General features: G+C 50.1%; 3 protein-coding genes across 6 annotated transcripts; 1 reads left to right on the top strand and 2 right to left on the bottom strand.

Annotated features, from left to right (window-relative positions):
• Nucleotides 1-11392: 11392 nt before the first annotated feature.
• PRPSAP1 (phosphoribosyl pyrophosphate synthetase associated protein 1) lies at nt 11393-36986 on the bottom strand. 4 transcript variants are annotated; one of them, XM_059485644.1, is made up of 11 exons: nt 36857-36986; nt 36063-36174; nt 28308-28360; nt 26590-26656; nt 21796-21968; nt 21271-21386; nt 20522-20577; nt 19892-20037; nt 13945-14015; nt 13133-13279; nt 11393-12483 (listed from the first exon to the last, which is right to left on the bottom strand). In XM_059485644.1, exons 2-11 carry the CDS (start codon nt 36143-36145, stop codon nt 12325-12327), a joined length of 1071 nt encoding a protein of 356 aa, XP_059341627.1. In that variant the 5' UTR covers nt 36146-36174; nt 36857-36986; the 3' UTR covers nt 11393-12324. The 4 variants fall into 4 exon arrangements, with proteins under 4 accessions (XP_059341627.1, XP_059341625.1, XP_059341626.1 ...); XM_059485642.1 differs by lacking the exon at nt 36857-36986 and adding an exon at nt 36326-36485; XM_059485643.1 differs by lacking the exon at nt 36857-36986 and having other exon boundaries at nt 36063-36264.
• Nucleotides 36987-44014: 7028 nt separating this feature from the next.
• SPHK1 (sphingosine kinase 1) lies at nt 44015-51124 on the top strand. Its single transcript, XM_059485641.1, has 5 exons — nt 44015-44473; nt 48534-48683; nt 48972-49066; nt 49280-49395; nt 49861-51124. The coding sequence occupies exons 1-5, from the start codon at nt 44056-44058 to the stop codon at nt 50636-50638; spliced, it is 1557 nt and encodes a 518-aa protein (XP_059341624.1). The 5' UTR covers nt 44015-44055; the 3' UTR covers nt 50639-51124.
• Nucleotides 51125-52808: 1684 nt separating this feature from the next.
• UBE2O (ubiquitin conjugating enzyme E2 O) lies at nt 52809-115038 on the bottom strand. The gene is made up of 18 exons (XM_059485661.1): nt 114664-115038; nt 81477-81536; nt 76337-76447; nt 75594-75691; nt 74085-74148; nt 72278-72421; nt 71534-71643; nt 70578-70728; nt 69344-69849; nt 66488-66642; nt 65497-65609; nt 64317-64442; nt 63235-63324; nt 60299-60956; nt 59285-59421; nt 58582-58785; nt 57860-57917; nt 52809-56479 (listed from the first exon to the last, which is right to left on the bottom strand). The coding sequence occupies exons 1-18, from the start codon at nt 115036-115038 to the stop codon at nt 55773-55775; spliced, it is 3867 nt and encodes a 1288-aa protein (XP_059341644.1). The 3' UTR covers nt 52809-55772.
• Nucleotides 115039-125728: the final 10690 nt, after the last annotated feature.

Below are 125728 nucleotides of genomic sequence, written 5' to 3'. Positions count from 1 at the left end.
TCGTCCTTCTCTTTGCCCTCTGCCTTGGGGCTGTCAGGCCGGCTCTCCCCACGCTTCGCTGTCTTGGGCCTTTCCACGAGGGGAACTGCAAGGAGAAAGCAGAGGGAGCTGCCCAGGCTCAGGGGAGGCAGGGGGAGCCTGCCTGGGGGACAGGCCAGCGCTCTGCAGCCCCCCCCAGCTGTGCCCAGAGGTACTTTCATTGCCGATGACAATCAGCCCTCCGAGGTCTTCCTCCGCCTCCAGGGGCTGGCCAGCCTTCTTGTCTTTGGCGCTGGGTCCGGCCAGCATTTCCTTCATGGCAGACTGGGAAGGAGAGGATGGGCTGGCTGCCACACTGGGCTGCATTCAGGATCCCCAAGCCAGCCTCCCAACCCAGCTCTTCCTGGGGAAACTGAGGCACAGATCCCCCTGGACGCTCAGCACCAGCCTCCCAGCCTTGGTTCCCTTTCAGTGTCTCCTCTTGAGGCTGAACAGCCCCAGCAGCCTCAGCCTTTCCCCAGGACAGAGCTGCCCCAGCCCCCAGAGCATCTTTGTGCCCCTCCACAGGACCTGCTCCAGGAGCTCCGTGTGTCCCATCCCGAGGAGCCCAGAGCTGGACACTGCTCCAGGGGAGGCCTGGCCAGGGCTGGGCAGAGGGGCAGCATCACCCCTGACCTGCTGGAAATGCTCTCCTAACCCACCCCGGGACACCAGTGCCCTCCTCGTGCCCAGTGCTGCTCATGGACAGCTCCTTGGCCACCAGGAGCCCCAGCTCCTTCCCCACAGAGCTGCTGCTCCAGGCACTCAGTCCCGGCCTGGGCTGATGCTGGGGCTGTTCCTCTGCAGGTGAAGGACCTTGCACTTGCCTGTGCTGAACTCCAAAATGTTTCTCCCCAGCCAGTTTAGCCCTTTGGGCACCTCCATGACCGTGGATTTCACAGCCAACCCGGGGGATCAGCAAACACCCGAGTGATGCCATCTAACACAACAGAAAGGCATTCTGGCCTCCAGCAAGGGGACTCAGCATCCCAGCCCTGCCCTGTGACATCCCTCTGCTGTCCCCCTCTCACAGCCACCACTGCAGAGAGATCTGTAGGTTGGGAGCCATGGTCCTGCCTGATGCTGGGCAAGGAGTGGCTGTGGTGGATGCCAACTCAGCCTGGCCATAGCCAGGGAGGTACCAGCTCCTGCTGTTTCTCCCACCACCCTGAACATGGCCCTTTTCTGAGCAGAAAACAAGCTGGGAGCACATGTGGGGCCGGCTGAGGAGCTGCCCTGGCTCAGCCTATGCCCGGTCCTTCTCCTGGTGGGATGCACAGGGCAGAGGAGTCCTGAGCACCCTCAGCAGAGGTGCTGGGGGGCAGAGTGGCTGGAGGTGCAGAGGGCTGTGATCCCACTCCACCTGCCAGACCTTGACCTCCTCTTCCTCCTCCTTCTGCTTTCCTGCCCACCAGGATGTCCTCCAGCATGTCCCAGCACACGTTTCTCACCTCCTCTGGGGCTGGGGAGAGCCTCAGCCTCTTCTCCAGATTGTATTTTGGGAAGAAAGGCATCACAGCCATCTGTGTAACTGGGGGCAGGATGGATCCAGAGGAGTGTTGGCCCCCCCTGTCCCCCAGAACACCTGGGGACCATGTCCTGAAGTGAGGGGACCCTGGCCTGGGTGTGCCCAAGGACATACCATGAGAGACTCCCACAGCTGGTTCCGGAACTCATCCATCATGTTCTGGAATTGTTCCTGGAGGAGGGCGAGGACAGGGACAGGAGTCAGAACACAGGAGCAGGATCCAAAAGGGACATTTGCAAATTAACTTGGACACCAATAGAGGGATCCTGGACAGAGCCATGCCAAGTGGCTGTGGCTGTATTTCCTGGGTGGACCTTTATCTCCTCACCCTCCCTAGACCCAGGTTGCTTTTTCTGATGGCTGTTTAGTTCACAAATGCCTCAGCAGCCCTGTCTGAGGGAGGCAGTGACCTCAACCACCAGCCTGACCTGTGAACAGTGGTGCCCTTCTGCCCTCCCTGGAGCTGTGCTGGCAGATGGAAAGTGGGGGGCTCCAGGTGGGTTGGGGTGAGCTCCAGGTGGGTCGGGGTGAGCTCCAGGTGGGTTGGGATGAGCTCCAGGTGGGTTGGGATGAGCTCCAGGGGGGCTGGGATGAGCTCCAGGTGGGTTGGGGTGAGCTCCAGGTGGGTTGGGGTGAGCTCCAGGTGGGTTGGGATGGGCTCCAGGTGGGTTGGGGTGGGCTCCAGGTGGGTTGGGGTGGGCTCCAGGTGGGTTGGGATGGGCTCCAGGTGGGTTGGGGTGAGCTCCAGAGGGGTTGGGATGGGCTCCAGGTGGGTTGGGGTGAGCTCCAGGTGGGTTGGGATGGGCTCCAGGTGGGTTGGGATGGGCTCCAGGTGGGTTGGGATGGGCTCCAGGTGGGTTGGGGTGGGCTCCAGGTGGGTTGGGATGAGCACCTATGTTCCACTCTCAGGACACCCTTCCCTCTCATCCCTCCTGGTGCCTTTCATCCTGGGAGCCTGCAGGGGCTGTGAGGGGCAGCTCAAGGGGCACCAGCAGCAGCTCACCATGTTAAAGTTCTGCATCAGGTACTGCATGTTCTCTGCCATCTGGGACTGCTCCAGCTTCACCGCACTGACCTCCTCACGGAGCTCCAGGCACATTGTCTTGAGCTGGGACAGGGGGATGGTGGGGTGAGCCCAGGGCAGGGTCCCTGGGGCCTTTGCACCCACCATGGTCTGCACAGAGCCAGGGGCAGCACAGGGCCTGCCCTGGGCACTGAGGGGTTCAGACCCCGGAGGAGGGGGTGGCTTGGGGAGAGCACTTGGGGCTGGGAAGAGCCTCTACCTCAGCAATATCTTTTTCATTGGCTTCCACTCTCTCCTTTAATTCCTTAAGGAAAGCAAAAGGGCTTTCCTCAGCCCCCTCCAGGGGTTCCCCGTTCTCCTGGACCAGCAGATCGTGCAGGCCCAGGTGCAGAAGCAATGCATTCAGGAGGTTGTGCAGCTGCTCAAAGTCAACGGCTCCAGCTCTCGCTGACCCGAGGGCAATCTGCAGCATCTGGCCCAGAGTGATGGTTTCCATTGCTGCTGTCTGTCCAAAAGCACTGAACTGCCAGGAACAGGAGGAGCCTCTTGTGCTGTTGCTCCAGAGAGGAACAGGCAGGGTGGGAGGTGGTAGCAGGTGTTAGAAGGAGGAGAAGGAAGAGGAAGAGGTGCACAGCCAGCAGGTTCTTTCCTCTTCGGTCTCCTCCTTGTTCCAGGGCCTGTGCCACTTGAGTCCCCCTTTGCAGTGTCCCCCTGCCCTGGCAAAGAGTGCCCATTGTTACACAGCAATGGCTCAGCCCTGTGTGGAATGTCCCCATTGTCCCCTGCTGCTGTTGATGTCCTGGTTCCAGCAACCAACAGGACCTGCAGGGACCATGTCCCACAACACCTCCAGCCTTTACCCCTTCAGCCCCAAAATGACTCCAAGGACAGCTCACATCTGGCAGGTGGTGTCACAGACATATTTTATGAAAAATCCTTTTGACAGGGTTTTTCCTCCTGAGAAGCTGAGAGGCCTCAGAAACAAAATGTAAACAACGGTTATCTGCTGCTGTGGAATGCAACAGGTGCATCTGGGATTGGTCTCATGGGGTTGTTTTTAATTTATGGCCAATCACAGTCCAGCTCTCTCAGACTCTCTGGTCAGTCACAAGATTTTATTATCATTCCTTTCTATTCCTTGCAAGCCTTCTGATGAAATAATTTCTTCTATTATTTTAGTATAGCTTTAATATATCATTTTCTTTTAATATAATATATATATATAAAATAAAATAATAAATCAGCCTTCTGAAACATGGAGTCAAGATTCTCATCTCTTCCCCCATCTTGGGAGCCCTGCCAACACCACCACAGAAGTGATGCCCCAGGAGCCACTGGCAGGGTGAGTTGAGCCTGCCCAGGAGAGGTGATCCATGTTCTCACACAGCCTGGAACATTCCAGAACACTCCAGGAGGAGAGCAGCCCCAGAGAGGAAGCACCTTCATTTTTGAGGTCTCAAAAGGATGAGAGTTTCCTTTCTCCCCTAGATGTGGGAACAGTGGAAAGCTGCTGCTGACTCCATCAATACACAGATTTTCAGCAATTTGCTCCAAAGCAGCGAGCCATACAAGCAGGAAAAAGCAGATAAACACAAGCCTGCAGACAAGCCTTGGAAGTGAAGGACTCAAACACTGGGAAAAATCTTTGAACCAGAGTGATCCATCAGACAAATCCTTACAAAAACCATCAACTAGAAACTCCCTTTGGAAAATGCAGGTTTGGCCAGCAGGCAGTGGGATCACTGACATCTCCCTGCTCTGGGAAACCTCAGGAGCTTTGAGCACAGGAGGGCTGGGTGAGCTCCTGGGGGATCCTGGCTCTGCAGGGAGCTGTGGCATTTTCAGGGGAATTTTGGGGTGCTGAGCCTGGTTTCTCCACCACCCCTCCAGCACAGCCCAGCCCACTGGCTGGCTACAAAATAAAGGAGGTGCCATGGGGGAAATGGGCTATTGGCAGTTCCCCAGCTTGTATTAGACAATGGTGAATACAGAGAGGGAAGCTCCCAAAACCTACTGATGTGGGAATTCCTTCAGGGGCATCCCCAGCAGCCCATCCCATGGAACTGGGGCTGGGGGCAAGGCCAAAATGGGGCTGGGTGACAGTGTTCTCAGGGGTGTCAGGCTGAGGGAAGAGACAAGGGTCTGACTCCATGTTTCAGAAGGCTGATTTATCATTTTATGATAAATATTATATTAAAACTATACTAAAAGAAGAAAGGATTTCATTAGAATGCTAGCTAAGGATAGAATAATAAAAAATGACAACAAAAGCTTGTGTCTCGGACTCTCTGTCCAAGCCAGCTGAGCTGTGATTAGCTATTAATTAAAAACAACCAACATGAGCTAATCAAAGATCTACCTGTTGCATTCCACAGCAGCAGTAATCAATGTTTACATTTTGTTCTGGAAGCTTCTCAACTTCTCAGAAGGAAAAATCCTAAAAAATAGATTTTCCACAAAAGAAGTCTGTGACAGGGCTGGGTGTGCTGTGGGAGCTGGGGGGGTCTCCATGGGGTGAGCAGCTTTTGTCTTTGGGTTCTCAGGGGGTGATTGAGCTTCACTCCATGAGCCAGGGGCTGGAAGAGGGGGGACAGGCTGAGGGCCCAGGTCTGCCCTTGCTGCTGCATTTTTTGCCCGTCAGCTTCTCACCCTGCTCTTCCCAGGAGGGCAGCAGGGGCCAGGCTGGCCCTGCCAAGCCCCAAGCTTGGAACATGGCTATCCCACAGGGGGATGGAGGCTTTGGGAACACAGGCTGTGCCCAGGAGCAGCAAGGGGACTCCAGGGACACAGCCTGGCTCCCTGGGGACGTGGGAAGGGACACAGAGGGGACCCTTGACAAGTGGGGAGGAGCTCTCTGGGGTGAGATGCAGACCTTGCATGGCAGCTCCAGCACCTGATGCTGCATTTAAAGGATGAACTGAACAACTTCCCTTCTGGAAACAGAACCAGTGGGAAGCTAATGGAATGCCAGTATGGCAAAGGGATAAACGTGAGAGACTGAAAACCTGAAAGTGTTGGTGCAAACCTGGAAGAGCTAATGCTCAAAGACTAGGCAGAAGGGAAAAGGAATGTTACCACAGTAATGAGAGAAGGTTCAGGTGGAAAAGGGGTTTTTGGAGGCAGGATAGGGGCTTTTCTGGGACCAAGTTCCTATCTTGGGAAACTATCTGAACGAACAAGTTTGAGACAGCATTTCACTTCCATCTGATGAGGGAGAGAAAAACCACACAAACCCCCAATCCTGTTCTGAAAAGTTCAAGAATAACAAAATGAGGCTGTGCAAGGGCCAGGCTATAAATTCCACAATGAACAAGGGCTGGGGGACACTCACCATCCTGAGGGATCAGACCAGGGACAGTGCTGGAACCCAGGCTGGTGACACAAGTTATTCCTCTGACTCTGTTTTCCTTCCTTTCCTTCTTCCTTGCTCCTTCTCCTTAGAAGTTTAAATTGTGTCTGCCATGGGCTGTTAAGAAATTGCTGTTTGTAGTTCAGGGAAGTGTAACTCATGAGCTGTTCACTGGGGTAGTTGTGTAATCCATGGGCTTTTCATCAGGGAAGTTTAATTTGTGGGCTGCTCAAAAAAGTTACCGCATGTTGTTCAGAGAATTTTAATCCACACAGTGTTGAAATAATCCGTGGGCTGTTCCTCGGTTTAATCCACAGGTTGTCCAGGGAAATTTAATCCACAGGCTGCTCAGGAGTGTTTAAATTGTTGCTACCACAGTCTGTACAACCTGCCAAAAAGCTCCAACTTTCTAATGGACTGTTTGGTGCTGTTTTGCCTTAATACAGCCCCATGGCATCCTGAAGGTCCAGGATCTCATGGCACACGCTCCTGGCAGGGCACAGGGGGGTCCTGGGTGCTGCCATGCCAGGACTGAGGTGTGAGGGCAGGTTGGGATGGCAGCTGTGGGAGCCTGAGCCCCACCTCCCATCCCTGTGTGTCCTGAGCAGGACAAGCAGCTGCTCCTTCAGAGGGGCTCCATCCTGGAGCTGTCACTGTCACTCCTGGTGCCTCCCTGAATGACACAAACCATTGGGAGGACATCACCAGCACCCCCACAGCTCCATCACTGGCTAAATGGGTCTGATGCCAGAGCATCACAGAGCTCCTGGCTGTGACAGGCAGAGGGAACAGGGCCAGAGCTGTCCCCAAAGCCAGCACTGTCCCCATGGCACTCAGCTGAGTCCCAGCCACACTGTTGGACACAGGGTCTGTGCTGCTGGGTGGCCTCGTGCTGGGGCACCCGTGGGATGGAGCTGTGGGTGCTGGGGGATCCTGGATTAACACCCCAGGGCACAGGACCCTGCACTTGCCTTTGCTGAATTTCAAAAGGTTCCTCCCAAACCAAGGGTGCACCAAGAAGGGGCTGGGGTGGGATCCAGGGCACCAAGGAGGGGCTGGGGTGGGATCCAGTGCACCAAGGAGAGGCTGGGGTGGGATGGAGGGGCTGTGGTGGGTGGGATCCAGGGCAGCCTGGCCCAGGCAGTCTCCAGCTCCTGCTGTTTCTCCCACCCCCCTGAGCTCAGCCCTTTTCTGAGCAGCAAACAGAGCACATTGGACCTGCCCTGGCTCTGCCTGTGCCAGGCTGTGCCTCCTGGTGGGATGTGCAGGCAACAGGAGCAGAGACCTTGGGGCACACAGGAGGTGCTGGGGGCTGCAATCCCACTCCACGGGCAGATCTCGGCCTCCTCTTCCTCCTTCTGCTTTGCTGCCCACCAGGAAATCCTGCAGCATGTCCCAGCACACCATGTGCCACCTCCTCTGGGCTGGAGAGAGGCTGGCAGGAGGGCAGGGAGCTCCAGGTGGGTTGGGATGAGCTCCCACATTCCACTCCTGGAATTCCACACCCTTCCTGCCTGGTGCCCTTCACACTGGGAGCCTCCAAGGGCTGCAGGGCAGCAGAGCAGAGCAGTGAGGGGCAGCTCCAGAGTGGCAGCTCACCAAGGGAAGGGACTCCTGCATGCTCCAGATGTTCTCTGCCATGTGCTCTGCCTTCCAGCCCTTGATCTGCTTGTGCATCTCCTGGCACAGAGCCCTGACCTAGGACAGGGGGATGGCAGGGTGAGCCCAGGGCAGGGAGAACCCCAGGGTGAGCCCCAGGGCAGGGTGAGCCCCAGGGCAGGGTGAGCCCAGGGCAGGATAAACCCCAGGGTGAGCCCCAGGGCAGGGAGAACCCCAGGGCAGGGTGAGCCCCAGGGTGAGCCCAGGGCAGGGAGAACCCCAGGGTAGGATGAACCCCAGGGCAGGGTGAGCCCCAGGGCAGGATAAACCCCAGGGTGAGCCCCAGGGCAGGGTGAGGCCGGGGCAGGGTCCCTGGGCCTGGGTCCTTTGTCCCCACCATGGTCTGCACAGAGCCAGGGGCAGTGCAGGGCCCAGCCAGGCTGGCACAGGGCACTGGGGCAGGGCTTGGATTTCAGCACATCCTCAGCAGCCAAGAAGGGGCAGAAGCTCCCCAAAAGCACGAGGGATGCAGAGCCCAAAGGAGGGGGTGGCTCAGGGGGAGCACCCAGAGGGGCTGCCCTGGTGATGTCTCCTTCACTGGCTTCCACTTTCTTCCTTATCTTCTCCATATCTGAGGGGCTGGGAACCACAGGGGCCTCTCACACTTCCCTCAGTGGTTCCCTGCTCTCCTGGGCAGGCAGATTCCACAGGCCCAGGTGTCCAAGCAAAGCATCCCACCAGGGAGGTGGTGACAAGAGATAGAGCAAGGTGGGCACAGCCAGCAGGCTCCTTCCTCTTCACTCTCCTCCTCATCCTGCAGCCTGCCTTCTCCCTGCCTACAGCTGCTGGAGACAATTCACTGCAGCAGCAACTGTAAGGGAAAGCTAAGGAGGTACCCTGACCACTGAAATGTAAAAGGTATTGATCACTGAATTGATCAAGGATAATGCAAACAAATTTTAATGAGAATTTCAACCTTGGTGGCATCTAGTTAACTTCACTTCTGACTGTATGTCATGGACATATTTTATGAAAAATCCTTTTGTTAGGATCTTTTCTCCAGAGAAGCTGAGAGGCCTCAGAAATGAAATGCAAACAATGATTTTCTGCAGCTGTGGAATGCAACAGGTGCATCTGTGATTGGTCTCATGTGGTTGTTTCTAATTAATGGCCAATCACAGTCAGCTGGCTTGGACTCTCTGGTCAGTCACAGGATTTTATTATAATTTTTCCTTTCTATTCCCCACTAGCCTTCTGATGAAATCCTTTCTTCTATTCTTTCGTATGGTTTTAACATATAATTTTCTTTTAATATAATATATATCATAAAATAATAAATCAGCCTTCTGAAACATGGAGTCAAGAATTTCATCTCTTCCCTCCCCTGCTAACACCACCACAACCCTACCAACAGTAAAGCCACAGCTTTTGCTTTAACAGAACACAGTGCCTTGGTAAACCCCATACACCCAACCACTGCACTGGGGTTCAGTCATCATGGAATTATTTCCAACACAACACAGAGCACAGGCCAACAAAATGGGAACAAATGGCAAGCTGTCATGATGATGTGTGTGTTGTACAGGAACAACAGGGATTTATTTGTGAGAGTACACCAATGCTAATGGCCAAGACATTTGTCTTGGCACTGAACAAAATGTTTGTCATTTTGAAATACATCCTGCTGAAATGCTTGTAACTGTATTTATATACATTGGGAAGAGTAAAAACTATTTGTGATTCCATAGAGAACACACCACTATAGAAATAAACCATGATTCAAATATTTGGGTTTGTAGTTTTCTCCAAAATTAGAGGGTGTGACTTCAACTATTCAGTTCTGTCCCAACCCATGGATTGTTACAATCTACCTCCACATCCCAGCAAGATTTCCTGCTCACCCCCACTGGAATGAACCTTGCACTGGTGCAAAAATTACTGCAGCACAAAGAGCTGTGTTCACTGCTGGAAGGTGTGTGAAGCAATGGACACAGAGCTCACCATATTCATTAAACACAGAACAGATATATCATGGGATGAGAAATGGAGAACTCACTGGTGGGATTGTGTTTGGGTGGTCACCTGCTGCAACAGGAATTCCAGATCTAACGCTGCATCCTGTTATAATTTTGCTGATTTCTGTCATTTTATGTTTAATGTGCTGTAGTGTTCTGTATGCTGAAGTGTTTATATTAGCTAGACAGGTAGCACTGTCCCACAGATGTCCTAGCATACATAATATTGTTCCCTCATATTCAACAGTCTTAAAAATCACAGTATTTAGCTAACCTGATTGAAAATTTCTCACAATTTAAGTTGGACATAACAAATCCCTGTTTATAGGCACAGAGGCAAGAGGTGACCACATGGCCACTCTGTGGAGCAGGACAAGTTGTTTTTAGTCACAGGGTGGATTCTGGTGGTGCCTTCCCCCAGCTCTTGAGCTGCCCTGTGATCTCAGAAATGCTTGTTAGGCCTTGAGAACAGCACCTGGGCTGAGCAACTCTCAATCTTATCAGAAACACTGTCTGCTCCCAGGAATTTGTGCTGTCTAACAAACTCCTGGTTCTTAACAGCCTTGGAAACTGTTTTTCTTGCCTGATTAACAACCCGAGCAGAACAACATTTTTGTTATCAAACTTTCAAAGAAAGCTGCTGACCTGAATTGTGGCCAGGATGCAGAGGAACTATGACCATTCCTTGAGGCTCAACTCTTTGCCTGTTGAGAAGATGCAAAGATATCTGATGTACTTCCAGGAGCTTGAGGGGAATTCTTCAGAGGTTCTTTCTTCATAGACTCCTTCAGGGCTGTGTGTCAGTGGGAATGCACTGCAGCAAATATATTGTGGAGATTGCTCTCCTAGATTTTTAGGTATTTTAAATTTTTAAGTAAATGCTATATGAAATTGTTAAATTGTTAAATTTCAGCCTAAGCAATAGCTTAACAGCTTCTGCTGTTCAGTGCTGTTGAACTTTTGGGCCTAAACTGTTGGTCAAGTCTGGGGCTCAGTTTTGCAAGGGGGTCTGCTCTGAACCTTGTGACTCATCCTGTGTTTCCTTTTTATCCTTGCCCTTTCCTACCCTTCCCCTTCCCCCCCTCCCCAGCCTCAATGTAGATTTTTTGATTAATTTTGGGTTTAGATTTATTGGATTTCGATTTTAGTTTGCTTTTACCATGTTGTAAGTAGTAGAGTGAACCTTGCCAACAACTTTGTGGAACTTTCACTTCCATACTAAACCTGGTCTTGCTGATACCTTAGCTGGTGATTCTTTAAGCATCCATAAAACATTCACTCATGACAAAGGCCCAGGGCACACAGGCTCAATCCTCTGCTCTGAAACCTCATCCAGTTCTGCACATCCCTCATGGAATTTGACATGGAGGTTTAATCTGTGCTGGATACTGAAGGTGGCCCAAGCACTCCATGCCAAGGTTTGCCTGTTATTCAAGGTTTGTCCTGCTCAGTCACTGCTGGCCCCTTGGCACATTTTATATGTTGGAATGTATAAGATAACCAAAACTGAACAATAAACATCTCCTGTGCTGCTTCCAGCAGCTTTTATTTGTCCCTCACATCAGCAGACCAGTGGTGTAGGTTTTTTCTGGAGTGTGTTTGTCTCATCAAGGGGAAAGATCAGTTTGGGAGTTTATCCTTATATCATCCTGGAGACAAAGCCTTCCACATGCATCTTGTGCTGTTTCCTCAGGTGTCCCCTCCACACAAAAATTAGCATCACTCAAGAAAGGAGTGATCAGCCAGTCCTACTTCCCCATGGAAGAAGGCTGCAAGCTGAGCATTGTTACAGCAACAGCCCCACTGAACAGACACAGCAGCTCCTCAGTGGGCACAGCATTCATAGGAAGCACCAAAGCTGAAAAATCTTACACTTTTTATTGCAGGTTCAGTGTTAGTGTTTTGGAGAGCACAGCTGCATTAGAAGCAGATATTGTTCCAACTTCCCTTCCCCACAAGACTCTGCCACAAACTCAGCCCCAGGCAGCTCCAAAAATTGTGCCTGGTTTTGCAGTGCAGACAAGTGTCCCAGAGAGGAGCAAGACCCTCACGTGATTCATCACTGAAGAGCAATAATGATCCAAAGCTTGCAAAATGAAAAGGCCAACACATTATCTAGCACTCCTGCTCTGCTGGGACACACACAGGAGCCTTTCCCAGCTCCCTGCCCCAGGGATGGCAGCAGCCCTGCCAAGGGGTTGCCCTAAGCTGTCCTTTGGGATGTTCTGCTAACTGAGCTTTGATGAAAGTCCCTGCTCTGCTCTGCAGGAGAGGAGAGGCCACTGAGCTGGCACAGAGCTGCTGTTGGCTCAGCTCTGCCAGCAGCACAGCCTGAACATTCCCTTCCATGCTCTGGGGTGAGACACAGGCAGAAACAACCCCAAAGGCTGCTCTCACTGCCCACACAGCAATGAGCAGTCCCTGTTCCCTTCTCACAAGCTGACAGCTACTTCTGTTTAGCTTTTCTTTCTGCCCCTACAGGGCAAGAGAAAACACACTAAAAAAAAAAAAATCATTAAAGGAACTTAAAAATTCAACACCACCTCATTTCTCCATCTCTTTCAATTAAGGTGTAATTCCCCCCACTGCCAGTGGCCCCTTCTATTGACTTGTAAAGTGCTGGTCAGGTTGATTTTTTTTTTTTTTTCTATTAGATCTCACGCCTCAAGACCCTGAAAACCTCAACACTCCTACAAAAATAAACAGCTGTGTTATGCCTATGTTTTATGGTATTGCCTTTCCATGCAGATTTCCTTCTCTTGTGGAATCCAGGACAGGGGCAGGCTCAGGTCTAATCATCGACGGTGATGTTGCGGAAGAGATAAGCCATGGACTCGCCGTTGTGGATCCTCCTGATGGCCTCAGACAGGATCAAACTGATATCCACAGTCTTTATCTTGGGGCACTGCAGCTTCTGCACCTCGTGGGGAACAGTGTTGGTCACCACCACCTAGGGAGGGCCAGAAAGGAAAGGAAGTTGTGCTGCTGGAATGTTCACCCTCCCTGAGCAGCCACCCTGAGGGGTGTGTGCTGCTGCTCCACAGTTCAGGGGGAGAACTCCCTGCATATCAGGAAAAAAGATTAAAATAAATGGTCTCCCCTCTGTGACAGTCTGTTGAGGGGACCAGCATAACCAGCACTCTCCAACAGGCTGATGGGTCCACTCAGATCACAGGATCTATTACTGAGTGCATAACCAGCACTCTCCAACAGGCTGATGGGTCCACTCAGATCACAATATCTATTATTAAGTTTGAAATCCTGTCCTCTTCATGTACCAGCAGCCCCTGATCAGCTGGGGGAGAGGGGCTCACAGTGAGATGGCAGCCACACAGCCCCAGCTGCAGGGAGGGAAGTGTCCAGGCAGGGATGACTAATATTTTTGTTAGGGAGAAAATACACTAGAGGGAAGCAGATCTGATCTGAGCAAGGATTAATCACACACACTTTTTTTCTGTGTGTGTTCCAGTGAAGAACCAGCTAACTGAAAGCACCTGATTAAATGAGTAATTCCAGACATGAGCTACGTGCCTTGGGAAGGACATCAATTTGTGAGTTTTGGTGCCACCCCAGCTCTGCAGTCTGGAGAGCAGCCTCACCTCATCAATGGAAGATTCCTCTATGAGACGAGGGGCATCTGCTGACAGGAGCCCATGAGTTGCCATCACAAAAATCTTGTAGGCTCCACGCTCTTTCAGGATCTCTGCAGCAGCTACAAAGCTTTCCACGTCATCAATGATGTCATCCTGAGCAGAAACAGAAATAACATCAAACCCAGAGGTTTTCAGAGCCTGCAGGGCAGGAGTGGATCTGCAGGCTACTGCAGCTTTGGCCATGCACACAGATGAAAAATAGAATCCCTGTCTACTTCAGCTGCTGATGAGGACAGCCACGTGCATGACTAATCTGTGAATGCTATTTCCCTGGTTTAATGACCCTTTTGCTAGTGTGGAGAACAAATGTTGTGTCTTGGAAACAAATCAGTCCCTGCACATGCACTCACAGTTTATCATCAGCAAGGAGTATTTTTCCATGGGGCAGGAGCTGCATGTTGATTACTTACACTGCAGCATGGCATAGCAAGTAAGAGAGGCTTGGCAAGGGTTTTGTTTGGGGTTTTTTAACACTTCAGGAGTTTTCTGTGTGCCCTGGATTTATTCATTACTTGCAGACATCTGACACACAGAATCAAGGCAGCAAGGACATTTAAGGGCTTAAAGAGCTGAAGTGCAAATGGTTTTCAACAGAAAGTTGAAATAACCAAAGCTACCAACATTACTGGAGAAAAGAGTGTCTAAAAACCAGGTTCCCACTCCTACACCAGGCATCCCTGTGACCCTCAGGGATGGAAGAGCTGAAGCAAAGATGCTGTGAGGAAGCCACCCCCCACCTGTCCCCCTCACACTCATACCACGATGATGGCAATCCTTCCTCCAACGTCTCCAACCACAGTTATTGGCGGTTTCTCCTTGGCCATCATCACTAAAGAAAATGGAAAAAAAATAGTCCAGGTGACTCAGGCTTGAGTCAAACCCCCACAGTTCCACCAGACAAGAGGCTGAACCATTAAACATCTTACACTGATGCAGACACAGATGTGCTTGACATGATCCTGACACCCACCTAAGTGAGGAACTCATTTAACCATCATTTTTCTCCTCAAATGAACAACACTGCTGCATAAAGAGGAGATTCTGTTTCTGTGGGGATTTTGTACTGACCTCAGAAACAGAAAGCAACTCCAACTCTCTAACAGACCCCTGTGCAAGGAGAGTTACAAAGCAGCACCTGGTTTATGGGCAATATCAGTGACCTTCTCTGTGCTCCAGCACAGGACTTGAAAAAGGGTCCATTCCATGACTGGGAACAACAAATGGGCATTTTCAAGCAGCACCTCTCAAAGGGCAGGTGCTTTACAAGGTGCAATTTTTCACCTCTTGGACTCAATAAATCATCTGTAGGACCAGAGACTTGCAGTGCAGCTCATTTGCTTTCTCACATCACCAAACACAGAGGGGTCTTTGAGAGGGTGTAAGAACCTTAACACCACCTGCTCAGGCAAAGAATGCTTAAGGAAGTTTGCAGAAGCAAATTTGCTGATTATTTTTTAAGTGGATTAATGGAAAGAGTAGGACAAAATCCAGCTGAAACTCAGTTCAACAAGCTCAGTGCAACCAGCAATTGGATCAAAGCACACACTGACAGGCTGTGCTACCTGGCACACAGTGAAGAGATGTCCTGGGAAATAAGGTTCCATTCCCTCCTGACACTACTTTTGCACTGACAGGGTCCATGCAAAACCACACCCTGCTAAAATTCCAGCAGCATCATGAAAACACCAGAGATCTGAGATGCACTGAGAGTGTTCAGATGTAACACAGCCCTCAGACTTACACCAAACAGCAACCAAGCTCCAGCACAGGCCAGGGCCTTGCTGTCCATCTGCCAAACCTCTCACCTGCCATGGGGGGCTGGTACAAAACCCTCCAGCATGGAAAGGACACTGTGGTGGGCACACATGTGTCAGTAGGTGACAATCTGGGCTGATCTAACCACTGAAGCCAAGAGGCACCTCCAGCATTTTGTAACACTTACCTGGCCCACCTCCACACCCCACAGCCCTACTCTGTACTCTCCACAGTGAGTGCAAAGTGTCCTACCAAGGCACTTGGTGGCCCCCTCCTTTTGTAAGCTCAGGTCTTGCCAGGATTCTGGCCACAGAGGCTTCTCAAGTGCCTCAAGGAGTTCAGACAAAGCAAGATTTTGCTCTTTTAGGATAATCCACTTCAATGTAATACCTGAGCAGCAGGAGAACACACAAGGCATTGCCCAGCAAAAAGCCTGACTAAATATTGATCTCTGCTCTCCTCACCAAAAAAGTCTCAAATCAAACTCCCCATCCTGCACAGCAGGATGATCCAGCAGCATTCCCATATCTCATCAGTGCCTGGGAATGCTGAGAGTGCAAGCACAGCTGGGTGAGTGACTCACACTGAGGGATATGATGAAAGCAATTATAAACACCACAACTTCCAAGATTCTTGTGTAGAGCTGTTCTTCACATCCATGACCTACTCCACAGGCTGGTTTGCCATAAACCTACCAAAACTGTATAAAAGGTGTCCAGTAATTCTGTTTTGCCCCAAGTCCCATCACTTATTGCCAGGTTTTGCAATTAAAGTCACAGCTACCTTGGACTGAAGAGTTAATCAACAGCTCTTCATGGCACAGACTCCTCAGCCTCCCTTGCATGGTTATTTCTGAGTCTCCTACCAAATGCAAAGTCACATCTAAATCCTGAAGGAAAAATATTCTTATGAGAAGGAAGATTAATTATAATAAATGAAGATTAAGCACCGCCAGAGATAAGCAGATCATAAATTCCAGTTCCAGGCACTACTGACCTGCTCAGATTAGCTATGAGTTTACTGTCTAGTCTGGACAGTAATAGAGCTCCTGGTGGGAGCTGGGAAGTATCAAAAGGATTCACCTGGCTGCCATCCCAGCCTCTGTGTGTATCCAGTGATGAGTGCCATCTCTGTTTACAACAGCCAGCTCAGGGGAAACTTTTACACAAATGGTGAACAGGCCTGGGGAGCTGAAATTCAGCACTGTTTTACTCACAGAGATATGGAGTTTCAGCAAATCAGTTTCCTTCTACTCCATGAAGGAAGCAGCCACATTCCTTGCTATGCTTAAAGGCTAACATGGCAACCAGCAACATTAGCAGTGCTTTGCATCTGTCTGGTTTTTAAAAGCTGTATTTCAATTTTGGTTTATTTTTAAAGAATGGTAGGCAACGTGTCGACCTACCCGGATCTTAAAGAGATGTTCTCCCTTTTCCTTGTTCAATTTTCTCTGCAAAAAAAAGAAAAAAAAATTGCAAGCCAAGGATCTACCCACAACCACATCAAATCTCAACTGCTCCAAGGTGATGAGAGTCTACACAAGGGTTAGTGCAGCCAGCTTCTTCTTCAGAATCTTTGAACATATCAAGATGTGCAAGTCAGAACTGCTACGAGGAGGTGCCTTGAGAAATGATTCAAATAGTACAAGAATATTTTCTTCCCAGACACAACCCTCTATGTTTGTAGACAGAAGAGAACAGAAATAAGCCATGCTGGTATTTCTGTATGGTGTAACCCCTTGGATCATGTACAAGTTTGGTTTAAAGAGTTGCTGACATTTTCTGGAGAGTAAGAGAAGATGCTTGTGGTATCTGTAGCTTCTGAGGGGGAAAAAAAAAAAAGAGGAAAAAACTAGACCAACCACCATTTCTTTTTAAAACAAGAATTTCAAAGAACATTTTCATTCAGATGTGCATAACATACACCAAAGTACCACATGTTAAAGGCAGGATCACTGGCACTAAGAAAGAACATTCTCAGGTGTGTAAACATGTTGCTTTAATTAAGTGGTCAAAATCAGGTTAAGAAAGACTAAAATAAATTCTGTTTGGAGCTGACAGTGCAAATTAAAGTGACAATCACCAAGAAATATAATGCTGCATTTACATCAGAGTCTGGGAGCAAAAGGCTGCTCAAGAATGAAGTGTTTTGTGCAGAGATAACCTTGGAAGGACAGCAAACACCCCTGTGCCCAGCCTAAACACAGGCAAGATGGGGGTAGGGAATAGGAACAGAGCCACGGTCACTCCAGTTTCTCCCCCAAACTCCCTTTGTGGCAGTTTGCTGGGCTCTGGGATTCAAGCAGACCATTAGCTCTCTGTACAAAGTTCTGGAATGATTTAACAGATGGTTCCCCACTCTTTTCTCCAGGAAACAGCCAAAGAGCCCCCATGCATTTGTTAAGGCACAGCCCCGAGCCAGCTGCAAGCTCAGAGACACAAAGGCACAAATCAAAGGGAATAACCTTGGAGTGACATCCTGCCCCCAAGGCTCTGATTCCAGGGGCTGCACTGCTGAGGGCTCTTGCTGCTGCTCCAGTGAAGCAGTTGAAGTGCAATTAGAAGCACCTCTGGCATTTTTCTGTTGTGGCTCCCTACATCACAATATCACATCAGGCCACACTCAGACAATAACTAAGCCATTACACTGCCTAGCACTCATTAATTAGAGGCACATGATCCCTGCTAGAACAGGGGGAGGAGGTGCATGCCAGGACACAGGGGCCCGGCCAGTTCAGCAGGAAGCCCATGGAGAATGGCACAGAGCATGAGCCATGGCTGTGGGGCTCTGGGGCTGCTCCCCAGCACAGGTCTCACCCCTCTCCTGCCTCTAACAAACTGTCTGGAGCTTCAGCTGCCAAGTCTGGGATGCTCCACACTGATCTGGTTGTAGCCCAGGGTGGGATGCCCCACAAGAAGTCTCAGGCACTCCCCAGGAACATCCCCAAGCTCCCACCTGCCAGGCCCAGGTTTGGTTGCTGAGCCAGGCAGACTCACAGACCACTTTTGTTTTGACAATCAGAGGGTGTGAGGGCAGTTTTGGTGTAAGGAAAATCCAGTTGTGAGCAGCAGCACGTGTCTGACCTTTCACAACCAACCACAGAACTGAACCCTGCTACACTCTGCCCTCAGAGCTTTCACCAGCAGGAAGGCAGAGCTGAATGAGGGTTTGGAATCATGTGACATTGAGGTGGGAAGATGCTTTGAAAATGCCTGAATTGGAGAAGAAATGAGGCACAGCAGAGGGGGTCAGCACAGACACCCACAGCACTGCCATCCCAGCTGCACTTTCAGAGACTGTGACACAACCAGAATGCACAGACTGCTTTTAGATAGGGATAATCTCAATTCTGCACCTCCAGAACCCAGCTCACTCAAAATCAGGCATCTCTCAGGTTAGAAAACTGCAGAGAAAAGCAACTTCTGCTGAGAGTTTTGGGCAAGTGTGCCTCACAATCCACCCCATGACAGAGCTGCCAAGCCACAGCTCAACTGTTTTACACTGTGCCTTAGGCATGCTGGGATGTAAGGTCATTGGTCAAGTGCTGAGTCTGTGCAGCAGGAGATAAAATAAGAAAGTGGTGATACACAGCAAATTAGTCTGTGTTTGGATAGCTGAGGACTGAAAACAATTTCCCATTGGATTCATAATTAAACTGGACAAGGGCACATTTCTGTGTGAACAACCATTTACAGGGTTCTCCAGCAGCACAACCTTCCACAGCTGAGCTTCTCTGAAGTGACATGGCTGGAAATAAAATTACAATCACATCAATTCCTCCATAGCAGACAAATGTCAGCTACTGATATTCTGGAGGACAGCATCCTCCAGAATAGGAGGGGAAGGAGAAAGTGAAGAATAACCATGCAAATTCCTGCTTTCCTGGACAGGCATGAAAAAATCCCCTTGTCAGAAGCAGAACAATAAAGCCCTAAACTACATTGCCAAACCCCACCTGCCCCTCAAGGCCCAAGAGGAGTTTCACCAGCAACAAAAGTACTGTTTAACTGATTGTACTGCAGTGAGACACAGCTGGGGTGATGTAAAAGGCCTACAGTCTTACCTGCCTCCCCTCCACAAGCTGCCCACTGACTGGCTGGATGTTCTCCCTAAATTTCCAAAGATTAGATGATTATCAGCAACCCAAACCACTGCTGGTGTTGCCACACACAGCAGCACACAGCCTTTCCCACGGGCACTTCTCAGCCACCTTCCTGCTCCCAATTTCTGTCCTGCCACCACCTGCCTAGAAAGCTGAAATCCTCCTAAAAGGGAGCTGGATTTTGATTGTACTGTTGGTATTTGGCTGCTGCAGGAATACAAGCAATCCTGAGGATGGCATTTCTCAGGACACAAAAGTTTCCTCTTTTTCTTTTGCTCTCAGCTCCCAAATCAATGGCAAGAGCTCCAGAAGCAAGTCAACAATGCTCTTGGAGAACCTACTCACCCCAGCCACATAAACCTCAAATCCTTGTCAAAACAGACATTGGAATATGATCATCTGGGTGCCAAGGTGAAGATTTCCAGCAGTAACAATGGCTGCAGAGAAGGGAAGACAAAGACCAGCCCTCCCCTCCCCAGTGGAGCCAGCAGCCTGCCTCAGTGGTTGTTATCTCATTACTTACACTTTTACATTCCCCTTGTTTCATCAGCTCAATGAATTCTGCTGCTAAACACTGTAAAAGCACCACCTTTATCAGAGGTTTGTCAGTCTAACACTATGGAGCAGGCAGAGCCATGGAGAAAATACTGCATGGCCATAAGGAGTTAAATAAAAACCCTGTGACCTCTCCCACAACTCACTGATATCAACCTTTCTATGAAAAAAAATCCCACTGGTCTAACTGCCTTTGGGTTGGTTACACCCACACAGATAAACCAACAGAAATTTCCCACCAAACTTTCCTTTTTTTTCCCTCCCAAAAGGTAAGCAGAGAAGCTTGATCTTACATGGCAGCTCCAGGCCAGGATGCACAGTTGCATTTTTGAGCATGGGAGGGGAGTGCCGCCCGTCGTCCATGTCCTGCTCGGTGCACTGAGCCTCGCCATGGATCACTGCCAGCCCCAGGCGCAGCCTCTCGGCGTAGGACTGAGCCCTGCAAGACAAACCAGCCCCTCAGGGACCTGCTGGGCTCAGGCAATTCACAGCCCATCACAGCAAGGCTCCCCCACACCTGCAGCAAGCACGGGCTGCACCTCTGCGGCTGTTTCGCTGCAAGAAACCTCACTGGATGTGATTCTTCATTCCTTATTAATATCCCACTCTACCCCTTGGCTCCACCACAGGCTCTCCTGTGTTCCTTCCACATTTCTAATTTCTTTCTGAGATGGTCAGGCACTGCTGAAACTCCAGCAGCAAGGTGAACACCAGCTGAACCATTTCAGTGAGACTGCCAGAGTTACACCCATAGGGGTGGGAATACAAAGTTCTATCTGCACCATGTCCATCCCATTTCCAGCCACAAAAGAACTATGATTCTCAACCCATCTGCCACCCTCCCATACTTTCCCTGGTATATCTTCCACCAGCTCAGGTATTTTCCAAGTAACTTTTAACCAGCTAGCAAAGGATCCATTTACCTTTTAGCAGCACCAGGAGATTTGGCTACAATAACTGCGTTTCTGTAATCTGGAATCTGGATGTGATAAAAAGTTAATTAATTTTAAAAATATATTCTTCCTAGGGTGTAACTGGTTTGAAACATGGCAGAATAATTTCACCCATCCTCCTCCCCAGAACCAAATAATCATTCTGTGACAAGAAACCAGAGAGGAACTGCACTTGCTTCCAATTTGTGCATTCTGCAAAGGTGGGAATGTTCACTATGTTGAACCCTTCCCATATGGGGAGACCTTGCTCTCTCCATGTGGGAATAAATCATCATCTTTTGCACATGGAGAACAAAATCTCCATGCCCTGCTCCCAGCCCTGCTGTGCTCAGCACTCCTACACTCAGCCCAAGACAAAGTCTATCAATAATTCAGAGCAGATAGAAATCCAGGACAGCACAATGGGAGAAGGGGAGCAGTTTAACAGGATTTCAGAGGTGATTAGAGGCAGAGGCACAAGTAGCATCTCTCAAATGGCACTAACTCCACAGAGAGCAAGCTTCTCTCCTGCTTGTGCTGCAGTTCAGTTTCTACCCAGTCAGAGAAGTGCAACATCTCCCCATGAAACATGCAATAGGTATCCCCTGAGAAAGAATTCATTAACAGAAGGATTGACCTAAACTGACACCATCACCTCTACTTAAGGACAGCCCCAATGCTGGCATGACATGAAAATGAGCTCAGACAAGTTGATATACACAGAACTAGAGTAACCTCACTTCTTCCTGTATATACTGAAGCAGGAAAGGGGATGCTCTCAGGTTGTCTACTGGAAAGCTGAAGAAGCCTTGGATTTCCTTTTGATGAAGGTCCATAGTGATAATGTGTGTTAAACCTAAGGGGGAAAAAAGACAACAATTTATTGAAAATATTCCCACGTGGCTGGAGTTCCTTCAACATCTCCATTTTCCAGACTGTTTTAGCTATTACTCAGACTATTATGCCTTGGCATAAAATAATCATGAACAGATTAACACAGAAAGTTCCACAGCCATAATGAGAAGCAGGCATGTGATGCCACAGCCCTGGGCTGACACTGCATTTCACTGTAACATTTCTAGGCCACCTCCCCAGGTGCAAGTTACAAAGAAACACAAGAAAACTGAAGAAAATTAACTCCCTTATTGTGGCTCAAGATCTCAGCAACACATCCCCACATCAACCAGGAGAATGGAAGGGCAGATGAGCTCTGGGATGCCCAGCAGCACCAAACCTGCTGTGCTGCTGCTCCCTGGGACACTCACCTGCCTTGGCAAGCATTGAAGCCAGCAGCTTGCAGACTATGGAGCCCCTCTTCCTCATTTTGCTCTGTTTGCTGTAGGGGAAGTAGGGGATGACCCCAATGATGTTCCTGGCACAGGAAGTCTTCAGTGCATAGGCCATGATCAGCAGCTCCATGACAGCAGTATTCACATCTCTAGGAGATTTGAACACAATTCCAAATATTAGCAGGTGTTTTTCCAGTGCAACTCCTTTTCCATTTATACCCAGATTAGCCCTCACCAAAATCCCAAGGAAATAATGCTGCATCTCAGGCTAATGTATGCCAGACCCAGATTGCAGCCACACAGCTCCTTCCACCATGCCACAACAAATTACAATCAACACTTACACATACAGGACATGACACCAGCACTCAAGAGCTGTGGGCTGGAATTTGATTTTATATTCTAAAATAAGGTGAATGATGATTTCCCTCCATAATCTGACAAAAAAGGCTTTTGATAGAATTTACTTTGGAACAAATGTCACTTGATACAGTGTAATTTGAAATAAAATAGTCTTTTAAAGAAACAGCACACATGCAGCCAACACAACTTCATCCACACTGGATTTCTTAGGGTATTTTCCTCTTTAACAGTGTAAAGCAGGTTATTTTTCCTGCCTTAAGAAATGCTGCAATTGGAGCAGTATAAACTCCAGATATAGCACTTTGGTGGGCAACAGCATCTCCACACTCTTTAGCTGATCTAGAGATGGAAGGAACAGCAGCACAGGAAATGCTAGAGGATTGTTTCTTGAAAGAAAAAACAAACAAACAAAAAAGTAACCTAGGCAGAGGAATCACAGAAGATGCTGAGTTTGAGTATGCATGAGCACAATTGCTAATCCTGCAAAGGACACTCCAACAATCCCACCCTGCCCCTGAGTGCTGCTCAAATGCTCCTTGAGCTCAGACAGGTTTAGTGCTGTGGCCACTTCCCTGTTCCAGTGCTCAACATCTCTCTGGGTGAAAAACCTTTTCCTGATATCAACCTAAACCTCCCCTGACTCAGCTTCATGCTGTTTCCTCGAGTCCTGTCACTGGTCGTGAGACTGAAATATCCCATTTACAGTTTGCTCTCCCACAATGACTGGAGTGGCCCAGTAGAAGTGCATTAATCTGCATTTTAATTCATTTTGGGATGGGGAAAAAAAGCTAAGTTCCCTTTAGTTCCCCTTTATTTCTTAAGGCCAGCACCAAGAGACACTGTGTGCATCACCACAGGCCCTGTTTTCCTCCTGACACAGCTTCTCCAAATGCCCAGAGGCATGACCCATGACAAACCTCTGACCATTTCCATTTCCCCACTGCTCTGCCCTCCTTTGGAAATTAACCTCCACTTGTGCCCCTTCTTTTGTCTCTGTTGTCCTGCTGGCCCCAGCAGCCTGTGCACACAATGCCATTTACACACAAGAAAGCTTTGTTGGCTCTGGAGCACCCAGCCAAGAATTACATAAAACACAGCCCCTTGCCACACAGGACAACAAAGAACTGTTTCTTCCCTTTGGTGATTTAGCTGTGCCAGTGGGGCTGGGAGAGAAGAAAAAGATGCTACTATCAGTGTCATACAAAAACAAAGTGGTCAAGCTGAAGCCTATTGAAAGTTCATCTGAGAAACTTAGTATTTTTCATCATTATTTTTCAACTTATTCTTTGAAAATCCATACATATTCACATGGAAAGCAGGTAGAGAACAAGACTGGGGCTTCAAAAGGCACCAGCAGTCCTGGTGCTGCTGCAGGACATTGTGACAGTGCTCACAGGGGTCTTAGGATGAGGGAAGAGATGAGAATCTGACACCATGTTTCAGAAGGCTTGATTTATTATTTTATGATATATATTACATCAAAACTATACTAAAAGAATAGAAGAAATTATTTCTTCAGAAGGCTGGCTAAGAATAGAATAAGAAGGAATGATAACAAAGGTCTGTGGCTCGGACTCTGTCTGAGCCAGCTGACTGTGATTGGCCATTAATTAGAAACAATTAACATGGGCCAATCCCAGATGCACCTGTTGCATTCCACAGCAGCAGATAATCAATGATTACATTTTGTTCCTGAGGCCTCTCAGCTTCTCAGGAGGAAAAATCCTAAGGAAAGGATTTTCCATAAAAGACATCTGTGACAGGACACCAGTAGCCACATTGATGAGAAGTTATCCAAGGAGGAGACTTCTCCCAGCATTCAAGCAGGATCCCAAGCTGGACTCTGGGAGGCTCCTGCAGAGCAGCAGCCACAGGCACTGGGCAGAGGTGGATGTGTCTGTCTGTCCCTCCAGCAAGGCCCAGGGTGGGTGGGCTGAGATGGTTTCATGCTGAGCCACCACTGACCTGCTCCTCTGCAAGGGGCAGTGACCCCAGCCAGGGGCACCAGCTGGGAAAAATGACAGTGGTGGAGGAAGCCCAGCCCCAGCATCTCCCTGAGAGGTACCCAAGGGAGCATCCCAGGCTCCCTGCTGCACCCCAAAGGAGCACTCCAGGCTCCTTGCTGCACCCCAAGGGAGCACCCCAGGCTCCTTGCTGCACCCCAGGCTCCTTGCTGCACCCCAAAGGAGCACCCCAGGCTCCCTGCTGCACCCCAGGCTCCTTGCTGCACCCCAAGGGAGCACCCCAGGCTCCTTGGTGCCCTCCCCATCTCCAGCCCTGAAGTCACGCTCAGTTAGTTACTGCTGGAAGGGCTGAGCCAAGACCTCACACAGGGGTTGGCAGCTCATCAGCAGGACACTCAGAGACAGCTCAGCTGTCCCCCACACCCTGCCTGCCACACCAGAGCTGCTCCTGATCTCTGCCTGGGCCCCCCCTGACACCCCTGCTCTGGAGGCTGAGCAAACACCCTATGTGAAACTCTCCATGGGCTTTGCAACAATCAGCACCAACACTCAGCACTAAAAGGCTCCTTTTGCCTTTATGGTACCACAAAATCACCAAGCCCTTCATTTTTCTATTCCCTAAACATGAGCTATTTGATTTTTCCCTCACACAAATGCCAGTCCACGCACCAGTCTTGGATGGTAACTGTCCTTGTCACCCTTTTTTTGGTTGTGCTACAGCTTCTGTGACAGAGAGCCTGTATCAAATATTCAGGTCTTTCTGTGATCTCTGTGCATTTAAGATGCAGACTGTGAATTCACACTGCAGCATAACAAGGTTGTTTTTCTCTCTACTAACAAGTCCTAATATTTTCTTTTCAAACCACTACTGAGTGTAGAAGTCCTATTCTTAGATTATTCCCCACAGTTGTTGTTTTGACTCTCCTGAAAAGCTCCCTGAAAGCCACTGCAGAACAGAGATGTCCTTGAACCTGTCCTCTCCAGCAATGCAGCAAGGCACAGCTGCAGTTCAGGAATGAAAGATGACTTGGCTGCACAACACTGGCTCCTCACCTGGAGGGCCTTGAACATTCTGGCTAAAAAAGATCCATTTCTTGGCCCAAATCACTGAACTCAGTTAATGGAAAAACAAGGGGATCAACAAGTTAAAACCAAAGGGGAGGTTTTCCCCTCCCAAAACTGCTCCTGTCCCCAATGCCCTGAGTTAGCTCTCTGAACACTTGATCTGTTTCATGTTTACACAGCTCTCAGTTACAGGTTATTCCAGAAAACTCCTTCACAAGGGACAACAGAATGGCACCATTCACCCAAAACATAATCCTGCACCAGGGGATTTTCATCTTGCAGAGATTTAGCTGCTCCCTGAGGGAAGAAACACTTGGGGCATCTCTCTGGAGAGAGATGAGCCCTAGGAACATGTTTCTGCCTGCAAGAGGAATTCCAGAAGTGAGTAAGCTGCTCTAGGAGTCCTACTGATTTCTCTGCAACAGGCCAAGCATTTCACAGAGGAAATGAGCTTCAATTCTCAGTGGGCTCTACTTCTTTGGCAAGCAAGGAAAAATCCTGTATCCAGGCAATTCTGCTCCCTGCTACTTTTGAGCTAAAATTAAGCTCTGCTAACTTATTACTTCTTGTGATCTCCAAAATCTGAGCAGAATTTGGTAACTTGGAAAAAGCTATCAGAGCAGGAATGTCCTTGGTTTGTTCATATCAATACCTCATCCCTGAAAACAGCACCTCCTCTATTCACAGTAGGTTAATTTGAAGTTATCATTTATTTGTAGGCTCCCTTCCCTAGCATTTATTTGTGGGCTCACTCTAGTGCTGTTCCTGAGGCAGCAGGCAGCAAGGTTCCTGGGATTACCCATGCTTTTCCAGCCCCCTGCTTATTTGCAGCACTTCTCTTACTGCAAGCCTAGAACAGCCCAAAATAAAACCCAAAAAGGCCCACCATCATCACAAACTGTAAAAGCACAGGAAGGAGGCTGTGGAATTCCACCAGTTCAGTTTCACACCACTCCAGCAGAAGGAGAAGAGTAATCCAGCCTGCAAGGAAAGCAGCAGCTGCTGTTTGATGGTGGCTCTGCTGCTTGGTGGTTGGGAGGCAGAGGAACTCCCCCATCCTGGGATGGAAATCCAGTCAGACATCACCCAACAGCTGAGCCTGCAAGGCCACAGAGCAGGGATGCTTCAGTGGAAAGAATCAGTCACTCTGCTCCTGCCTCAAGTGACACACTCCAGCTATTTGATGGGAAGCTGCAACCAATCCCCTGGGAATGTTAACAGCTTAGCACTATGTGAGCCTTAATCTCAGTCACAGCAATGACAACAGTGCAATTCCACTGCTCATTGTGCTGCTTTACAGTGAGCAAACCACTGAACCATCCTGATCCAGGCATCCAAAGCACATCCCAGGTGCAAACCTGAGCCACAAGTGCCTCACCTGGGGATTGTCTGTATGATGAAGATATCCTGTCCACGGACAGACTCTTTTATTTCAACTCTTGTTTCTGCAAAGGATGGAATACAGAGTCAGATTTGTTTCCAAACATCAGGTTGACAGTGACAACACACCATGCTACAGCAGGAACCTTGCCCCCTGGTCAGGGCAGGTGAGGACTCACTCTTCTGCCCTTTGTGCATGCACATACACACATGAGCCAAGTGGATTTTCCAAAGGCTGGACCTGGGTACAGTTGGCATAACACACCAGTGAGTTAGCTGTATTTACAAAGCAAAAGCAGGCTGAATCGCTGTTTATTTTTTTATAGAATTTAGAATTTTAGAATTTAGAAATTAGAATTTTAAAATTTAGAAGACAATTTACCTAACTCTCAATGAGAAATCATTTTCACACTTCCATGGAGGGCTGAGAGCTGTAAACAGCACATTCATTAGTGAGCAGTTAACCACCCAAGGCAGAACAACCTTCAGTACTTCCAAGAAGGTAACTCAGCACTTTTTGCACTTTGCTCTTTCAGCTTACCATGAGATCAGCTCCAGGCTGGCTGGAGAGCTCAAGGCAACACCAGCAGCACCAAGCTCAGAGCAAGAACTTCCCAATCTCAAGACATTCCAACACTGACACAGGCTGGAGGTCTGGGTCTCTGTTGAGCACCACCCCTACAGTCCCTGACTCAAATGCAGAAGCTGAGCCTGGAGCAGCTCTCAAAGCCAAACAATAACTGCAGGTTTCCCAAGGTGCCTGCCTCAGCCATTCCCTTCCCACACAGTCCTGGCTGGAGGGCAGGGGTGAGGAAAAGGCGAGACAGCTCCTCAGCTGTGCAATTCCAATTGCCTTGGCCTGGCAGTGACCCTACAGGACTCTGCTGAGAGCACTCATTTGCTGTGCAATGATGAAAAACGACTTCAGACCTCAGAGCAAGCAACCTGATTTAAAACTAAGCCCAAAGGGCAACGAGCTCTCCTGGGCAGGAATGCACCAGCCAGCCCAAGCATAACCACAGCAGCTCTCCCACTGTGAGGCCCATCCTGGCTGAAACAGCAGCAGCACTCCCACAAATCCTCCATCCCTTCCTCCAGTCTGTAGCAGCTCTCTGGTTCTACTCTCTCTTGCAAACAAGGTATCAGAGGTCTTGAAACAGTAAATGACTCTTGGCCACAGAGCTCTGCTGGCCAATACCTTTGTGTTTTAGTCCAGCATCTGAAAGTGGTCACTTGCAGAGTATTAACCTCCTTAAAAACAAAAGCAACCTCCAAGAGGCATTTTCCCCAGCACAGCCATGAATTTGCACTTTTAAAAGCAAGGGCAGCTGTAAATTCTGTGTGACAGGGAAGGGCTGAAAGAAAGGGATAATTTAAAAGCTCACGAGGCAGACACTGAAAAAGCAGGGCATTACTTTTAAATCTGGAGATATTTTGCTCAGCATAGGAGCATAAAAGATTTGGCAGCAGCTAAAACCCGAGGCAGAGCTCTAGAGGAGAGTTTGCAGATGGGCAGACAAACAAGATAACCAGGGAAAACAAGAAACATGTTTAATTGCCTTGTCCAAGGTCAGCCTTGGAGGTTTAGCAGTGCCAGGAGCAGCAGTAACATCACAGCTGAATCACTGCACTTCTTAGACAGGTCTGGCCAATGGAGGTGCCCAGCATTTCTAAGATTACCTCAAAACAGTTGCAAATAGCAGAGATTTCTCTTACCTCCATTGGTTTCCTGGTACACCACAGATTTCCCCAGCTCAGCACCGAGACGCCTGCAAAGAAGAAAAGGACATTAGACATGGAGAAATGGAGGAACCAGCAGTTTGTGCTGCCAAGCAGGACTGGACCAGATCACACACCACCAAAACACAGCTCTGCCCATGAGGGAGCTGAGTGAGGCAGCCAGGCTGCAGAACTACATCATCCTCCCTTCCCTGGGGGTCTCCTTCCCTCTGATGTCCCTGGGACACAGAGCTCTGCAGCAGGTCACTGCTGTACCCAGAGCTGTAGGAGTGACCACAGGCTGTGATCCTGATGGCAAAGGACACCTTGCCAGCCTCTGCAATGCCCCCTCGGGCAGGTCTGATGTGCAACTAGAGTTCAATGATTTACTCAGACTCAATTAACGGCACCTGAGTCACTTCTTTTGACTCCCACCTCTTTTCCTTTTTCTCCTTGAACCTTCCTTCTGAAATAACTCAAATGATTAATGAGATTTTAACTTCAGTTTTTTTATTTTATCAAATTACTCCTTCCTTTTCTCAAATATCAAATCTACAACACTCATCGCAACAAAGATTAGTCACCCTCCTTCTCTTTTTCATTTCTTTCTTACAAAACAAAGACTGACTTTGAAGAGCATTTTAAAAGGCTCCAAAATGCAGACTTTTCCCTCAGGTGACACTTCAGTATTTAACTCTACTGACAAGTAATCCACTAGTAAGTACTTAAAGACTTTTGTGCTTTAACCTGAGCCTCAGAGACCCTGCAGCAGTGGAGATGCTTTGGCCAAGTGAGATGGAGTGGGGCAATTCCCTCCTCTCCCAGGATCTGCTCTGTGGCCATGGCCACACAATGAATTAGGAAACAGTTTATGCCTGAAAAAGACCTTTGTTCACCATGCTGACTGTGGCAGCAATTTCCTGCCTGCACTTGTACTGTATTTACCTGGATATTTGCCAAAATTCTGCAGATCAGGCCTAACTCCAAATAGAAGAGTCCATATCTTCTGCTGGGTTTTTATCTCGTCTACAGCCTTCAGCAGTTGGTCTCACTCCATCTCCTCAGCCACTAACTCAGCCCTGCACTTCAATTGTCACAAAGATCTGTGCTGTCAGAAGTGAAAGCAACACAGCCTGACCCTGGCTTGCTTCTGTGCCATCAGCAACTGCTGGGCTCAGCTGTGAGCCAAAGCTGGAGGTCCCAGCTGAAGCTGGCCTGGAGAGTGTGCCTGGGACAGCTGAGATAACAGACACTCAGATGCCATGGGATATGTTTGCTTAGCTGGCTCCAGAGCACGTCCTGGCACACACCCCCTGCCCACTGAGTGTCTGGCAGCACGTTTTGCAATGGCTGGGCTGGTGACTAAACTGCCACCACGAGAGCTGGACGTGCCAGACTGTCACCAGCCCTGCTCAGGTACCAACTGCAGCATCCCCTGCAGCCAGACAAGTCTCACAGATTTCTGCCTGGGCTCCTCTCAGCTCAGCTGGGTTAAAACTTGCAGCTGCAATGCAAAGGCATCCTCAGTATCTTCAGTGTCAAGTATAAGCAAGCCTGGGCACCTCAGGGCCAGACTGACACAAGAGGTGAGTTTTGCAGGTGGGATCTTGCTGTCCTGATGAGGACAGTCTGGCATCTGCAAGCACCAAGCTTAGTCCTAATCACTGCTAAGGCATCTGAGTCCAAACAAGCTCAGAAACACACACCCCCACCCCAGAGCAGTGTGTGATGGGAAATGTTTAATGACTCACACTTGTTCCTCCACAACTGCACAGCAAGTCCTGCAAGCTCCCCTTGGAGGCATGTGTGCCCTGACCTCACTGCAGACAGCACAATCCCACCTCAGTACTGGGGAAAAGAAATCCATTGGAGAGGCTGTGCAAGTGCTCTTAGTCAGCCCTGCATCTCAAGGCAGGAAGGAAAGCTTCAAAACCAGTCCAGGCAGACTCATCTCAACAAAACAGCCCTTGGAAGGTGGCACTTGCAGTGCTAAGTGCTGGCAAACAAAACCAGATTCGTGGTGCTCAAGGGAAAATGCTCTCATGTTGTACTAGAGGAGGTTTAGATTGGATATTAGGAAACACTTCTTCCCTGAAAGGGCTGACAAGCCTTGGAACACACTGCCCAGGGAAGCGGGAGTCACAATCCTTGGAGGGGTTTAAAAGACATGGAGATATGGCACCTTTGGCAGAGCTGGGTTAACAGCTGTGCTCAGTCTTAAAGCTCTTTTCCAACTTCATGATTCCATGATGCAGCCAGCAGAAAGCAGAGCCCAGTGCTCTCCTACTCAGCACAGAGCAGCAATGCAGTTTGTGTGCTGCTGAAACAAGAAATCACAAGTGCAAGTTTGCTCCCATGGCAAGAGGAACTAAACCAGCCTGGCTTGGGGCACTAAAACAGCTCAGTTGTCAAACCTGGGTGCAGGGAGCAGCAGACACAAGGCAGATGCCAGCTTAGGAAAATGAGCAGCTCTAGTCAGACAATAAATCCCAGCTCTGCTCCAACTGTTGACTACAAGTAAACAAGAGCAGTGGATATGAGATAAAACTGCCCACGAAAGTCCCAGAGCAGCCCTGCCTGCAGCACTCCAGAGGAGCCACAGGCACAGCAGGATCCAGAGGCAGCTCCCCCAGAGCAGCTGAGGTATGTGCACCCCAAGGGCACACCTGGCACCAAATCCCCTCCTCCAGGCTTCAGTTAGACAAGGTATCAGCCAGGGAAGGAGTCTGATAAACCCTGACTGAGTCAAGAACAATAAAGAGGGGAGTGTTGGTACAATTCCTGCTGTGAAGCACCAAATTCCAGAGGACTTTATGAAAAGAGATATTTGCATGGAAGTCAAGGGCAGGGCACACACACACAGCCTGGCAGCAGCCAGAGTTCAAAGATAAATTTCCTCTTCCTATTACCTCTCCCTTGTTTTCTCTTCCATCCCAAATCTTTTCTCTCAAAATCCTCTCCATCCTGAAGCTCCCAACTGGCTGTTGCTTTAGAGGATAGAAGAATTGAATTGAAAGCAAGAGCTGTTTTCATCCAGCTCCAGGACTAACAGCATAATCACAAGAACCTGGGCTACCACAGTTACTGATCACTCCTCTGCAGACACAGGCAGAGGTGCCCTAGGACAGAGAAAGTGGCACTGCAGGTAACCCAGACCACACACCCAGAGAGATAAAGCTGCTTCTAGGAAAAATAACATTTTAAGTCCTGCAGATAAATCACATCTCCAAGCAAAATAAGCTGCTATCCTCACACTAGCTCCATCACTACATCAACTCCTCTGGGACATGACAGCATCTAAGAGAAAAAAAAAACAAAACAAAACAAAACTCTTTATGGCTTTAAAAATCTTACTCAGAGCGTTTGGCCAGTAAAAATTCCTATTGATCTGGAATCTGTAAACACTGCCCAGGAAGGATGATCTAACTTTCCGCAGTCTCAAAACATGCCAAGAGGATATGAAGCTGGGAATACAAAAGTGTTTATAAAACATGGCTCAAATTCACATCTAAATGCAAACAGCTCAGGAGTCACCTATGGTTTAATGAGGAAGTGACACACTGCAGCATTTTAGGAAACATTGTATCAGACTGGACTTTAAAATGCTCCGCTGAAGACTCAAAAATCACTGTGCCAGGCTCTTGAGACAAAGGGCAGCCAGGGAGACTCCACGTTCAGCTGTATCAATTTCAAGGGGCAGATGTACTCACAGCGTTCTGTGCCATCAGAGCCTGTTTCAGTGCCCTCAGAAAGGCTGTGCTTCCTTGTCCCCTTCTGTGACCAGAATCCAAGACATTTGTCAGGTTATCTCCAAAGGAGCTTCTGGCCAGCTCACAGCACAAACATTCCATGTGAAGAGAAATCTGCACTCAAAGCTCTTAATTACAATATTTTATTTTGGCAATATCCTCTTCATTATAAGCACTTTCCCTGGTCTCAGCTCTGCAAACTCCCAACTCTCCCCACATGTACAGACTCCAGGACTGGTGCAGACTCAGGAGGAGCTGGAGCAGAGGACAGAGGGTCTGTGCTGTGCCTGACTGTGGCCAAATCAAGCCACAGCCTGACTCTGAATTGCTTTTCAAACTTGAACAAATCTTTAAATAAAGATCAGTCATGGTCCAGCCAGCACAATGGCAGCTCTGCTGTGCACTTCCTAATCCCCCAGTATGAGAACAGCCAGGAAAGGAAAGGGAATGGCAGCTTCCTGGATACAATCTGTTGAGATATCCTTAAAACTATCTGAGCTCTCCTTTGCCCCTCTCCATCCACCCAGCACAACTGGATATTTGAAGAAAAGTCCCTACAGCTCATCTGTCACTAGAATCACTTGTTGCAGCCACACCAAAGCCATGCAGCCCAGCTAGTGGCAAACACCAGGCAGATCTTGCTCTGCTCCCACCAGCCCACTCCTGGCGAAGGAACCTCCCCTAAAGCTGTGCTGGCCAGCACAGAAAGCTCCACATGAGCCCAGCCTGCTCATCCACATTCTGTGCTCCACCTGAACAGCACAGAGATGCTCTGACTCCCCTCTGCCACCCTTTTTATTGACCTAAAGAATACATTTCCTACCAGAAATCCCCCTTCAGCTGAGGGAGGCTGCTGCAAGTCCTCTGAATGCACACTCTCCCCCCAAAGCAGGGCTCCCCTCCCACCCAGTCACAGAAAACACCACCCTGGGTTTAGTGCTGTGACCCAGCTCCCTGCAGCCACAGGTCAAAACACAAATCCCCATGTTCTCCTAATTCCATGTTGTTTAGGCTCATGGCAATGCTTTATCTTCAGATCACCAGCATTTTCCATGCTGCAAACTGAGTGAATCTCTGGAATACTCACATCCAGGGTTGGCAGTGAGACAGTATCACATCCCACATCACAGAGCTGCAGGAGCTCTGGGAGGCATTAGCAAGATTCAATCACCACCCCCCTCCAAGCCAAACACATAAGCAGTGAGTAGAATCTAATATTTGCACCTGCTGAGCCAAGCACTGCAGTCAGAGGGAGATCTAAATGCATCTGTTGGATTAAAGATCAGAAAGATTTCCTAGATCTCCCTCCCCCCCCAGCACAAAGGCCCATTAGGGACCAGAATTAGGACGCATTAGGTCACAGAAATTATCTTTCTCCCCTGAAAATGCAGTTTGTAATCAGGTCCCAAGTCTCCTAATTACAGCAAGAGTTTTCTTTCCATCATGGAAAGAATTTTAAATAAAATAATCATCACTCTCAATTTATAAGGGAAAAGTAAATATATGGGTTTATTTATGTTTCAGTGGTGCTGAATCTAAGGAACATCTCCACTATTTCAAGTTTCACAAGGTCTTCATAATCCAGAACCATCTCCTCTCCCTGGCAGTCACTACCACCAAGTAAAGCTCTGAAAACCTAAAGTGAAAGTAAAACTGACCATTTATCTCTGTCCCATAACTATAGAATGCTCAAGGGGAATGATGAAGATCAGAACTGTGCCAGAACATGATGCTCAGAGCCTGAAATGAAAGCAGCTCTGGAAGTTCTGCAGAAAACAAAGCAAGGAGATAAATCAGGTGTCTGAAAGTTGGGCAGTGTCACACTGCTCCTCTCTGGGCTTGAGATTTTAAAAAGGATAAGTCAGAACCACTCAAGTAGAGATCTTAAGTTCACACCTACAGGTAAAGGACAGAGCTCAGATGGACAGGTGTCTCAAGGGGCCCTCCTAATATTGTGTGTTGTTTTAAAGTTCTTTTAGTACTTTTACTCAAGGTCATAAAAAAACTTTAAAAGGAACACACAATATTAGAGGACAGACTCACCCTTGTAAGATTGCTCCAACTCTATTTAAAGGTGCAACTGACCTCCCCAGCAAAGAACAGGCTGAGATGTGAGATGGGGGAAAGGCAGCAGCCACGCATCTTTTGCAACCTGAAAGAACAAGGGATGTGTTACAGATCAGCTGAAACAGCCCTTGAGCTCCCAAGGGAAGGCAGTGCAAAACCACAGCACTAGATGCTGAAAATACCTTTAATTTTGGGAGACTTTTTACTGTGGGCTAATCTGTACTGCACAGAGTTCCAGATTTTGCACCCACAACAAAGATAAATGTCCTTAAGCCTCAATTAAACAGCAGCTGTGTGTCACAGGGCTGTGCTTGTGCCACCACCAGAGCATCCAACATCCATCCCACTGATGGCAGAGGCAAGGCAGAAACCCCACATTGCTCCTACTAGAAATTTACTTGGTGAGAGATCAAGGAGGGAGGGGAGAGGTCATTCTGGATCCAGATCCTGCTTCTTTCCCCCTCAGAGCATCCCTGGGATAACATCAGCACACCACCCCAGTCAGCACCACAGCCTGGGGAAGCCTCTGCATGTCTCTTCTCATTTCATCTCTAAAAAGAAGGGAGATATTTTTAAGACAAAGAGCAAGGAAGAAGGATGGCCTGTTTGCTCCTCCAGTCCTGAGAACTGGGAGCTCATCCCCAGGGGAATTCTGTTGTGCTATATTGATGTAACAGAACAAGCCCTCCAGAACTCTGTTCCATCTGCTGCAGCAAAACTTACTTTTATAGAGAGATATATTAAGTTCAGAGTTCAGTGAAAGAACTGACCAAAGATAGCAAGAATACATGAGCCAAAAAAAAAAAAAAAAAAGCTTTCCACTCCCAAACACAAGGATTTTCCTCTTAGCCTCACACTTGAAGAAGTTCATCACTATTATCCAACACACCTCCCAGCCAAACAGCCAAGTCAGCTCTGTGGAGATAATCTGTGCTAAGGACTGAACGCTATTTATTAAGTGAGCAGGACAAACAGCAAAGAGTTTTCATAGTTTAGGGTGGCAGCACACCTGTACTTAAGTCCTACTTCCAATTTAAACACACCCTTGGAGATGGGAATGGGACACAGACACCTACAAAGGATAACTGGGATGCTGTAACCTGCAGCAGGGAAATAAGCACTGAGACCCCTCGATTTTGGGATCAACTGCCTATGAAAAGTAGCTGAGAAACAGCATAAAGAAAATCCAGACCCTGTTCTAAGCTGACAGCCCAATACACAGATACCCTTCTCAGAACAGTCCCTTCGGCTGGGACTGCTCCAATTTGAACCAAACTCATTCAACCCCAAAGTTCAAGTGCTGGGGGAAACTCAGAGCTCTGTGCACCAAAAGCCCCATTTTGGAGGCAGCTGTGACACCCTTCACTCAGCAGGACCCAGCGCACCTGTCCCGGACAAGACAAGGTCAAACTCTGCCTAAACTGATGGGGTGAAGAAAACGGGGCAGACTTTTACCCCGCACCAAGCAGCACAGGCTGCCCAGCTCTCCCAAATCCGCTCTGGTCAGCGCAAGGCGCGGTGCCGATGTGCACATGGACACTCCCCTTGCCCCAAGCACCGAAGCTGTTGGGAAAACAAGGTCAGGAGTCGGAGAAAGTTTTGAGCATCTCCCAAAACTGCTCAAACCGCTTTTCTGAGGTTTGTCCGGCCAAGTTTCGCCTCCTCCCTCCCCAAAAGTAACAGCTTTTGCTGCAGCCCAGCCTCTCCAGCAGTGAAATGGACGTCAAAGAAGGGAGCAAGCAGCGGGTCCATTTCCATCGCTGGCTCAGGCAGAGCTGGTGAAGATTCTCAGTGCAAAATCTCCACAAAGGTGTTCGCAGGAGACGCCTTGGCAAGGCGGGGGGATGCCAGAAGCTTCTCCAGCCGCTCGGGAGGGCTCCTGCCCGCGCAGGGGAGCGATGGGGGAGAAAGAAACTTGAAAGGGAAGGTAACTTACTCCGTGATCTTCTTCGCCAGCTCGGTGGAGGCTGCGGTGGAGTTGGCCGAGAAGACCCGGTAGCCACTTCTGGCCGCGTTCATCGCCAAAGAGTCATGCAACCCCCGGGGAGCTCGAAAGTGAGAAAAAACAGATTTATAAGGCAACAACAGCTTCCGTGGCATCCTTTTCTTTCCTCTCCGCCGCGATCACCGCCCCTTAAGGGGTGGGGAGGAGGAGGGGGAGGAGGAGGGGGAAGAGGAGGGTGGGGACCCTTCCGCTACCTATGGACTTGCTGCTCCATTCCTGCGGCAAAGTATGAACGGGAGGGTGGAGATTATGATTATTAAAATAAAATGGAGCAGCGGCTGCCTCGGGGAGCAGAGGGGTATACAGGCAACGGGTAACCCAACCCCACCCCACACCCACCCAGTGGCCCCTCATGCAGGAGGGGAGGGATGAGCCCAAAATGAGGGCGGGAGCAAGGCGGAGAGGGGCTGCCTTGGCTGGAGAAGGTGCGGGTGAGCTGAGGGAGAAAGGCTGGGGGGGTTCTTTGTGATGCAGCAGGGCTGGACCGAGGTGTCCGTGGCAGGGTAGGAAGTCCCTGTGAAGGGGGAGGTCTCTGGGGGGGACGGTCCCATCCCGCTCCCCTCACCCAGCCAAGCACGTCCCGCCACCCGGCCAGAGCGGCGCTCCCTCCGCCGCCATCTTCTCGGCGGGAAAAGCCCGCCCCCGCCGCCATCTTAGGTGAGGGCGCCGCCGCCGCACTCCCCGTCACGGCGTCCCCTCACCGCCTGCCCCAACTGCGCCGGTACCTCGGGAGGACAGCGGCAGAAACGTCCCTCCTCGGGGGATAAGTACACTTCCCGCTGCCTGAGGGCGGTTCACAGCGCGACTGCCTCCCGCTTGTGCTCGGCGGTGAGAGGCACGGGGTGTAGGCGGTGGCTGAAGTGCCCGTGCCGAAGATGGCGGCGGGGGAAACGGAAGCGCGGCAGCGGCGGCGCTCGGGCCCCGCTCTGTGGCGGGGGCGGCGGGAGGATCCGCCCGGGCCGCGGCTCCCGCACCTCCTTCCTGAGGGAACGCTCCGTGCCCGGCGCTCCGCTGTCCGCTCTGGAATCCTCACGGGTACAGGCACTCAATGGCTTAGTTAAATAGGAAAGGTCAGCTCCAGCCCATCTGGCAGAGCGCTGGGCTGACCTTTCCATGCACTGAGAGTGTGCTTATATATCTATAATAACATCTATAAATGAAATATATTAACGCGTATATTATAAATAATATACACTTTTATAGGTAAAATACATAGCGTGTATAAAATATTAAATATATAATATATAGTGTGCATATCACATATAATATGCATAATATACATTATATTATATATTAAATATTATACACATGTGTATAAATAGTAATTATATATAAAATATATGTTATATGCATATAATACATGCATATATGTATATAAGGAGGAGGTGAAACTTGGCTGAACAAATTTATTTTATATATATATATATAGGTATTTACACTTTGTTAAAAAATTTTTAATGTATGTACAATATGCATCTCAGCCTTGGCAGCTGGGAAATGACAGGAGGTGACAACAATGTCAGGATCCATCCCCTGCGGTCAGGATGGATCAGAGCACCCCACAGTGCAGCAGAAATGGGGGTACATGACAGAAATTATGTGTTGCAGAGAAGGCAAACTGCATTAATTTAGTCACCAGCATCACCCCACATCACTCAGCTCACCCTGGAAGGAGAGATTTTTCCTGGCAATTCTCTAAGTTGCCTGTGTCCTCCCAGCTGGTAGTGAGGGAGAAGGAGAAGGAGGCCTGGTGGGCTTCATTCAGGACACTGATGAGGTTCCCCTCCATGACCCAGTGGCTTTGCAGCTGCTCTGGTGTGTGACAGCCACGGTGCCTCCAGCAGTGAGTCCCTGTCACAGCCTCAGCTGGACAGCGCTGCCATCAGCCCCCTTACACTGACACTTCATTAAAGGTTGTCTCTCTCAGACATCCTCAATGCAAACAAGACAGAACTGTCCATGTCCCCTCTGTATGCCAGCACTGCCCAAGGACTGGCACAGAGAGCTCTGTCTCCCTCCACCATACCTGGTGACACCTTACCTGTCCCTGCAGTTCCAGCCCCACATCTCCCTCCTGCTGTGCCTCCTGCAGGTCCTGAATTCATGGTTTGTCAGAGCAGGGGCTATTCCAGCTCAGCTGTAGGGGCTATTCCAGCTCAGCTCCCACATTCCTGCTGATTCCCCCAAGGCAAGGCAAGAGCTGACAGCATCAGCTGCCCGAGTTCACTCTGAGGAGGCAGGACAGCCAGGCGTGGGATTCAGATCAGCCCTCCAGGCTGGCATCATCCTGGGGTGAATCCACAACATCCATCAGCCAGAGAGTCCTGACACCCCTCCTGGGCACCCCAGCCCAGGCTGAGAGCAGTCACAGCACCCATGGTGCAGGCAGTCACTCCTCACAGGTTCCTGCCTTTGTCCTTCAAAAAGTTTGGTGGGAGCCAGACTTTTTGTGAGGTGGGAAGCTGGCTGCTTCCTGCACCCACCAGAGAAATGGCAGTTCCCAGGGGAGCCAGGGAAATCTTGCTGCAGGGGGAGAATGCCCAAAGGGTGGGGAGGGAATTGTGCCACTGCAGGAGCCGTGGCACTGCAGAGCACTCAGCTCTCCTCTATATAAAGCCCTTCTCTGCCTGGAATCAGGCATGTGGAGAAGGAAGGACTCTTTATCCCTTCCCAGCTGGCTCCTGGCTCAGCAGCCTCAGCACAGCAGCCCAGGGATGATGCTGTGGCATGTGAGTGCCCTCAGCCTCTGCTTTACCTTCCTCCTGTCACCATTCCTGCTGTCCCATGAGGTGCTCAGAGCCATCCCAGCCATAAGGGATGGATCTCATCAGCATTGTCACTTCCCTGCCCTTTTCCCACCTGCTGAGGCTGAGATGCAACAAGCTTGTAGGTTCTGCTGCAGTGCAGACAAGGAATGTGACAGTGCACACCTTGGAGGGGCTGGGTGTCCCAAACCCCCTCGTTTTGTGCTCCTGAGATTCCCCCTCAGTGAATCACCAGCTTCATCCCCACGGGGAGAGGCCAGAGGCTCGCGGGGGTGGCCCTGCCAGTCCCACCGGGCTCGTTGTCGAAGCTGCAGGGTTGGGATCAGCCCTGGCAAGGGTGGCAGGCAGAGATCACGCTGTTATCACTGCCACAAGCAGCCTTTCTCTCCTGCAAAGGGGAGCGACTCTGATTTCTCTGCGGGCTGAAGGTCACGCTCGGTTTTACAGCCACGCAAAGGAGAAGAAAGGAGCAATTTTGTTTACTTAGGGAGTCATTAATATCCCAGCTGCTGGCATGTACCGAGGCAGCAGGAACCTCCCCCACAGAGCAGCAGAGAGCGAGGCTGTGCAGCCTTTTATTATTCCATTATCAGGCAGGCAGGATTAGGAGGGCGGGTCAGGGAACAGTGCCGGCTTTGAGCAGGTTTAGCTCCTTTCCAAAGGCTTATCCCGGCTCAGTCTCACTCTCTGGACTCCACTCACTTATTCTCTACGTGGAGGGGTTTGAGTAATGCTGGGGAGAGAGTGGGCACGGGGTCATGGAGCTTTAAGGGCCCAGCAGGCAAAACCTGGGAGGTTCCTTTAGCAGGAACTCATTTTATATGTGGAATTTCAGAGACCAGGCAGGGCAGTTTCTCAGCTCTGCCAACTCCCGCATTGCTCCCCATGGAAATCCAAGCCTTGGTGCTGCTTTGGGGCACTTCTGTTCTCGGAACAAGCCGGTGCTGGGGCGGGACGGCCATTCCATGCAGCTTCCTGCAGAGCTGGACGAGGTTTTGCTCTTTATTCTTCCCCAAGTTTCTCCCTGGAGCCCGGGTGGGGTGGCCGGAGCGTACCGATCCCAGCCCGGCAAGGGAGGAGGAGCCGTGGGAACCGAGGCAGCAAATCCCTTTCTTCTTCCAGGCCAGAAACGGGGTCTGTGATGGGATGTTTTGTCCCCCATAAGTAATTCCACTCTGGGAGTGCTGCCCGCCGGCATCGAGCATCGCAGCAGGGATCACCCCTGCATCGGGATGGAGCCTCCCAGCCTAAGCCTCAGCCAGGTGGTTCTCATTGCAGCCTCTGACTCACCTCCCAAAAATTCCTGCGCTCACATCAGCGCAGGAAACCGCTACCGGGAAGTGGTGAAACCCCTGGACGGCCTGAAATTCGGCTTCCCCCAGCGAAGGGGGAGATCAAACGGCAGCCTTTGGCCTCAGTCCCTGTGACGCCAGGGCTTGTCATCGGGGGGGACGGCTCGGCCAGCGAGTGGTGGGTGTGTGGTTCCTCCAGACTCAGCAGCTTTTTGCCTGACGTTTGGGAGTGTTTTCCCTGAGGAGGCCTGAGCTCAGAAATATTTTTAAGCAAATTATCAGCTGGGAGGAATGAGCTCAGCTCGTCGGCATTGTTCAGGGCCTCCTGGTGAGCCCTGCAGTCCCGGGCTGTGCCGGCTGCTGCAGGGAGCTCAACTGAGGGTCAGTGGAGGGGAGCAGCCCCCAACAAGTTGCAGGGCCTGGCTATGATTTAGGAACTGCCACAGAAAAACTGAGCTCCTTAGAGGCTGAGAGAAGATGGATTTTTGGGTCATGGGGGCAGATAGAAGGTGCAGCCACTTTCCCGAGTTCTGTAGCGAATCGGTGGCAGAGCCCAGCCCTGTGTCCTAGCTCGGGTGGGATGTGATCCCAGTCGCTCTCCTCCAGGAGATATCTCTGTTAGCTCCGTCCCCTCTGCACTGTGCTGGACCCCACGTCAGCCCCAGCCCCACGGCTGAGCGGGGCTGATCCGCAGTCCCGGGGCTGGCTCTGCATGGAAATGGCTCCATCTCCGCCCCGGCCGCTCCCGCAGGAGCTGCCTGGAAAGTTCCCACTGCTGCAGTCGCTGCCTGTCCCCCTGCCAAGCCTGCAGCCCTGCCAGCCCCGATGCAGCGCCAGCCGCGCTATTTCTGGCTCCACCTTGAGACGTGTACCTTCAGCAGTGGGAGCGATGCTAAAAGAGATGGATTCGGGAGGAGTGCATCCCCCTCCCGTCCCCGTCCCCGGGTGGCTGCCGGCGGCCGCGGTAGAGCGGGCAGGGATGTGGAGGAGCTCTGTGCCTCCAAGGGAAACGCTGCAGTTCATCTCACAGCACAGGCACGGCCTCTGCACGCCTCCTCCGGGGCTGTGATGTGGCAGTGGGGCCGGCGTGGGAAGCCCCCAGGCTCTGCGCTTCTCTTCCCCCAGGGTGACTCCCAGTGCAGATCAACTCCTCCAGCAGCTGGGGGCAGGAGCAGGAGAAGCCCGGGCGGGAGGGAGCTGAGGGAGGTTGTTGATTTAACCCTTGGCTTCTTGCACAACTCAAGAGAAACCTTGTCTGCTGTTTCTGCCTCAGTTTCCCCAAACTCAGGGCACACATCATCTTGCCCAGTGAACCCAGGCTTCAAATGTACAAACCTTCTCCACCAAATGATGTCTGCAGAGTCTGGGATACCCCGGGGCTCTTCCCGGGACAGGAGCTGGAGGGATGTTTGCTCCTGAAGGGAGACTGGTGCTCATGGCTGGACTGGACTCTGCTCCGTGGGCGAGTTCCCTTTGCAGTGAGGAGTGAAGGGGGGGATTCTCCAGGGGCTGTCCCCCATCACACCAGCTCTGTGCCACATCCCCACCTCACATCCCGGCACTTCCCTCCCACACACAGGGCCCGAGCAGCGCCACGCGGGCGGGAATAGAGCCGATCAGGACTAACCCGACCAGCAGTGGCCTGCCCACAGCCTGGGAGCTGCTGAGCACCCTTCAGGCTGCCCTTGGGGTCGAGGGGCCTCAGTAAGGCTCTCCTAATTAAGATAGCCCCAAACAAGTGGTTATCAGCACGGGGAAGGAAGTGATCCCACTTCCTCCTTAGACATCACATCTGGAGGCAAACCAGCGGTGTCCGTGTGGGACCGGGCTGGATCAGCCTGTGCCTGTGGAGAGCAAAGGGACTGCCTGGGGCTGGTGGTGGCCACGGTGCTGGTCACGGCATGGAGTGGCCATCCAAGGGTGGTACAGCACCGTTCAGTCATTGGGAAGTCCCCACAGACCGGAACTGAGATAGAAAACCCCTGTCTGTCTCCCCTGCCATCACAGAGGCAGGCCTGTGCCAGTCCCATTCCCCATCTGCAGCCCCCAGCCCTTGACATGCCCACCGTGCACAGCCCCTCCCCAGCCCTTCCTGCACCCACCTCCAGCCCTGACACCTCGCCATGAAGCCACTCTCAGCACCTTTCTCCACAAGCATGGAGGATGGCCAGCAGAGCCTGGATGGGCATTCCACTCCTATTTAAAGCACAGGCTGGCAGGACGAGGGGGGATCCCTGCAGCCCCAGGGCACACGGCCTTGGACGGATGTAGCACGGTGAGGACGGAGCCCAAAGCAGCCTCATCGTCCCATGGCACCTGCCAGGAGCAGTGGGACAGCTGCTCTCACATCCTCCCAACACGACTCACGCCTTCCTGAACGGAAATTGGGAGCGGGTTAGTCACCGAGAAGGGTGAGGGGCAGGTCAGGACGCTGCACTCCCCGGCATGCAGCCATTTCCTCCCATGACACCTTGCTGAGGAACTTCGGAGCTGTTTACAAACGCTGGACTGTGTCATGGCAGCGGCGGGGAAGCGGCTGAGCCCGAATCTCACCCACAATCAGCTGTGAGTGCTGCACTTCCCAAGCCAAAAGCATCAGGGTTGGGAGCAGGTTTTGCCCCTCTGAGCATCCCTTTGTGCCCACAGCGCCCAGGGAACTCTTTCTGGAAAGCACAATGCTCCAAATCACAGCATCTCGGCTCTCCTCATAGGTCTGCTCTGGGAAAAGAAGACTCAACCTTGTTTTCTGCCCAGCTGGTCATCCCGTGCCCTCCCTGCAATTTCTTGGCTAGTTCCAGAAGGTTTCAGCCCTTTCAGAGACAAAGGGCTCGCTGCTAATTAAACTGCCCTGAGTGTGAGAAGTGATGCCTCCCTGAGGTGCAAGCTCAAGGTTAGGACAGAGTTACATCCATGGGGAATTGGTTGGCAAAAAAAAAAAAATCTTTGTTGGGCTGGGCCAGACCCCTTGGAGCCCAGCAGTCCCTTGGGAGGGTGAGGTCAGTCCTGTTGCCAGCAAAAACTGCTGTCAATGATTTTTGCCAGCTGCCGTGAACACAAAGCAACTCCCAGCCTTGCTGGCACCCTCCAGACGAGTCCCCTGGGCTCTGTCCCCAGGGCTCTGTGCCCCAAGGTGGGGTTCACAGCACAACGCACCTCCCTCCACGGGGCTTCACTCCCATGGCAACCTCGAACCCCCACGGATACCTGATGGCGAGCCACCGGTAATGGGTGGGACATGACCCCTCTCCGTCCTCCTCCCCCGCCGTCTCCCACTGTCCTCACCCCTCACCGTGCCTCGATTTCTCCAGGACCCCGCCTCATTCCTTTCGTGCTTGGAGAGATGCAGAAATTGTATTAAAATTCTGTTCAGTCCGAGATGGGCGCTCCGGGCACACCTGCCAGCGCCCATCCTGCCTTGCTGGGAATGATGTGCAGGAGCTGGGGCGGGGGTGGCTGCCGGCTGCTCTGCCTCCCCTCTGCCGGCAGCGCCGTGCCTCTGTTCTTTGCATCCCCAGCACCGTGGCAGCACCCACGCCAGACACCCACCCCAGCAGCGCAGAACCACCCGCGGCAAACCCACGGCGTCCCTTTGCCCCCGCCCGTCTGCAGAGCCGGTTCCCCCGCGGAGCACTGCCCGGAGCGCGGGGCGGCGCTTGGGGAAACTGAGGCTGCCGGCGGGGGGTGTGGGGGGTACCGGACCGGCCCCGGGACGGGCCCCCCTCGGCGGGGGAAGAGGTGGCCGGGGGGTGGGTGGGTTAAATTTTTATGAATGGGGCCGCCCCGCCTGCCATCGCCGGGCGTCAGCAGCGAGCGGCGGCGGGCGGCGCTCCCCGGTGCCTCCCGCTCCGCTCCGCGCCCGCTCCGCCGATGGCCGCCGGCCGCCGCGCTCCCCCGGAGCCCGGCGGGGGCCCGGTGCTACTTCAAGGCATCTTCGGCGCGGGGCCGGCCCCCGGTGCCGCCGCCTGCTCGCTGTCCCTGACGGCCCGGGAGCTGCAGGTGCGCCGTGCCGGCGGCTGCTCGGGCGGCTCGGCCGGTCCCGACGCCGCGCTCCGCCTGGCCGACTGCGTGGGCTCGGCCGCTTTCCCCGCGGCCGCGGCCGCCGCCTGCTTCTCGCTGGTGTGTTACCCGCTGCGGGGGCCGCGCTGGGGGCCGCCCTCCCGCCAGCGCCTGGAGCGGACCTTCCGCGTCTCCCGGGGTCCGGACGCCGAGGGCAACCTGCGCATCGCCCAGGCCTGGAGCCGCCGCATCCGCGAGCTCGCCGTGCCCGCCGTGCCCGCGCAGGACGGTGAGTGCCGAGCCCCCCCCGCGCCCCCCGGCACCGCTGCCCGCGGGGCTCGATCCGCCGGGGCCGGGCGGGGATCGGGGTCGGGGTCGCGGCCGGGGTCGCTCCGCCGCCGGGCCCCACGCGGGATGGCTGTGGCCGAGCCGCGGGCGCCGCGCGGTGTCGCGTTCCGGAGACACGGGGGGGACACAGAGCGGGTGTGACCGTGCCACCGTGGGGTCACTCGGACACCCCGTCTCCCCACTTTCGCCGAGTCGGGGGGGACAGGGACGTCCCCGCTCGCAGCCCCAGACAGGGGTTGTTTGTTTCGCTTTCCTTGCACCTTTAATTTGAAGGGGCAGCAGGGATGTGGCCACACTACGGGGGCCCTTTGCACCCCCTATCCCCATTGCTCCCGTTCGATAACTCCAAAGCTCCAAAGGGCAGCATGATCCAAGGAAAAAAAGTAATCATTGCTGACGCAGGCAGGACGGGAGCCAGGCACTGTCCCCAGCAGGTCCCATCCATCACTTGGGATTCGGGGACAGGCAGATCCCCCCAGGACCCCCGCGGTCCAGCGGGCTCTCAGGGCAGCCTTGGGGCTGTGTTTCTGATCCTGCTCCCCTCGGGAGCTGTCAGTGTCTGCAAGGGGAGGGTCCTGCTCGGGGGCCGCATCCCCCAGCTCCTGCAGGCAGGGCAGGGCGTGCTGGCAGATAGTTGAACATCTGAGCAGAGATTCAATTATATGCACTACTTCATTTATTTGGCTGTCCAGTCGCTCTGATCAGACTTGGAAATTAAGAGGCATGCGGTTAGAGGGATCCTGTCAAATCACATTTAGCCCAGCTCTTCCTTGCTTGGATTTTAAAATGCAGCTCTTTTTTTTATATGACCTGCAGCTACAAAACAACTTTCTGTCTCTCTTCCTAAAGAATTACAAAAAAATCCAGTGGAATGGGGTGAGGGCAGAACCAGTTCCCCAGCTCTATTTCCAGCCTGAACTCTGCAGCTGGAAGTCTCGGAGCGCTTTCCAACCCTCGCCCTGTGAGCAGGCGGTGCGAGGGTGCTGGGGCAGGAGCAGCTCATTGCACGCAGGGCCCTGAGGGCAGCGGGGGGAAGGAGGATGGGAGAAGGCAGTGCAGAGTTTTGCAGTCACTTTCCTCGCTGAAGGCCATCAGGATTTGCAATCCTCCTCCCTCAGTTTGGGACAGAGCTAAAAATGCCCCTGGTCCACACCCAGCGCTTGCACGTGCCGGCAGAGAGGCCTGTGCGGGACTGATAAGGCCGTGCTGGAAGCTGCGGGTGAGTCCGTGCAGAGAGTCCTGTCACCCTGTCCCCATGGGGAGGGGACCTGGGGAGCCACCAGCGATCCCATCCTGCTGCTGTCGCAGCTCCAGCATCTGCTGGGATAGAATGCTGCAGGATGAAGGGATGATTCCCCCTCCTCATTTCACCCCAAGGGATAAACAGAAAGTTCCTCAGCAGCTGATAACCCCAAAGCTGGGGCTGCCTGCAGCATGTCCCAAACTGCAGCTACCCAAGAGGGAACAAACTGCCCCCAGGCTTGTGTCCCAATAGGGAAATCCAGATTAGGAAGCTCAGCCCCAGCCTTATTCCACCTGGCATGCCTGCTCCTTGTACCTGGAGTTTCCAGAAGGATGCAGGGATGCAGTGGAGAGGTTTGGGCTGCAGACAGCAGAGCTGTGGCAGTGTGGTCGCAGCCTGAGCACAGCCAGGGCACATCACACAGGAGGATGTGGGCAGAGGGAGTGGAGCAGAGTTTGTGGCAGCAGCTGGAGCCCCTTCCTCCTGCTGACTCAGATTCTGCTCCACTCAGCATCTGAGGCTGAAAATGACCACACTGTGCTGGGAAGTGGAATCTTGCTGGGATGCCAGGGACTGGCCGGTGTTGTGCAACAGGAAGGGTTGGATGGGTCAGGATGCTGCTGAAATCTGTCTGCTGTGCATCACCATTGCTGGGCTCCAGCTCTGATCCAGCACCCTCCAGTTCCAGCACAGGGCTGAGCCTGGTGCTGTGGTGTCACCAGTCCCACACTGGCATCACTACTCACAGCCTGGCACCAACAATCTGTCCCCTGGGAGGGAGTCATGGCATCCCTCTGTGCCCTGAGCGGGGTTTGTTTTGCCCCTCCAGCCAAGGAGCTGATCCTCAGGATCCCAGCCCTTTTCTGCTGTCCAGAGGAGGCCACAGGGCAGCACCCACAGGTCTGGGCAGGATTTTTAGGCAAGCTCCAGCTTTCAGCTGCAGCTCCATGTTTGTGTGAGAAACAATGTGCTTGGTTAACACTGCAGGGCTGAAAACTGCATTTAGGCTTTTGAAGTGCCTTTGGCTTTTGCTTTTCAATATCCAGGGCTCAGGGGAGGAAATAGAGAGAAAGCCCCCCAGAGAGAAAGCAGCTGGGCTTGGGTTCAAAGCCTGTGTGGGCCTTGTCTGCATTTGCTTGCAGGGGATTTAGTGCCTGTGGGGACCAGGGAAGCTCCAAAGGGCTCAGAGCAGGGTCAGCCCAGCCTTGGGCTGCTTTTTGTTATCCCTGACCCAGCCTGGAGTGGCCTCTGCTCTGGGTGCTTCACTGCTTTCCCCGAGGGCAGCTGGTCCCTTTGTGTCTGGAACCCACTGATAAGGGGCTGGGGAGGGGCTGGGGGGAGCCACTGGCCCTGGGCAGCAGTGGGGACAACCAGCTTGGAGCCAGTGCCTGGAGCCAGCACCCAGAGCTGGCACCCAGAGCTGGCACCCAGAGCTGGCACCCAATGCTGGCCTGGAGCCAGTGCCCAGAGCCAGGCTCAGCCCTGGGGCCCTCACAGGCAGATCTTTGTTGTGGACTTTGTGACAGGTCCCAAGCAGCTGGCAAGGGGACCAGGAGGTGTCCTGGAGGGTGATCCATGGGGCCAGGAAATAATCCTGGTGGTGGTGAAGGCAGCAGAGCTCTGTGTGCTCCCAGGGCTGGACAGGAGATGGGATGCTCCAGTGCCACCTCCCTCCAGGCAGCTTGTGGAGCTCATGGCTGGTGTGATGCTGGATGCCACCCAGGGGAGGTGACACATGTGGTGTCCTCCATGGCCCCTGCTCACCTCTCCCCACCACTGTCCCCACTGTGGGTGCTGGGAGGGTTTAGCTGTAGAACACCAGCTCAGCTCGTGTGTTCAACCAGCTCAAATCACTGCCCGTGTGCAGATGAGGGGGGGGACACCCCCAGTGCCAGGGGGGCTGAGAGGGGATTCCCAGCCCAGGATGGTGCTGGGAGAGGCCTCTGCTCTCCTGACTCAGCAGCTCTTCCTGCTGAGTCAGCAGGGGCAGCCTCGAGCTGGCTCTGTGTGCTGGGGTGGGCACCCAGGCCCAGGGGCACAGAGCTGGTGGGGACAGCCCCAACAACCCCAAATCTGGCTCCTCACTGCAGAGCCAGGGATCTCCAGAGGCACAGAGGGAGCCTGAGGCTGCTGCCCTTCCTCACTCCAGGGCTTGTTCCTGCCTCCTCCTCCTCCCCTGCCTCCCTCACAGGGCAGCTCAGTGGCCTCCCCCTGTCCCCCTGCATGGGGACCACTGGGCTTGGGGAAGGAGACACTTGAAACAACTGGGGAGGCAGAGGGCTGGGACCCCTGCCAGGCTTGTAATTACAGCCCAGCCTGGGCCCTCGCAGGCGAAACCTGAGCCCCGTGGGGAGCAGGAGAGGAGCGTCCGTCTGGCAGCACAACTGTCTGTCCTGGCCCCGCTCCATCTGCGTGGATGCAGGGAATTGAGGCCTGCAGTCCTCATCCCCCCACTCTGCTATGGCTGGAGTGCTGCAGGCTCCATCCTGCCCGTGAACATCTCTGCTGATGGTTGGGGAGCTCCAATGAGTCCCTGCAGGCCCCTGTGTCCTGTCTGTGTCCTGTCTCTGCCACCTCCCCAGCATTCCCAGCAGGGACCCTCCATCCCTGCTCACCCCCGTGTCCTCTGGGTAGGGATGCTGGTGAGGGTGGGGGAGGGCCAGTTCCCCTTTCCCTTTTTTGCATTGGCAAATGCTGCCCTGGCTGGCAAAGCCCTCCCAGGGCAGGGCCGTGGCCCTGAGCCCCCTGTCCCCCCCAGGTGACAGCTATGGGGTGCTGCCCCGGCCCTGCCACGCGCTGGTGCTGCTGAACCCACAGAGCGGCTCTGGCCGTGCCCTTGATGACTTCCAGGCAGTGGTGCAGCCCATGCTGGCTGAGGCTGACATTGCCACCACCGTCTTCGTCACCGGTGAGTCCATGGGCAGCTCCTCCTCCTCCTCCTCCTTTCCCTGGGATCCTGCCTGGGCCCTGCCATGTGGGGACAGCTTCCTCCAAGGGCCTCTGACTCTGCATCAGCACTGCTCTGGGTCCTGCAGAGGAGCAGGGACTGCCTTGCCTCCTGCATCCCTGCCTGGGGTCACCATCTGGGGCTGGGGTCACCATCTGGGGCTGGGCTCACTGTCTGGGGGGTGGCAGCAGGAAGGGCAGAGGGATGGATGGAGGGTGATGCTCCAAATCTCTCCCCTCTCCCCAACAGAAAGAGCCCACCATGCCCATGAGAAGGTGCGAGACGAGGACCTGTCACAGTGGGACACCTTGGTGGTCATGTCTGGGGATGGGCTGCTCTTCGAGGTGAGGGGCAGAGCTGGGGTGCCTGGGGCAGGAGCCAAGCTCTGAGTCACAAAGTCAGGCTGGGAATGGCAAAGGAGAGATGGCACCAGGCTTGGAGCAAAGCAGCCATCACCCCTGCCTTGCCCTGGGCAGGGGCACTGTGGGCTCTGCTCCCCCCAGGCTGGGCAGGGGCTGCTGGGTTCCTTGGGTACCACGGGTCCTTCATCCCCGCAGGTGGTGAACGGGCTGATGGAGCGTCCAGACTGGAGGGAGGCCATGAGGAAGCCGCTGTGCATCCTGCCAGGAGGCTCTGGGAACGCCCTGGCTGCCTCTATCAATTACTATGCAGGGTGAGTCCCAGCCCCGGGGCACCCGCTGCCCCCTGCGGGGGGAGAGCGGCTCTGTGGGGCTGCAGCCCGGGGAAGGGAGCTGGGATGCCCCGGGGTGCCTGGCAGGGCCCTCACTCCCCACAGGCTGGTGCAGCACCGCCCCGGCTGTGAGCGAGGGATTAATCCCTGTGTATCCAACTCCCCCCACTCCCTTTCTCTGGGCTCAGGGACTGGTAAAGCTGTAACCCAAAGGACCCACCCAGGCACAGCCAACCCCCCAGGATTGCCCTGGCTCGGTTCCCTCTTTCATGAACTGGTTTATCCCTCCCATCCCCAGCAAAACGACTCCCAGCAGCTGTCCCTGAGGGACACTGTGACCCAGCAGGGACATGTCCCAGCCATGACACAAGGGTGAGGTCTGCAGGTGGATGCTGGGGCAGCAGGAGAGTTCCTGAGCTCCAAACTCACTCTCTCCGTCCCTCACAGCTACGACCACGTCGCCAAGAAAAAGCTGCTGACAAACTGCACCTTCATCCTGTGCAAGGGGCTGTACACGCAGATGGACCTGGTGTCGCTGAGCACGGCCTCGGGCAAACGCTTCTTCTCCTTCCTGGGCTTTGGCTGGGGCTTCATCTCGGACGTGGACATCGACAGCGAGAAGTACCGCTGGCTGGGCAGCGCCCGCTTCACGCTGGGCACGCTGCAGTGCCTGGCCAAGCTCAGGGTGTACCAGGGCCGCCTGTCCTACCTGCCCGTGGCCGCGGAGCAGGGCGGCAGCTCCCCGGCGCCCCGGGACGGCCCCGCGCCCGTCACCAACGGGCACATCCCGCAGCCCGCGGGCACGGCAGCGCCCGGCTCGCTGCCCCCCGACTCGCTGCTGCCGCCGCTGGGCCAGCCCGTGCCGGCGCACTGGACCGTGGTGCCCGAGGAGGAGTTTGTCCTGGTCTACGCCATCTACCAGTCCCACCTGGGCACCAACCTGCTGATGGCGCCGGCGGCCCGGCTGCACGACGGCTGCATCCACCTCTTCTACATGAAGGCCGGCATCAGCCGCGTGACGCTGCTCAAGCTCTTCCTGGCCATGTCCAGGGGGACGCACCTGGACTTGAACTGTCCCCACCTGTCCTACGTCCCGGTGCGGGCGTTCCGCCTGGAGCCGCGGGTGCCCGCGGGCGTCATGACAGTGGATGGGGAGGCGCTGGCCTGCGAGCCCGTGCAGGGCCAGGTCCATCCCCGCCTCTGCCGCGTCCTCAGCGGCTCCTGAGCTCCCCGTTCGCCCTCCCTGCGGCGCTGAGCTGCCGGCACGGCCCGGCGCGAGGGTGGCAGAGCCTTCCTCCCACTCAGGAACCCCCTCCTTCCATAGCAATAGGTCTTGGGGGGTCGTGGGGCTCATCCCCTCGCTTGCCCCCACGCTTAGCTTTACCCCCCTTGGGACGGCCACCAGCGCTGTTCCCAAAATGAGCCACAAGCCCCATCAGGTACTCGGTGCCGGCGAGACGCCAGCGTGTTTTATCCCGGTACGAGGTCCCGGCCCCCAGGCGGCTGCGCCGGCACAGCCCCGTCCCCTCCCCGGCTCGGACGCACACGGTGGCATTGCTGTGTCCCCGCCCCGGAGCCAGTGCCACCCCCAGGGAGGGTCAGGACCAATAGATCTAATACAATAAACCGACTTTTTAAAGAATGTTTCTACCCAAAGCTTCCTGTAGAAGCGGAGTTTATTCTTGTGAAAAAATGCAAAATAAATATCTAGCGTTTGCAAAAAAAAAAAAAAAAAAAAAAAAAAATCCTTCCTGGGTTTTGAATCCGAGCTCACGGCCGCTCTCAGGGGTTGGGACAGGTTTAGCTCAGCACCGCAGCCTTTGCTCCCTGACATCCTGACACGAGCAGCACTGAGCGAGGGGCCCTGGAGGCGCTGCCGGGGAGGTGCTGAGGAGGCAGGACAAGGACAGGGCATTGCTGCCACCACCCATCCTCATTTTCGGGGTGCAGCCATGCCTCCCTGCTCAGCCTCATGCTGGGGCTGATCGAATCCAGGGAGCTCAGCCCTGCAGTGACACTTGGGGACATGCTGGGGAATGTTCGGTGCCTCAGCGACAGCAGGGAAGGACTCACGGAAGAGGTTCAAGGAGGGGTCGCTTGGCTTTCTGCCTGCAGCAGGGGCCTTTTGAGGGACCCTCGCATCCTTTGTTCCGGCTGCCCGCGGCCAGCTGGAGCCCTGCTACAGGTCCCTGCCGTGGGGCTGGCCTGGGGGGGATTACTCAGCCTCTTTGATATAAAATTGCAGTAATTAAACCTCATTTTCAGCGCTCAAGTACAAAGCAGAAGAGTAAACAGTGGTGGCTGTTTGCATTTATTCAACTGCAAACGATGCAATTAGGATGGCAGATCCGGGAAAGAAGAGCACGATTGTCCTTCCCCCATGGCCTCACTTGCTCATGGAGAGGAGCCCTGTTCCCGAGCCAGCAGGGCAGGCAGCAGCTGGGAACCACCTCCCAAAATGAAGTTATTTCCCCCGTGGCATGGGGCCAGGTGTAGGAACAGGCTGAGCAGTAACTCTGTAACGCTGCTGGAGGCAGAGCCAGGGCCGGGGATGCGCTCGGAGCTCTCGCTGTCGCTGTCACCGCGCACGGAGCAGCGGAGCGGAGCCGTTCGGGCTCACAGCCCCTGAAAGGCTCCCCGCAGGCCCCTCCGGGATCCGTGTGCCTCTCTGCAGCAGCAGGCTGCCCGGGATCGCCCTCGCCCTCCCTTTCCTGGGTTTCGCAGCCATCACCCATCTGCTTCCAAGCCCTGCTGGACGGCAGGAACGGGCTCCTAGCGGGGAGCCCCTGCACAGCCCCGCGCTCCCGGACCGAGGGAGGGGGCAGAGGGTGCTGAGAACAACCCCAGCACACCGGGGGCACTGCCCGGCTCGGGCACTGGCACCTTGAGCTGCCCCTGCAGGGAGGGCACCCGGGGGACAAAACCTAAGTCAGGATCCCGACTCCACATCTCCAGATTCCAGCAGCACCCGGCAGTGCTGCGTCCAGCCCCATCCATCACACCCTTACCTGTGTGCCGAGGTGAGGGGCAGGGCAGGGCACAGCTCCCAGGGGCCCACAAAAGGTTTTCGTTTTGCCTGAGTCTGGTCATGAGCACCGGGGGCACCAGAGCCGTGCTGGGGCAGGCACTGAGCCACCCACAAGGAGCACGGAAAACAAAAATCCCAGCCTGACAGATGTCCTCTGTACATCAGGGGCTTGGAGAACATTTTATGGAGAGCCACAGAGCAGCCCCTCCCTGGCAGACCTGCCTGGATCCCTCTGGACTCACCGGCCTTGGCTTCAGCCAGTGGGACCCCGTCCAGCCCCGAGGCTGGCACAGGATGAGCCAGAGAGGGGGAAGTGCCAGGAGAGTGGCAGGGGGTGGTGGGGAAAGAAAGAGACAACTCACAGGTCTACTCACAGAGGCAAAATTTAATGGCAAGTCATCTTCCCTCCTTTATTACACCTTGGTTAGCCAAACAAAAAAAATCTGCAGGTAAAAAAAGTTTTAATGGTCACACAGCACTTTATACATATATCATAAGCAACCAAGCATCCACATCTGCACGTGAACGACACACCTCTAAGCATGGCCTCAATAGTCAGGTTTGTTTTTTTTATTCATTAAATACTGTACAGAATCAAGGCTACAAACTGATTTTGTAATGCTTCTTCCCCCTCCCCAGCACTTAAAACAGTTACAGGCTGCTCTCATTTGTACATCACACAGTCGTGTAGCCAGTTTTAAGGCTAACAATATGCATCATGCTTTGGCTTTTTTTGTGTGTTTTTAAATTTTTTTTAAGGTTTTAGCCTTTTAAATTTTGTTACCCTTAAATATTACATACATACACAAGAAATTACATAGCTGCAGTGTGCTCACCACCAACCTCATCACCCAGGAGCTTCACATTATCAAAAGCTTTAGAAAATTTGTAAACCTCTGTGCACGCTTGGGTTTGGGACAGCTGCAGAGAGCGAGCGGTGCCGGGGGGAGCAGTGTCCCCTTCCAAAGGCCAACATCCACCCCCTCAGAGGGAGCCCAGCCGGTGCAAAAGCTCTTGTGTAGGGTCAGAGACTTTTTGGGCAAAGGGGAGGACGTGGTGCCTGCCCTGTGAGATGAGAGCTGCAGAGTAAAGGAGGGGAAAAGGGGAACTCAACAGCTCCTCCATCCCCAGCGGGTTTCTCCCTCCCTCCTTCCATCCCTGGTGCTGTGGGTCATGGGGCAGCCGCAGCCTGGCTCTGGGGACAGAGGGTGTCACTGTCTGGATCACAAACTGTGCTTGTGCCTGCAATCAGCCTCTGCCTGTTCTTCCCCTGCCCTGGAGCAGTGGCCGCCCCTCTTGCCCCCAGCCCTCCGAGACACAGTGCTCTGTTCAAAGGGATCCATCCACTCCAATCCTGGCTGTGGTTACAGCTCCAGCCTGCCCTGCCCCACCCACAGCGCCCAGCACCTCTCTGCTCCCCAAATCGGCACCTGCCCGACTTCCCACCAGCCAGGAGGGCTTGGGGAGCAGGGCTGGAGCTGCTGCAGATGATGCACCCACAGAGCAGTGGCTGGAGAGCTCTGCAGCCCAGGTCTTCATCACAGCCAAGCCCTGCATCCTCTGGAGCACCGGGAGAAGGACATGTCTTCCAAAACCCCAGTGGTGGATGGGGACACGAGAAGGGCTTTGTGCAGCCAGCCCCCGGCTCAGGAGCACCATGGGGGCAGCAGGAAAGCACAGGGAGCTGAGATTAGGGGGGAAGGGGGGTGGATTTGGGCTGTTGGGTGCAGCCCTTGGTGTTTCTGGGAGCAACAACACGTTGTTGCTGTTCTCAGTTTATAACTGCGGCCACAGTGAGCAAGAGCAAAAGCAAAGGAGAGCTTTGGCTCCATCCTTACCTCTGGCAGAGGCACCTGCTCAGCCTGACTCCTCCCTGGGCAGCTGCAAGGACTCTCCCTGACACACCGTGCTCCCCATGGATGCTCCGTGGGTGCCTCTCCAGTGCCTGAGCACTGGGCAAAGGCAGCAGGGCTGCAGTGTGACCACCCAGCTCCAAGTGAGGGTGTGTGCAGGCTGGACCAGAGGCCTCAGGAAGGGGACTTGAGCAGGGGACAGGCAAAACACTGTCTCAAAGTGCTCATGGGCACCAGCTCAGGCTGCCAAACACAGGCTGCCCTCAGCAGGTGTCTCCCTGAGTGTCCAGCAGCACCGTGGCTGGGAGTAGGGATGGGAAGTGCTGTGCCCACAGTGCTGCTGGCCACAACCAGGCCACCATGGGAAAACAGCTGGCAAGGGAAGGAGCTGATAGAAGCCCAAAAGAGCTGCTGTAACAGCACAGGAACCAGCACAAACTGGTGCTGCCACAACAGGGCCTGGCCATGACACGGCTCCCCTGGCGTGACCCTGAGCACCCGTGTGCAGCTGGAGGAGGGAGCAGCAGCCACACCAGGCTCATCCAGATCTACAAGAGGCCCCAGGGTCACTCAGTGCTGCCTGCCCGGGTGAGGCCGGGATCCAGGGTGGGTGTAGTGCTGTGTGACAGCTGGGATGGCTGGAACAAAAGATACCTAAGCAATAACAAGGGCAGAACCCTGAATCCCATGTATTTCTAGAAGACAGGCATGCATGGTGGGGAAAGGAAAGTTTGCCTCACTCTGGAGAAAAAGAAGTGGGGATGGCTAGACTTGCCTTCAGGAGACTGACCTGGAAGTTGCAGAACTGCATGGAAATCTGCAGCACTCCCAGGGCAGCACAAGTGCCAGTGCAGAGCTCTGGCCCTGCCTACCGATCCCGACTGGAAGAACCTTGTAGCTATGGGTGAACAACTAAGACTAGAGCAACTCCGTATGGTGTAGACAACTCCAATGCAAACACAATCCAATGTCTAAGTACAGATAAGCTGGGGTAGACTTCATAGAACCCATGGGAACGCTGAGAAAAAGAAAAGACTGGGAGGGCATTGCCCTTCATTTCCAGAAACTACAGCAATCCCTTCTCCTGGCTGGAACCCCACCAGAACAAACTGCTGGGTGTAGCGCTGGGTGGGAAGAGTCCTTGTGTGGAAAGGTGCCCCAAGATGAAAGTGCAGAGGGAACGTGGCTGCAAGACTGCTTCTGTGCAGGTCTCAAATCTTACCATTGCAGGGTCAAACTTGCAAGAAGAGCACGTACATGGGACAGGGGGAAGGAAGAGGGGTTGGGGGAAAAGAGTTATTCATGCTTAAACAACCTTTCCTCAGAGGAGCAGTCAGGCCTACCACCTTCTTTGGAACAAACCAAGCTGAGGAAGAAAAGCTGGAAGGAGAAGCCAGTTGATTGATAACAGCATTTGCCAATTTACTTTCTGCTGCTTTCCCTTCTCCCCTGCACCTGCCTGTCCCTAACCTGATGGTTTATTTGTCCTCTGTCCACTCTGGGATGTTGGCCCCTGCTAAGGCAGCCCGGTACTGCTGCAAGACACCGCGGATGCTTTTAATGAACCCCTTGGACAAAGGGAAGAGGGGAAACCCGATATCAGGGTAACCACTCTTCTCCGGCAGGAAACTCCTGTAGCTCTTTCTCCTTTTCTTTGGTTTCACGCTGGGCTGCGAGGCCGAGTCCTGGGCAGCCTTCCCCTCGTCCGTTCGGTCTCTGGCCAGGTCCCCCCTGGCTTGGCCCGTGCTCTCCGAGTCCGACAACTGTTGGAGGTCGCCGGCGTCGGGCGCCTCGTCCGGCTCCTCCCTCGCGTCCAGCGCCGAGTCGGACAGTTCGGCGGCGCCGCCCTCGGCCAGCGCCCCCGCCGCGTCCCCGGGGCTCTCGGCGCACGGCAGCGAGGCGCAATCCGCCCCGTTGGCCCGTTCGTGGCTGCGCTCCACCAGCTCGTTGGTCTCCAGCCAGGACTCGATGCGGGACACCAGGCGCCAGCCGTGGCAGCGGAAATGCTCGCGGATCTCGTGCTCGAAGACCTCGACGGGCCGGCGCAGCAGCTGCATCATGGACTGCACCACGCGGATCAGCGTCATCTCGTTGTAGCAGCGGCTGTTCTCGTAGCCCTCCTGCAGCCCCCGGTCGCTGTCGAAGCCGGCCTCGTTGTAGTAGGGCTCGTTCACCAGGATGAGACCTGCGGGAGAGCGGACAGCGAGGGGTTAAAGCGGGGACGGCATCGCCATCCCCTGCCAGGCCTCTCCTGCCAAGGGGGTGAGGCACAGGCCGGGCTGAGCCCCCAGAAGCTGCAGGATGCAAAGGTCTGGTGTGATGTGGTAGGGAGTGGCATCTATGTTCCTTGGCACAATGCAGAGGGCACACAACAGCTGAGGAGTTCAAAAGGGCAGGAAGGGAGAGGTTTCACAGCTCCTTTCACTTCCCTCCTGCAGAAAACCCCACAAACACAACAAAAGCTTTTATTTTCCTCCTCCTCTAAATCAGAACAAAGGCCAGACTGCATCAACAGGATTTGAGCTGGCCACATTCTGCTCTGTCCAGCAAAGTCCCGTCCCACAAGACATTACAGTTCTGAGACACAGAAGACTGTGACAAGCCACCTTTACCAAGATTTCTCCTGCTTACTTCTGGTCTAATGAAATTACAGGTATGTAGCAATAGCCCCAGCACTGCCAGGCTGCTGGCAGCCTGCCACAAGTTGCATTAGAGCTGGGGAGATCATGTGTCTCTCAAAACCCAGGCAGCAGGAGAGGAGATTTTCCCCTAACACCAAGTTGCTCCAGTAAAACATTTAGTATTTCATTTTCTAAATTTGGATCCTTGGCTTTGGAAACCAGAAAAGGCTTTTATTGTGGTGTCCTTCCCCCACAGGAGGATACAGGTGGACTGTGGGAGTTCAGAGGAGCAGGAACAGCCTCCAGTCAGCAGGAACCCTTGCTCTGTGTCAAAGGTTTCTCATCACATGCCTGAGCTCCCTGCACAGAAAGTCACCCAGGAGGAATTTATGTGATTTAGTGTGTCTGCTCCCAAACTGGATGGGGCAGAGCAAAGCCCCACGGCAGGAAGCCCTGGGGCTCGTCTAGGCACACCCCTGATTATTCTCTGCTTTGGTAGGAGCATAAACACCAGCATCATGTGCAAAACATGTCCCAAGTAGGATGGGTGATGACTCAGTGGGGATAAAAAAAAAGTCCTGCAAAGGAGGCCCAGTTTGGCAACTTCAACTAACTTTGGTAACAGGCTGAGGACACGGTGGTTCACCTCTGTCAGCTCAGAGTAACAAGCAGACAACTCTGTGCTTGGCTGCTGCAGTGAGAAAAGGGAAAGCATTGTGTCAGAGCCCTGGGATGCAGCCAGAGCTCTGGGCATGAGAAAAGCTGGCACCCGCTTCCACTGCTCAAGCAGAGAGATAAGGACACTGCTTTGTCCAGCAAGGTGAGACCAAAAGGCAGCACTGACCCAGCTGGGGTGGCAGATCCCAATTGTGTGCCCCCCATAAATCAACATCCCTTCCTCCCTCCGCCTTTTCCTGCCCCACAGGCTTGGCAGGAGCATTTACCTTGGATGGAGATGAGTACTTGAAGGAGACTGGATTTACTGGTCCACCTTTCTGTCCCCTGAAATGCAAACACAAATATGTTAAAGGACTGAAGCACCATCAGTTTGCTCTGTGACTATTGTCAGATGAAGTGAGGCCCCAGCTCTGCATTCCTGTTGCTGACATCCTGTGGCTCACAGCAGGAACAAGGAACTGACTCCATGAGCACATGATGTGCTGCTGTCCCATCTCAACAACACATCTCCCCGTTATTTTTTTACCAGCACCACACTCCCTCAGGCCAGTTCTGTCTGGAACTGTGTAAACTTACACACCAGCCATCAGTTCCAACCCCTTCCCAGCTGCCCTGTCCTGCTCAAAATCTATTTCCCTGGCTCTGCTTATTCAAAGTCTCCAGCTGCACTTTGTACCACATGATTTGTCCACAGTGTGGAAGACAGAGCCCTAACCCACAGGCACACCCCCATGCTGGTGCTGGCATCTCTGCTATGGCTGGACTGACCACAGACTTCTCATTGAGGAGAGACAGTTGAGCCAAATACAGACCCAGAAAAAGCCAAACAACACCAGTTATCTGTTCCAGACACCTAAACCAGTGCCCAAAGCCCAGGCCACTCCAGCTCAAGCACCACCCAAGAGAGAAGTCTGGTAGGAAGTGACTTGTTCCAAAAGCAGCCCAGCACAAGCCCTGCTCCCCAGGGCCAGGTGGAGGACAGCATTACCTTGCCAATCCAGGTGCCCAGGAGGCTGACACACACTTTGCCATTGTCGTAGAGGTTGGGGTTCAGCCTCCCACTGCACTGGGAGAGGTAGCGGAACAGGGGCGGCACGGCGGGGTAGATGTTGGGGAGCTGGATGTCGAACAGGAAGAGTCCATCTTCATAGGGTGTGCGTGTGGGCCCTTTGATAAGTGCTGAGAAGAGATCCTGTGGGGAGAGGCAGGAGGTCAGGCACTGGGAAACACCCTCTTACCCTGGCAGAGCTGTATTTACACACAGGGAGAGTGGGGATGTGATTGACTGGGCCCTTTCGAGTGTCAGGTCAAGCAACACATCTCAGGCACCTTCCCCTGCCAGAAGTTGCACCCTGAGAGCAAAGTGAGCTTTGCAACTGAAACAGGGCTTCAAGGAGGGCCAAAAATGCCAAATTTACTCCCTGCTGACACAGCCCCTTGCTGGTTGCCTTCCCACTCAGCACCCAGAACAGGCTCCCTGCAATCAGCAGCTCCTTTTTTGCCACCCTGACTCAGGGAATGCAAAAGCAGCAAAAGCAGCCATTTTGGGTAATTACAGCCCTGCTTCACATGATGCACACATTCCTGCAGCTCTAATGCAAAGGATTAGGGCTAAGCAGGCAATTCCAAAGACAGGGATCTGGATGCTGAGCCCAGCACCAGCACAGAGGCATCTGAGAGCTGGCACTTGCCATTCGATCCTCGAAGGTTTTCACCATGATGCCATCGGGCAGGGAAGTGGCCAGCAGAGCCATCTCCTTCCGCACGGTGCTGAAGAACTTCTTGGCTTCTGGGGGCTGGAACTCCATTTTCTTGAAGGCATGGGAGTCTGTGGGACAAAGAAGACAACAATTACAGCCTGCCTTTGGAAACTGCCACAGGTTCCTCATGAAGGCAAATCTACCCATGTGTAATATGCATCAAGTGGAAGAGAGGAGTTCACTTGCTTTGGTGCTGAGCCAGGAGGCAGGAGAGGTGATTTCCCACACAGTGCAGCAACCACAACCAGCATCTCCTGTTCTCACTGTCCCACACAACACTGTCCCCTGTGCTCCAGCGAGGAAACCTGTCCCACAGCTGGGACAATCCCACAGAACAACAGCCCTGCCAAACCTAACACAGCTCCCCACTCTCCCTTGCCCACACCTGCAGCTTCACAACAGTCTGGCCACCTTTCCCACCCAGGCTGGAGCACCTTGGGTTCCACTGTCACCAATGTTCCACACAGCCAGGTGCTTTTTTTAACACTAGTGCCAGTGAATAAGGACACTCACTCACCAAGGACACCCAGCACAAGAACACCAGCTGGTTTTGTTCTGCTTCTCAACCAATTCAGCCTTGAAAAAAAAAGCCTGAACAAACCCTGAAAGTTGCATTTTCCTTGCAACTTGCAAGGGAATGTCTGCAATGGAAAGCAACTGATGTCTGCAGCCCTCCAATGTTAGTCACCACCCTGGGAAAGAGGGAAGCACACTTCTGAGGCTTGGGAAGGTGCAGGAGTGCCTAGAGATGCTATCTAAAAGCCATGCTTAGGTCCCAGAACACACTGTGCTACAGCACTTGGCTTAATTTCTCTTCTCTAGTTAATGAGCTATGAAAAGGACTAAGAAGAAGAGAGGATACAGAACCCAAAAGGTTTGAGGCAAAGGTTTTGGATAAAGAAACATTGCAGGAGAGCAGTGAAGGACTGAGTGTCCCACACCCACCTGGAGCATACTCCAACACAGAGAACACTTCTCCCTTGGCACTGGTGAAGGTGACTCCAGGCTTCCCTCCGCTCTGCTGGCAGAGCACTGGGGTCTCACTGGGCCACTCTGACCTCACTGGTGTCTGTGCCTCTGCTTTTTCTTCCTTCTTCTCCGTCTCTACCATGGCTTCCATCTTTTCCTCCTCAGCAATAGCCACATTATCCAAGGTCTTCTTTAGATTTTCCTGCAGCTTTTTAATATCGTCCAAGAACTTCTTCTCTCGAGTGGGTTTTTCCAGTTCCACAGTTGGGGAGGTGGGAGAGCCAGTCAGCAGCTGCTCCACAGTCATATTTTTCAGGCTTTCCAAGATCTTGATGGCCTCCTTTAGTTCCCTGAAGCTCTTTGGGGCTCCATCCTTGCCGGTTTTTTCTGTAGCAAGATCTGCAACTGCCATAGCCACAGCTCCCTGGACTTGTTCTTCTACTTTTTTCACCTCCTCTGCTGCTGGTTCCTCAGGCTCAAAGTCCTCAATTTTTGGATGGTCATCTTCCATGAGGCCATTATCTGTCTCCCAGCTGTCACTCTCATCCTCCCACTCTGAGGATGCCCCGCTGGTGCTGCCATCAACAGAATCATAGTCTGACTCCTCAATTTCTGATTCAATATTGTACAAGTGCTAAAGGAGAACAGAGTTACACAAGACTTAGGCTGAAGCACAGTTTTACATGTTTTTAAAATAAGTAATGAAAAAGGAGTTTCCATTTGGAATTGTTTGGGCTGTTTAAACCCATTCCATCTATACTGGCACAGATTATGAAACCACACAGTCCCATCCTTCACTTTTCCAACTATGCCATTGGGGGTAAAACTAGGGCAAGTTCTAGATGGGCTGCAGTCCTCCCACTGTCTGGGATTCTGCCCTGGAGAGCAGGCAGGGGCCCCACAGCTCCCTGGATGCCCCAGGGTTTCAGAACACAGAGCTCAGAAGGTATTTAGTATCATGTGAGGAGTTGGTATTTCTGGTCCTGCTTCTGCACCAGCAACTGTATTTGGCACAGAGCCCTGGTTTGGCTGCCTCCACACTCTGTCCTTCCACAGAGACAATGCTGGAACCAGGAACACATTCCTGTAGCAGCTCTCCTCTCCTGTAGCACACAATATTTGCCAAGAGAGCCTTGCTAGACTGCTTTAGCTGTTATATGTGGCTACTGCTTAAAATTCAGCTGGGACAATGGAGCCTCACCCAAGTTGCTGAATAAGCTCTTACATAAAATACTCTCTTTCCCTCTCACTACTGGAAGCTGAACACATCCCCACTCCATCCAGCCTCACCTCCTACAACTTGCTTTTGCACATGCTACGTCTCAGGAGGTCTCTCTGCAGAGGTTTACAGAGCTCCTCCAGCTTTAAGCAGCAACACAGAACCAGGGGAGCAAGAACACTTTTACAGGGCTGTGCTTGCAGTGACAAGATAGAAGCATTTTATCCACAAGCTTCTAATACTTGAGTGACAGTCCAAGAATCCTCTTAATCTTGCAGCATACAACCCCAGAGGCTGAAGCACAGGGACCCTCAGTCATCTTGTCAAAGCCTTCAAGTGAACCAGCACTGTTGAGCCAGTCCTGTGCCACCCAGAGCCAGGCAGCCAGCAGAGGTTAGCTGGGTTCAACACAAGTGACTGCAGGCACGAAAAGCCATCAAAACTCACTGCCCTCAAAGCTAATCCAAATCTGAGTTGGAAAGTTAATTAGTCTGTTATGCCATCTTTATTTTTAGAGCTGTGAAAAAGCACCCAGACAGCTCGTCTCTGGGCACATGGTCAGGCATTGATAAATCATGGTTTTACCAACTGATAATTCATGCTCCTGACATTTCCCTAACTCCCATCATTACGCAGAGGAGCAGAATCGAAGGGACTGGCGTGACACAGCAGGAGCTGCTGCTGCAGAGCACACTGCAGTGTGAGAACAGCCCTTTGTGGAGCAGGCATCAGACCTCTGATTGTGCCTGTGATCCAAGCACATGTGACAACGGGGAAGGGAGACAGCAGCCTGCTTTGTACGCCCCAGTCCCCTGCCACAGTGCAGGCATTGACTATTCTACTGTAATTAATGCAGAGCTGCTTGCTTTAGAAAGGGATCTTGCTCGAGTACATTGTATTTGCTAAGGCATCTCTGCAGTGGAGGCAGTGGCTGTTCTGGCAGGGACAGAATGGACTCTACAGATGTAGGTTGTCTTCTATCTTTAGGCTGTCTGCCTTCATTCCAAGCAACAAGGAGAGAAGACATGGGATGAAACTGTATGGGGAGTAGCAAGTACGAGTACAAGACATTACAACAAAAGCCTTAAAAGAACCCCAGACAAATGAGCAGGGAGCAGTGGATTAGCAGTGTGGCTCTATCTGTATTTTTCAGCTTGCATTCAACCCTTTCCCTCCCTGCCTGGGAGAAGATTTGAGTCTGATCCCTAGGTTAGCTAAGGTGACAATTTGTGGCTCTGGCCCAGCTTCTGGAGGAGTTTCTTTAGTGAAAACCCCACTATGGTGGCGTTTCACAAGAGAGACAGAACATGCAATCGTCTTTTGGCAGTGCCCTGGTTGGGCAATGCACTAACCTGGGCTCCAGTCAGAACCAATGATCCCTGAGCTCTGCCAAGCCCCAGGTGCCTGAGGCCAGGAGCGGGGCAGTGGGAAGAGCTTGTGAAGGCAAAAAGAGCCTGTCCAGGCTTTCCTAACCACTAGATTAGAGAGCAGTTATGACCAACTATCTGCCTCCTGATAAAAGGATTTTCCTGTGATAACAGAATTGGAAAGCCACCCTATCACATGAGACTGCACCAATCAGTAGAGCAAGAGTCCCTAACCCAGTGAATCTCTCTACACACAGCATTTAAATCCACATCTCGTCACTCAGCTAAGAGTTACAGTGACACTGGGAGCTGGAACAGGACCTCACCTGAGGCAGAATGATAGTCTTGGAATTGTCAGCCCACACCACTTCCACCTTGCTGCTGACATCCACACGAGCCACCTGTCCGACTGAGGGCTGTGGAGACAAGAGTGCTTTGTCAGTCCCTTTTCCTCCCCAGGCACTTCAGTGCAGAGCAGGAAGGATTTGAGAAATACATTCTCCAGCTGGAAAACCACCTAGAGCAACACCTGCATCCTCCATACAAAAACCACACAACTCTGCCATGGAGGGGGCTCCACAAGGACAGGAGTGCTGGTCTGGCAGGAGATCCTGATCTTTGACAGGACCAGCAGCGTTTCAGTGCCAGCAAGGAACAAGTCCTCTGTGGGATGGGGGTGCCCTCTAGTGGGGTGCCCTCAGCTCCCCCAACACCCAGCACCAGGGGCTCCTCAGAGAGAGAGCACAGGCATGAACAAACAAGCCACAGTCTTGCAGGGTGTGCAGGCAAGGAGCACCTCGCCCTGCAGCAGGTTATTTAGGTCAGCTGAGCAGGCTGGGATGTGTTTCGTGCTGTAAGAGCCACACTACACTTTTTAACACTTTTTTAGGGCAGTAGGCTCAAAACACCCCAGAGGTGTTTTGTCTACAATATAAATTGTTCCTTCTTCCCCCAAGGAAATCAATCAGCTCAACAAAATTAACATGAACATAGCTCAGTCACCATAGCTGAACCCCAGTCTTCTGTTGCCAAGTGAAACAGGTTTCATGACAAATCCACCTCATGGTTGCTCAGGAGCCCACAGAATATCCTTTTATTACAAGTTACTCTGAAATCCTAAGCACGAATTCTATGAAAAGCCCTCAGGCATATGTTCAGTCCTTGTCTCAGCTTCACCCTTGCTCTGCTGCAAAGCGCCATCAAGGCCAAAGCATTTCAAGGTTGCATCTCCACCAGCCAGAGCTCTGATGTGTTACTCATGACAGCAGGGGACACCAGTACAAAATCAGGAAGCTAGGGAGGTTATTTAGGATGCCACTGCAGGGTCTAACAGCTTCCTATCCACCTTCCCAAGTGTCCCCACCAGCACTGGTGACACAGTGGGCACAGCAGCACGCCCAGGACCCACCTCGTCCTCCTTGGCGGCGGCGCCGTCGGAGTTGCCGATGCGGATGACGATGTCGGTGGTGCGGAAGCGGAAGTCGGGGTGGTCGGCGATGTCGTAGACGCTCACGTCCTCCTCCTCCCCGATCAGCTGCACCCACACACAGGGACAGGTCAGCCCCAGCAGGCTGCACTGACTCCCAGAACACACCCTCAGCCCTCCACAGCACTTGGTGTTTTGTTTGATCCCTTTTCGGCCTGCACGGGGCTGCTGCTGTCCCGCTTTGTCACCTTGTCCAGTGGATCAAGGCACAGCAATGAAAGGAAGCAGATATTCTGTCTCATCTGCTCACCCTCACTTTTACCTCAGGGTTCATGTCACCATGACAAGGAGATGTGCAACCACAGTGCTTTATTCCCTTCTGAACACCCAGATTTCTCAAAGCAGTTCTCAGGGGCCCAAAGGGCAAGAGCTTACTTTTGAAATTATCCAATGCAACAGGAAGTATATGACAAAAAACCTGTCATTTAATGGGAAACATCTTTCCTTTGATTTCTCCTGAAGAAAGAGAGCTAGGAGCTCATGAATTATGAGATATAAGTGAAGCACAACCCTGGGCCAGACACATGTTCTGCTTCTGCATGTGAAGGGCCCTGCTCAGTTATGACAATGTGCTCTGGCAGGCCAAGACAAAGCAGTGTCGAGGCCCCCTCTCATCTCCAAGATGCCCCCTCTGCATCTTAATAGACTACAGTCTGTCAAGACTCTGGAAAATACATTGCAGCATTCCTACAAATCCCAAGAAAAAGGTTAACTGTGGGCAATAGTACCTGGCAGAGGCAAACACAACAATGTGCAATAGATTGATCCTATTTCTATGAACCATGCAAAGACATGGGGAGGAAAAATTCTCATAGTGAACTCAAGAAATCAATTGTCTGTGACAACTTAAGCAAAAATATTAATCCATACCAGAACCTGATGATGCCATGGGATGTAAATTATCTGCCTGATCTTTGCCACCTCACAGGCATGTACAAATATGAAGTGACATCACCTCTAGCTAAGTCTCTCAGGCCCATAAGCATTGTTCCCTTCTTCAAGGACACACAGTCAATGCAGAGCTGATTTCCAGGCTTATCTGTGTTTATCTGTGAGGCATGTGTTATTTTGTGGCTGCTTTCTCTTTGCTAGTTGCACTTACCTCCACATCATCTCCACTGGGTTTCAGCTTGAACCACTTCACCACACAGGTCCGGCCGATGTGGTCCCCAGACTGCACCACTCCATACAACCCAGGGTCCTGGGAGCTCTGAGCTTTTGGTCACAATGGTAGGGAAGAAAACAGACAAATCAGACAAAGGAGCACAGACTTTGCTCAGTGACTGAGGCTGTCAGCTCCTGCGCTCTCATGGCTAAAGCCTTCCACTTGTGAATAGCATGAGGAAAAACACTTCTTCCTACACAGTGAGAATTGTTGCCAAACTAGAATGGTAGAGCTGGAGCTGATGGGTAACTTTAGTTTCCACAGACTACGTGCAACCCAGAAGACCAGTCAGACATTACTCATCAGAAATGGCCACATAAAACAGCCTCTATTTATGCTAAGCCAGATTTCCTGCTTCCCAACCTAAGTGTCTTCTGGTCCCCACTGCTGAGGGTCTACCCTTGCTAGAAAAGGAGCTGAGAGCCAGATGGTTTCATCAATATTTCATATCCAAAAGCTCTAAGTCTCCTTGAACTTGTCCTGTAGCCTTCACTAGCATCAGCAATTGGTTTGGTGAAGAAAAGGGATACAAGAAGAGGCCTCTGGATCCCAAAACTCTCAATGAAAAAAACGTGAGGGTGATGATAAATCAGTCATACAGACATAACAGCCTGAGGTAAGCTGTTTGTTTCTCCCCTCACTGTGGCACAGAGCTCAGAGCTGTTGGCTCTTTTAAGGTAGGCAACTCCTGCTCTGCAGAAATACTGAAAATCTTAGTTTGGATCCTTGGTATTTATTCTTTCCACATCCTTCCTGTTGTCATAATTCAACTTTGGTATGTCAATAATGGTTCTCTGCTGCCCTTCCCACCAAGTCAGCTGAGTCACTGCTGTCCCTGTCAGGTACCACCTAACAGCTACAGAGCACATTAAGGGATCCAAACTGAACAATACTTTGCAATTAAGAGCATTGCTCTGACACCCAATACCTCTTTTGTCCACCACAAAATCTCCAGGGCAGAACTCGTTGTTGTCCAGGTGGTGGACAGGGATCAGCTCGTTGGAGCGGATGTTTGTCTCCACGGTGCCATCCTGCCACATCACATCAGCTGAAGTCATCGTGGTCACCACTTCCACAGCAACCCTGGCAGCACAAAAAGGCAATGAATTAGCAAAGGGAACATCAAGGATCAAGATGGACCTCAGCAACACAAAGGAACACAGATCAGCAGGCTGGGAAGGCAGTCAGAAAACCCTATGCAGGGCACACGGACACAGCTACACAGCAGGCTTTGTTCTGATGGGCTCTCAACCCGTGCAGGAGTTACATTGCTGAAGGAGCACTGACTTTCCAGGGAGCTCCTGCTGAGTTCACTTTTATTCCTAAGGAGACAAATTAACATCTACTAGCACCCACTTTCTGCCCCTGACAGGAAATTCAAATAGTTTGAAGCTTGAGATCTTCTCCACTGGAGCACCTTCTAGCTCTGAGGAGTCTTTGAAAGCAGAAGAATACATGAGTGGAAAGATAAATCCTCACAGCCCTTCCAGAGAGAAAAAATAAACAAAACAAAGGAAAGAGGCTACACATTGAATGTGAGTAAAGCAAAAGGATTTTGTTTAAAAGAGAAAAATGTCCTCCCCAACTGTTCAAACACACATGTCTCTGCAGCTCAGAAATTAAACCCAAACACACCACAATGGACCACATGCTGGTTCTCTGCTGTGGGGCTTGACATGGATGCTTGACAAGGCAAAGTGCTTGGGGCAGGAGGGGCAGCCTAGCTGGACACTCTTCTAATGAGCCCTCCACTAATTTCATGTCTCCTACAGAACAGAACAAACCAAACCCCACACTGGCTTAAAATCTGCCCTTTACTTTGCTGGCCAGGCCTCCAGAATAACACAAGTGCTGGATTTATGTTGGTTTCAAAACCAAATCAGAATGAAGATACAATACGCAAATACAGCTGGTTTGTCCCCAGCCCTGTTTTTATCAATGTCAGAGAAATATTTTTAAGTGGAAACAAGATGAAGTTTTAGCAGGGCCAGCACATAACAACAGAAATTATCAGAGAAGAGTCTGTAACAGGCCAAGTGTGTGTGTGATACACAACAAGATGGTTTCTGGGTGACAGAGGACACGTCTGGGGGACAGAGGACACGTGCAGCTGAGGATGGGAGTGGAAAGGCTGTGCAAGGAAATGAGGCACTCTTGTCTGCAATGGTGGCTTTAAACAAAAATCAAGACTTGATGTTAATAAAAATCCTTATATATCCTCACTGAAAGATATCCAGCTGTCTGTGTGCTGCACAGAGAGCTGCAGCAGGTCACTCACTGATGGCAAAGCCACATGCTGAGCTGGCCCCTGCAGCCACACTGCCCAGGAGCTGACACATCACATGTGCATCACTGAGTGCAGGCAGCCCAGGCATTTCTCAGCAGTGCCTGGCAGAACATCTCTGATGACCAGAGAAACATCTCTGATTCCTCAGCACCCCAGAGGAATATTCAACAGCACTGGCCTCTCACACTGAGCTGTGCCCAGCTGCCCCACATACCCTTCACAGCATCAGCTGGGGGCTCTCAGTCTGTGCTCCTCTAACTCCTACTCTGTGTCATGGTTATCTCTGCATCTCCTTGTATAGAGCTGCCCTGATCAGCACTGGAATTTCCTGGGGCTGACACAGGAATTTCTCCCCTCTGCCTGTATGGTACAGGGAGCCACCAGGTGCCCTAGCTGAGCTCTCCTTAGCAAAACCTTCAGTAAAACAGAGACACTCAGCGGGGGAGTGAGACATGAAGAGTGAACCGAGGATCTGTTCCCAGCAACTCTATCACACACTCCCATTTTTTCTCACACTTGGATGCTGCTCTGCTGGGCTTTGTGACCTTCAAATCTAATTTCTCCAGAACTTACAAGGACTACAAGAATCACTCACAGGCAAGGCTAAATACCTACAAAAATGCCAATGAAGTTCGTGACATTCTCAAACTAGTGAATCTCTTGAATAATTTCTGATAATGTCACTTTCCTGAGAGAATTCTCCCATGTTCTCTGGCATCAGTTGATGCAGAATCTGTACACAACTGAGCAGCCCAGGGAAGACAGGCAGACCACTCGTCAGATATCCTTCCATCCCATGAAAACAGTTTAAACATTCCTAAGTTAAAGGTAAAAGCTGCTGACATCCAGTTTTGTCTAGAAATGGGCAGATACATGCAGTGCTCCCTCCCTCAAGCTACTGAAATAAATTCCTCCAAGGCTCTCAAGGAGCGAGTGCAATTTATTCATTAAACAATTCTAATATTGAGAAGTATACTGCTGGCAAAAATGGCAGACCTCTGCATAGCAGGGCCAGGATAACAGAACCCACAGCAGCACTACCCTTGCCAGCTCAGAGCTCTGTGCTGCTCTGGAGACAGCTCTCCAGGATAAGCTGTCCATTCCTAGCACGGTCTGTCCTCAGCCTCTCTGCAGAAGCTGCCAATAAGGTAACCAATTAGTGTCATGCTTAAGCTGTGTGATCTTTATTCACCTCCTTCCCTGCACACAGAATCTAGCACAGCACAGATATGCTGTCCATGCCCTGAGGCATAGCTGAAATGGAATAGCATCAGTGTCAGGTCACATGGCCCCAGTTTCATCAGAAGCTGGACTGAGACCAAGCTGATTCCACACAGGCCACTGCACAGTCATCACAAGATAATTGCTGTCAGTTACTACCAAGCAGAGACCAAACTCCCCATCGTCCTGCATCCGAGTTCAGGTGCTGATTTACAGCTGAGCACTTGGGGAAAGGAGATTTTGGCAATTACACATGGGTGTGGAAGTTCAGCTCACCTGTCTCCTGGCTTAAACTCTCGTGAAACCTTGGTCTTCTTCTTCTTGTGCTTCCTCTTCAAGTTTTTGATGGAAAGAGGGATGCTCTTCTTGCGGCAGGTGCCACTGCCACTCTGGGACGAGGCAGTGGAGCTGGCAGAAGAGGTGACAGAACTGGTGTCATCAGTGTCATCAGCTGCCTCATCATCAGCATCCTGCTCCATGGACTGCAGCCTGTAGTCAGGCAGCCCTTCATCCTTCAGGAGAAACGGGGCCTGCTGCTGCTGCCGTGCTGCTGCTCCCCCTTTCTCCTTGCCTGTTTCTTCAGGCTGCTCCTCCTTTCTCTCCCCAGGACTTGGTGCACTGTTGGAAGAGTCATCCAGCTCACACTTGGATTCAGGCTTAAGCTCCTCTGATTTTTGGTCAGCAGCTGCAGCAGACTCTTTGTCAGGGGCTTCACCTGTGCCCTGAGACTCCGGGGAGCACGACATGATCTTCACAATCTGCTTCTTCAGCAGCCGCCTCACCTGGACAGAGCAGACGTGGGTCAGACCTGTGCCTGGGCACTCAGCAGCCTGGGGAATGCTCAGCTTTGTGCAGGAAAAACAGCACTCATGGGGCTCTGCAAGTTTCACCTGCACCAGACTACTCTGCAAACCAGCAGCTCACAGTGCTCTGCTCAGGAGCAGCACTGCACTAGCCCATGTAAAGTGAGCTTTGCTCCTTCAGCTTATTTTAGGCATGTTTTGAACTTTTTTATCATGGAAGGTCACAAGTAAATCCATGCAACATGCACAGAGGTCACCATCTACACACTGATAACATCCTGTTATTCTAGGAACACCATGACTACAGCCAGCAGGTACAGACATGATTCATGTGGCCTAGGAAGCAAAAACAACTTCCTTGCTTCTCTGTAGCAAGGATTTAACCAAACATTTCAGCTCCATGAGAATGCTAAGGAAAACAACATGTTTTTAAATCCCAGCTGTCAGAGCATACTTGACCCCTGCAAGGTGCCATTTCTGTGCTGAGGCCTTGTTTATGCTCTCTCAAGGTGTAGCTGCATGCTTCACCCAGAGCAGAGTGCTCCACAAGGTGACTTCCCTGCTGGCAACAACAAGCCATTACTCCTACAACCACTCCAGGAGTCACATTTCAGACCACATGACTACCAGGAAGATCTCTGCTTTAAAAGCCACAGTGACCACAAATGTTTAGAGATGTCAATGCCTCCCTGGACCCCCCAACTCACCTTTTTGGCAACTGCTCCTTCACCCAGGACACAATTCCTCTCTGGACATTCACAGGTGATTTTTGCAGGTTCCACCTTGTCTGGGAACACGTAGAGGCACCTTTCCCCAAGCTGCCTTTGGGCATGGTCAAAGCAGCCCAGACGCTTCACCCTGGCAGAACAGGAGAGCCATGAGCACAGAACAGAACCAGAACCCAGCAGTGCCCAGGGCCCTGACAAGGCTGGCATGGCCTCACACCAACAGTGTTGCTGCAGGGCTGGCACAGCACCACACCAAATCATTTCCAGGCACACAATTCTAAAGGAGAAGTGGGTATCTCACCAGAGACTGGGTGGGGATACAAAGGGTTTGGGTGGGACACAAATCACTCCTCTCCCTGTAGCTCCCCTCCTCCTCCCAGAGACAGCTGCCAAGACACATTTGGGGCTTTTTGCTGTAATTTGAGAGTTGTTCCCCTCCAGCACAGGAGCTCCAGGCAGGACCTACACTGACAGTGCTGCTGCTCATCTGACATGTCTTTTGAGCTTTCCCAGTCCATTCCAGCAGCTGCAGCCTGCAGAGGGCACCAGTTACTGCCTCAGCACCAGCCCGGGCTGCAGCCGCACCCCTGACACACACGGAGCTGCAGCCTGCTCCAGGAGTCCAAGGACAAGGGAAGAAGGAAGCTGCTGCCAGACACCACCCTGTGCACGTGTCAGCTGGAGAGAACTTGGCACTAGCAGGATGCTTGCCCTCGTGCTGGTAACTCAAGTGTCTGCTAAACTCATTTGGAAGTTCTCTCGTATTTTTTTTTAAATACGAGATTTAAATGCTCTGGGATATGCAGGCATGTAACATAGAAGAAAAAATCTTGCTGGAAACAGAAGCATTGTGTCCCTTCACCTGGTATGCCTGTCACCCACAGTCAGCAGGGCCTGAGTGCTGGGATTAAAAAGGGGTTTCCAAGGGATCTCACCTGGACAGCTTATCCTGGCTGATTATTGAGGGAGGAGGGCTCACACTGTCAGTACCTCCAGGACAGAAGCTTTTAGTGATCCAAGTAACCTTTAGTTCTACCACCTGTACCTACAATATAGTGATAGAAAAGGCAATTACACATTTCAGAGACTTTCCCAGACCCGTATCTCAGATGTCAAAGTTTACACACAGGAAAGTGGCAAACCTGCTTTTATCATTTAATATGGGCAAGTGAAGTTTCACCCATCCAGGACAATCACAGTGCCCCCATAGCCTGACCCCTGACAACAGAGATTCTACAAATTTAACTTTAAGGAAAGACCAGTGGCTTGGGAAGGAAGCTATGGTACATGTAAATCAGCAGTCCAATGTCACAAAGAGATATGCTAATGGACTTGGAGCTGCTCCTTCTTTAAGCAAAGAATCAGCAATATTTCTCCTTTTTGGACAGCATACAACATTAAGTTTCAACAGGAGATGTGCTCCTACTGCCCTAATGATCAGCAGTACTGCCCTCTGAGTGTGCTGACACATGATCACTTTACAGGGTGCCAGCAGGGACCCTTGCTAGGATGCTCCAAAGTCCTGCCAGTCCCCAGTGAGAAATTTGTCACCTCAGAACAGCACAGGCACAGCACATTTGCTCTTGGGAGGTTACCATGGCAAGCTGACTCTGCTCCAAACAGCCAGCCAGGGACCATGCAGGCAGAAGGTGGCCATGTGTCAGGGTGTCAGTCCTTACCTCCTCCACCACCACTCTGAACTTGCTCTTTGTGCTCAGAACAGGCTTCACACCTGACAGCCACTGCACACTGGAGAACACTTTAGATGGCCCAATGAGGACTTGTCCAGGATAAAAGCCATATGAATCATCAAAGAAGAGACCCTGTGGGAGAAATAGAGGGGAGAAATAAAGGACTCTAAGATTTAATATCCCAGCATTTCCCTTCCACCTTTTGTGGTCAGTAAAATTAACTATAAAGGTAAAGTCTGCAAGATGCCCATCTCCTGTATCTCATCCTTTCCTGAAGGCAACCCAACAGTTCCTATAGCAACCTGCTGTGTCACACATCCCACCAGGACCAGGACTTGGTGCAGGAGAAGCAAAGGGACTTGCAATAAACTAAAGATGCACATTTCCACACAGAGGTTCTCAGTAACAAGGTAGCCAAGGTCAGCAGGGCAAGGACATCTCTTTTTCATGCTCTAATTCAAGCACCTATATATTTCAGAGGGAATGGATGTGTGCCTTCACTTCCCTGCTTGTCATATTTAGTGTGTAAGTATTATTCCTGTCTCAGGTGGATTAGTTAATATGACAGTTCTTTGAAAACAAAAACAGGACAGTAAACACAACAATTGCTTTCCTAGAGCTCCTTCCCACTGATACTGAGATTCAGAGTGCGGGGGCGGACAGAGCAGTTTAGGGTAGATAAAACACTGAGCACAAAACTGCATCAAGTCTTGTAATTTGTTAGAAGGGATAAGAGCAGTGTGACAAGATCTAACTCAGGTACCCAACTAACACAGCAATTCTGAGCACAGGATCAAGAGTAGCACTGGAGACAGCTGATTCAGCCCAAACTGTGATTCCCCAGAGGGCTGCGTACACTTTAAAGGCAGCCTGACTCAAAACAAGCCATCTCAAAATTAGGTAACCAGAAGCTAAATGTTGCTACAACATCCATTTAGTGAGCAGAAAACACACTGCAGAACCCAAAGTAGCAGAGGCTATTGGAGAATATCGAGTGACAGAGCACTCCTTTTCTGTACAGAACCAGAAAACCACAGCAGCACATCCTATTGAACTGCTATTCCATTTACTCTTCAACAAGCTGGCATCAAGTTTTAGCAGAAGTGCAGTTTTAGATCAAAGGGACCTTTGCTTTCAAGGCTGGGAAGGATAAGAGCTCAGTGCTTTGCTAGTTCCTGAGCATCACACGTCATCCTCTGTCATCTCCCAGCACTGCTGCCAGGAGTGCAGCAAGGCCCTTTGGAAGAACAAGCAGGCTGTCATCAGCCTTTGAAGGTGAGAGAGGTTAGATCCCATCACACAGCAAACTGTTTTACCCAAAAGCAAGCAAAACCTTCCCTGCCATGTGATTTGGAAAATGCCAGTGTGGTGGCAGGTCTCTGTTCAAAAAACACCACGGACTGCAGTAACAAGAGACATTACATTACATGACCTGAAAACCTGCCTCTAGCAGAGCACCTGTTAAACAAAACCCCTTTTTCCAGAAGAGGAACAGTTTTTAAAAGCAGTAAATGGCGTAAGAGCCTTTAGAAGCATGTGCAGACAGAAGGAGCAGTGAGTGAACTGCCTTGACACCAGCCATCTGACAGTGTGTTACACAAGTTGTTTACAAAGAAACCAGTTGGATGTATCAATTGTAATACCTTCTGAAACCCTGCTCGTGACTAACATCACCTTTAAACTGTTACTGGAAGTGATACATTCTTAGGATTAACAAATTCTGATGAATTTTGCCTTCTCCCTCTCTCCTGCACAAAAAGTTTCCAAGACAAAGTCAGGAGAGGCAGCAGCTCACCGAGTCACTGACGTGGGGACAAACATCATACAGCTTGGCTCCATCTTCTGTGCTCATGGAACACCTGGAAACAGACAGGAGACACAGGGTCACACTTCCAAAGTCATCTACCCCAAAAGCAAACAGCACCCAAGGAGCAGCCTGAGCACTTCTGGCCATGCACCCAGCAGTGCATCACTGGGCTTTTATGGGCCAGAGAAAAACTGCTCATAGACAAGCTGTAAAAGCATTAAAGGTATCTAAAGGTCCCATTCAACATGTAAAAAAGCAAGCTGAGTAACAGGCTGGGTGCTGGACAAGATCTGTCTGCTGCAGAGGTCCCATCTCTTACACCATGCTGGGACTTAAAGGCAATTTGGGCACATTTCTTTTAGTAATTGCTTCATTTCCAGAGTAAGTTCTGGTGGCATTTCAAATGATTCATTAGGAAAAGGTTTTGCAAGCAGTCCCTCACTTTACACAGCTGTGCAGGAGCTGCTACAAGATTCCAAGCAAAGTTTTAAATTGCACCAATAACTGCAGGCATTACAGACAGATGTGTGGCTATTTTTCACTCCTAGTTTAACACAGACCTAAGAGCCTTCCAGCCTGGGCTAACCTCACAATAACAGTCAAAACTCTCAGATCCATCCATCCATCCACCAATTATCTGCTACAGCTCCCACATTACTGACTTCTCTTAGACTCAGAGCTGGCTGCAGGGTTGGAGATTTGATTGTTGTGTTTTAGACATCAATGTCAACACTCAATTTACAAGACAGATGTGTTATTCCCCAGCTGCCAGGCCCATACGCCTCTTGGCCCTCCACTGGTTCCTTCCTTCCCTTGCATCAAGAGTTTGTTGGATAAGACAGGCCTCAGTAACAGAGAATGTAGTGAATCCATAAGGTTAGCACACAAGTCACTGTCTCACATGCAAGAGGAACAGAATTCAGATCCTTCTGCTGGCTTTGCAGAAATTTCATCACATATTTCTTTCAATATCTCTGGGTAAATCTTTCTCTAGACTTTGGATTGTGTTTTCATTTATAAAAAATTCAGTGAAAAAAGAAAGCTGTTCTATATTGGGTTGCTTTTTCATCTTTGATAAAAACCACAAGCCTGCAAATTTCCATCATTTCACAGAGCCTTTTTTAAGGTAAGAATTCTCCCTGCAGCTCGGTGAAGTTATGCTGTCCTACTGAGAAACAGTCTGGAACAATCACCCATCTTAAACAGCTACTTTTGCAGAGGAGAAGTACAGTTTAAAGTGTGCTTTACTTCTGGAGCACTGATCTGCTGGGATTGAAAAATATTGCCACCTTTCAGGCTACAGCTTTTCCAGAGGGTTGTCAATGAATCTCAATGTCTTCAGAGAAAGAAGTATTCTTTTGCTCTGCATCTGAAGATCATGCAAGCAGATAACTTATCACTTTGTAAATGAAGCCCAAACTGTTTCTTGTTCTCATAAAACAGATCAGGATTGTGAAAACCAGGGAGGACAGTCTTCCAAAGGAAGGAGAGAAGTACCTGGCTCCATTGGAGAGCTTGAGGATGACCTGGTTCTTCAAGTCATAGACCTTGCCCAGCCAGCAGTCATAGGCTATGTAGTCACCATACATGAAAGGCTGTGATGAAAACAGGAAACAAAACTTTTTAAGTAATTGTTGCAGCTGGAGCCAATTTTTATCACTAAGACTAATTTTTCATCCCAGAGGAGCTCATATCCTACTGTCTTCCTGCAGGCTGTGACTTGGGATGAGTTACGACATTCCTGCTCTTCACTCCCAAATTATCTTTATCTCAGAGGAAAAGCAATGATGAAATCCTATCCTACCTGGTCTCTGGAAACCAACTATACACTCAAAGAGAGAAACAGATATGTTTGAGACTGTTCCAGCTCAACAGAAAGATGCTTGACTCATCTCAGCATTTTTATAGCCTGTTTCAACAGCAGTGGTGTCACAGCTCAGCAGCTCTGGGCTGCCCTGGTCAGGCTGCCACACTCAGTGCAGAAGTTCTCACATAATTTCATGTCAGTCTAGCTCTTCAAGAAAATTTGGTCTCAGCAATGTGATGAGAAACACAGAACAGATGGGGAGATGAGGAGATGCTGCATCATCTTCTGCTAGGGAGGTTTTTAAAATAAAACCAAACTGCAGATGCATCTTGCACAACATGGATGCTTCGCCTTCAAGAGAGACTCGAAGTGCAGCAGCATCCCTGCACACCACCAGGCCCTGGCTCCCAGTGTGTTTTGGCTGTGTTCTCACCCAGATATGCTGCAGGTCTTTGCTGTTGACAGGGTAAAGGATGCAGTTGGTTCCCACCAGCTTCACAGCACACTCGATGTTGACGTCAATTACGGTTCCACACTGACTGTCCTAAAAACACAAAAGGAAAGCAGGTTTGTTACCTAGGGAAGGTCCTACATACAAATGTAATTGTTTTGTGTACAAGTCATAAATTCAGAGACAAACTTCAAGACTAAATCCCCTCTTACCCTTCAGGTCCTTGTTCTGCAGGGGAATTTCATACAACACTATGAGAGCTCAGAAGGTGAGATCACTATTACAGACCTGTAGTGTTTTCTTCCCAGGTAGAACATGAAACAGATGCTAAAGCAGAGACTCCTACACCTGGTCAAATAAGACCATACTGTATCAGGTGATTAGTGTTTACTTGTTTTAAAATCTGCCTGGCTCACAGCTCCACAGGACCATTGTGAAGTATTGCCTTGAGTCAGCAAAGGCAGGGGCAGATCAGCAACAAAACAGAAATTCTTTAAAGCTGTCATGACTTTAACTCACAATTCTGAAGGACATTATAAATAGTCTTTATTTTGTGTCATACTGGAAAAAAAAATCTGGCACCTGTGGTCAAACTTCAAGGTTTGCAGCCAGATAATTCACAGTTGGTCTAATTATAAGATGGTCTGTCATTATCTCCCTCACTTTTTAATGAAGTTTTAATCTTTTTTGTCCCCAAGAAAAGGCAGCATGCTGTCAGGAGCCTTCTGGGGGCAGCTTGGCAGGGAGCACACAATGTGCACGTTGCTCACACATATGGTGAGGGCCTGCAAGGAAGGGCTGCTAACCCAAACAGTGTCAAAGGCAGCAGCTGCCCTGGCCTCCTGACAGCTGGGACAATCAATAGTTTTATTTATTAAAGACCACAAGTCCATTATCAAAGCTGACTGAGGGCCAGCATGACAAATGCCCTGGTATGAGCTGTCCTTATCTCAAACATCAAGGTCTCTGCTCCAGCAGGACTTGAGCACAACACTCAAAGGGCTCATACCCTGTGAGAAGTGGATTTGTTTGCTCAGTTCTGTTCTTTCAACCAAGGGAAATGTTTAGTCAAGGCTTTCACTCAGAGCCCTGGGCAGCCCTTGTGAGAGTTCAGGAGTTTGCTGGTGCTCAACTCATTCAGTTTCACCTTGAGGACTGGCAGATGGAGCAAAGACAGTGCAGGTAATTCCTGGACAGACTGCTCAGCCCTTCTGGCTGGTTTGCTTTCCTTTCCACCTGCCTGCTGCTGGCTCTGTCCTCACCCACACCAGGGCCCTGCAGCCCTGAGGCTCCCAAGGCAATGGGATCAGGAGAGGGGGGCCAGCCCCAGGCAGAGCTGTGCCAGCAGGGCTGGCAGAGCCCAAAGCAGCAGGGGCTCACTGCCTCCAGCTGCCCCACATATCACTGCCATGCCTTTCCAGAAGGGCTGCAGAGCAAAGGGAGCCTTTCCCAGCTTCAGCTCCATCACAACACACTGCAGCTAAGCCTGCTGCCTGCACAGGCTGCCAGCAAAGAGCCCAGCAGAGCTCTACCATCACTCTCACCTGAAAAGGGTTGGCCAGAATTACACTGGCTTCACAACAGCTACTGCCAGCACGATTTGAGGTGTGGGATGAGTGAGGCCTGCTCAGAAGTGGCACCTGCTCAACAAACCCACAGCTTCTGCAGCCTGCAGCACAGCCACCTGCCCTGCTTTTCCTCCACAGTCAGCTAAAACAAGTATACCCACACCATCCTCTGGCTGTGCTTTGCAGTTCAGGCCCTGTGTTTTAGACTATTTGTTAGTCAGAACCAAAAACCCCTCCAGAAACAAATTCCTTGCCCTACACTGCACATTTCAAAATTAATTTTTTTCCTTTATCAGCAGCCAACACGACAGCAGCTCTGAGACATGATACAATCTAACACCTGTGATTTCTGTGGATCATATTGTCTCCTGGTCTAAAATCCCTTTAATGGATGGTGAAAGTACAGCAAGCAACAAAACCAGGACTGGAGTGGCTGATGTGATCCAGCATCCTTCTGCCTGTTCTCTAAAAGAGTTTCCCCATGGAGAAGGCACCTGCACCACCCTAAAGGTGCCTCTCACCTAACACAGCTGGGTGTTACTAGTCATGGCCAAGAGCAACAGGTTTAGCTCAGCTTGCTTCTCCTTCCAGTTATAAAATGCTTGAGCAAGTACAGAGCCCTGTCTGTGGTTAAGAAAGCAAAGATCAATGTTGTGAGCAGCCCTAGGACCTACAGGGCTGTCAAATCACAGCTCTCCTCCCTCACCTGCCACTGAACCTTCCTTTATTATGAGTTCACTTATTTCTCTGTCACATGAAACATCAGCCTGTGGCAGAGGATGCAGATTTGCAGGCTGAGGGGTTCTGCTGAATCACTCTGAGTTTATAGCAGTGCTCAGCAGTGCAGTCCCAGAGAGACATTGCCAACTTGTCTCATCTTCCAAGGCAGGTCCTCAGCTGGGCACAGCTCAAGCACACCCATCCTTTCATTAGCTGATCCCGTTAAAGGAGGGGCCAAATGAAACGAGCTGACATTTCACAGCTCTGTTACAAAAATCCATTTCCATCAATTCCAACAGCAGAACTGGAAAAGGGAGGCAACTGAACGCTCCCTGAATGAGTAGAGCTGAATGAGGAGAGCTGATGGGTTTAAGCCTCACTCACTCCACAACTGAGTGCACTCCCTAGACCTTGTTTCTGCTTCTTCTGGTACCCTGACATCATGCACCACACTGGAGATACTGAATATTTAAGCAGTGAATTGATTCCTTCCCCATCAGAGACAAGGCTTTAAGGCAGACCAGCAAATTCCCATCCAAGAGCCCAGCAGCTCTGCAAACACAGCCATCAATTCCAGCCATCAATCCCACATCTTCCACCTCCCATCCTTCCACTCTTTCCCTCAGCACTCTTTTCTAATAAGAGGATCTTTACACCACTCTTATTCCTTTGTTAAAAAGGAACAGCATAGCCCAGAATCCTTTGAAACAACAAAATCCAGGTGTCTGACAGATTACAGATCTATTTCTTACCTTTTCCACAAATTAGCATATTACCTGGAAAAATTACCTCTGCCACTTCTCCTGCTTCTCATCCAGCTGGATTAGACTTTCAGGCCCAACTGCATTGAGTGAAAATGATCTCATTTTATGCATTTCCCCCGAAGAAGTTTTTTCCCCACACTCAGTGCTCAATGAGAAGCACATGGATTTTGAGTCAGCTCTCCTCTCTTGAGGAACAGAGGATTTTGAGTCCTTCTGGCTCAAGGTTAAAAACAAGCCCTAAGAGAGTGTCTTGAATACAGAATAAGTTCCACATTCTCCACTTGCCAGGCCAACTGGCACAGGGCAACCATCCCACATCCTGAATTTGGCAGGCTGACTTGCAGGTTTTCTATTTTAAAAGCTCCTGTAATTTTTGGAATATATCTGTTAACAAGTGAAGGTTTTCTTTGGAATAAAGGGGGCTTATTGTTTAATTTACCCCCACTAACATTTAGAAACTTGTTACGCTTTTCAACAGAGAGAAGAAATTGAGTTATAATCTCACCATTCCATCAATTAAAAAAATGAAATTTCTGGGCACAAGGGTCAAGCAAATACCATTATTTAAACATGCAAACCAACAAAAATGAATGTGCAAGACAACTGCTGGGTACATATCTACCAAAGCATGTGCAGCAAGCCAGGGGAGCCTATTTCTGCTCAAATGAGAATGGAAATTGCAAACAAAAGCAGCACATCCATGTTTGCCAAGAGGAGAACAACCTGCTGTCCTGAAAGCTTAAAATGACTTTAAGAAGCATTGGATAACAAACAGCTGAGAGACAGGACTCAAAGCATCCCCCTGAGTGAGAAGAACATTCTGACAGCTCCAGCTGTGCCAGGTACAACACTGTTAACAGCCTATAATTCCAGTTGCTACCTGCTCATTGTTTTGGATGAGAACTCTTCCATAAAGCTGCAGTTTTAGAAAAATATGTTGACTTCAAATTTCCACTTCAAACAACTATTAAATTTCTTAAGGAAATACTTTGCTTCAGCAATTTTCAAATTATTATTCAAGCTTCTCATTCCTTTTTTTTTTTTTTCTTCTTTGTAATATTCTGTGGAAAAGGGGGTGGGTTTACTTCTATTAATTGACAAAAAAGGCTTTATTTAAAAATAACAAAAACCCAAACAAGGCAGACAGGTCAGAGAAGAGCCTTCTCTGTCCCTGTACCAGGCTGCACACCATGTGGTACAACTGCAGCAGTTAGTGGCCAGCTGCTTCCTTCAGCACAGCCTTGGTAGCCACATTGCTGGAAGCAAGTCAAGAGAAGAAGAGGCAAACACATGGCAGGGCCATATGGCTCAGGGTTAGAGGTTAGCTCTGAGACACAGCAAGAAATTGCCAACCTTGCTGAGCTCCTAAAGAGTGCAAATCCCATCTGATCATCAATACTCAACAAGCTCCCCAGTATTCCCTACACAAAACCCAAATCCACACATCTCTGATAGGCACAAGTGCCATACAACTAGAGCAGAGGGGCTGGGGCATAGAACAGCATGCAGAAAGAGCAAAGGGAACAATTATCAGCTGCTGTTTAAGAACCAGCTTGCTCTCTGTCAACCTAGCTGTGTTGGATGCTCCAGCAGTGTTTGGTTTGCTGAATTTCTGGGAGAAGCTGGAAAAGATGCTGCTTACTGTAGATTGAGAGGTGTGTCTGAAAATATTCCCTCCAAATTCTCTATCAGAGAAAACAGAGGCAAAGGCAAGCAGTGGAACTGGGACCTGCCCCCACTCCAATCTCCCTCTTACTGGGAGAGCAGGTCCACAGTCCCCACAACTCAGAATGGATGAATGTAAAACTTTAATAATGGCAGGGCAGACAGGCTTCTTGTCTCCTGCCCAGGATTGCTTGCTCAGGAGACCTTTGCAGATACGCAACTGTAGAGAGCAGCCTTAGCAGAATTCCATTTTCACTGGAGGCAGCTAAGTCCATCCAACACACTAAATATAGAACATGCTCAAAGCATTACTGTCCAGCTCCATTCAGGCAATTTGGCAAGTCCTAGAAATCCATGCAGCAGTATCACAATCAAAAAGGACAAAGGAAAAAAAAAAGCACTTACACTGGAGCTCATGTGTCTGACCACATCTCGAGGGACCACTGAGCGATCTTCAAGTTTCAGCTAAGGAGAGAGAGAGAGAGAGAGAGATTGGCTTTAGTGCTGACCCCAGATGATATTCAGTCAGAAATAACATGACAAATACAAATGCACAGTATCCCAATCCTCCAGACTGAGGAGGATTGCAGTGGAGGATGCTGAGGCACTTCCACACACATAGTTAATCCCCTTGGCACAGTTGCAAAACCCAGTTGACAGATCTGACATCAGCAAGCAGGGGATCCATCCATGACTGTGCTCTAAGTCAGCAGACACATCAAAAAGGGTGCAGACATTGACTCATTCATCCCCTCAAGTCTCCCTCTCCTCTTCCTCGACCACGCATTATTTCCTACCCACATCCAGTTTATGCAGTAGAGAAGACAGAAGAGGCACAAAGCAGCACATCACATCACAGCTCTGTGTCTCATCCTGCACAGTTTTCACCAAAGATACTCCCAAATATCTGTGGAAAGCCTATTTGGCTTGGGACACAAACAAGGTCCTGTACAGTAAAAAGTCTTGGCTGGCAGGGAATAGGTGACAAATCCACTGCAGGAAACACTTGTCTTGAAAAAAAGAAAAGGAAAAGAAATGGCTGTTTCTGGACTTAAAAGCTCTCAGGTACACACAGGTAACAAAACATCAATAAGACCAGGGATAAAAAAGCACTGCTTACTCCAGCTCCTGCTAAAGCACTTGCTGGCAAAGAGCTCATTCTGGTAATAAAGGATGTGGTTGGAACATCCTTATGTACCCATAGCTGACACAGACCTGAGGGCACCAGGAGGGCTCTTGGAAAGGGAATTGATCCCTTGATGGATCTCCAGTGATCAACCAAGTGATGTCCTTCCAAAAGTGGCCCGTCATCCAGCTGTTTCAGTGACCTTAAAACTCCTTGCAGGCTATTCCATTAAGTGTTTTCAACAGCTTCAAACTACAAAATGCAGCTGCCATCGAACACACTGGAATGCTACATGAGGGATGATGTCCTACTGAGGCCACAAGGCTGAACTCCAATTTCAGGCTTGCTCAGCCTCCCAGTAACTCAGCTAAAATCTCCCTCTGCTGAGCAGGGAGAAGCCTCATCTGCATTTCAGGGTCCAGAACTCATTTGCATTGGTACATCACTGAGCCCTGTAAATACACTCATTCCACACCCTGTGCTCTGGGAAGTGCCACATGAATGCACCACCAGGGACAGAGCCTCTCTCATGAGTCACTTTCAGAACCAGCCTTGCCACTGCTGCTGCGTTCCTGCCTTTTCCTTGTTCATCCCAGCCTGAACTCCACTCTGCTCTGTCAGCATTTCATCCTAACCCACTCCCTGGCTTACAGCCTGCTTTGCAAAATTAGACAAATCTATAATCCAAGAACAGGAGCTGGAATTAAACCAAAGGAGGTTTTATTATTTTATATTAGAAGATTATAAACCTGAGTATTTATCATCTTCTTGACCGTGTGTTTCAGTAAGAGGGGAAGAGACCCAGCCAGGCAGGCTTTTAGACCCCACTTCTGGAGTCAGAACCACACTGGAGTGGGAAACCTGAAGCCCACAGCACATTTCCAGATTGTAGAAGTGTTTTCACTGCCTCCCACATCCCACTGTGGTATATAGATAGACATCAATTTTTATACAGCTTTCTAAAATTATTTGTTAAAGTAAGTACGGTATAGGCAGCCTTTTAAAATCCAGAATTAGGCTGCAACATTTACATTCCAGTAAGTACTCAAGCATGAGCAGCAGTTTGGGTACTGTAACTGAAGTATTCTCACTGCACAGCTCCAAGTGTATGATGATACTTTAATTTCAAAATGCATTAGGGCTTAAATTGATGCATTATGTTTCAACACATCACTCAGCCACACTGTTCCTATGATGCAGCATCTGAAGAACCCAGATCATGAAGATGATTTGATGTTACCCAGCAGCAGCAGCAGCATCTTTGGGTTACTCAATGCTGGTAAATCCCAGAAGCTGTCAATCAGCAGCATCCCCATTTTGTGATCATGCCTCAAGAATATAATCATACAAATTCTTCCCAAAGCAAAGCATAAAACTTCCTCTACAGGGGAACTATATTTAACCTATTTTCAGGTCTCTTGGCTTTTAAAGGCACCACTATTTTCAGCTTCATGTGCCAGACCCACCTGTCTCAGCGGCAAGAAAAAGCAAGCCCAGGAGCAGGCAGAAAGCCAGCATCAACAATAAATACTTCACAGGTCTGTCATGTCACAAAAGACTCAAAACCCACAAAAAACCCAACCAGAGTGAGCTGGGATGGCTGCTGATGAACACAACAGTTCAGTGATTCCTCCTGTCCTCTGTCACACCCAGAGCAATGTGATCATCAACTGATGGACAGCACTGAGGGAATTCTGTTGCACAAGCACTTTTAAAATAGGTCCTCACAGCTGCTATATTTACCTCTGTGAGAGTCAGTATTAACATGGCTGGGTTTCTGTTCTAGCCACGTGCCTCAGTAATAGCCCCAAGAATGAGAAACAGCAGTTTCCCAGAGATGCTCTGAGGAATCCTATGCTCCTGTATGCCAAGCTGAGCTCCCTCCTCAAGATGTGTTTTGTGTTGCTTTTTAAAACATAAATTCACTACTACAAATGTTAAATAAGGCAAATCAAAGACACCCATCACTACACACACATTTTACCCTGGTGAAGAGGGTGACACACCCAGTCTGGGGTCAGTAATGCTCCTTAGGGCCTTGACTGCACAAAGAAGTGGCAGAGCAGCTCTGGCCCCCATTTGTTTCCTTTGCTATTCAGGTACTCCTGGTGCTCAGCACTGAATCAGTGCTTGAGCTCCACAGCAAATTTACTCATCAAAAGGCAGCAGCTGCAATCTGGAGAACACCTGATACTTTAGCAGGGCTGATGATGCTCTCAAACCACACAGTAGGAGGAGTACACAAATTCTGATTTTCTGCATAAAGAACAAGCACCAACAGGACCACATCCCCCTTCTCAGCTGAGTCATCTCACCTCAAACAAAATAAGGGAGCCATCAGGGCTCACACCGGGAACTGGGCAGAATGGGAAAGGACTGACACTTCCACTGAGCATTAGCTCATTAAGCCTTGGGAGCTTTCTGCTTTCATCCACTTGCCTAATTTTTTATTACAAACTTGTCATTTGAAACGAAATCTTTGTGGTTTTGAGTTTTGTTTGTTTAAACTAACAGCAGAGGTTAAGAGATGTCTGTGACAGAAAACTGAATTCCCACTTTAGCAAACAATTTGGCAGTGAGGTGCAAACATCCCCAGGCAGGGGTGGGCTAAACTCCCACTGTAACTCTCTGGGTTTAATCTCTCAACTCCCTTGAACAAATGCAAGATTTGGTGCCAATTTTCCTCTCCAAGAGCTCCCTGCTGACAAGAGCTCAAACCCAGAACAATTTACTTTGATGATTTGGACTAGCCACAAATGCCAAATATTGTGGCAGGTAAATAAGCAACAATCACTTCTGAAGTTCAGGGGTAAATACTGTGGGAGTTGCTGGGATTGGTATAGGGACAAACAGCCCTGGGTGGTGTGAATCCAAACAAAATGAGTACTGGAGATCCTCAGCAGTAGCTTAAATCCCTGGTCTCTCTCTGCATAACTAAAGCAGAGCTTTAACTCAGTAATCAGCAATTTAGGTTTGTTTGTAACATCACTGGTACCTCACAGCGGTGTCACCATCCCTCAGAATGTTTTATCCAACCCAGGAGAAAGGACAACTCGTTCACACCTACTGCCAGCACATCCCTTCCTTTGCTATCCCCACAGTTTCTTTTCTGCATGGGGCAGGAGCCCTGGTGTTTCACTTTAGGAGAAACAAGGTGGTAATTCTGCCAGGTGGTAATTCAGTACAATGCCTGCCAAAGCCAGCCCTCCCTGTTACAGCTCATGCTTGGCCAGTGCTGTCTCAGATTCTGGAGCAGCTGAGGGAGCTCCTTTCCTCCTTTGGCCTTTACTTTGGCAAACCCTACAAATTTCCCAAGTCTTCTTCCTTCCATGCCCTGATGGGCTTCTCCACCACCTCCAACCCGCCATCTGCAGCAGCAGCAGGACAATGCACAGATGTGCCTCAAATCTTTTCATAGGTATCCTGCCCTGAAGACTTAATATCACAAAGAAGTTCCAGCCTGAACAATAGCACACCTCTCATTTGGGTGAAAACTTGTAGGAACAGGTTTAGCACTTTTTGATGGTAAACTGATGTCCCTCTGTATTTTTTGTTGTTGATGGTAGTGGTTGGTTTTCTATTTTCTCTGCTCATTTCTTCTTCCTTTAACTTCGGGATCTTGAGTTTATTGGGTGTGTTCTACCTGCAAAGGGCTAGAGGTAGCTTCATTTCTTCCATAAATCACCATTAAAAGTCAATTCAGAGAAAGAGCTGAGGGAATACTGGACTTGGGAAATTTACTGACAGGGAACCAATTAGATGAGCAAGGCAGGCTCAGAGGGATCTCCTCCTTGTCTGCAACTCCCTGATAGAAGCTGTAGCCAGGTGGGGTCAGGCTCTTCTCCCAAGTACCAAGACAAGAGGAAGCAGCCTCACCTTGTGCCAGGAGAGCTTCAGACTGGATATTAGGAAAATTTCTTCATCAAAAGGGCTGTCAGGCACTGGCACAGGGAAGTGGCAGTCACCATCCCTGGAGGGATTTGAAAGATGTGCAGCTGTAACACCTGGGGATATCATTTAGTGGTGGGTTTGGCAATGCTGAGTTAATGAGAACTCAAAGGTCTTTTCCAACCTGAAGAACTGCAGTGTCTGACCAATAAAGAATGATATTTGCTCAAGGGTGACAGTGGGAACCCACAGCCTCTGCCTCCAACGCAATCACTGTGGTGACAACATCACTTTCTATTCCAGACACATCCTGAATTTCATCCTCCAAAACAAGAGCTCTGGAAATAAGCTCTACAGATGGAGGAGAAAAAGCAGCACACACACATTGGTATCTGCTTATAAAAATGACAATACAAGGCACCACAAAAAAAGGAGGAAAGCACAATGCTGGATGTGAAACTCTGTATGTAAACCTGAACTGCTGCTGATGGTTGAGATGTTCATCCAGCTGACTCAGAAGTGAATTTTCTGTTATGAAAGCTGCTTCTGCCTCCTGACTTAAACAAAGGTTTTAAACAAGGACTTGGACAGCAGGGGCCACCACAAGGACAGAGGCCAGGCTGTGACCTGCACAGACCTGTCACTTCTGCTCACTCTGGGCTCCTTGCCCATCTCACAGGTCCCAACCCTCCCCTTGCACATCTTGTGGAACTGATCTCATTGCAAGCACTGCTCCCAGGCTCTGCACCTACAACTGTACACAAAAAAAAAAAAAAAAAAAACCAAAAAAACAAACCACCAAAAAAAAAACAAACAAAAAAAAACCAAAAAAAAAGAAAAGAAAGAAGAAATTGCTTGCAATTTTGTGAAGCCTTTTTTGAATTCTCTCAATGAGACTAAGAAAGAAAGTGCGAGGGGAAAAAATAATAATATAATAATGCCTTTTTAGATGTATTATCATTTTCTGGCCTCCTTTCTAGTCAAGCCAAGGTTTTATCCATAGAAAACATGTCACACTTGTCTTTTTGTGCCAATAGACAAAAATTGTGATCTACATCAACAGGTAGAACTTTAGACTCACACAGATGGAGGTTTTTTTAAAGTTGCACTGGAGAGTTCTCCTAGCAAGTCAATATCTGAAACGTTCTGCAGTTAAAAATTAATCCACTCCCTGGGACATTCCTGCAGGGAAACCAGGGCTGTCACTGTCCTACAATCACCACATTAACATTCTGTTTTGAATGGACAACATCTACTTGAGAGCTTGGAAGTTGCCATGGAAACTTGAAACATCAATGCTCAGAAGAAGAAGAAACCCCACAGGTTACGAGCAAAGCACAGGGAAAGCAACCACTGCAGCAACAGGTAACAAGGCATGACAGACCCCTCCAAACCTCAGCACCACACCCCATAACCAGGTAAAGCTAAACCCAAATGCCTGGTGCTGGGAAAAGGTAAAACCTTGCTTCACTGAGCTGACAGAGACTCCTTGGAGGTATTTTGAAAGCCCTGGACAGCCTCTCAGCACCTGAAACAGGACATGAGGTACCACAGCTCCCATGCCTGGTTTCTAAACCCAAAAGTAAACAGATCCTTTCCTCCTCCAGTCCTGAAGCTGTGGCTTGGAAATCTCACCAGATGCACTGGGCTGTGACTGGGACCAGTGCCAGGCTCTTACTGGAGGTTAAGAGCAAACTTCCTTACTACATGAAGCAGCTCCTGGCCACCACCAGCCCCGGGTATCAGGAGAAAACAGCAGCTCCAGAGCTGCCTTGGCCCTGGAAGGGCTCTGGGGTGGGTGCTCATGGAAATGGGCAGGAGGGAGCACAACTGGCAGCAGCCAACCCAACATAGCAACCCCCAGCTCTTATTTTTTAATTCCAAGGTCTGATTACACACCCAAACAGCTAAAACAGAAGTGTAGCAATCAACTCAACACAAGCTGTTTCTATTTTAAATCTAGATGAAGTGTCTAAAAAAGCAAGTCAGCTGTCCAAATATAGCATGGATACACCAAGTTAGATGACACAGGTTCAGAAATTCAATGACCCAGAAGATCTGAAGCCAAGATATTTTAATATCTTTTCAGCATCAAAACATTACCAATGGCATCACATTTTACTGTTGGAAAAATATGTTTCATATCCAAAGTTCACCTCCAGTGAAAGATTTGTGTTACATTGATCAGATTGCATTGCACATGAGCAGTTGTGAAAAACAAGGAGAGAAGGAAAAGCAACAGCAGAGAATTCCCTGGAAGCTCAGAGCTGATTCACACTGTGACATTTAAAGTGCCACATGTTGTTTCACTTCTAACTGGAGTTTCCCAGCCACACTGGGTTTTTATGGGAAAGAAAGATGAGCAAATGGGACAGAAGACAGACTAACAGAAACTTTAGACTCCTAAGAACTAAAATTCTACTACCCAGAACAGCTGAACAATGAGCTACACCAATACAGAGGGTTTTAAAAACAACCCTTGAGGGATGCAGCTGCAAAAATATGAAAATAAATCTTTTGCACTGATTGGTACAAAGTTCTGCCTGTGACAACTCCTGGCTACTCCTACATGGCAAGCAAAGTAGTCTGTGGCTCTTCCAGACAAAAAATTCAAAATCTCAGGAGGCTGTGGAGATTTCTGCATTACTTACAGAAGAACTAAACCCTCTGGGGCAAGGTCTAAACCTTCACCTGCACAATTATTACATGTCAGAGTAGTTTGTGTGGTTCATAGCACAGAACTGAGCTGGTCACTGCCCTACCACCTAACTCACACCTTTAAATCATAGGATGGTTTGGATTGGAAGAGACTTTAAAACCATCTCATTCCACCCCTGCCATGGGCAAGGACACCTTCCACTATCCCAGGTTGCTCCAAGCCCTGTCCAACCTGGCCATAAACACTTCCAGGGATGGGGCAGCCACAGCTTCTCTGGACAACCTGTAGACACATGGAGATTTTCACCCATTTCACTTCAGCATCAGTCTGCATTTTTATAATATTATATATAATATATTCATATATGTATATATATTATATAATACATAATATATATCTACTATATATATATATTGTATATACATATGTATTTTTTATGTATCATGTATATTGCTTGTCATCTAAAAGCACTCAAAGAACCACAAAAGGAGAAAATATTTAAGTTACTTAGGAATTGCATCAGGAGATTAAAAATTTGTTCAAACTGAACTAACTCTGAAGAGCCTTGAGTGACTGAGGAACACACAGTTCCTTTGGTTTGGTCAAAGCAAGGGAAGGACAGTGAGCAGGATCTTTGTTTCCTGTATCCTGTACAAGAGTCCAAAAGCTTGCTCATGAGGCTGCTTTGGGCAGTGCAAAACACCCCCCTGTGAAAGGTCAGGTTGATGATTAACTCCAGGTACACAAGGACAGCACAGGGGTAGGCAGTGGGGTGCTAAAATGCTGCCCTGATCTGAAATAGATGTTTGAGAACATTTCACAGAGGCTGAGATGAAACCAAGACAGCTTTGCACCACAGCAGCTCTACCTGCAGGCAGTCCCCTGATCACAGATCACAATTCCTTTGTTCATGCAAGCAGCAGCTCTGAATGTGCCAATCATCCAACATTCAGCACAAACTGAGATTCACCACTAAGCCAACCCCAAGTAGTGCCTGTTACCTGCAAACTACTCTGGATTGATTGTACAGTTTGAAATTTTTTTTTCAGGAAACAAGAAAAAGGCATGGCCTAAAGCAGAATTTCCTAATTAGCTCATGAAGATTCCATCAGCGGTAGGGATGAACACAGCAGTTTCCAGCCCCAGGCCAGCACAAACTAAAACACACTTGTCTGTCACAAATCTCCAAGCCCCCTGTACTAAGAGACCATGATTTTTTATCTAATTAAACACAAATTGTACCCAGGGCTGCCAGAGCCGGGCAGCACCTGTGTAAACAACAGGAGAGTTGAGTTTGTGGCAGGCAGCAAAGAAGAGAAATCTCTGTGACACCCACAGGAGAGCAGGCAACCTGAAAAATGAGAGCCAGATCATTGCCTCCACATCACTGCTCCCTTCTGACACTGCCAGAGGTGCAGGGAGCCTTGGAACACAGCAGTTCAAAATCCAGCTGTGTCATTAGTTCTGATAATCTCCCAAAGCTGTGAAGCCTCCCTGGGGACCTGCAGTTCTTGTAAGACAAAGTGACAGCTCAGTAATTTGTCTTTCTGATATATTATGGAGACACAGAAACCTGAAGTCACTCAGTTGAGTCTCTTCCAACCGCAGGCTGAAGCTTCCTGAGTCTCCCCTATTTTCACATTGATCCCCAATGGACTTGTAGCTACTTTTGTTCCTGTTCATATTCTGACCACAAAAGCTATTTTTATTTTTGTCTTCCACATTATTTTTGGATAATAAAGTACAAAATTCCTTCCACAGCAAAGTTTTGGTCGTTCAGACATAGCCAAACAATGCAGGATCTTCCCCTCCTCCCAACAAATATCACCTTTGAGCCTCCTGGCAGAAAGACACTGAAATATTCTACTTTTCTTTGCCAAGAGGCAGAAATTAGTTGAAAAGTCTGAATAAATCAATGGATGAAACAAAATTTCACTGTAACTATAATGTGGGTAAATGCTGTGCTTTGGAGCAGAAGAATATGGCTTTAACAGAAATCTTTTGCTAAGCAAAAGTAAACCTTCTACTTGGATTTCCCTTGTCCAAGAAATATATTTATTTTACTGACAACAAATCACTTCTGTGGTTCTGCATATTTACATGACATTTTAGAAAACACTACAACACAGATTCCCTGGCCCAGTGAACACACCATTCTGAAAAAGAAGTACAAGGCAGTAGTTCAAGGGAAGGGAGATAAGAGAACAGGAAGATTACTGGGTTGTTATTATTTACAGGAAAATAAGCAGGTTTGGGAGCATTTCCCAGAAGAGAGAATGTGCCTGGGAGAGAGGAGGATCCTGGAAGTAGACAAGCAAAGCTGCATAAACAACAGCCACTCACAGCTTTTCAGTATCCTCAGCCTCACTTTTCTATCTGGTGTGTAAATGTCCAACACCACCACACACTCACATGGTGCCAGCCTGGCTTGGATACCTGAAAAAGGGGTAAAGCAGCAAAGACAACCTGGTATCTAAAGAAAAATTACACAAGAGTTTGAATTTCGCTAACCTTGTCACCAAGTGCTGTTTGTTCAAACAGCACATTCCATATTTTCACTCCCATCAACCAATAATCAGGATTTTCATGTAGAACACAATCAAACCCTGTGTCTGCAAAAAGGTTTGCAAAACTTTAGAAGAAATAAAAATAATAAAGTAAAAATAATTCAGAAAGTGTGAATATAATAATGCTCAGCATAAAGATATAGAAAGGTAAAGTTTAAAAGTACATGGCTATGAATAGAAAATATGTAAAGATCTTTCAAGAGAAGATTTAGTGACTAGGAAGTCACTTAGAGCCCTACAGGGAATCTTTCAAATATGTCCCCAGTTACAGGATTTAATCTAAATGTTGGATTTCAGTTCTTAGCAGCAGTTTTAAGTAAAAAATTATCACCCTCCTAAGTGTTTGCACTTCTTGCCTCATGCACTCAGTCTTCTTGTAGAGCAGTTCTGGGAACATCAAGTGTTAAACAGAAAAGACAAAAGGATCATGTGCAGGTGCAATATCCCCAAAGCCCAGACCATCACAGGACACCCCCTCCCACCTGGTGACAGTGAGATGGCTGAGTAAGGCAATTCTGCTCTGCTATCACCTCTGCCTGAGCACTTGAGGAAAGCCTGACCAAGAGCAGTGCTCCAGCACCAGATGGCACTGTTACCTGAGGAAAACCACAGGAGAGCAGAGTTACAGGCACAGGAGAAGCTGGCTGAGAGCAGCAAGCAGCAAAGTGGACATCACTTTGCCTCTCCATCAGCCAGCACTGCTCACAGAGGCTGCTCAACACTCCTGCAGTAAAGCCTCACCCAAAATACAGATGAGAGGCAGCAACCCCCAGGAAAAACTGCTGTGAGAACCCAGCAGCTCCACAGAGCCCCAGTGCCTCAAGTGTGACAAGAGATGTCTGCTTCCAGCAGGACCTAAGGAATGGCTGCACGGACCCTGGAGAACATCTGACCATGCAGGTGACAGCAAAGGCTGTGCAGCTCTCCTGGCAGCATCTGAGAAGCTCTAAGGGAGATGAATTTCACTGCTAGAGAAAACTCCCCTGAGGAGCTCACATGGATGCTGACACACCCAGTGTGATAGGAAGAAGAGATCCCCATTTCAGTCTGGATTTCCAGGATTCCTAACAGCCCACTGTTTTAACTTTAAGCTGTGCTCCTCCTTGTGTTCAAAAACAGCCTGTCCAGCAGCTCTTTCATTTACCTGAAGCAAAAGAATTCTTTAAATTGCTGCCTTGGGAAGGAGATGGCAGTTAATATGCAACAGGTTTTCCAGGTTTTTGCTGGACCTGGATGGATGGGGATGCCATCTGAACAGCATCAGCAGCACAGAAATTAGTCACTGGCCACTCTGAGCTGCATTTGGGGCACATGCCAGATCTGGAGGAAAGAGTGAGGCTGCTTAGACCCCATCTGCCTTTCAGAGGACAAAGATGCTGTGAGGAGATCTGTGTGACTCTTGCTGGCCGACTCACTCCTGAGGCACAACAGTGTACCTCACCTTTCTACATCTTTGAGAGGAGAAGTAAAGAGTGTATCCATGAAAAATATTCCTTTGCTCCACATTCCTGAAGCAAAGCAGGGTGGGCTCTTTTGCTGAGCTAAACTGGACTCCGCTGGGTTGGTGGCAACTCTGTGCTAGGGCACAAACCATCCTCCTTTCCCCTTTGCAATCAGGTCAGCAATGTGCAGGAGAAACTCCTGATTAGCCCACAGCAAAAAATCCACCTTGCAAAAACTGCCAGGGAATAACAAAAGGGAAACACATCAACAGAAAATCACCGTGTCTGCTTTCCAGCTGGTTAGCTCATTTGCTGCTGCTGTGAATACAAACCAGCCATTTAAATTAGCTTCTAATTGTTCACAATTATTCCGACACAGCATAACCTGCAAGCAGGAAGACGTCAGGCAAGTAGGAGAGAAAGAATGGTTTCAGAAGCCTTGACAAGATTCACATATTCATGCCTTGCAAGTCTCACAGCCTTGCCTCTCTCACAGACCCCCCAGATGTACACTTAGCATTGCAGAGGAATGAGATAATCCACGGGTGTTCCTACACTTCAGGTTTCTACTCTTTCTTGCTCCCATTTTTGGACTGGTTCAAAAATTAAACCAATAATATTTTGGTCTACCCCAGTTGTTCACAGTCTCTGCACACACAGGCAGTTTGAGCAACACTATTTATAAAGCTGCTTAAAATTCTGGCCACAGCCAGAGCTCTTTGATAGGATGTCAGCCATGCGACACCCGAACGTAGGAGGTTGACACGGGATGGTTAGTGTAATACAGCCCACTCTCCTTTCCCTTTCTTTCACCCAGAGCCTCCACTGCCACCCTCACAGGAGTCCCTTCCCCCCACAATTACTGCCATTTTCTCTCCTAGGGAAGATATCAGTGTGTTATCCTTAAATCCCTAGCGCGCCTGTTTTAGTTTACATGTGAGACTCAATGCAAGTCCAGTCTGCAGGTCAAATTACTGCAGGGGGCTGAGTCCAGACATATCTTAAAGAAAAAAATTCCCTCACATTCAGACCTGTTTGGATCCAGAGCTAGAGCATTGCCACAGAGCTAAAATACTCAAATAGGTCTAAGAACTTCAGCAAATTTAATAAACTTGAGCAAGAATATTTTATCAAGTACAGAATCTCCTAGAGGAGACAAAATAACCCTGAAAAGCAATGTATAAATAGCTGTAGCTGAAAGCACAGCAAATGCTGTGTCATGCCACATTCCCAAGTCAATCCCAGGCAGTGAGTGCATGAAGCTGCCCAGCCTCCCTTGCACCTTCTCTGAGGTTCATGCCTGCTCTGGAATCACAGCATCCCCCTGGAGAAATACTGCTGGATGATCTCACACGCACAGCACACTCCCAAACCACACTGCAGTGCCTCAGTGCTGTTAGACAGGAGGAGCACTGCATGGACAGACAGAATGCCTGCAGCCCGAGGAGGGAATGCAGTGGATTCCAGAGGCAGATCAGGACCTGGCTGGCTCGGCTAAGAAATACAGGATGCTCAGGCTGGCCTCGGGGGCAGTTTCCACAGCCAGTGATTAAGAGCACTCTGGGGACACTCCAATTCAGCTGACAAGGAAACCAGTTGTGCTGTCTCCTCATGGGGCCACAGCCAGGGCAGAGGTCTGGGGTCACCCCTCTCCCTCCTGGCACAGAGCAAAGGCAAACACTGCTTTAGAGGCACAATAGCCAATGCTTGCTCCAAGGCAGAGCAAGCATTCAGCAAAGGCTTCCTGTTAAATAACACTCCTTCTGAGACAGCTGTATCCACAGTTAAGTCATACATTTCTTAAAAAAATAAACAATCAATGCCTTTACATTCAGCTGAAGCAACCTCTGGGATGCTAGAGAGAATGCACCCCAAATTCAGAGCCAGCGTGGGTACCCCGGGCATGCATTTGCTTGTGATAAACACCAAAGCCACTCCCCCAGCTCACACTGCAGAAGAGTGTGTGAATGCTACTGGGACAATGCAGCACAATTGCATCATTGCCCAAAAAACCTCAGCTGCATTTTCTATTCACTGAAAGAGTTCCAGTTATCCCCCACATACATAAATGCTGTATTGGCCATTACAAAAAGGAGGAACAGCCCCTACTGAACACATACACCAAGCTACAGAAGCCCAGATATTTAATGACTGGATTTCTGCAACTCCTGCACTGTGACATCCCTTTCTGTGAGGGGTGGATCCACCACCTGCACAATAGCTGGAGGAAGACCAAAACATCTCCCAGCCACAGCAGGTTTAATTCACTGCCTTCTGTTTATACACTCCATAATACAAAAGCAACCAACCTTCAATTCCTTTCAAAAAATCTGAGAAAAATCTCAGCAAGAACTGGTGACAGTTATGATACAATAGAGACAGAAATATTAAAGCCCTGCAGAGTTTGACTTAATGCCCCTGGAGCAAAGCCTTGTTTCTCCCCCCTTGCACAGGTAAGTCCACTGGACTGACTTTTTCTTCCTTCCCATCTCAGCCAGGGCACAAAGCTTTCAACATCATATTTAAAACTCATCAATGTCATCATAACAACACTCCTGTACCATTTTGCCTTCAGGTGTTTTCTTGGCTGACTTCAAAACCATTTACTGTAAGCTCTCCAGATTCTGCCAGCAGCCTGAGACAACAGAGCATTTACCCAGCACAACATCCACATGGAAACACCACTCTCCTCTCCACACTACTCTGCAGGTTCAGTTATTCAGCAGCATATTTGATGTGGCAATAATTCAAGTTTATAGCTCGGGGAATCTTCTTTTCTCCCCATCTCCTCTTTAGGAACTAAGCAAGCAAGCAGCACACCCAGAGATGCCTCACAGAACTCACCCAGCCCCTGGTGTCAGTAAACACTCACAGCAGTGGCACAGGAACCACAGGAGCAATCAAGCCAGATGTTCCCTGGTTTTGTACAGTGTACACACAGTTCCCATTCTAAACCTGCTCAAAGGTAGATTATTAAGGTCTCCTCTACACATCTTTTCAGGCAAAATCCTTTCTATGTGCATTAATCCTTGCCAGTGTTGTTTTCCTCTGGATGTAACATACAGACAGCCACAAAATTCTTGTAGGAATACATCTTTATGCTCCTCTGCTCTGCACAGGCTCTACAGCCCAACAGCTACAGAGCAATCACAAATTACTGGGAAAAATGTCTCCCAGGATACTCAAATCCAGTTTTCAAGGAAGCCTTATGTGTTTAGGAGACCCAGCATCTGAAGAGTCCCCAGGGGAGTAACATACTTCTAGACCAACCAGGAAGCTGTGAAATATTCCATTTTTAACAAGAGGAGTGTTTCTGAGAGACCTGGAACTGCCCCTTCACTAAAAACATTTCTGAAAGGTCACCTCTTACAGGCAAGCAAGGTGAGATTGATTGTTAGCAGAACTCACCTCAGAGCTGACTATTTCCCCATAAATGTCAAAGACTAAAGGCACAGGCTTTTCCAAACTGGAGTTTAAAACTGTTTTAAGGGATGCTTTGCTGCATCTTTCACCTTGCATATAGATCAGGAAGCTGCTCCTAGCAGGAAAATTTCTTTAGTGTCTTCATGGCCCAATGTCACAAACATCACGCAGTAACATCACCTGTAAGGTATTTCAGTGCAGAGCTGGTTAGAGAAGATGCTAAAACATGATTGGAGATGTCAAAATTGACTTGGAAACTGTCAAATGTTTCACATTCACAAAGTGCATTTGTACCTACTGTCCTTCCCACCCCTCCTTCAGATGTGCCAGCTCAGCATAATGCCTGAGATGAGCCAAGGTCCTTCACCTAAAGCACCTTTCCTGCCTCTGAGGACTCTCTCAGCTGTAACCCAACTGGATGTAAGCAGCTCTACTGAGATGCCCTTAAGGAGTAAGTGCTCACTCCAGACAGCACAGGCAAAAAGCACCAAACGCCTGTTTGCCCAAAGTCAGCAGCTCTGCCACATGGCCATGCAGTGAGAGGCTGTTTTATCCCCTCTAAAAAAAGCATCCAGAGCATCTTTCAGAGCAGAGAGGTACCAGGTCCTAGCACAGATGCAATACAGAGTCTTGCACCGTACCTAACAGCAAATATCTTGACCAAGAAGAAAAAATGCTAAGGATAAAAGATAAAGCTAATCCATTACAAAGCCACTGATCCTTGTCCTGGCAGTGGCTTGACTCTAAGTGCATGCTTTGTACATCTAGATGCCTCTGCATCTACACATCAAACAATAAAAAACAGTCTGGTGAACAACTAATCAATAGTCTCCTCTGCAAAATAAATTTTACCTTCTTAAGCCAAGCCTGTTACCCTTGACAGCAAGTCCCATATTTCCTGGAACTGTAATTCACTTGATGCCTACTTCCTAAAATTACCTTTTTTTGAGGATATATTGCTATGTGCATATACAGCAGATAAGTGGGTATTTTGCTTTAACACCAGATTGTTATGTGCTGTACATACAAAACAAGTTCTTTGCTTTAATGACTTCAGCTCTAAGAGAGGGATTTCAGCTCATCACAACCCCAGTGAAACACTGAGCCATAAACACAGGTAGAGCAGATTTGCAAACACTATAAAAACACCCTTGCAAGATAACTGAGAGGGCTCTGCTCCCCTGAGAGCTGGAAGAGTGCTCTGCCTCTTCTGAAAAATGGAGATTAACTGCTTTTATCTGCCTTTACCTAGCACTGACAAAATGCCTCAGCGAGGACTGTTCTGAACAGCCTTGAAACAGGGACAAAGCTGCAGGAAAGGAATGACTGGACAGCAGATTTCAGAGTTGCTGAAGTCACATGGCATGAACTGAACAGCATCAGCACAACAGTAAGCAGAACTGCTCTGAGGTGCTGAGCCCCAGCCATGTTCTGGGAAGGATCCATGGGTTGCTAAGCCTTAGGCTGCATTATATGGCCTGTCATTCCTAATTAAACACACAAACTAAGTTGCTCCTTAAAACTGCCCCTGCTCATTAATTGCCACTGTACACTGCTCAGATGTGGCAGGCTCCTGAGCAGGAGATGGAACTCCCAGCAGCAATTCCAGGCAAGTCACACGAGGCACTGCCAGAACACTCCTATGCTTACAGCAGTGATTTTTACTTTAAAAGGTTGCTCAGCTTTGCAGGCATATGCAAGGTACTGTGCCATGAGGCACTGAAATGCAGCAGCACTGGGGTTGAACAATGGCACCTATGAAAAACCAGGTGCACAGTTACACTGGGGACAATTACACACCAAGAAAATGGCACTTCTCCCTGCAAGGGTGAACACTCTGCATATACTCAAGTGTCTACCCATGTACTCAAGATACTGTCAAGATGAAAAAGTATGTTGAGTATACAGAAAAAAAAACCACAAAAGGGACACTTTTTCTAGGAATATGAAATGACCCACAAAATACAGAAAGCACATAATGCAACAGAATCTTTACTGAGAAGTCCTCAACCATGAACATCTGCATAACAACCACCAGCCTGAGGCTTGCTGCTGACAGGCATTCCTCATCTTCCTGTCAGAAGTTTTTTGGGGATACATTCCCTACCAGGTGTGCATTAGGTGGTCCCCTGCATGTTACAACACATACCTTTGCAACAGAGTCAAGCAGTGACCAGAGCACCTCCTCCTCCCCACACAGACTCTTCATTCCTGCACTGGGATTCATCTCTCATCACCCCAGAGCTCCTGTGTGGCTCCCACTGCCATGGATGCACTGTTACCTTTATCCCATCTGACACTCGCCAGGGCCTCACACCTCACTGCTCCTCTCCACCCTGGCCTCGGGCTCTCACACCACAGAACCATGATCTGGACAGGAAAACATGGCACACAGGAGGATCAACTGCTCAGGATGCCAACACTAAACCCTCAAGGATTTTAAGTGCCATGTCATTCAGTAAGGCTGAAGCTACTGTTTAATTAGACTTGCTTAATGAGTCATATTAAATAGCATATATATAACACCAGGTTTTCTATTTGTTCAAGGACCTCATGGATTATTGTGGTGAAATGCTGCCACTACAATGGAGTAGCTTTTCATTTTATATACTTAACCATGACCTACATTCCTTTGCTCAGAGGATCCCCATCTCCAGAGGGAATGTGCCTCTAATCAGCTCCAGCATTTTTTCAGGGTTCAGCAGGGATGGATGGAGAGGCCTTATGTCTCTTCAGATAACACAGCTCACAGAAGCTCCACAAGAGAGTGGTAAAAAGCCACCAGATTCAAATAATTTCAAATAATGGCAGGCAGTACCTGCAACCTGGTTTGATGGGCACCCTTTGCTCCAGAGACCACTGGGATGGATGAACACCAAAGCCTCCACATGCCCCCAGTGAGCCTGGCCAGCTGCTTTACCTTGTTGGACAAGAGCTTGTCTCCTGGAGAAATTGCAGTCAAGATCAGATTTGAGGAGGAAGACAAATTCAGGAGGCAGCTTTGGGGCACTCCACAAGCTCAACCCTTTTCTCCACAGAAAAGAAGCCTGTGAGCCATTAGTGCAGACAACAAAGAAAAGCAGACTCATGGGCTGCATTAAAATAAAAAAAAATAAAATTAAAAGCAACAACTCACATGTAAGGATTATACCTAACTCTTGTGTCCAAAAAGTTACAGGAAATTTAAACTGCTATCAAGATCCAGCCTCTGCTAATGCAGAGCTAGCAAAAATCAGTTCCCCACAACACACACACCCAGCTCACCCTAAGAAAGTCCCCAAGAAACCAAAAATGAAACATGGAAAGTTCAAAAGAGAAATTAAAAGAGAATTGTGTAAAAAGAATTTAAAAAGAGAAAAGTAAAGCTGCTCTGGGGCAGCACACCCAGGGAGCCAGACCCATCCATCAGAGCTGCAGCCTGAGCTGCTCAGAGCTTCCCCATGGCACACCAGGGACATGGACACAGTCTGTCAGCAGGGCATCAGGGACAGCAGCTCACACTGAGGCCATCAGAATGCAAGAGGAACTGAGAAAAGGCAGAAAAAGCACTGACAGAACAACACATCTCACTGCCACAGCCTTTGGAAAACACACATTTGAGCAGTGCATTCTCCCCATTGGAATTTGTTTCAGATATGTTTTTCAATCCCATATTAATTTCAGACATTCAAAAACCCAACAAGCTGAATCTCATCATTTTTACAAGCTGAACCTCATCATTTTCCTGCCCTCTCCATCACCAGCACAAGTCCCTGGTCCCTCTGAAGGCTGCAGAGCAGGATACGCCCAGTGCTGCAAAGCTCAACACCACTGACAGCAGTAAAAATAACTCCTGCTTTGGTACACACCAAGCAGTTCAGAGCAGCAGATGCACACAGAATGTGCATACAATAAGCTGTCACAAAACAACAAGGATTATGGTGCACAGAAATAGGTCTCAGATTTAAACAGATATGAGATCACCAGGGGGCGGGGTAAGAAAATCACAGATGAAGAAAACCCCACGATTTTTCCTCTGGTTTGTGTCACTCCAAACAGAACAAACTAAGGAGAGATCAGGCTTAAAGTTCCTTGTAATTGGAAGGAAACAAGCATATCCTCTCCTTTTTCATGGTATAAACTCCTTCCTTTTTTCAGGCAGCTCTTCTGAGATGCTGGCTGGGAAATGTCAGTGAAAAGAACTTTGCAGTAAGGCAGTGGTCAGGCAGGCCTGGCAGCCAGAGCACATCCAAACCCAGGCTCCCCAAGGCAGGACAGACCTGATCCTCCCTCTGCAGCAGGACCCAGCACCACAGACACCATTTCTATGACATCCACCCCCTCACTGCAGCACCAGCATTTCTCAGGCTCCTGGTGCTGTTCAGCATCTCATCTACTCAAACTTCTACATCCCTGGGAGAAATGAAACAGATCTCCCAAACCCAGCTGTGTGCAAGCAGGCACCCTCACTCTGTACAGCATACATGCTGCTTCAGCCCCAAATTCAGAGCTCTTTACAGCTTTCAGTCTGGGCAGCAGACCAGGCTGAGATAGAGGGTAAGACAAAAATAGGAATTACTAAAAATCACTTATACAGAGGGGTGGTGCACTCTTGCCCATCAGTGCTTGAGGCTGCCACCACAGCCGTGCTCCAGATCCTTTTCAGGACCACATTGTCACCACAATGCCAATACCCACAGGCTCTTCACTAAAATCCTCCTTGACAGTCAAAAGCAGGGCAACAGGGATAACTTCCATGGGCTTTGGGTGTCCAGGTTCTCCAGATGGGTGCTCAGAAGCCTGAGTGTTAAAGCATTGAAGTGTCACACACCTTTTGAAATGGAACAGCCTGAAGATCTGATGTCTGCTTTAAAATCAAAGCCTGTAATTCGAAAGTCCCAAATCTATTTCATCTAGCAAAGATGTTATCCATAAAGTAGCTTTAAAAAAAAGACTTCAATGAAGTTTAAAAAGAAGCTGCTGCTCTCATCTCAAGACCAAGTGATGACTGGTAAGTTCATCTTGAAAAATGATTGTAATAATGGCAATTTGCAATCAAATCCTACTTTTCTTCTACCACATGTACCCATCTCAGACCCTTCCACAAAGTTCAAGAAACACTCCAGGGCTGAATGGATGGATCAAGACAAACTAATTTTCCTCTTGCAGAACCCATCAGTGTCAGAAGTACAGTCCCACAAAACACTGCAGAGACAGCATGTGACAGATGAATATTCCATTGGGAGAGTCACCATGGCTCATTCCTTCAGAGGACTATTATAAAAACAGAACTGTGAAGATACTTAACAATCCACCAAAAAGCAGACTGCCAGATGTTACCAACTGTCTGGGCACCCAAACAACACTTCTTTTCATAACAATGGAGAGAAAATAACCCCTTGTGATGTGCAGAAAAGTAGGGAACTGAAAAAGTATAGAGTTTCTTGAAAAAAAATCCCTACGGTGGCAGAATAGGGTGGGATAAAACCAAGACAAACCTTACAGTGTAACATTTTAACAACAGCAGCTTTTGTGAATGGAGCACTGAGATGATTCAAGGAAGTATTAGAGTTTCAAAACACTTCAAGAGTAGCTGTGATCGATATCTATCTCACCATTACAACATCTCTTGGCAGAGACACTGCACGTTTCAATACACCCAGCAAAGACAATGCCTCTCTTGGCTCAGACACACACTCAACGTGTCACTCAGATTTCATCCAAGTGACATTTCAGTAGCACCTGCCCCCAGTGAAAACAGCTATTTATAGCAAGGTGGGTGTTGAGAAGGGTGATTTCTCCCATCACTTGAGGCCTGGGTGTAAATCACAGACTGCATGCTGTCATTCCTGATTAAAAGCTCTTCCTGGTCTCTAATGAAGATTTGCCACTTTGCTAAATCACACTGGAGCTGCAAGTGGCAGGTGCCTGGTTTTCTTGAAAGCAGAAGATAAACTCAAAGGCTCTGTTTGGATGAGACTAAGCTTAAGCAGCTGCACTAGGTATGCACACAGCACATCCTCACCTTGCAATGTTCCTCCCAGAGCCTCATTTCCATGAGAACAGAAGAAACATCCTTTGTTTTACTCTTCTTCAGAACACAGACAATCCTGCTTCATTTTATACACCCTAAAGCAATTTGGGGGGGGGGGGGGAAGGGGGAATGTTATTTTAGCTCACGTGCTAGAAAAAGGAAAACCAGCAGGAAAACCTAAAAGCTCAGCTCAACATCACTCCTCAATTCAGATGCAACACTCCCAGGCTAGAAGGTCATAATTAACCAGTTAAGCATTTTGAGAGTATCTAGGGATCTTTTTCTGATGAAACTGGAAAATTGAGAGAGCAAATGGATGCCCTGCCAGACAGGGTAGGGACCACTCTCAAGAGCAATGAACATGCTATTGCCCTGAATAACTTAATTGTCAGAGAACAATGAAAATAGCAAAGATAAGAGATGTGAAGACAAAGGGTCTTTGTGTCTCTCCAGGTGTGGAGAGAAAACTAAACCTAATAAAAGGGAGGAATACTTCAGGAGCTCTGAAGCAGCCAAATGGTATCAAAATCAAAGAAAGAGTTCTGAAAAAACAACCTGCTACAACAACAAACTTTTGTGTACAGCAGCAGCAGCAGCACCTGATCCTCTTACAGCACAGCAGGAACCAGCTGAGCCAAGAGCCCAGGCAGCAAATATTAAAGAGCCCTTTTGAAGTGAACTTGGACACCCTGCCCAGAGAGGGTTCTCCAGGTCCTCACTGTGAAATGAGGCTTGCCAGCTGCTGCAGATTCTGGGTGATGGTACAGTATTCAGAGAACTGATGATGCATTGTTCTAAAGCACCATCCTATCTCTCATGTGCTACTAATTCTGTCTATTACCTTACTTATCTCTGCTTAGGGTGAGTTTATTGCTTCAGAGAAAAATTACAAAGCTTATAGTTGAAATATTGGAATTAACTTACCAATTATTTAATAGTGGTTTAGACTTTGCCATTATCCCTAGCAACAGTTTGCAACTTGATGTTTTTTCCACCACGCTCAATTGAATACACAGGTTGGACAATGATGCTCTGAATATCATTTTGTCTCTAATCCTTGATCTTTTGTTTTAAGGTTTTATTCAATCCTTGCCAGCCCTGCAGATCACAGGCAGGCAACCTGAACCGTTCTAAAGCTGGGCTAAGTTAGCAGCACTAACAAGAACAACTGGCATTTCATAAAAATTTGATTTCATAATTTCCAAAACAACTACCATGGACTCCTCAGCTCCTGGGGTGCTCAGTTTGCTGCCACTATCACAAATTCTTGCAGCATCAAAAAGCAGAAAGGAGACACACAGCAGAGTTCTAAGATTGCTTATAAATGCTTTTTTAGAATGGCTTGCTAGCCTAAACAGTACCAAGCAGCCACAAAGATCCCAGTTCTGGAAAAGAACTCTCCACCCTGAGTTTGCTGCCCTCAGCAGCACCAGAGCACAACACTCACTCAGAGACATGGGTACAGGAGCACAGAGATGGATTATGCCCTGCAAACACCACCTTGAAAGCTGATTTTTCAGTCCCTTCATTTCTCATCACAGCTCTCCTGACAGCAAGCACTTATCACTGCCAGATTAGAAGAGATTATCACAAGAGAAAGTTCAGGTTCTTTCAGACAGCAGGACAGTAAAGTGCACTCAATGGTTACTATCAGAGGTAGGGTGGGTGATGAGACCCCTCTACCCAACTGACCAAGGCCAAATGGTGCTTGTTAAATCAAATTAACAAACACTGCTTGTTAAATCCAACAGGCTGGGTTTCCAGCACTCTCAGTTTCCAATCTGGCACAACCACTAAAAGGTAAAAAAAAACCCCTTTTGCAGCTTCACTTTGGGAGCTCTCAGATAAGAGCATTTCCTCCAGAGCTGCCCTGCATGGCTGTACATATGCTAATCAGAGACTGCTGGAGCTCAAGAGAAAGCAACTGTGGGGCACTAACTAAAGAAACCAAAGCATCCCTGAGAGGGAGACCTGAGGTGTGAACACTCTGCTGGGTTTGCACCCAGTGCCAATTAAACAGCAGAGTACAGGAATTAGTGCAACACAAACACTCAGGCTGCATTCACTACACTAAAATAAGAGCAAATTCAAAGCACAATTATTTTAACCATTGTGCACAAGCAGATAGATTTCAAATGGTAGCCAATACCTGTGGATGGCAATTTGGTACTAAATTGTGTTACTGAGAATAGAAAAAAGAACATAGCACAATTAGGAGGGAGTCAGGAACTCAGCCTGGATTTCTTCCAAAGTTCAGAGTGTCAACACTGAAAAAAACCAGAAAGACTCTTCTAACTAAAGAGTTTACACATTCATTGAAGTGACCAGAGTAATCACCATATTGGTGATATTTATTTTCCATAAATTAAATTCTCTCTAGGTTCTACAACAGAACAAGAAACAGGAGAGCAGACCACACAATATTCCTGTGAAATGCAAAGAGTGCCTGGTGTGGGAATTGTTTTCATCTAACACTTGGGCTCAGGAAAGAAAAATTAGCAGCATTCAACAAGGGACTTGGGGCTGATCAGGGCAGGCAGAGTGAACTCTGATGAAGAAAGCCCAGTGTGAACTGGACTAAGTGTGGACAAGGGTTGCACAAATAGTGGGGAAAGAGCCTCTCTGGGAAGGAAGTTAGTGATGTACAGTCTGAGGGTGAAAAGGGAGAAAATAATTGTGCTTCAGCACATAATAGCACATTTCTAAAGACAGGCAGCTATTTAGGAGTTACATTTGCTTTTTGCTGGAGGAGATGGGTGTAAGCTGTTTGCATGTTTATGCTAGAAATTACAGCTTTTCTCATGCAGACTGACACAGGTTCCTAATGCAAGGAATCAAAGCAAAGGGCTAACTCTTTATAGAACTTTTCTGAGAGACAGAGCAGGCTGCTCCTGCAGTGATGCTCTCAGCAGCACCAGCCCAGGCTGCTCACAGGGAGTTCCTGGCCAGCACACATTTTGTTACAATAAAGTCACCCCATACTTTGCTTTATCATTACAAGGCAGATTCCATTTGTGAACCAAATGCCATTTTTCTCCATCATGTACCAGCACAATCCCCATCACCACACAAAACAAAACAGAGGAAGTTTCTGGCTCCAGAGTCAAAAGCACCAAAAAGCCGAATCAGCTGTGCAAGTCAGATGTTGTGGCTGAAATAGTCACTGAGTCAATGACACACTCTGGATCAGCTTGTCTAATTTAACACAAAGTGAGATCCCACAACATTGACATGAGGGTGATAAAAATATCAGTTAATGAATGAAGAAAGCCATCATGAGGTTTCTTCCTAAACTAAGCAGCCAGGAATGCTGGTGTTTCCTGTGCAGTGTCACCTTCCCTGCTGGGGCATTCCACAGGGTGCTCTCTGTTTTCTTGTATTTCAGGAATGTACAGAGATGCACAGTTGAGGAAGTTCTGTGATTATGTACTACTACAACAAGGAAGAGCTTCCTAAGCTCTTTAACATACACCTGAAATGTTGGCCAGACCACCTCTTACAGGAAGCAAATGAATCATCCACATCTGCAGACTTTAAGAAAAAACACAAAAGCAAGTTTTAAACAAAGGATGGAGATTCCTCCCTCTTCTCTGCTCCCACTTTCTGCTTTAAATTGAACTCATGGACAGTTCACTTAGACAAGGCTGTACCACAGCATGGGAAATCATAAAAACTTCAACCTGCAGCACAAGGACAGAGAAAAGATTTCTGACAGAAGTTCCATGCGCTAAGGACAAAACAAATCTGAAGAGGAGATTCATGATGTATCATTTCCAGCCAGTTATCCAACTGTGTAGTAACTCTAAATTTAGGAAATGTGCCTATTTTGTCTCAAGACTAATGTTGTTTCAAGGAACTTGGACTCAGAGGCTGAACAGAAGCATAAATATTACTTGCAATAGTCATGAGATTTGGATTCATTTGAATTTGATACTTAACACACATTCCAAGAGGGAAAGAACCCCAAATTTCATCTTCAAAAGCAGACAGAAGGGCAAAGCCAAAGGACAAGCAGGGCCTTGCTGGAAATGCCATCAACTCCCAACAAAAATATTAAGCAGTGCTCTGTGCACACTCACTCCAAATACTGAAAAGCAAAGATGTGAGGGCAGAGAGCAGAGGCAGCACTGGACTCTTGGGATGGGCAGAGCCCCTCACACTCTGACACCCCCAACCCCTGTCCATCAGCAGGAAAGCAGAACAGCCATTTTAGTGCCATGAGGATAAATAAAATACAAAGGCTCCTGGGCACTACTCAAGCTCCAACTGTTTCTGTATAGGTGCTGCCAACAATTTCACTGAGGACTGAGATCTAGGACCAGTTCTCTAACAACACATCTTGAGCCAAGAGGTCTGAAACACCCACTTGATTCTAGAAACACCACCATGAATTAACTTCAGAGTTAATCTTGGCTGTTCCTCACTGACTACACTTTTCATCCAGCCTTGCAAAACCCCCAGCTCACTAGATTTCCACCTAAACTAACTTTTAAAATACTGGGTTACTCAGTTTAGCTCCTCACATAAGTGAAACCAAATCAAACTTGAGTTACTCAGTGCCAAGTGGTGAGTTCCCAAGCATCCAATTTCACACACAGACCAAATAACCAATGTGTATTGTGGCTCTGCCTGAGAGTAATTTTCCCAGACAAATCTCTAGCTGTAACTACTCTGAGAAATGTCACAAAGTTTTTCCACTGAGCAGCCAGGTCATGCTGTTGAGCCCTGGAAATGGTCAAATAGAGAAAGCACAGAGCACACAGCAGGAAAACACCACCTGGCAGCACTAATGCTGCCTGCCTTACCCAGAGTCACCTAAGGGGAGAGATTTTGTCACCTTTCCAACACCCACTGCCACATCAGAGCCCAGGAAATGCTTTGAAGATGAAAAGTGCTACTTATTTGCTAAGTATCCTTTATCAGCAGAAAAGCAGCACCGTTTCTTACACCCAAATGTTTCATACATAAAGTTCTTTTATTTTCAAAGAAGTTCTATCCTTTCAAAAGTAGGTAAAAAATAAGTCATGATGGAACTAATTCCAGCTCACCCTATTAGTGTATTTTACTAAGCACAAGATTCATCATCCACTGACAAATGACAACTCTACCCAGTCACTTCCATAGGAATAAAGTACCAGAACTCCCAGCTCCAGGCTAAGAAAAATAGTTTAAAGCCTTAAGCTCCTCATCTTTCCAGCTGGTGATTAAATAGCCCTCTTCACTTGTCTGTCACCAAACCCCTCACAAGCAGAAAAGCTCAAGGTTTTACAGGCAGCACAAGAGCAAAGCACTGAGACCGTGTGTGATGTGTGCTGAATACAGAACCACACGGTACCACTGCTGCAGTTTCATTGTCCAAAACCAATCCTGCTTAATGGACCAAGGCTGTGGCTGTGCAGCTTCTCTTCAACTCAAGAGGCTGTAACCAGAGGCTGTGAAGTGATACCACTGCAAATGCAAGCTGAGCATGGTTTCCTTGTTCCTAATGTACTCCTGTGAATTTAATTTTTCCTGGCCTGGAAGCTACAGTGAGACACCAAGGGCTCCTGTCCTCTCCTGGCCTGCTCTGCTGCCAGTCCTTGGTGTCACCTCCTGCCCACAGCCTCCACACTGCCCATCCTTCACACACAGAGCAGCAGCACCAGCTGTTGAGGAAAGAAACAGAAGTCATGATTTTAAACACAATGGCAAAAGCATGGAAAAAAACAGCTCTGCAATCTCAAAGAAGCCTACCTACCTAGAGCATCCAACATACATCATCAGGGAGCTGGTTGTTCAAACTCTTTGAAAAACTGGACAGGTTATTTATGGTGTAGCTTGATGTGTCCCACTTTCAAGATCTCAGCATATGTGCACAAAAAGCATTTTCTATCTTGGCTTCCACCTTGTATACCCAAGTAACCTGTATGGCAGCAGCTAACACAGCAAGCAAACCCAAAAATCCACCAAAACTGCAGAGGCTCATTGAGATACTGGTCTAAGACACCACTTCCACACATTAACTATTCATTTGTTAAATTTTAGACCAGCAGGTCAGCAGATCCACACTCCTATCTCACAGCAGAGAAGCATCAATGCTATTTAGCTAAAGTCTTCCCAGTAACCTGAACTGAACTGCAGGTCCCTGCAGTCAGAGCTTCTCTGGTGCAACCTGCACCTGACTGATGGAGAGGGCTCAACAAAGCATAAAAGTGATGCCATGTCTTCAAAAAGCAATCCAAAACATGTACAGAGGCACAGATTTCTTAGCCTTCAAATCTGCCCACTCTCAACCCATGGTTTTGGCCTCGACCTGCAGGTCATCCTGTGAGAGGAAGAAATTCCATCTGCAGGTACTTATTGGATCTGCCTCTCCATTAAGTTGCTCAAAATCCTAATACAATTAAGGGCAGAAAACAAAGATAACATCACCTGTCCTTCCCCTTACCACTCCTGCACACACATACATCCAACACAGTAACCAAATCCACATCCAGCACCACCATATTAGATTCCATCTACATCACCCACAAAGATTTGAGCCCAGTAAATGTTCACAATTTCCTCTTGTGTTTCTTCCATGGCCTGGTCCAAGTGCTCCCAAACACAGGGCAGAAAGTACAGCAGACACATGACCAGCCCTTGCTTTTGGCCAGATGTGCAGTCAGACACATGGGAGGTAACAATAACCCTGAATGCACAGGAAGAGATGCTTTCTATCCAGAAATGTGTCTCCAACTGCACCAAGCTGGGCTGGGTGTACTTTGCACCACCACAGGCACAGGATCTTCTGAAATTCAGTCAGCACAGACCAGAAACACCATTAAAGCTAAAAAGACACCTGTCAACTTGAAACTCAGGCACATCTGAAAGTGCTGCAGCTATTACAGTAACCAGCAATCCCCAGCATCTTTACTGTCAAAACCACATGCTGTTCATAGTATTTTATGTTTTTAATCACTCCTAACAATCATTGCCCCTCAAAGTTTCCTGCTCCCTTCACAGAAACATTTAACATTCAGAAAGAAATAACCCTATCCCAGTTACAGAATATTGTCATTAAGAAAAACTCACTTTTGCTTCACTTCACAAAATCAAGTTAGCAGAATATTTTTGATTCAGACATAAATATGCACATTTCTATTGAGCAGCCTAAAAGCAAATGGAAGAAAGCCCAAACATTACCATGGAGCCTCCCTCCAGGTTTGTTTTTTTTTTCCCCTAGGAGTCAGCATTCTCATACTTTGTCACAGGTCTAAAGGTCTCAGGAATGGAACACATCAGCTAGATAAGGTAGAGCCTGAGCTGAGTTACAGGTCAAGTTCTCTGGAGAAATATGTAAAACGCAGAAGCTGAGCCATCATCTCACATCTCAGTTCCAGGAAAGTCAGGACTGCCAACCTCAAAAGGAAGCACAAGGATTTCAGCTCAAATGATCAGCTCCTGTGCTCAGGATGACCTAAACACAGGTCCCTTTGGGCAGAGACCCTGCACAAGGTGGGAGGTAACAGCAGAATGGAAAAAATGAGGCAGGGTTTTCCTAAGTAGCATTTGAAGGTGTCATCATCTTCTGAGCCTTTGAAATCCCCCAAGCAATTAAACAGTCAAAGGAGGAGAGGCTTTTAGCTTTCCAAACACCAATTATTTCCCACACAAACACACATGTTGAACATTAAAAATAATGCCTTTCCTCTGAAGAGAGGAGCTAAGGACAGCTGCCATAGGCAAGCAAGACCTTGTCCCAAAAACCATTTGTCAAAGCTGCTGCTATTTAACTTCAATAAAGAATCTTCAGCCAAAAAAGAAACTTTATAAAATTGCCTAAAGCCTCTTTTTTTTGCCAAAGTCTGCACTGGAGCTGCATCACATCAGCAAATAAATTTGTATGAGAAAGCTGCAGCAGAATGTCTCACCCACACAGGTATTTCAGAGCCTGTCACGGGCATCGATTGATTCCTTCTAAAGCTTTTAGTGCACATTAGTTTGTTTACTAGTTCTAAAAGCATTACTAATTTAGTTTGGGTTTTTTTTAAGCTACAGCAGCACACTGAAAGGGAGCACACCTTGGAAGAGAGCACATCAACACTGCTTGCTTGAGGACAGCCTTCACTCATTTTAAAAATAACACTCCTGTCTACATTTGGAATAATTATAATAAATGGCTTAGCTCAGATGGCCACTTTCAACTCCTGAATTACCAATTCACTCTGCACACAGCACACAGAGCAGTAACAATGTACAACATTTAGTACTCCTGAGACTTCCACACTGTGAATTGTGCCTGATTCCACTTTTGCAGTAAAATATTAATGATGATCCCCAAGTCTATATCACAAGAGCCAAACAAATCAAAGTAAAATGGGGAATTGACCCAAGGGTACCTAACCTTGCAATGGATACCCACAGGATGGAAAGGTCACACATTAATTGGTTCTATATTATGCAGAACCACAAAAATTCCAGTAAGCCTTTTCTCTTCTGTCTCTAACAGCTACAAACATCAGGTGGTTTCAAAGAACCCCCCTGGGAGAGTAACTGAAATGTCAGATGCAAGAAGAGGGTTAGATACAGCTTCCTCACGCAGTAAAACTCTCTGTTAATAGTTTATGGGCATGAGATTTGTGTGCTGCAACAAAACCAGAGTTTGGCTTTATGGCCAGCATTTCCTCACAGCCCCAAAAAGGATCCTGCTCTCCCCCTTCAATGTATCCACACTGCACCTCCAGATGGCCAACACCTCAGCAGGTTTGAAGATGGAAGATTTTTAAGGCTGTTTTCATACCTCAGTTGTAAATAAGTTGCAGAGTCACTAGGCAGGATTAACATCTGAAGGGCACATGCTGGTGGGCCAGGATCCCAGCAGTGAGAGATGGCTCTGAGTGGACAGAGGGAAAACACAGACCTGGAGGATCTTCAGAAACTCCTCCTGTGACCTTGTATTAGATCCATGACCCAATATCTGAGGTCAGGAAATTACAGGAGCAAAGGGTAGAAAAGAACAGAAGGTCTGTGTGGGAGAAGCAGAGCTGAATTCATGGAGAGCCTTTTGGAGATAACATCAGATAATTTCCAGATAATGAGTTTATCAGCCACCACCTTATGTCTGAGGAGTTTGAATCTGTTTCCAAAGCAAAGCTGAATGAGGGAAGAAAGTCATCTAAACTAAATCATAATCTGGACCTTACAAAAAAGGCTGTGAAAAACTTTTTTTAAAATTGCACCTGGACTCTTAGAGCAAACCTGGGGTCCTGCAATGGTCCCTGCACATCACCCAGCACTGCCAGGGTATCCCAGCATCATCCAAGCCCTCACTCCCAGAGGGAGGCACAGGGAGCTCGGGAGGCCTGGCTGCCTGAAGGCCTTCAGATAAGGTGCTGAAACACAACACCTGCACTTTCCATTTCGCCCAGCTGCACAAGCAGCTGATCTGCCCTGCCCAGGCTTTATGAAAATGAAAGGTCACAGAGAGCTCTGAGGCTTTCAGGGGAGAGGCAGGAGGAAGGGCAGCAGCATTTTAAATCCCCAGAACCTGACTAACACCTAGTATGTTCAAGCATTCCCATAAAGTTCCCAAAGGCAGCTCAAGTGTGCAGCAGGAATGCAGAATTACAGCAGAGAGATCCTGAAATTCAGCTGGGTCCCAAGAACTCCTGATAATTTATTTTAAAAAGTATCAGGTGTTCACAGCAATTCACAGTACTTCCAAACCTGCTTTCCAAATTACCTCCAGAGATATGGCTTTAACCACCCAGAGTTACTGCTCTGCAGATTTGTTGGGTCAGACAAGACATGGATGGCAAATGTATTTGCAAAGGGAAGCTTTCTCCTTCCAGGTCTGCTTAGGTTTTACAACACTCAGCAACAGTGATTTCCCAGTGTCTTAAACAGGTGATATGGCCATGGAGAGCAGGAAAGGAGCACTTGAAGCCAGAGAGAGAAATCCTGGCTCTTTTTATTCTCATCATTGTTATGCTGCTAATGACTATCAACAGGGGAACCAAAGGCAGGAATGTGCTCACATGCACAATTCTTGGAGGAGCTGGTGGGGCTTTGCACCACCTGCTAAGCTCTATCTCAAGAGAAAGTTTCTTTTACTGACTAATATCAGTAATTGTGTGCATTCTGCCACTTAAAAGATCTTCTGCCACTTGAAAGAGAAACAGCAAGTGTTGAACTTCCAGAAGCAACAGCAAAAATTACTGTCCAAGAAAAAACCCCAAACGGTCCAAGAAAAGACAGGAAAGCTCAAGGATTATTAATTAGGTACTTTTGACTTTTGCATTGCTTTTTGACCTTTGCACTGGAAGTCAAAGGTGCTGTTTCACTGGAGTCAAAATTTCCAACAGCTTTAATTCTCCCTTGGTTACAACACTCACTCTATCCAATACACACACCAGAATTCCCAGATCCTGAAGCACCTGACAAACAGGAGGCAGACAGACAGACAGACAGCCAGCCTTCTGTGTGGAATCAGGATCTGATTCACTAAATTGACACAGAAGCCCTGGCCCCAAGAGCACCTTCACCCTCTGCCCTTTTCAGATTTAAGGGAAATAAAAGAGTGCAGCAAGCATCCTCTGGAGCCCAGGGCTGAGCTGTCACCAGGACAGGTTAATGTTTTAGGGACATCAAACAAGACCTTAACAGCCAAAGATGTACCTGCAGGCAACAGCACCAAAAAGCCAACAAACCTTAGACCCAGGATAACCATAAAACGCCTATGGTTTGTGCCAGCAGGGACAATGACAAGCTTGTCAGGCTTACCTGGCTGGTTCTCACACATCAGTGGAACCCAAAAGAGGCTGGGTTAGCAGACAGCTAAAAAAACCCAATTATAACCACAAAATCATGATCAGTCCCACTGCATGTTTCCAGTGGTGTCAGGTTTGTTTTCAGCAACCCCAAACTGCAGTGCAGACTGTACACAATGCCTCTCCATTTGGTTAGTGGGCAGCTTTCCAGAAAAAAGAAAAAAATCAATACAAGTACACCTAAATTTCTCTAGCACTCAGGAAACTTCTCCCCAGGGTCCATTACCCGAGTGGTAAAGGCACCTACACCAGGGCAGCAGCACTAAAAGGGAAAACAGACAGACTGTTTATTTACATAAGTGTCTTTGATTTCTGATCCTCCTCAGCCCAGCTTTTTCTAACACTGCAATGGGTGCAGCTACCAAGTGACTGAAGTCAGAGCTAACACTTCTGGATTTAGGAACCCAACAGCACCAACTAAATCCGTGTTTACTCACCCAAATGGAAGTGGTTTTGTTTAGATGCTGAAAACCAAACTCAACTTGGGACAAATTTTTGCTGCAACAACACATGAAGATTTTACTGGAAGGTTGCAGTGATTGAATTATGGAGTTTTTCTAGAGAAAAAGAGGTGGGTTTCTTTTTAAGGTAGAAATACATAACATGGCAGTATCTTTTCAGAATACCTGTTTTCGTTTTCCTTATCTCCAAGCAGTCACGTGTCTAATGACACTACCACCTAAATTTAGCTCATTCTGGAGCACTGGCAATCCTAGCGATGCCTTTAAGACTGCAACACACCTTTCTTCCTCTCAGTCTCCCCTCTCTCCTGCAGGTGTGGGGCTGTTTCTGGGCCAGCAAAGCAGACGGCTCTCCAGAAGCCTCCTGCTTCCCAGTGCCAGCCCAGAGGAGCAGGGGGAGCCTGCAGGGACAGTGCAGGCACTCGTTCTGCTCAGTGCAACGCCCATCCCTGGCAGCCCCTTTGTGCTCTATCACAGTGCCCCCCTCGCCCGCTTTTGTCTCGGAACTGTCAGTCAGCCTGGGCTGAAACCCCAGGCCACACCAACTTTGGCAAGTGGGGATAATATTCCAAGACAGACCTACACCTTGTGGCTCGGCAGATATAATTAAGATGCCACAGATTTCCGTGCAACTCATTAGCAAGGGGTAAATGCTCACGTAAACAAGGGCAGATCCAAACCGTGTTTGTTTCCTGCTGGAATCTTTATCCAGGGGTGGTTTCCCGGCTCAGCTGCTGACTCCCCTAGAACAGGCGGTGACGACACTGCTCAATAAAGGCTGAGACACTGGCCTACAACTCCAGAAGTGAGAGCTGACTGGAAGTTCGCTCGAATCACCTTCACAGGCCCGCTTCTCCTTATACCAGCGAGCCCCAGCGCCTCACAGAGCAGCCGTGCTCTGCCATCAGCGCAAGGCAGCGGCAGCATCCACGCTGGGCTGCCAAGGGAGCGTGCTGAAGGGAAGGAACGGGATTTCACACCCGGAGAACACCGAACACCGTCCCCTTCCCCGCCCCGGCTGCTCGCCGCACGGGCGGCCGTCACGGGGGAAACGGGGCAGCAACCTCCGCCTCGGGAGCCTCCAACGCCCCGAGCCCGCAGCCCCGCAGGCCGTGCGGGCCCTGCCCCGGGAGGCCTCCAAGGCGGCGCCCCGGTCGCGCAACCGGCGGCAGCCCCCCGGGGAGGGCCCCGTGCCCGTGCAGGCCGCCCCCCGCCCCGGTTACCTTGGTCTCCTTGACGTGCTGCTTGATGCCCTCCGGGTACCACTGCACCCGCACGTAGCCCCGCCGCAGCGGGCTGGCGCGGCCATCCTCCCCGCCGGCCCCGGGGCCTCCCGACTCGGAGCCGCCCGAGCTGGCGGCGCCGCCGGCCGCGGCCCCGCGCCCGCCCTCCTCAGAGTCCTCCTCCGAGTCCTCGCCGTGGATGAGGCGCACTAGGCCGAAGCGCACGGAGCCGCGGTAGCGGCCCGACACCAGGTCGTGGGAGAACAGGAGGCGCTGGGAGCCGCCCGGCGGGGCGGAGAGGGGCAGCGCGGCGGGGGGAGCCGGGGGTGCCGGTGCCGGCGGTGCCGGTGCCCCCTCCTCGGGCTGTTCCGCCATGGCGCCGGTGAGCGGGAGCGCGCGGCCGGCAGGAGGGGGAGGGCAGGGGAGGGGCGGCAAGTAACGGCCCAGGGGCGGGGCCAGGGGAGGACACGCCCACAGCGAGCACAGGCCACGCCCACGGAGGGCGGGGCGGGACGGCGGGAGGGATCGGGGCGGGGCGGGGAGGGACCGGAACGGGGGCGGGGCGGGGCCAGGGGGGCTGCGCTGCGTTACCGGACCCGGGGCGGGGGGGCGGCACCGTCCGCTGATCGCCGGGAACGGGGGATTGCATCATCGCCCCCAGGGACGGGGGGCTGCATCCTCCTCTGACCCTCCGGGATGTGGGGCTGCTCTGCATCATCCCCAAGGATGGGGAGGATGGCATCGTCATCCCCCGGGATGGGGGCTGCGCTGCACCACTGGCCCCAGGAATGGGGGTCTGCATCCTCCTCTGACCCTCCGGGGTGTGGGGCTGCTCTGCATCATCCCCAAGGATGGGGAGGATGGCATCGTCATCCCCCGGGATGGGGGCTGCGCTGCACCACTGGCCCCAGGAATGGGGGGCTGCATCCTCCTCTGACCCTCAGGGGTGTGGGGCTGCTCTACATCATCCTCAAGGATGTGAGGGATTGCATCATCATCCTCAGGGATGGGGAGCTGCACAGCATCGTTCTCTGATCCCCGGGAAAGAGGGGGGGGCTGCACTGCATCGTTCTCTGACTCCCAGGGGTGTGGGGCTGCTCTGCATCATCCCCAAGGATGGGGAGGATTGCATCATCATCCCCAGGGATGGGGGGCTGCGCTGCATCACCCTCTGATCCCCGGGTATGGGGGGCTCTGCTGCACCATCCCATGAACCCCAGGGATTGGGGGGAGGCTCCATTGCATCGTCCGCAGGGATGGAGGAACCTGCACTGCATCAGCCCCTGGTCCCCGGAGATGGAGGGGCTGCACTGCATTGTCCCTGAGCCCCAGGGATGGGGGACCCTTCACCATCCCCCAGTTCTCAGTCTCTGGGGGCTGCCCTGCATCCCCCCCGCTCCCCTGTGCTGCTCACAGACCCCTCTGCCTGGGCACAGCCGGGAGTCCATCCTGGCACTGGGCACTGCTCGAAGCTGGGAGCTGCTCTCCAGCTGACATCAAAGCCCGCTCTCGCTTTTCATGGCTCCTAGAAGCCCTCATTAGGGTGTGCAAATGAGCAGAATATTTGGCTTTGTTGGCTCGAAGGATTTTCCCCTCAGTCTGCAGAGATTTTGTAAACAGAAAAGTTTTTTTGAGCAGGTCCTGCTGCTCTGGCAGGCAAAGGACTAAGGGAATCCAAAATAGCCTTCACTGGCTATCTTTTACCACAGCACATTCTGCCTCTTCCCTCCCTAGACCTTCCTGCCTGGCTTGAATATCGAGAAAATGCCTGAAATCCTCGGCCTAATTTGTTCTCTTGCAGAAAAGACCCCAGGAGCAGCAGAGCAGTGTTTTCCCTCTCGTCCTCTCCCTCCCAGCCTGCTCTGCCTTGGCTGGATCAACCAGCTGGCTTTGGCTGATCCAAATCCACCCTCCAAGGTTTCTCCTCTTAGGAAAAGCAACCAGCACGGAGGTCTGCCTGTGCTCACCTCCTAAATTCTGGAAGCCTCTCCTCAAGATTGGGGTTTTCCAATCTTGCAAATGGCCCTGAAGCCCTGGGAAGCAGCTGAGAAGGGGCTGGGCAGGCAGAGTGTGGGTGATGGGGGAGCTCTGCACAGCTCCTCACTACCCTGGGTGAGGCTGGCAGGGCAGCAGGATGCTCAGAGGGATGGAGAGGTACAAACTACCCCTGTCCTGCCTCTAAACCAGGGAGGGAACCCCTCCATTCCCTGTCTGCTCCCAGGCCAGCCTCCAGCCCAGCATTTAATCACTCCCCACAGCATCCTGTTCACCAGAAAGGCAGAGTGTTAATGTGATTCCAGGGATAAGAAACAGAACAGAGCTAAAAGGGACCATTGGGTGGCTAAATAGCAGCATGGCCCACAGGGAAAGGCAGTTTAAATATCCACTCAGTGCCGCTGGGGGATTGCAGCTGCTTCCAGGGATGTGCTCCTGGGAATACAGAGCTGCATCCACACGCCCTGACCTCTGTGGGCAAGCTGGAGGGTTGATAGGCAGCATCCAGAGCACGAGTGCCTCTGGATTTCACCCTGAGGATTTCACCCTCTGAGCACTGCTGTGCTAGAGGGGAGAGTGTGACACATCCCCCCAGAACATTCATCCAGCCCACCTGGAGCTGTGGACAAGGTTCCAACCCCTCTCCCTCTGCAGCCAGGGAGAATTGTGCCTTTGTGGAAGCAGAATCAGGCCTTTCTCAAAGGCAGAAAGTGCCCTTTGGCTTCATTTACTCTGATGCCATGTCTCCTCGAGGTTTCAAAGCAGAGCTTCATCCAGCACAGCAATGCTCCTCATCATCTCCTTAATGTACATTGCAACAGCCACTAATAAAATATAGATACAGTAATAGGCACAGTCATGTGTGGAGATGGAAACTGTCCCTCTTCAGGGCTATTATGTGCTGAAGAGCAGTGGTGGGGTTTCAGGTAGCCACGAATAGCCAGGAAAACAATCACATTATACCCCTGACCGGGCTCACGGCAGGGTGACTGTAATGGGGACACGTCAGGGCTGTTTGCTCGTTAGCTGGGTGTGTTTTTGCACTCTGATCCCTGCTGGAGCTCTGATATGCTTCCATCAGGAAGTGCCACTGAAGGAGGACTGATTGCTTTTTTTAGGGCACAGCAGCCCAGGGCCTTGGCTGTCACAGCACTGACAGCCTGCAGATTTTACAGTGCCTGGGTGTCAAAATGAGCCTCTCCCGTTTAACATCACTATCCAGATGTCCACTGAGGCGCTGTTGGGATCTCTCTAGCTGGTCAGAGTGACCCCAAAACAAGTTGGAAAGTCTTTTTTCCCAGCCTGGCACTTGAAGAAGGAGTCGGGGCTCTTTATTTCTTGGTCTCAAGGTTGTTCATTGTATCTTATCTGTAAAATTCTTTCTCCTGTCCTGCTGAGGTCCGCTCAACAAGACAGTCAGAGGCATTTTGCCTGCCCCTGGGGCGGTGTTGCAATAAAAACTGCGTGTACAATGTTTACAATTACTTCCCAATACCTATCACCTATGTTAGACAGTGAGCTTCTACTCTAAATCAATCCACAAGTGCCAACATCACAGCAGAAGATGGAGGCCAAGAAGAAGGAGAAGGGCTGGACATGCCCAGATCTCTCCATTTTGCCCCCTGAACCCCTATTCTAAAAAACCCCAAAATCTACTTTTTCACCTTGTGATAAATTCTCTATCATTCTACTTAATTTGTCATGGCTTGATGATCTTCGTCTAAGGTTGGTAACTTGCTCCACGGGTCATAATCTAAACCACACAGGCATTTTGTGCTCTGTGCCAGGGTCTCTGAGCCCCCTGGCAGGGGTCTTGGCTGCTCAGGACAGCCAGAGGGATGCCCTGGCTCCTGACAAGGCAGCTCTGCAAGTCCACACCACCCAGCAAAACACACAAAGTGCCACATGCCAAGCAGCCTCCCTTCCCAGTTTAGGGACAATTCTTGCTGGTGAGGCTGTTTTGGGAAGGGATGGCCTTTACTCTGCAGGAGAACATCCTCCCTGGAACCAAGCTGTGCCTGTGATCTAACCACCTTATGGCACTTCGGTTAGATCACCAGCATCTCCCTGCTGAGCTACTGCTGCCCAGAGGGTGTGTGACAATGCCCAGAGGGTGCCAAAATGCCCAGAGGGTGCCAAGATGCCCAGCAGGTGCTGGGGTACCCAGGATAGCCCTTATCTATCTATCTACTGCTCAAAAGCAAGGCCGGCCCTTCCTCCCTGGGTGTCTCCCAGGCTCTCTTTGCTCAGCGTTTCAGGGGCAGGTGCTGGGGTGCCCACAGGGTGCTGGGGGGGCTGCCAGGGGCTGGAGGTACCCCAGGACACAGGGAGGTGTGGCAGTGCCAAGGATGCCAGCAGGGCACCAGGATGTCTGCTGGGTGCTGGGGATGCCCACAGGGCCTGGAATGCCCGCTGGGTGCCGGGATGTGCCCTGGGGATCCCGGAGGGTGCCAGGTGCCCGGTGGGTGCCCGCTCGGTGCCGGTGCCGGGCTGCGGCCGGCGGGGCTCTGGTGCCACCTCGTGGGCTGTCGCCTCCCGGCGGCCTCGGTGCGGCGACACCGGCCCGGGGCTCCCCAGGGCAGCAGCGCCGCTCGGAGCCCCGCGGCCGCGGCCGGGCTGAGGGCTCCGCGCTCGGGTGCTGGTGAGCTCTGAACCCCCCGTGCTCAGGTACAGGTGAGCTCTGAACCCCCCATGCTCAGGTACAGGTGAGCTCTGAACCCCCCCATACTCAGCCCTCAGGTGCAGGTGAGCACTGAACACCCCCCCCCCCCCCCGGGCTCAGGTGGAGGTGAGCACTTAACCCCCCTTTGCTCAGTACAGGTGCCGGTGACAGCTGACGCCCCCCACGCCCTTCTCCGTGCTCAGGTGCAGGGGAGCACTCCATCCCCCCTGCTCAGCCTTCAGGTGCAGGTGAGCTCTGAACATCCCGTGCTCAGCCTTCAGGTGCAGGTGAGCTCTGAACACCCCGTGCTCAGCCCTCAGGTGCAGGTGAGCTCTGAACATCCCGTGCTCAGCCCTCAGGTGCAGGTGAGCACTGAACCTCCCCCTACTCCGTGCTCAGGTACAGGTGAGCTCTCCATCCCCCCTGCTCCATGCTCAGGTGCAGGTGAGCTCTCCATCCCCCCTGCTTAGGGCTCAGGTGCAGGTGAGCTCTCCACCCCCCCTGCCAGCCCTCAGGTGCAGGTGGGCTCTCCACCCCCACCTTCTCCTCTCTGCAGCCCCTCCCTGGCCGATCCTCCCCGTGTTTCCCTCTTTTGCTTTGCAGAGGCAGAGTTCCTGTCCTTTCCCTGCTGGGAAGAGCTGGTGCCTTCAGGAAAGGCCTTTCAGAGCAGCTGGTGTCACAGGGAATGCATGCAGACCCTCCCCCAGGGGGAGCTGGGCGTTTATCTTCATCATCACGCTCAGCAGGAGTCCCTGTGTCCCCATTAACATCAGGGAACAGAAATGTGAGCGAGTGATGCAGCATATGGCAATCCCTCATCCTGTCTCTGTGATCCCAGAGAGCCTCTGGAGGCTGGCTGGGCAGGGAAGGAGATGCTCTGTGAAATCCCTTCCACCTCAAGGCATTCCGTGATCCTGCAGGAATCGTGATCACCCAGCCCTTCCCCCTCTGGCTGTGCTGCCCTGACCAAACACTGCTACAGAGAACTCGGAGCAGCACAACCTTGTGCATGAACAGCTCCATGTGAGCACGATCCTCCTCCTCTCCCTCCTCTCTCCCTTTTCACCGAGACCTAGAGCTCAGAACTCCCCCAAAAGGGCCTTGCTCCAGGCTCAGCCTTGCCCTCCAGGGTTTTTCTTCCCTGTGGGTGGCATCTGGTCCCCACCATGTCCAGGGGTCACCCTGGCTCCCAGCAGCATGTACCGGGGTTAGGGCTGGGGACAGGACAGATCCCGTAAGCAGCAAGATGCCCCCAAAATTGCCAGGCTGCTGGAACCTCCTCTTCCCAAAGCCACAACTGGCTCCAAACTGCTTGGAGGGCTGGGTCTGGAGGGTGGGGCTGCCACTGCTGGGCTCCTTCCCACCTGCCCAGCCCTCTCCTCGCAGAGAGGCTCCTGCAGCCCCCCCGACCCTCTTCCCCCAGGGCTGTGCCACGAGTGGCTGTGACCTAGTTACAAACCCAGCTCACAGACAGGAGAGCAGGTTAATCAGCAGCACTGCTGTCCTCCAGGGAGGGACTACAGAGGTCCTGGCTGGCTCCCGGCACCCGTCTCCTGCTTTTGGCTAAAAGCATCTGCCAGACTTGTTTGTTCTCCTTCCTCAAAGGTAGAAAAGCAGCAAGATACACCAGGCCTGCAAAGGTGTGATGGTGTTCACAGGAGTCTGGGGATGAGGGAAGAGATGAGGATCTGACTCCATGTTTCAGAAGGCTTGATTATTTTAGGATATATATTATATTAAAACTATACTAAAAGGATAGAAGAAAGGATTTCATCAGAAGGCTGGCTAAGAATAGAAAAAGAAAGAATGATGACAAAGGTTTGTGGCTCAGACAGAAAGTCCAAGCCAGCTGGGCTGTGATTGGCCATTAATTAGAAACAACCCCATGAGACCAATCCCAGATGCACCTGTTGCATTCCACAGCAGCAGATAATCAATGTTTACCTTTTGTTCCTGAGGCCTCCCAGCTTCTAAGGAAAGGATTTTTCATAAAATGTATCTGTAACACAAAGGCTCATGTTTACTGCAGGTCAAAGCCAATGTTCAAAGCCTGTTCACCTAACCATTGCTGAGAAACCCAAAAATGTGAGTATCATCCCTTCATCCCTTCCCCAGCTCCCTGAGAGTGTCTGTGGGGAGAATCAGTCCCACCACTGATGGGCCAAAGGGAATATGCTAAAGGGTAGACATACACATGTATATTTGCATGTTATTAATATTATAGATACACATATATAAACACCTCAGAGCACAGAGCAGAAGTGGCCCCTCCAGGGCCTGTTCAGAGCCCTGTGTTGATATTTTGAGGGAGCAGCAGCTGGCAGGTTCCTAAACCACAATGTCCTGCTCCAGAGGAAGGGCTGGAACCATGCTGGCTTCTCAGGAGCTGCTGGTGAATTCAAACCACTCCTGGCAGCTGGAGAGGGAGCACTGAGGGATAGAAGCAGCAGGTGGGCAACCTGGCAAGTGCTGGGAGTAGTGAGTATGTCCAAAGAGCCACGTCCTGCTGGGAAGTTACAGCAACAACAAGCACCAGCACTGAGTGATGGAAAGGAAGGAGGTGAGGGAGAAGGAAATCAGAGCCCCCAGCTGACCCTGCAGCAATGCCAAAGCGCAGAGCCCTGCTGCTAGGTCATTGCCAGGACAAAAGCATCACCCCCTTGGAAAAGTGGGTCCCGATGGCCGAGCCAGGGGAAGGCTCCGAGCAGGGATGTAAACAGCGCCCAGCCTGGGAATTATGCAATTACGTGAGTCTGAGGGAGAAACCTCTCCAGCGGCGTCACAGGGGGAAGGATCCCGGTGCCATCTGCATCCCGTGAGGGCAGACCCTGCCTCACAGCCGGGGCTGCAGACACCGCAAGCCGCTTAATGCGCTGAGCCCCGGGATAATGGGGCTCGGCGGGGCTGAGGAGCCCCTGAGCCGCCCGTGCACGGCTCCGTTCCCAATCCCGGCACAGGGAGGGGGGCGAGCCGTGATTCATCTGCCTCCCACATGCGGCCCCTCGCAGCCAGCCCTGCCCGGCGATAATCGCTGCCTTCCCGAGCGGGTTCTGCAGCAGAGGGACCGGCCCGGCTGCGGGGCCGCAGCGATGCTCGGGGCTCTTTGAAGATGCTGAGAGAGCTGCGAAATATGCAAATCTGGGCACGCTGCTGTGGCTCTAATTTAATGGAGCTGTTGACCCTCCGCAGCTGTGTGGGAGCAGGAAGAGGCAGGCTGTGGAATGCGGCATCCCTGATTGAATATTCCAGCCACGGGCCAACCCCTGCTCTGCTGGGCTGCTTTAATGGCTGGGAGTTGCTCCAAAATGCCATTTCTGAAGAGCAAAAAGCTGCTGGGTCATATTTCTGTTTCGATTCAATGAAAAATCTTGAAAGAGAGAGATAAGAACGTAGCTCCAGGTCATTTTGTCCATGGCTGGAAGCTAAAGCAGGTCCAGAGCTGCCCTGGAAATGTCTCCAGTGGAGCAAAGCCAGCTCTGCCTCCTGCTCCAGGCTTCTTTCAGGGCTGCATCTGGTTCCCAGTGATAATGATGATGCCAACATCGTGCTCCTGCCTGGGATAATCTCCCTTTTGTTACACGTGCCCTGATGGGGACAAACATTGCTGGTTCTGCCTGTCCAGTTTCTTATGTAACAGCTCCCAGGGACAGAGGGCTGCGTGGGGGAGAGATGCTTGGTTTTTGGAATAAGCTCCTTGGGCAAGAGAGCTTAGATCTGATTCCCCATCCTACAAGGAGTCAGCTGAGAAACTCCCCCCTGCTCGAGCCCAAGCAATGATCATGCCTGGCACAAGCAGCAGCCTCCCCATCCTTCCCCAAACAAAACTCATCTACTCTGATGCTGCTGGGGAGGTCAGGATCAGAACAGGACAGTGCTCCCTTTCCTGGCTGTCCCCTGCTCTCCCTGCCCAGCCCACAGAGCAATCAGCTAAATGCTTTATCCCTCTGCAGCCAGTCACGCCAGGGAAAAAAAAAAAAAATTAAAAAAAAAAAAAGAAAGAAAGAAGCCTGAAGTGATCCCTTTGCTGGCCTGACACCCTAAAGCCTCTCACCTCTCCCTGTCTTTCATCAGAGTTCTAAACTCCTTAGGATGTCATCACGTGCTCCATAAATAACAAATATATAAAAGCAGGGGCTGTGGAGGATGCAGCAGACAGAGGAGGGGAGGCAAAGCCCCGGATCCTCCTCTCCACCAGCGCTGAGACAGCACCAGGCGGGCCGGGAGCGGCTCAGCACCCCTGGCTGGTAAGCACCGACATTCCTGTCACACCCCAGGGACACTGCCAGCCTCGGGCACAGCTCCTGGTCCCCTGGGCACTGCGGCTGGCTCCTGTGTCCCAGGATGGGGGAATTTCCCCAGAGGGGTGGGGGGTTGGTGTGCAGCATTTGGCTTGCTGAGAAGTGGTTTAGGCACAGGGAAGGGTGGGACTCATCCCAGCCCCTGTCTCACCCCTGCACTTCCAATATGTGCTTCCAAAATCCAGCTGCAGGGACTCTCCTCACTGGAACCCTCCCTGTTCTGGATGTGGGGAGAGCTTGAGCTCTTTTGCACAGAGTATTTGATTTTAAGACTGTGTGAATAACTCTGTACTGTCAACTAATTAAAAAAAAAATCCATCTCCAAATTCAGGCAGACAATTCATAACTTAGTAAAAGATGTCGCCAGAGGGGTTCTGTGCACCTGCCTGTTTATTTACCTGTCAGCATCTCTCTGTACCGTGGGGATGCTCTGATCTCTGGTGCACAAACACAAGTGATGGCAGGAAAAATTTACAGAGCAAGCTCTTGGTTCACTGCTACGACCCACAGACATGGTGGGCTCATCTCAGACAGGCCTGGCAAGGAGTCACAGCACAAAATTCAGCCTGGGATAGAAGAGAAATCAACAAATACAGGAGGCTTTGCTGGAGCATCAGAGAACAGGTGTGCTATGGAGAGAGAATGTTCCTCATTGCTGTTTCTCACTTACTCTGGGACCTGGGCAGAGTTTCCTTCACTTCTGCAGGTCTGATGCTTCCCATGGTCCCCCCATGGCTGTGCAGGGCTCGTGCTTTCTCCAGGGTTAGGGAGCACTGTTGGTTCCTCTGTGCTCTGCAGGTTCTATGTAACCCTCCCTCCTCAGAAGACCTTCAACTCCTCAGGGAGCTGAGAAGCAAAGCAAGAAGTTCATTTCCAGAAAACAAACATAAATACATCAGCCCTTCAGCTGTGTAACCTGGGTTGCCAGGAATAACATGCTGGAGGGGAAAAAACGCAAGGAAAACAAGCAAGGAGCAACCTTTCCCCTTCCCTGGCTACTGCTCCAGGGTGCTGCTGGCTGGAGTCTCAGGCAATTCCCAAAAATAGCTGGAGGGACCTGATTGCCCTTTCCCAGTTTTCTCTGATGGGATTGCAGCAGCCACTCAAACAGGAGGTTTTGAACCTCCAGCTCTGTGGATCTCCCTGTAGGGACTTCTTGTGACTCAGTTGTTTTCAGCCTCCATATGCTCTGGGATAGATTTGGACAGTGAGCACTGGATGGTGGCTGTTGGAGAGCAAACACCCCTGAGGAGCCTGGGCTGGTCCCTTCTCCCTGCAGAGGGGTGAACTGCATGACCTTTACCAGCCCTTTCCAACCCAAACCGTGCTGTGATTCCACGATCCAGCTCCATAATTCCCATGGAAACTGAAATGCTGGCCCTGCCTGAGGCCACATTCAGCTTCCCTCTCTGCCCTGCCACCCCTGCACAGCCATCCCAGCCTGATCCAGCCGGGATCTCCTCCTCAGCATCCCCAGAACTGACCCCAGGCTCTCAGCACCCCCGGGATGAAACCACCACTGCACATTTTCAAACCACCACTGCATTTTCAGGGTCCCCTGAGCTTGCCCTCTTGCCTACTCTGGGATTTATTCATGCAGATGAGTCCCTAATCCAATTAGTGGGACAGGGAGTTCCAGAAGGTTTGACAATAAGCTCTGTGAACATCAGACCCACTCCCCCAGCACCCCACTCTCCCTGCCAGCTCACCCTGCTTTACTTCCCTGCTGCAGGAGCATGAACCACCCATTCCCAGCATGGCTTCAGTCAGTCCTTGGTGGCTGGAATGAGCACTGGGGATGCTAAATAATTCCCCTGCCAAGGAAACCCTGCGTCCCTGATGGATCTGACCCCTCAGATACACACCCACAGCCAAACCAGCCATTCATTGAAAACAAATCCTGACCACCCTGTCTCACCTCAGGCTGGATAACACTGGCATTTCAAGCATCCAGCCCTTGGCATTTCAGGATGGAAAATTCCCAGCTTGTGCCAGTTGTGCCCTGTGCAATGTTTGTGCTGGTAATGCTTTTGTTTCCATAAATCCTATTAGCTGGAGGCAAGCCTATAATTAGCAGGGAAAGCCGGCACCTCTGAAACAATAATCAAAA

This window comes from Ammospiza nelsoni, chromosome 19 (assembly GCF_027579445.1).
Source record: "Ammospiza nelsoni isolate bAmmNel1 chromosome 19, bAmmNel1.pri, whole genome shotgun sequence".
In the NCBI taxonomy this organism is placed as follows: domain Eukaryota; kingdom Metazoa; phylum Chordata; class Aves; order Passeriformes; family Passerellidae; genus Ammospiza; species Ammospiza nelsoni.
Note: the sequence above shows the minus strand (reverse complement) of the source record. Positions and strands in the feature narration are given on the sequence as shown.

What these genes read in the sequence shown, in the direction of transcription:
- PRPSAP1 (XM_059485642.1), bottom strand. Translation starts at nt 36,485, where the DNA reads ATGAGGGGCCACTGGGTGGGTGTGGGGTGGGGTTGGGTTACCCGTTGC. An exon ending in ATGGAGCAGCAAGTCCATAG is followed by an intron (nt 36,175 to 36,325) that starts GTAGCGGAAGGG and finishes CTCACTTTCGAG; the next exon opens with CTCCCCGGGGGTTGCATGAC. An exon ending in GTACCAGGAAACCAATGGAG is followed by an intron (nt 26,657 to 28,307) that starts GTAAGAGAAATC and finishes CATCCTTTGCAG; the next exon opens with AAACAAGAGTTGAAATAAAA.
- SPHK1 (XM_059485641.1), top strand. Translation starts at nt 44,056, where the DNA reads ATGGCCGCCGGCCGCCGCGCTCCCCCGGAGCCCGGCGGGGGCCCGGTG. An exon ending in CACCACCGTCTTCGTCACCG is followed by an intron (nt 48,684 to 48,971) that starts GTGAGTCCATGG and finishes TCTCCCCAACAG; the next exon opens with AAAGAGCCCACCATGCCCAT. An exon ending in GGGATGGGCTGCTCTTCGAG is followed by an intron (nt 49,067 to 49,279) that starts GTGAGGGGCAGA and finishes TCATCCCCGCAG; the next exon opens with GTGGTGAACGGGCTGATGGA.
- UBE2O (XM_059485661.1), bottom strand. Translation starts at nt 115,038, where the DNA reads ATGGCGGAACAGCCCGAGGAGGGGGCACCGGCACCGCCGGCACCGGCA. An exon ending in AGCACGTCAAGGAGACCAAG is followed by an intron (nt 81,537 to 114,663) that starts GTAACCGGGGCG and finishes CTCTCTCCTTAG; the next exon opens with CTGAAACTTGAAGATCGCTC. An exon ending in TCAGAGTGGTGGTGGAGGAG is followed by an intron (nt 71,644 to 72,277) that starts GTAAGGACTGAC and finishes ACTATATTGTAG; the next exon opens with GTACAGGTGGTAGAACTAAA.